The sequence below is a fragment of the Rutilus rutilus genome (genome assembly GCF_951802725.1).
Source record: "Rutilus rutilus genome assembly, chromosome: 18".
Taxonomy (NCBI): Eukaryota; Metazoa; Chordata; class Actinopteri; order Cypriniformes; family Leuciscidae; genus Rutilus; species Rutilus rutilus.
In genome coordinates, this window is record NC_140231.1 from 21,001,429 (window position 1) to 21,145,607 (window position 144,179).

The 144,179-nt window shown below is 38.4% G+C and overlaps 2 protein-coding genes across 2 annotated transcripts in view; one reads left to right on the plus strand and one right to left on the minus strand.

Moving 5' to 3' along the window:
* Nucleotides 1-506, plus strand: part of LOC311277429 (growth arrest and DNA damage-inducible protein GADD45 gamma) — a gene marked incomplete at its 5' end in the record, with an annotated part of 1,404 nt that extends 898 nt beyond the window's left edge. The window contains 1 exon segment of the mRNA XM_084387744.1: nt 1-506. This exon segment is cut by the window's left edge and continues 169 nt beyond it.
* A 38,590-nt stretch (nt 507-39,096) lies between these two features.
* On the minus strand, nt 39,097-86,825 carry efna5a (ephrin-A5a). Its single transcript, XM_084388248.1, has 5 exons — nt 86,030-86,825; nt 50,098-50,390; nt 42,248-42,313; nt 42,031-42,105; nt 39,097-41,919 (listed from the first exon to the last, which is right to left on the minus strand). The coding sequence occupies exons 1-5, from the start codon at nt 86,152-86,154 to the stop codon at nt 41,795-41,797; spliced, it is 684 nt and encodes a 227-aa protein (XP_084244374.1). The 5' UTR covers nt 86,155-86,825; the 3' UTR covers nt 39,097-41,794.
* Between the last annotated feature and the right edge of the window lie 57,354 nt (nt 86,826-144,179).

A 144,179-nucleotide genomic window follows, 5' to 3' on the forward strand; every position in this document is an offset into this window, starting at 1 on the left:
TCATCCTTTGAAGCAAGGATGATGATGTTTCCACATCCCTGGATGCTCCTGAGGAGGCTGAACCGTCCAGGCAGCGCGAGGCAGGCCCGAGTGGCCCTCGCGGTTACGTCGTTCCTCGTCCCGTCCATGCCAAGATGATCCTCATTCTTTATGTGAATGAGGTCAGGTATGCCACGAGAGCGACACAATGGCCCTCATTCTTTGTGCGGATGAGGTTTGGAGAGAAAGGAGAAGCGAGTTTTGCCTCTGTTGCACAGAGCAAATATCGCAAGCGTTGGACACGCAGGGGACGCGGCGGTGCGTCGAAGCAACGTTTTTAAAAATGGACTTTAACATCTCGGACGTTTTTAAAAATGAAATTGCTGCACAATATAACGTGCCTTATTGTCGGCAATGTGCTTTCCACTTTCCAGAATCGTCTTATTCTCTAAAGGTTTCACTTTAGAAATATTAATATGACATAAAAGAGAAACAAATTTTTTACTTAAAACATTTCTAAAGGTTTAACTTTAGAACCATTTGATTTAAAAAAAAAAGAAAAAAGAAAAATTTAAATATGCTGTTAATTTGTGTAGACAAAGGAAAATGAAACATTTTGTGAACATGATTAAATTTGCCTAAAGATTTCACTTTAGATATTTTGTATGAGACAAAAAAATGTATAAAAATAAAAGATAGTTTGAATTCATCTTGTTTGTGCAGAAGCTTATTTTTGTATGTATATTACTACTGACTTATCAACAGGAAACTGTCAATGACTTTTATCCCTCATTTTTACTTGAATTCCTGGGTAACCTGAATATTAGATTTCTGTCATATCAACACAAACATTAGATGCAGTAAACTGAATGCATTATGTGTATTCACTGTTCTCAATTTTTGTGAGATGAGTTCCATACTAAAACTTGACAGAGCCATCTTTCTACAAAAGCATGGCAAATTGTTACTTTCTATTCATATATTAGGCCCGTACATTTACCTCTAAATCAGACTGATTGGTATGCAAGTTCATGATGAGTGAATTGACATCTCCTATAAAATTATGATCTAAACCAATCACATTTAGATCTTAAAATTAAAGTTATTAGAAATTTGCTCAGCAGAAGCACTGGCCAAAATCATGAGGCTCAACCAATAGGGGACAAACCTTATCTCACCAATAAAGATGTAATTGTATAGTCCTAATTACATTATACATAATAACCTAATAACATTCAGATTATAGAATTATGAATGCATGCAATTAAGTAAAATTTAGCAGATTACTGGCCAATGTTGGACATGGGCCTATACCTATAACACTGCTAACCATGACTTAACTGAAAATGACCACTTCATCTCTCTCTCCCAGACTTCTTATGGATGGCCAAAACATGAGACATGCAAGTGTTTGTTAGTTCTATCTGTCGTTGAAAAAGACCTGTAGAGAAAAAGTTTAGTTTCTCAATTCAGTTTAGATTACTAAGTAAAAAGAACACAATTTAATGTAAATATGAGTTGGCTACTTGCAACTAGTCACTCATTGAAGACTGCATTTGATGAAAACTTTACAAGTGTCGAGAAAGGTTGTTACTTCATTGCTTTGAAGCTACACATGTTCTACTATTTTTTTTTTAACATTCAGTATGGGTCTATTTACAAGATTATTAAATATAATTGATTATACATAGGCTACAATTTTACACATTATTATAGTTTATTACACAATAGTCACATTGTGATACAGAAAATGTTTAAATTTCAACAGAAATGTAATCTTTTCCACAATTGCGATAGATCAATGTTTGGTGAAGATTAATGATTAACTACATCTAGACTATTTTTGTGACTAGCCTCTAATGAAATGGATCTGATTAATGACAAAAATACCATGACCTTAAATTAAATGTCAGCATCAGTTCAATAAAACCTCTAATACTGACTGAAGTTCTTCCTGCTTATATTTGTGAAGTGTGATTTCCTCTGCTTGGCTCCTAGATGACAGAACCTTCCTAACAACAGCATCTGATTGGTTTAGAAAGTGCCATCTGGTCACCCTCCCACACTTCCCCCATACAATCTCAAAGTTTTGATTATGTTTTGAAACAGAAGGAAACAATTCATTATTTCTTTTTAGTGTCCACAGACTTTATATATATATATATACACACTGCCATTCACAAGTTTGGGGTTGCTAAGATTTTTAATGTTTTTAAAAGAGTCTCTTCTGCTCACCAAAGCTGTGTTTATTTGATTAAAAATACAGTAAAAATTGTGAAATATTATTCCAGTGTAAATCAGCTGTTTTTTATGTGAATATATAGTAAAGTGTAATTTATTCCTGTGATCAAAGCTGAATTTTCAGTATCATTACTCCAGTCTTCAGTGTCACATGATCCTTCAGAAATCATTCTATTATGATGATTTGATGATCAAGAAACATTTATGATTATTATCAGTGTTGAAAACAGTTCAGATTTGCGTGGAAACCGTCATACATTTTATTTCTCAGGATTCTTTGATGAATAGAAAGTTCAAAAGAACAACATTTATTTGAAATAGAATCTTTTGTAACATTATAAATGTCTTTACTGTCACTTTTGATCAATTTAATGTGTCCTTGATGAATAAAAGTATTAATTTCTTTAACTTCTTTCCAAAAAAAATAAAAAATCTTACTGACCCCAAACTTGTGAACGGTAGTGTATATATATTAAAATATACAAGTAAATGAAAATATCCTATAACGTTGTTTTTTCCCATTCTTATAAATATTTTCCCATTTTTTCTTTTTACCTTTAAAATGGTCCTGCGTTGTGACAAATGTTTAAAAGTAAAAATAAATGATTCCACGAAGTATCTCAATTAACGTAAAGCAATAAAAGCTGCAGCATGTATAAAAATAATGTAAAATGTTAGCAAAATACTGTTTGAAATAGTTTTAAATGGAGCATAGCATGACTATTCAAAAGTATTTAAAGGCATCTGCTCTTATTCTACACATTAAAATACTGTGCATGATTGCAGAAGTTACATAAGATATAACAAAACTTACAAGCAACTCTTTCACTAAACTACTCATCTCATTCGTTTTTTATATTTTAAAAAGAACTTTGTTGCCATGTCCAGAAAAACGTTAGTGCAGCTGAACTTGCATTACCCCTGTGTCTCGCTCTTTGTTGTTTTAAACTACCAAAAGCATAAGCAATCAAATAATCCCCTGCAGAACAATACGTCAGCATGCAGGCGAGCTCCATTGTGCTCTTTCAGACAGCCTGCGCCTGCAGAATACAAATAAAGCCAAGCCCTAAAACCTAAAACCTACCCAGAGACTATAGGCCACTAAAACGGGCTCCATCTGCTCTTGTGCATAATGAGCTGGAGTGAAGGTGCCTAGCAGTGGGAGGAGAGGAAGCGGGACAGGGCCGCCCTGTGCCTGGCACAAGCCTGTCCCTATACAACCATTCCCCCCTGGGATATCTGCCACTCGGCCCCCACTACTGAGTGGCCCTCACAAAGACCCCCAACAGGGGCGTGTTCTACTGGTGGGCCACTTTCGAGGACTGAGGGAGGGCCTACACATGTCCAGCAGTTGAGGTCTGCTGTCACGTCCAGACACTGATTGATATAAGAGCATGCTGTCTGTGTGGACGAGTGGACTTTAACTGCCTTATTATAATATTACATTATCCCAGTGGTCCTATCACATGGCTTCGAGTAGCCTTTTCAGCCAGCCCTCACCCCCTCCTCCCAAAGTGGAGACACCCCAGGAACAGCAGCAGATGGTGGTGAAGGGTGAATTGGGAAGGGCTCTCCTGTTGCCGAGGATACCGCCATTGGTATTTCTGTTGTCCCAACAAACACCTTATCAAGAACCAGCCCTCGGGTGTTACAAAACGATGAGGGAACAAGCAACGAAGGAATGTTTGAATTGTGATGCCAACAAAACCATTTTTGTATGTTTGTAAACACTACAGTACACTAGAAACACTTTCACTTAGAATTTGCTAGTAAATTTCACAAATAAACCAAGTACTAAAATTGTGCTCCAATAATGTATCATGAGTATTATAAAATGAGATTTTTCTAAATTTAAGAAGTAGTAGAAGTAAATGTAGGTCAAATTCAACAGCAATATAGATGGTTTTCAGTTCATTCTGGCAAATTCATTCTGGTCGTGTGTTGTAAAGCAGGCCTGCAGATTATAGTGTGTGGTAAGAGAGGCTCCAGTCTGCAGTGTATGGTAATCACTCATTATGTGAGCCAGCTGTCTTTATGAACAGGGTCAGAGGGTCAGCCCTCCTGCCTAACGCTGACAGTCCTGCACGAGCGCCAGGGCCTCCACATCACCTGCTCAAACATTCAACATGGAGCTTTAGTCTCGATAAAGCTCATTTTGAATTAGCAGACAACTTAAAAGTCTTAGCTTGGCGAAAAAATGATGCAAATATCAAAGTTTAGTATTTGAAAACAAATTATGATGGCACCGAATGGCTATTTACACTAAAGGCGCTGACACATTAGTGAAAATCATTTATAGTGTAGAGATGAATGAAGCCCAGCTCACGCAGAACTTTCAAACTAAGCAGCTTTCTGTTGGTCAACATGGCAAATTTAAGTGACCAAATTAAACATAAGCGAAATCATATGGGGAAATTCGAAATTCTTGAAATGACAAGATTTCGCCCGTGAAAACAACAGTAAATGTGCCCAGACCTTAAGTGTAAAAGGGTAGATATTATTAGACTGAGTGTAAATAGTGTTTGCACCAAGTATAAATTGCAAATATTGCACTGCATCTTGTTGACATGAAGTTCAAGGAGTGATCGAGGCTGTTCATCAAAAGTGTAATTAGAAGTAATATGCTATTTGCAGAAAAGGTAAAGTATTTGCTTTTTTTTACTAAAATTGCCTTTTAAATGTTTAAAGCATCAACCTACATTGCTGCAGTTAAAGGTTTAGTTTACTCAAATGAAAAAAATGACAGTTCTGTGATCATTTATCCACATGTCGTTCCAAACCTGTATTACGTTCTTCTTTTTTTTCTGTGGAACATAAATTCAAATCAATAATTAGAAAAATTTTGGTTTTGTCCATACAATGAATGTCAATGCGGTTCAATGTGTTTTTTTAATTCCAATGACTTTCATTGTATAAGCAAACACAGCTAAAACTTTTTTTTTTTTTTGTATTCTGCATGAGAGAGTTTGTGAAACGTCATGAGGGTAATTAAATGATCACAGAATTTTCAATATTAGGTGACCTGTCCCTTTACCAGGTGTTGATCACCAATTGCAAATTGTGTACTTCTGTCTCCGTCTACACTTGCACTGCTAAGAAAGCATGCGTGTATGTGTACGCAATCTATTGTCTCATTACAGAAGTGTCAGCCTCATATCAGCACCAGATCAAGGGTATGCTGGCAACTGTTGACAAAATGCAGCTCTATCAGCCAGACATTGTTATGGCTCTTGAAGATTGCTGGAGGCTTACCACCCTTTGCAGTCTCTCTTAATGTTGCTGGACTAGGCCGGATCGGTTGTGGTCTTTTCGTGCATGCTAGGGGGTTTGTGTCAGGGAGTTTGTCTGTATTGGCCAGCTGTGCCGTGGCTCTGTTGTCGGGCTCAGCTTGGGCCCCGAGGGTTGCAGAGGACCCGTATCAGATGGTTGAAAGGAGTAGCTGCAGAGTGGCTCCCCCAGTCCATGAGCAGACAAAAGCTGCAGCCTCCTCTCCTGCTACTAAACTCAAAGACCCAAAGTGTATGGGGGGGGGGGGTCAGGGGTGGTGTTAAAACACAAAAGTGCACAGAGCCCCGTCAAAAGGAAAAAGGGGAGAAAACACTCCCCTCCCTTTGTTGAACTTCTGAAAGAATGGCGTGGTCGCGGTGGCAGCTGCTGCGCCTGCACAGGACATTTGAGATGCCCCCTTTTCATAAATACTAAGTCTGGAACCGGTGGGGGTATGTAGAGGACAAGGGGCATTGAGGATTTGTGTTCAGAACGAAAGGCACACTTTGGAGATACGACCATCTCGTGGCAGTAAAGGGAGGGGGGAAGGTGCGGTGGTCTGACCTGCTGAAAAAAAAACTTTTAAAGATGACAGCCTTTAACGTGAGTATATCCATCACTCCACAAAAGAGTCCCACAGGGCAGCCATATGGGCAGAGGATCCTCGTCTTTTGTCTGGAAATCACCGGTGCCTTTTATCACAGCTTAAACAACCTCTAAGTATTCAGCAAACAAGAGTCTTCATTTTTAGCTTTGGGGCATATATGAGTTTATTTCCCTTCAATGCAAGTCATGTGCAATATAAAAATGGGTGAAAATGTGAATACGTTTTGATGTTCTTAAGGGTGGAAGTTATTAAGCTTTAAAAGACTTCTTTATAACGTAAGCAGCATTTAAAATAAATTTCCTTTCAGGAAATGTCTGCAGTACATTTATTATGCATGCAGTTTGCTTTGTTTTGGAGAGTGCACGTGAGAAGCACCTAAATAAATAATAAATAAAAAGTTCCAAGAGGCCCCAAATAATTAATCTGCTTAATATTAAGCTTTTCTGAAGAAACACGTCAGATCTGGTGTGCTTAGAAATACAACTAATTAATGTATTACGGCGCCCTCTTGTGGTACTTTTGTAAAATACAGGTCTGTTAATACAGTATACATCAGCAACTGTCACACAAAGTTTCCTTCAAGGTTTTCTGTACTGCGTATATAAATACCAGATATAAAATGTATACATATGGGTCTTTTAATTCAGATTTGATTATTTAGTAGCCGAAATTTCAAGATTCATATTATAAAATCTATCTAAAGAACAATATTTGGATGCAATGTATCATGATTTTCCTTTGGACCCCTTTTATTAGAGTTTAATACAATAATAATAATAATAATGTATTTTTTATTTCTTGCTTTAGACGTTTTGATGTTGACAGTCTACAGCATGTGTTGATGTCTCCACCTAGTGGTTACTTAGGCCACGTACAGATGTAGTCAATGCAGTACCTCATGGTTATCTTATGGTCACAACAGGATGTGTGGTCGAGCTAGCCTGAATGATTGCATGGTAGTCAAACTTAACTACATGCTTTATTAAAGGCCAATATAAATATATATATTAAAAACACATTGCAGCTAACCACAGTTGCCTTGTTATATGACTGCCATATTAGAAACAACATGTGTGAATAGACATCATAGCGGTAGCCTACCCTGTTGTGTCTTTATTTTTTTATTAATAATTTGATATAAAATCTCTCATGCTAATGCCACCCAGTTCATTTGATCCCTAAAAAAAAAAGAAAATCTGCTTTTATTAAGTCGACATGACACGGAAGTTGCGATAGTGTGACATCCTAAATCGCCTCCTAGACCTTATTCAGAGCAGCGCCATGACGGATATGAAAGCGAGGATGTGAGGGATAGACTAGACATGTTTTCAATAGCACTCGCTGTAAAAAGCTCTTATAATTTTACACAGCTCATGTTGCCTGTAATTTCTGCAGTGCTTCGAACAATCCAACAGAATACAAAAACACATGAAATAACAGTAGGCTACAACTCACTGAAGAGATGGATGTATCCCTCACAGCCTTGCTTTCATTCCCGTTAAAAATTAAAGATGGTGCAGCTGTGAATAAGATCTACACCCACATTCACTATTCCCTACATTACTCCACTAATATATAATTCACTTGAAGGAATGAATGAAAACGATTGAGTGAATTCGGACACTGATTGTGCCGGAAGGGCTGCCGCTTTTAGTTTGTGCTTGCCATATAATAATCACTTGAAACTTTGCAAACTAGCAGCTCCAGTAGTAATGAAAAGATTATCTTAAACTCTGTCATGGAAACTAGCAAGAATAAACCGTAATAATCAATTAAAAAGGAATTTATACCTGTATGAAATTGCGCTGTACCCACATTGGACCAGCGGTTTGGAAAATGGATGGATGATTCTGCTCCAGGCACCATCTTCTAGTGAGATGCGGGAACTCATTCGGCACATTCACATGGGACGTTGGTGTTAATGCTTCTAATTTAGCCTACTTTGAATGGGTGACATCATGCGTCAGCAAACTAAATAGTGGCGCGTCATTGGCGTAGCTTGCGGCAAAAGTTGAAAAATGTCAAGCGCCAACGCAGGCGTCAGCCAATCAGATCGCCTTATGCAAATACCCTAGCACAGACACTGTGCTCATGTAATTTCAGAATGTAATGTGATTGGCTGTTGTCACTATGACAGACACGCCCTCCGTCATGCGTCGACGTCCTGTGTGAATGCACCGTTAGGCTATAGGCATTCTCTAGCCTTTGAGTGTATACATCAGCTGTACACTCCTTATTGCAATGCATTTTGGGATTGAATGAGTGCACTCGATAAAGTCCACTAAGGTTTTGGTCACCACTTTAGATGCCAGGGGTGATTTCAGACACAGCCCTAGTGAAACAGCATCTCGAACAAGAAAAAAAATGTAGGGCGGGACTTGATTTTGTCCTACAGGAATTGATTAAATCATTGTGGTTTGTTATTGCTGTCATCTCATGTTAGTGACAGGTTGTCCTGCCCTCGCACCAGCAAACACATCATCATGTCGTTGACGCATGAAATCATGACACAAAAAGATGTGCAACATCATTTAGCCTATAATAAATAATGCAATATTCCGCAAAAAAATAAGACCAGTCCATTTAGATTTCATGGTGATTTGAACAGTCTTGACAACAGCTATCAAAACTGAACGTTCAGTCTTTTGGAGAGCATACAGAAGATATAAACGAGACCTTAGCTCTTGCGATTAATCTCTTGCATCTGTGATTTGTGGTTTCAACAGTACAGTGGTGGAGGGAAAAAGTAGTAGATTTGCTAAGATTTTTGTTAACGACGGTTGCTTCTTTTTAACCAACTAACTCAAGAATCCTGTCAGGACTGGCCCCGATCCAACCCAAAATCCCTTACCAGCACAGACAGCCGTGATCAGACTCCCTCCGAGGAGCAGGAGATCAAATGAATTCTTGCGGCGTGCGGTATTGAAGTTCAGTGTGGGAGTACACATGGACCACAGCTATCGTACCACTGCAGCCTGGTGAAAATGATCATCTTTCATTTCTGGATGACGTAGTCTATATAAAAATCTAATTTAGCGGTAAAACTATGTTTGCAGGGCAGTGGATCAGAAGGAAACAATGATGCGTGTCCAGATTTGTGTGCCATCATAAATTAAGGTCTTGGTATTTCATGTATGTTGCATGAGTAAATATGCAGTTCTTGCACTGAATTGATTTTTGCTTTCATCTTAGCATGTTATTAAAAATACAGTTTCCCTCTGCATGTTGTCTTCTCTCATGACATTTACTTTTGAACAAAAGCTTAAGGCTGAAAGTACCACCTACATCAATGAGACATTGGGCCTCTGTTGCATCACTGAAGGTTATTTTTCTCAAATATAACAAAAGCAGTCTTAAATAAGTAAAGCCTTAAAGGAACATTCCAGCTTCAGTACTAGTTAAACTCGACAGCATTTGCGGCATAAAGTTGATTGCCACAATAAAAAATGTTTTCTATTTTCTAAAAGTCCCGTGCAGTGTAAGCGAATAGGGCCTATATTTGGAGGATTTAAAGCAGAAATGTGGAGCTTATAATTTTATATAAACAATTACATAACAGCTAAAATAATATACATGTTTTGTGGTCATGTGGCAATAAATTTGTAAAAATGGATTCACACTAAAATCTTGTCATGTTTAAACCAGTGAGTATTTCAAGATCGGTTTGGCTCCATTTACTTCAGTTGTGATTTGTAAGTGCCACACTGTTGCCCAGATTTCTTTCTTTTTTTTAAAGGAGGAACAAGTTGAAATGAATGTATGTGGTAATCAACGTTATGCCACAAGTCAATTGTAACTGTAACACAGAGTACTTGCCTTTAGCAAAGCATGTCATCACTTGCATCGCCATCTGTGACAAAACACCTGAGACTGCTGTTGTTTAAATGATACATTTGATCTGAAATCATAAAATCCTGTGATCTACTACATCCATACAAGTCCATGTTACACATAATCAAACAAATTAGCCCACGAGCAAACCTCTTTGAACGTCACAGCCATTGTTTCATGGCCAGAGAATGATTATGCACATAATGTGAGCTAATAATGTTACCAGCAAATTATGCAAAGAGAGGGCTGGGAAAGCATCCACTTCCTAAATGATGAAATGAATAAACCCCGATGAGTTCTTTCTGTCCTGAAGCGAGCGTCTGACATCACAGAGGTCAGGTTGTCTAATGAGGCAGCCAAAACGGCAGCGGTTAGAAGCTTGATTAGAGACATTTAAGAGTCAATGGTTCTGAACTGCAAGGAAAACTTTGATGAATGTTAATTTGATTTTCACAAGAGGGTTTTAGAAGAGACGTTTGAAGTGCAGAGAGAGAGAGAGAGAGAGAAACCGCTTTGACCTGTTGTACAATCTTCAAATATTTTATGTAGCTTTAAAATTCAGCATTGGAGGAAACTAATAGAGAGAAACTTGATAGCCTCATTTGTTTTTATGTGCTTGGTAAAATTATTCTCTATCAAACTTGCATATCAAACCGATTCTATTGCCAGCTGAATTGTAACAATTCTGTTTTATCATCTTGTTTCTCCTAATTCATCAGTGTGCACTCAACACTCAGTTTGCCTGAGGAGTCAAGCATTAAAAACGCATTGCCATTATTCCCTACATTTTTGCTTTGTTAATATATTCAAGAGCTGTGCCACAATTTGTCGTCGGTGATAAATGGAAACAAAACAAATGCAAACTTGTTGCATATTTCATATTCCGATAAATGACGTGCTGATGGTCCATTATTACCATGCTGAAATGGAGCCGTTCATTTACAGTGAGGAATGTTTTTAAACCCTGGCCATCATAAATTACACACGTTCACACGCACATGCGGGACGGCTGTAATAAAATCCCAAATAAGAGTTTTTAGTCTTAAATTACATCATAATTCTTTGGAGACCCTTTAGGCAATAAAGTTTGAGTGTGAAATTTATTACAGCTCAAATTAAGTACATGCGAACATCTGTAAAATAGAGAATGTGAAGCAATTAGATCTTTTTTTGACAGGCTAATGATACAAAAGGTGAAATTACATGGCAAAGCTGTACAGAGATACAATTATACATGACAGGGATAATGTATGATAATGTACAATGATAATGTAGGGATTTTTAAAAAGTCTTTAGTGAAGAGTTTTAAGTTTGTTCAAAAGTAGAAAAAGAAAATCGACACAAGACAGTGATACAAGACTGATACAAAGGAAAGAACAATAATCGCATGAAGCATTGCAAATGACAAGCAAATAAAAAACGTAATTGAGTATAAAGAAACATTGTATGATTATTGCAAAATATGCACACACACACACACACACACACACACACACACACACACACACACACACACACACACACACACACACACACACACACACACACACACACACACACACACACACACACACACACACACACACACACACACACACACACACACACACACACACACACACACACACATATCCTTAAGTTCTTCATAAGAAGTTCTTTACAATGATCTGCAAATACAAATGATGTTTCTTCCTGGTTTACATGTCGTAACTTGAGTTAAGAGATTTGAGAGTATACTGTAACTTTACACAGACTGCAGTTTTATCATATCAGTCTCATGTTAACACTATCCTAAATAAGTCCTTCATAAGAGTGGGCTTCTTTTGGTGCTATTTGCTTATTTCACTTTTCTGAATAGTGGAGATTTTTCTGCAGAATCATGGGTGTATATTTTTGGTTGCATGCAGTTACTATAGTATTAACTATTAATTGTGCATAATTACATGCAACTAACCCTAATCACAGCCTATAGTAAGTAAACTTTTACTCAGTATTTAAATGTAGCCTATAATTACACTGTAACACCTTAAAACAAAGTGTAACCTAGTTTTTTTTAAACCAGGAAATCTACTGTTATCATTCAAATTCAATTTCTCTATGGAAAAGAATGCATGGGATTTTTACTTCCAGAACCCAAGTGTTGCACTCTAGAAATTGTCTGATTGCTGAATACCGAATTAACCAACCAGAATCAAGTATTCCAGAGAGCCTTCTAATAAGTGACAATACGAATTGACGTAAGTGTACGCTGATTTGCTAATAGCATGTCATACGAAACACCGGCAACTGCCATTCTTTAAAAGCCACGGAAATGACGCCGCTGTCTGCCAGTCTACATCACTTCAGTTCTTTTGTTCTTGGGGAACAGGCTTGGTGGCTACTTCCTAACTGGAGTTCCTACCCGGTACAAAAGCCCCCATTACCGCAGTCAGGACATGTATGTCCATTTGGACAGAAGCATTTTGACTTAAAGGTCCCATATTGTCAAAAATGAAATTTCCTGGATTTTTTCATGATAGCAGAGGTCTAGGGGCTATGTAACTACCGTATAAGTTTCAAAACAGTCAGTCCACAGACAAATGCACACAGCCTGCATAAAGTAGCTGTGCCTTTTCACGAGCCGTTGTGACTTCCGTAAAAATGTGATGTCAGAACTACTCAGTCACCGCCTTCAGTCTCCACCCCGAGCACTGCCAGCCATCCCTCACTCCTTTTGCCCAACCCCAGACAACATCGCTGCTGATCGAGCAAGCGAGGAAACATGTCGAGAAAATGCTGTTCAATCGATGGATGTGGAGATGTGCTCTCGCCGAACCCAATGCAACAGAGTGCGACGCGGGACTAGATTTGATGGCCGAGTGCTGGGGAAAGGTACTCGTGTGTGTGTGTGCAGGTTGCGGGTTAAAAATAAAACATCTAAAAACAAATAAATTGTTATTCATATGTTGCACAAAAGCAAAAAGAATAACTAAAACTAAATACAAACGATTTACAGGCCAGAACGAGTTTCTAGTTTCTATTTAAGATAGAATCCACTCACCGCTCGAAACTGAGTTTTTGTTCAGTGCTGAATTCTGCATGCTGGCAAATCCTCAGATTATAACAAACGAAGTGTTGACATTTTGAAAGATTTATTGTGCAGTCAGCTTCATTGATAATAACGGAGCTTTGTGAGATCGCGATGACCTGAGATGTAAGCTTTTTAGGAATTATTAAGGGAGCGCACTTTGCGCTATTTCTGTCATGCCAAACCATGCACGTAGTAGCTGTGGTTGGCCTGGCCGTGCGTCACTCAGAAAACAACAGGCCAATCAGAAGAGATGCTCATGAATATTAAGTAGACAGGCCAAAACTGACCTGTTCTTGGCAGAGCTCCTGAGAAAGGAGCTGTAAAAATATATTGAGATGGTTTTTGGTACTTGCACCGCAAATATGTATTCTTAAGGACAACAAAACCTAAAATTAAACTTCAGAAAGGTGTACAGTATGGGACCTTTAAATGTTGAGGTCTGAACTCGTTCTTTACGTAAGCTACTTCCTTTTTCTTTTCCCTAAATTGGTAAGAAAAGCGAGCAATGAAAGAGCGATGCATTTACTGAAATAAAAACAATGTCAATCTCATCACTGCACATATGGCTTTTGCAAAGGCTGAAATAACAACACGGATTTGTGTACACTAATAGATGAGGTGAGGCAGGCTCTCCCTTCAGGCAGCTTTTATTGGTTTGGCCTCTTTTTTGGCCTCCCTTGGCTTTGTATGGCTCAGAACTGGAGGTGGAGAATTGATGGACTGAGTGAAATAATTTATGGAACGAGGAATGACATCTGAGAAACCTTCCACTATAAATAAAGTTGGAATTCTGGCGTGTGTGGGTGAGTGGGATAGTACAAGGTACATGCATTAAAAGACCTAATCCAGGAGAGACGTGGGGTGTTTAGCTAACTGACAGTGTTTGGCAGCTTCTAAAGCCGGCTAATCAGACGGCTTCACTCGTTACTACCTTACTACGGGAGAACCGCATTCCCTGCCAAGTGTACGAGCGCGAAAACGCAGAGTGCACATTCCACGGGTCAGCACTGAGAACCACATGCCTCGAATTGGGTTTAAACAGCAGGGCCACATGGTATGCGGCCAGGTCTAAAATCCATCTATGTGTTTGGATAGGGTCTGATTCTGTTACATGTCAGTCAGTTATGAGGGCAATAATACCTTCAGTCAAGCTCTGTCCAAAAACACTTCCAGAGCTCAAGCTGTACTGCTGTCTGGGGTTCGGTCAAATCTGTGATATTCTCTGCTGGGTTTATTTGATTCTTTCTGGATATTTTCTTATTAATCTATTTGGTCATTTTATTTAATGTGTACACACACTGAATATGTTGACTACCGTTATTTTATGCTGGTACAAAACAAAAGAAATGAGGGCTATGCCAGGGTAAGCACATAAGACTTAAAAAGGAGTATAGCTTACCTTGTTAAACAGACATTGTAGGTTGATTTTGTGCACACTGGACAAAATACCTATTATGGGAAAATACCTCATTGGAAAAACATTACTTTTTTGTTTAGCAAACCATGAAGTACATTATATTTCCAGGTAAAATGACTACTAGTGGCAATAAAAGCCTGGACAATGTTTACTTCTATTAACAAATCTATGTTGGGGTAACGCATTACAAGTAACTACAGTCAGGTGCGGATGAAGAGAGATGGCAGGGACTCGAACGCAGAGTGAAGCTCTGAAAAAAACAGAACATAAACCAACCTGTACGGGAAAAAACTCAGTCCAGTGCTGGCAAACAGAAAGGGATCACCCGGGCTGGAACCGGCAGAACCGACCGACAGGAACACACCTAAACTGGGTAAAAAAAACCAAAACCACCACAATGAACCAGGACAAAAAAAACAGGGGCTGTTTACACGACACCGTGTGAATGGGGATCGTTTTGACAATGGTTTCGTCTGTACATGGAAAACTCAAAGGAAAAAACGTATCCGTTTTAAGCATATCGTTGTCGTGTAAACGTACCCTAAATAAGGGAAGGAAAAAAGGCAGGTAACGAGGGGGGCGGGGGCAGGACAAAAGACTGACAGAAGAGGACATGGCACACAGAAACAAACTAAAAAATTTCATTTGCATTTTCAATTTGCATTTCCTTCAGCCTAGACTTATTAACTTCACTTTTGGTGGTAAAGGACCTCAACATTTGCCAAAAATAATGTCAAGATACATTCTACAAAAACAAGTCTTAATATCCAATTCAGTGTTGCTTGTCAAGTAAAAATTAGGACTTTTTGCGGGGTAGAGCATGATATGTTTGCAAAAAAACATATACATACTGTATATACTGTATGTTGTTGCAAGTTTGTGGCTCAAATGAATCAGAAAATGCTGTCATCTTTTATGAAGGTGAAATTGAAAATTATGTTTTAAAATGCAGGTATAGGTCAATGCATTTCTGTTGAAAATGAAAAAGTTTATTAGGAAGGAACATTAGGATTCTGGCCATCTGTACTGATGAAAATAATGTATCTTTATTGGTGAAACTCACTGGAAACTGGGCAACACAATGCTTAGCAAAAACGTATGCATGGCCACATTTTTCTCATGATCGGGTTAGCATCAAGCATGATCCTGCAGCTTGACCAGTGTTTAGAAGAGAGCTGATAGGATTTATGGGTAGGCTGATTTTGTTTTTATAAACTAACACTATTATATATAGCTGTGTCAAAACGAGTTGATTCAGACCTCTGATCTCCCGCACTAGTAGACATAACAGCAGATGTTAACGAAAGATGAGCTACATGGGCTAAATGTTATGGTTTCCAAAGAGATGGTGTTTATTTTTATATTACTATCATCTGCAGATCTTGTATTTTTGTCATAACATAAAAACAAAAGTACGAGGAAAAACCTAAGAGGCTTGCGAAAACAAAACAAGTTCATTCTCGCAAGAGCCTGAAACAATCCACAGTTTTTTTCCTAAAACAACAGGCAGCATTTTCGGTCCCTCGGTACAACAAAGACTATTACAGCATTAAAAGGAGACATTCCTCCATGATGCAGCTTTTGAACATTACTTGTTCAGGTCCGTATGAGGTCAGATATAAATATGAGTCCGAAATAAAAAGCAAAACTGAATCAAACACAAACTCAAAGCTTTTCTTTTCCCTTCACCCTCATTCATACCTTAACCCTTTAAACCTCACAGTAATACAGGATTCTAACAATGCATTCACTAATTAAATACCCAATGCTAAATATTTCAAAGAATGTGGTGCAATTAAATAGATAAAATCTCATGCTGAACAGTAACATGTCAAAGCAACTGAGCACAGCATTATGACTAAGGAATGGCATGTTAAAACTTCAGATAGATAAGATCCTGTCAAAGAACAACATCATGATGTGCCAAATGAACCGAAATGATTCATGTGCAAACAATGCATTATTGTTAACAGCACATCCTAACAGAAGACAAAGACACTATTCCCTTTGCTTCCACACCAACGCTGCTTTCTGTCCTTTCTTTGTACTCCTCTACTATGTTTAGACAAAGCTGGGCTTCATTAGTGTCTAAGTGGACATCATTTAGAGCCATTTGTGGATAGCATTTCTTTTTTTCTCTTTTTTTTTTTTACTGTGGAAAGGGTAGGCAGATCAAAGACAGAAGGGAAATATCCTGAACTCATACATACAGAAAGTCAGAGTGGGAAATGTTTATTTGCAGTAGTGCCATGCAAATCATTTTTTGTTAAGACAGAACACCAGAAACGGGATGTTACCTGTCATATTCATGGCACCAGTGTTAACCCCCCCCCTCAAAAACCAGTCACAGTTAAAGCACAAAAAGTAAGTGCAAGCAGTCGCTGAATGCTGAAAGTCACCTTTAAAAGCATCACCATAGTGGACTGTGAAACACAAACCTTTTCTGAATTCAGCTAATAACCACTAGAAGGCCAGTCCTCACTTAACTGCAATGTTTAAGGGCCACTCATAAACCCTCACGCTCCAGTGCTCAGGGGTCCAATTTAGATACATTCTCTGAGTAGCTCTCAACCAACTGTGAATGTACACAACCTTCAATTCACAGTGAAAATCTCCCATCAATGACTCCTATAACAGCCCTTAACTCTGCTCGGAGTTTCATTGTTCACAATATATGGTAAAAAGAAACTCGTTCTATCTGCATCTACATGTATCCTGAGGAGTCAGCACCCTAGAGTGTACCAGACGTTCACATATCACATTTCGTTCATTCTCCTCTTTAGCTTCTGCTGGGCTGTTTATAAGCACAATATAAGTCTCTAAATGGGTCTTTGAGGCAGCAGCTGTGTCGAACAAAGTGCATTTCAGACAGTATTATTATTCTATTTCACGCTTTTCCATTCTGTACCTGGAGTTTTTCAGATCGGCTGTGGCAAAAGGGAAGCGTTACTTGATCCATCTCCATACGGGCCATTATCTCTCTGGCCGAGAGTGAAATAGTGCCTTATTGAAATCCCACAGCCAGATCCGCTCGGTGCCATCACACAAAACATGTTTTAGCCTAATCCCCCCGCAGGAAGCCGGGTTACAGACCCCTGCGAGAGGGACATGATAAGGGCGGTGAAAGTATTTTGAAGGCCAGCTTTCTAAAAGGATTCTGTGCTCAGCTGAGAATAAATTATTCATATAAATACATTTCCAAACAAACAATGGTGGGAGAGAAACAATATTTCTATAACAAAAACAAGAAATATTGAGCTCATGGCAAGAAAAATAAATGGGCTTCCAGAAGTTTTGCCACATTAGACTTTTTTTTTTTATTGCTTTGGTAAACCAAAAAAGTCTAAATAATGAGATACAAAGCCATAATTATGAGATAAAAAATAATAATAGTAACAAAGTTGAATATATGAGACACTGAGTCATGATTATGAGATAAAAAGTTGATATGATGTAAAAATGTACTTTTAGCCACAGTTATGACTTTTTATCTCACAATTCATCTCATAAATATGAGTAAGCATGTTCTAAATATGATTTACCAAAGCATGATTTTTTTTTTCTAATGTGGCGGAAATGAGCTTCTATAGGGAACTGGTTGCATGTGAGAAAATGTAAGAAAAAATATTAACTACAGATAAATAATATGTAAGGGATAATCCATGGCTAGCTGTGCATTAAACGATTTTAACGCACGACGTGGAGGTAAAGAACCACCCGATGCAAAGCGGGGGTTAGCCGTGGATTATACCGCTTATACCATGGTCATTTGCCAGCATTGACAACTTAAAGCTGTTATTGATGTTTGCAATGCTAAATTTGACAAAGTGTTAAATTGGCGGTTATTTTTGTCAGCTACGACTCATTAGACTTTCTAAGATAAAGTAGTGTGTGTGAGCGATTAAATTGACTTGGAAATACCTGTGCATTAAACGGTTTTAACGCACACCTTCCAGCCAATCAGAATCAAGTATTCAGACAGACCGTGGTATAAAACCTAATGCACACAGATCATTTACGGATAGTAGGTCCTTAGGGCAAAATAAAGGTTGATAACGACAGCAATACGCGGACACAATAGATTTATATGAAATGAAATAATTTTATAATTTTACCTGTATATTATCTTAAAGCTTCAATGAAAAAAATAGTCCATTATTACTGAAATGCTCAGAGGTCATTTTCATTATCGATCACTGACGCAAGATGTGTATTAAACAAGCATTTGTACGAGAGACATTAAAGTAGCACAAGTTTCTTTAACCCAGGTGAACGGTCTGACAGCACTGCCATGGATGACAGCATATTATGAAATATCGAACTTCCGTGCAATCAGAATAGAGTATTTCAGTGAGCTGTGCAATAACAATATAAATGATAATATTAGACCGCTAGCAAAGCTGGGCCTACTCTCTGAATACAAGTTTATATTAGGGGCCAATGCAAAATCCATTTAAGAGTATTACACTCTCAGTGACCGCCAATGCTTCCAAAATAATAATCGAATGACGTTATGCTAAAATTAGACGTCTGGCATGAAATCTTGTACATCTATCAGAAGTATCCCATCCAACTATGAAATCTAGCGGGAAATGGGGCCTGAAATGACATCTTCAGAAATACTTGCTGAGCCTTATAGTCTGAATCTCTGGAGTTGTTCCTCTAGAGCACTGCTGTCATTCTGCTTAACATCTAAATCTTATCAAAACAAGCAGACGCATCGGGAATACTTGCAGCAATTTTTGTCAGTTTTTGTACATGCTTGAGGTCAATGGCAATGCTATAATCAAGCAACTGTGGCTCTATCTGGGACCACTGTATTGTGGTTGGCATGGGAAACTCAACTTCTCCAGACCTAAGATTAAATTTAGAGAACAGCACAGTGGCAGTGGAATGAAAAATGGACTGAGTGAAGAGTCATTTTATTGGTCTGGATATCACAGAAGGCAAGGCTAAAGCAGAGTCTATAATTACACTTGAGGGAAGATCAAAAACAAATCCTGCCGCAGAAAAAAAGGCAAAATAATGATTCCGATAGAGCAAGTGAGATGGAAACATGGATCTCACCACCCCCAGGTCCCCCTCCCTTCATCCCGCAGCATATGTCATTACAAAATGTACTCTTATTTAATAGCCTACTATTAAACAAGGAAAACCCTAATTATCTTTTATGAAAATCATTATTAGCTCATTACAATAACCTTATTACATAAACATGCACCATAAAACATAGCGATAGCACCATATGTTTAAAAGTGATAATAGCAAAAGCAAACTGTAGTTTATAGTCATTTTATGTATATGATAGGTTAGGCAGAAAAGCATTTGTGCTTAACCTTTTTTTGCAATCAAGCTCAACATCAAATCTCAGGCTCCGTTCATTGAAATAAACTCTAAGTGCTATTTAGTGGACAATTCCTATAGGCTTCCAAGCGAAAAAGGAGATAATGTCCAATTAATGTTCATTTATATACTCAGTGTGTAACATACTAAGCAATTCGTGTGGCAGAATATGAGCCACAAGTGTGTTGCTTCATTAGTAAACCAGCAGAGGGTGCAATAATCAATCGAGACGGGTTTATTTTCTTCTCCTTGCCATTTAGTGTATATATATATATATATATATATATATATATATATATATATATAGTAGTCAACATTTGAAATGGATTAAAAAAAAGATCATCAAAGTAGTCAAAGACAAGAACAAGTATTGTTCAAAATTCATGTATAACTTTATTCATTCATGTTAATAATAACATATTAGTAAATTTTGGCATGAAAAGTAAATTAAACCAGCACTAATATGGAAATATACATTCCGTTGAACACAAATCAATATAGCCTGTTAAATATATGTTGAGAAAAATGTATATGGTTTAGCTCAATTCCCTTTTTTCTCTGGCCAATATTTCAAGAGAAAGGTGAAAAATGTGAATGCAAATTCAAAGTTAATCAAATGAATTGAAATATAATGTGTTGGTTGCTAGCATTGTTAGCATGTACGATAGAATTATTCGGATGAAAAGCTTTGCCTGCAATTTCCCTACCAGAGTGAATTATTCCTAAAATGTTCCTTCATTGAGAAAGTATGTTTTTACATTCTAGAAACAAACCTTGAATTCACAGACAAAGTTCTCATAATACCTACAGTATTATACTCATAGCTTAGCACTCCCTGTTAGCAGCCGTTCTAAAAACGTGAGTCAGTAGCCCCTCCATCTTCTTGACAAACCCATAAAACTGGGAGGACAGTCCCATAAATCAGCAAATATGGCTAGTAATTTACAGCAGTCTTTGCCATTCTTGATCCATGATGCATTTTCTGTTTGTCTTCAATTTCGACTAACAATGGAATCCCAGCCCTGCACCCTTTAATCTGTTTCACCACAGACAAGATTAATACAAACAATATTCATTAAAAGCCATTAATGTGTGTCTTCGGTACTAATGGAAGCCAATAACCTGTGCTTTTTTCTCACCCCCTGCATGTGCCAGCAGATGAAGTATGTTTCAATATGCCTATTAAACCAATCAAAAAGCAATCAGGCCTATTTTCTTTGTAATTATGATCTGTTTGTGTGGCACGGTAGTTCTAGGGGGCGAGCGGGGATTTGGCCTTCACCGCTCTGGAGTAAATATGAAAATAAACCACCTCTCAGGAAGGACCTAATTAGTCTGTCGCTCTTGGTTTTCCATTCGTTTTGTGGCCCTGACAGTTGCGGTCATGAGTGTCAGATTTAATCTGGTGTTGGGGTCGCGTGAGCCCTGGAGCGCTGGCGCGAGATCCATCACTCTGAGGGGAAGCAGCACCCACATTCAATAACCATCTCTCTATTGCTTGCTCCTATCTGCGCTGAGAGATGTTTTTTATATTGCTCATTACAATGTCTTCATTGTTTATTGACATGCCCAAGTGACAAAAATATTTCTAATTTTATGTTTCACAAATGTCTGCATTTATTTGGCTGGAATGTGCTATTGCTGTCCCTGGGCCTGTCTTCAAATGATGTAGAAGTGCAATCACTGATGCTTTGTTTGAGATATGTGCGTATGCATTCATTCTGCATTATGATGGGGGGGCGAAATATGAGCATTCATATCACCTATGGCTTCATATGTGAACTCCACATGTGAAGTTCAGTGATGAGTAATGTCATGAAGATCATAGCGGAAATCAACAAAGAGTGAAATCAGAGAAGTATACCTTCAGATTAACCTTGACTTGGTGCTCACTGTCTTCATCATAAGATCTTCCTAGGGCATGTCTTGAACTTTTCATCTTTGTGATCTCAGCCATAATCTTGTCAGTGATAACATTGGCTAACATTCTGGCTATGTTTGGAATACCATTTCTGCAGTAAACTAAACAGTATGCATACTATGCACAAACAGTTTGAACCAAAAGCACACAAACATTCCTAAACCCTTAACTATCAATAATCCTGACCTGAAATGTCAAACCATAAAACAATTTCATGATTTTAAGAGCACTATGAAACATGCAAGGCTGCATTTATTTGCCCAGTGTTATTACAGTATAAAATAGCTATTTTCTATTTTAATATATTTTAAAATGCAATTTAGTTAGATTATTTGGATCATTTTGAACCGCTGTCAATAGAAAAAGATTCTTATGTGGTGTATCTACCAGCAGGGGCTAATGTGGCCAACCAGCTTAAACTTTGCCCCCTTGAATTAAAGTAAAGATAGCATGTGACGACACACTAAAATGTTTAGCATTGCATAATACATTTTTACACAGTGTTTTTTTTTTTTTTTTAAGTAGGCACGGTGCGCAGTGTGCTAGCCTTGCATTACAAACAGCCACTGTTATTTCATCTACAGATCTTAAGTGAACTGACCTGAGGGGGTGGCCCTGCTGAAAACTTCATTGGTCACGCAGCTGATGACCTCAGTGTGTGACCTTAGCGGTGACCTGCTTGATTGACACATTTTCAAATTACCTTTACCAGCATAAACATATTAAGCAGATGGATGGCAGACTCAGCTTTTGTCCACAATCTTTAAGTTAGTCTCTTCCATGTTTTTTGTTTCCACACACCTGCAACAAGCATTTTTGCTCATGTGTGCCAGCACCTGTACAGTCGCTGACTGCATTCTGAGCGAGCGGGTCTCCGCACTCATTAGGTTTCATTAGCGAGGTCTGTGAGAAATCCCTGAAAGATGCACACAGATGTCTTCAGAGGAAACACATGCTATAGTGCACCACTTACTAAGTTGTTGAGGAATTTTTTGCCATCATAAACAACAAACTAATTTATGTTTAATTGTCTTCTTGTAAACTGGAAAAGAGAGTGTAAATGAATGTATGTGAATTAGTATTGTGTTGACTTTAACCGCACGGCTGCCAGATACCATTACAACACTTTAAACTGCAAATGCATTTATTCCCTTTTGTTTTTACTGTGCCAAATCAACTCATAATGGAGTATATTTTACTCTGAGCAGGTGAACATAATTATTTACTGCATGCAGTGTTTATTATGAAATGTTGCCGTTTCCCTTGTATACTTTGGTTCAAACTGTTATATTGTATTCATTGTATTCTTTATAATGTGTGAGCGTGTAGAAACTTTTAACTTATGACAAGAAATCTGCTTCACACATCTAGCAAACAACATTTAGACAAACTTTTTTGTTATAGAATATTTACAGTATGCACGGAGCCCCTAAGGGAACATGGTGATGGAAATAAATATAAAATGGAGCAAAAATTATATTTCAAAACTTTTGATTTCTCTAAAAGATTTAATTCACTTGCAAAAGCATTGATATGGACCTTTTCACAGAATAGGTATCTCTATTCTGAATACCTTAATCAAGCACTCTGGATCTTTATCTCTTTTGGAAAGTCATATAACTGCTATTGTGGATTTTATCTTTTGCTATAAGATCAAATGGGAACATACTTTTTTGATTCAGCACTAGAGACATTAACCAAACTAAAAGATTACTTCTGCTTCCGAGAACGGAGCAAGACATGTAAAAAGGGTCCATACTGCTTCTGTCCCACCTCACATTTCCATCACAAAAGTTTTGCAAGTGAACGCAATGTCACTCGCGCATATTGAAATATAGGCTAATTTTTCCACATGTGCAGTTTAGCCGTGGTTTATCTGTAATTTATCACCACAACACTAAACGGCTCGGGGAAAATGGTGTAATTGTGTTTACATTTTTATGTTTTAAATTTGCGGTACATAAAATGATAAGTAGCAGAAAATGTGTGTAGATAAAATGTGTGATCAGAATTTCCAAATGCAACTGTCAGGATAAACTATACGCACTCAGTAATTCTGGACCTGTTTTTTGGCAAGTGGTCTTAGACCAGGCATATGCGAGTAGTTGCCTCCTTTATTGGGGTTCAAATGGGTCTTACTTGCCGCCCCAGAGTGACAGGAGGTTAAGCAGAGAGTGTGGGAGACTACCGCCTCTCTGCCCCCTCAGGGTGAATGTGTCAAACGGTGCCAAGACAGGTCTGCCCTGCTACCCCACAGGTCACTTCCAGGAGTCGCTATTGAAAAGCCAGTTACTCTCAACCAATAGGCAATAGTCTGTCAGCTTATTTCATCATCATAACCCCTAGGAATTCCTCAGCAGTTGGTTTTTTACACTTTCGTCTCTAATCAATTTACACACGCTGTGAGCACTTAAGCTATCTGAAGTTTCCTTTCTTTGCAGAGTGGTATTTAAAATGCTAAGTCTGCTTGCGGAATACATTCAGCTCGTATATCATTCCTAGGGGGGTCCGCAATTTTCTGGAATACTTTCGATTAATGAACCAGATGGTATTTTCACAACAACACCTGCGATGTTTTGGCACCTTATATCCCAAAATAAATTTGTACCTGGAAAAAATTCCTGGCAGTGACAGTTAAAATGATCTAGAAGCACCCTGCCCCTTGCTAACCTGTTAATATCTCTCTAACATCTCGACTGACTCTAATGGAGGTGATTTTTTATTTTACTTCTTATTTTTTCAGTGTAATCTTTCAAAGAGACACATCTGTCTGGGATAAGTTCCAAAGGAGCAGAGGGGCAGAAACTGTAAAAGCCAATTTCCATGTGTCGGGTACTTATAAGTTAATGTGCGGTGAGAGCTTTGCAAGGGGAAACCTGCCGTCAGTGTCTCGCTGTTTGGGGTAAATTTATTAGCTGGACAGATGCGACCACATGACATGCTGTGTTAGGAATGCTGGAAGTGTCCGAGTGAACGAGTGTACGCTTTCCCATTTATTTTCATTATTTTGTCTTCTGTAAAATTGCCAATTACTGTTAATTTGTCTCAATTTATTCACCCCCCACCAAGCACCGTTCAGAATAAACATATTCTGGTATATTACGGTACTGCGTACACATGTCAGGATATTTAAGCCACCTGGAAAGACATTGTACACTGAGAGAATATAAAAGTCCTAATGTATCCACTGTGTGTGCTGACTATATAAGCATACAAAATAAAAAAATATATATATAAAAAGCACAAATCCTTTTAATTCTGGCTAGTGGGTTACAACCTGTAAATAGACTACCATTTAAAAGTCGGGGTAGGTAAGACTTTTTTTTTTTTTTTATGTTTTTTTTAAAAAGGGCTGTTATGCTCACCAATTCTGCAATTATTTGCTAAAAAAAAATACAGTAAAAACTGTAAAATTGAGAAATATTATTATTTTTATTTTTTTTGCTATTTTAATATTTAATATTCCTGTGATGGCAAAGCTGAATTTTTAGCATCATTACTCCAGTATTCAGTGTCACATGATCCTTCAGAAATCATTTTAATAGTTGGTGCTCAAGAAAAAATTCTAATTATCAATGTTGAAAAATGTTGTGCTGCTTAATTTTACATTTTATACAATATTTTAATATTTCAAGATTCTTTGATAGAAAAGTTCAAAATAACAGCATTTATTTGAAACAGAATCCTTTTGTAACTTTACAAATCTTTACTGTCATTTTTTATCAATTTAATGCATCCTTGCTGAATAGAAAATATTTCATCCGTAATCCCCAGGCAGGTCAACACTAACTATGTTATGTTCACATACAATAAAAACATACATATACACACATACTATCAGGGCCACAAAATTAATAAATAATAATAATAAAAAAGATCAATAAATAAATCAATTAAACTGCAACAATCTCAATGTTTACAGAGTTGGCTCGATTTTAAAAAAGATTTTAACTTCAATTTAAAAATACCAAAAGCTTTACACCCTTTTACACCATTCCACTGATTAGTAGCTTTCACTGTGAAAGACGATAGGCCAAATGCAGAACGACGAAAGGGAACCAGACAATTACTCATGGATGATAATCTGGTAGACCTCACAGAGTTTTCAGAGTGAAAATGAACAGTCACATAATACAGAAGGAGCCAAGCCATTTAAGATTTTAAAAACCACACACAACCTTGAAAAAAGTCTAAAGAGTTCAAAAAACTTTGTTTCTCTATGATCCTACAATGATGAAAATGGTTTGGTTTTTTATCAAAAAAAAATTAATATCTGTTTTTATAGGGATTAATCACAGTTTCACCAGCTTGACCCCAACATGTCAGACAGTAAGACATGTGAGAAAGGATTGTAGTATGCATAAAAGTCTTAGCTACATCAACAGAGAGACATTGTTTAATTTGTCTAAAATTTGCCAAGTTATATTTAATATTTCGCACCATTTTCTTAACATGTTTTTTAAAACTGAAATTTGTGTCCAATAGTATGCCAAGATAATTGAACTCATTAACTATTTCTATCTTTTCACCATTTATAAACATATAAATATCAGGAGATTTAAATTCCTTTTGTTTTACTAATGTTCAAGCTAAGACATGATTGTTCCAGCCACTGTGTAATCCTTTCTGTAGCAGCGTTCAACTTCTCAGCTGCTAACTCTGCTGTTCTCGTATGTGTAAAAATAACAGTATCATCATCCTTGTACATCATACTTGTATCCCTTTACACTGTTGCGGGAGACCATTAATATACTGACTAAATAATAAGGGACCTAACACTGATCCTTGAGGTACACCCATTGTATAATGTAAATTGCAGGACTTAACCCCTTTAATTTTTACACGTTGTTCTCTATTTAATAAATATGAGGATACCCATGCTAAAGCTTCAGATGAAAACTGAAATGTAGACAGTTTAGAAAGGAAAACTGCATGATTAACTGTATCAAAGGCTTTACGTAAATCTAAAAAATAGCACCAACAAATCCTCCTTTGTCAACTTAAAATTTTATTTGCTCTAAAGTGGCTGTTTCAGTAGAATGATTTACTCTGAAACCAAACTGCATACAATGTAAGCCAGACTTAACGGTGATAAAATGTGATGTCAGTTCAACAATCTTCTCTGCAACCTTTGAGAATACTGGCAGTATGCTTATGGGTCTGCATTTTCTAGTTTCATAATGATCTCCAGATTTAAAAATAGGAGTATGGCTTGGAAAAAATGGCTTGTTTCCACGCAATAGGAAAAACACTACGTTCAAATGACAAGTTAATTAAATGCGTGATGACAGGGGTTAAAATATCTTTGTGAGTTTTAACAAACATATCCAATTGATGAGCATTTAGAATTTTTCAACGAGCTAATAACTTTGTTGACTTGCATTTCATTTGTCTTGGTTAGATTAAAACCTTTACCTACATCATCAATCGGACTAATATTTATTTCCCTTCTCGAAAATTCTCGAAAAAGAGTTAGTAGCTAAAAGTAGTAGCAATGGCACAATCTTCTTCAATTTGCTTTCCCTGAACTTTAAGCTTAGCATCTCCCATAAAATTTGTTTCCTTCCGTAAAAGAGTATTTATGTTTTTCCAAATTAGCTTACTATTGCCTTATTCATTAGATTAAGATAATAACTGGATTTGGCTACTCTCAGCTCTTGAATAACTTTGTTTCACAGACCTTTATAACAGAGCCTATCAGTGTCTCTTCCAGACTTAATAGCTTTCTTTAATGCTGAATTCCTCTTCTTCATCAGCTTCCATAAATTCTCATAGAACCACGGTAAATTATTTTTATGCTTAAATTTTTTCTGAACACTAACAGTCAATTTATCTCTTACAGAATTAATTATATTATAAAATGTATTCCAACCATAATCTATATCCTTGGAAGATAAGATACCATTCCATTTCCTCATCAAATGCTAATTTTCCTTTATGTATACAATGAAAAACATTGGTAGAAGTTACTATATTATTTTTAAATCTGTTTTTCGTTAATTTCCGTGCAACTAAAGTTAAATTATGATCAGATAACCCAGTGATCAAATCAAATACTTGGTCAGCATTGCTCTAGCAGTGCAGCCCATTTTCAGAAATCCTCCACCTTTCCCAGCTCCACCTGTATAAATCTTCTACGGGTAATTCATGTATGCTACATTGTGCAGCAGAAGCATGTCTTATTTGCTCACAGCAGCGTGTCTGCATGTATTGGCATCAGCAAGTCCCACACTTGCTTTGCAGCAGCAATAACCAACAACAGCGTATAGCAGATCTATTCCGCAAAGACCAAACATATCAACATTGTCATATCCATTGCCAAACACTCAGTGCAATACTTGCCAAACACTCAGTGCAATACTTGCCAAACACTCAGAGAGTTGTCAAGACAGAAATGTTTTTGTTTTTTTTTAAACCATACTGAGCCCCAAACTTTTGAAAGTATCTTTTAGAGAGAGAAAATGATGGGAAAATACAAATAATGTGTGACATTTCAACAGTACAAGCCACCTCAGATGCCTCAGGGGTCACAGCGATCTGACAATTAACTCAGCTGCCCTCTCGCACGGTGGCTTGGCTCAAGACAGGAGTGCTAGTCTGACATCAGGCTAAAGGGTAAAATGAGGAAGGAAGCACTATGACATGAGGAAATGCATTAAACGTTTTCAGTGTTTACACTAAATTAAAACTTTAAGTCTATTAAAAACAAGCAGGGTGCGAAGTACGAGACTAAATAGTTTGTTGTAGACAGATCTATTAAACAAGAATGTGTGAAAATGTTAAAAGAAATATGAAAATAAAAAGTGAGAATGTCTAAAATATTCTGTAAAAAGTAAGAACTGTAAAGTGAAAACAAGCTAATCAAATAATTATGTGGGCTTTAGTGATAAAGGCCACTGCAGCGCTCAGAGCAGTAATGTGCAGTATCTAGTGATTTAATTAGAGCATAATGGATTTGGCTAATCAGTGACACAATGTGTTGTTTTACGGTCCTCCGTTGAGAATACTGCTCATTTCAGAGCAGATAAAGAACAGGAGATTATATCGCTCCTCACTGACAAATTGCAACCCAATTCATTACTGGACCAGGATATGGCAGCGTAAAAGATCAAATAAATGATAAAAGATCAAATAAATGATCAATCCTATAATTCAAGGATTTTGCTTTACATAAAATGTCGGGTTTCCCTCCCTGAATCACCAGGATTGAGTATTGCATGAGTCACTCTCCTATACGACCACATGAGAGGCAGAACTGGCCTATTATGTCTCCGTCAGCCTTGAGCTTTCTCCAGAAATCATTACTGTATGCGGCCCGCTCATAAACCTTGACTTTCCTCGGTTAGACTGCCAGGACAGTGTTTTTAATCACGCAAACATCAACAGCCCTGTTTATCTAAGAGTCCAAATCATTTATCTTCAAGAAAATCACAAAAACACCTTTATGAACGGATGTTCTGAAAGCATATGTGGTATTTGCAAACATTAAGCATTTTGGTTTTTCTAAAATAGAAAAAGGCATTGACAGACTGTCCTTTTCTATCTGCCAATCTTTCCAAGTGTGCCAATATCCTGTCTGTGCTGGCACCATGTGGGGATTCACATGGGGCGCCTGAGGCATGGAGATGTGATTAATTTAACTGTGTCAAATAGTTTTACTACCAGGTTTCACTGTGTTTACTGGGAGGCAGAAAATGGTGCTTCTACAATTTTTATCCAGTGGAAAGTTCACCTTCTGTGACCGACACGGGTGTCTGTTTTATTTCCTGTTTTTCTGCAGTTAAACATAGGCTGCAGAAAAACCAAATCCTTTTCTAACATAGACCTTATTCTAGAATTTACACATTAAAACATAACTGATTTAATACACACTGTTCAACATCATAACTCTATTAATTACTAAATATATACATGTGCTTTTTTTTTTTTTACATTTAGAAATTTGGGTAACTCTTGGGTAAAAAGGTTTCAGTAGTTAACTAAATTAGTTAACATGAACTAACAATGAACAATACTTTTCATAAAAAGCATTTATTCATCTTAATGTTAATCTCAACATTTACTACTACATTTTTAGATTGAAAGATTCACAAACATGAATATCAACATGTTTATTAACTAACGTTAACAAAGGTTCACTGTTAGAAAAATCTGTAGAAATTACAGTATTACTGGCAGATTTAAATTGATGTTATTTACTGGCAACAATTTGTTCAAAATTAAATGAACATTAAACATTAACAAGTCTTTATCTTTACAGAATAAAACTAAAATAACAGCCTCATGCAAAGCATTCTGGGAACCAAAATCTGAAGGAAAAACAGAAAAAGGTTGAATATTTCTGGTTCCCAGAATGCTTTGCATTAGATTGTTATTTTATAGTTTTATTCTGTAAAGATAAAGACTTGTTAATGTTTAATGTTCATTTAACTTTGAACAAACTGTTGCCAGTAAATAGCATAAATTTAAATCTACAGTAAGTTACTGGCAAACAGCTGCATAACTACAGCAAATTTTTTACAGTGTTGATAAATGATTTAAAGCTAATGCATTAACTAATGTTAACAAATGAGACCTTATTGTAAAGTGTCACTGAAATTTGTCCTAAATGTCAGATCCTTATTACATTATGATGAATTATATTTCATATTGCTTATATAGAGGTTTATTAATAAAAATAAAAATAAAATAAAAACACTCAAGCAGTGTCAGTGAGTTAAGATTCAGACAGGTTTAGTGAAACGGACTACTGATTCATTCATAAATCACTACTTCTCTAATAAACACGAGAGCTAGAGCAGATTTTATTCAGAACTAAACAATCTTTCACACAAAGTTCTCATATACCTTTAGGTTGCTTTTGCATCCTTTTCTGAAGCAAAGCAACTTGATCCATCACTCATTGTAATCGCATGGAAAAGAGCGACCAACTCAGTCTTCAGAATTTGAGTACAGGTTAAGAATGACATGAGGATGAGTAAATGATGGCAGAACTTTCCCTTTAAAAAGAGTCTAGATTCAGACGGTCTGCTTAATTAGCAACATATGCAAAGTCTAAAGAAACTCCAGACATACACAGACTTCTTGGATCCGACTGTTAAATCAGATCCAGTTGGAGAGAGAAGCCTGATAAACAACTGAATTAATCTGACTTATACTGATGAATCTTAAACAGTCTTTTTTTTATTGGGTAACATCTGTATTCATTTCCTTCCATAATCATATTTCTGATGTTAGCTTTACTCTTTCGCTTTAAATGAAATTTACCGCTGTGCAGCGCAGAAATTTAATTTCACCTGATATATAGAAATGCATTGAATATGAATGAACTTTGCAGTAACACATGATTCATGTCTCTCTTATTTACAGTTATTCTCTTATTACATGTCCTCCCCAACAAGAAACATTACACTGAATATCAGTATAAAAACTGTTAATAGTTGCTTAGCAACATGTCATCATGACAGTGCGCCGTTTCATAGTTCGTAAGGCTATAATCTCAGCGGTGCTGCTGGACTTTTGTTCTTCCACCTCTCTGCAGACACATACAGTACTGTGTGTGTGTGTGTGTGTGTGTGTGTGTGTGTGTGTGTGTGTGTCTGTCTTTTTGGACATGCGGCCTAACAAAGCCTCATCGTGCAACACCGAACTACATTTCATAATATAAGCAGGGGGTGAAATGGAGAAATCTTTCATCGACCCCTTCACATGTCAACACGATAACAGTGGCCATGTGTCTTTCCAGTATATTGACCAGAAAAATCAAAACAGCACGCCTCATTTGCTGTGCAAGGGGATGGACTTTGAATTCATTTTTAGTTGAAGAAGCATCAAACTACTCTTGATTAAGCTACTAATGATGCGTCAGTGACAACAAGCTGCCTTGTGGCTCTAATTGATCTCCCAATATTCCTCTGTGGTGATCTCTCCTACCTGCAGCGTGGGACGGACTATTTTAAGAGATGATATATTATTCCTCTAAAAGTCAGTGGCTGAAATGGTGAAAAAGAGGGGTGAAATGACAGCTCCTCTTACAAGATGGCATAATGAGCCTCGCCTGCGACCGAGCCGTAAGATCCGCCCATTAAAACGAAACCCCATGTTTGCCATCGTTAAAAAAGCAGCTGCATTTTCGCAGGTCATGACTGATAGGCCGCTCTGAGCGCTCTGATACAGGCTAAGCTAATTGTTGAAATGCTCATTAAATCAGATAAAGTAGCACATAAATCAGACTGAAGGTTTGAACTAAGGTCAGCCTTTGCCGTTTGGCTGGAGTAAATCTCCCAGGGACATTTGTTCAGAGCCTTAGATCTCATTACATCTTTTTTTTGACACAGTTCCAGCACCTCTGATACTGTACAAAGCCCGGTCTTAAACACAGCTGGTTTCTGTGGGCCTCGGATGAAAGTCGAGCTTGACATAATGTTGCAAATCTGAGCATGAAATGAGAATTGTTTTATGTGTTGGATTTGGGTTTAACAGCCTTGTTGGTAAACCAGAGACACAAAAAAATGGTAACAAAACATTGTTATGGGCCATAAGTCTTTGCATAACGTGGCATAGACTCTATCGTAAATTTAACCGAACAAGCAATTAAACAATACTGACGTAATGCTGTACATAAATGGGAGAAAATCTCATAAATATTGATGGGCCGGATCGAATATTTGGTTCCGAGAGTCCTGACATGTACTAGGCGACCAGACATCGTAAATAAAGGTTAGCGATGATGAATGAAGCACATTGCGAGATATGAAGCATTGATTTTATTCACCCTTCTCTGATTCGTGACCCGTTGGCAGTCTGAAGGCAACACTCCATCAGATCCCACTGCTCTCTTGGAATAGCAGGGAAACGCATTTAAAGCCTCATTTGGAGCACATGTTTTGGGTGGGGGAAGCCAAATGTTGACATGCAACACAATTTCAGTATGCCTTGCTAAATCTGCTATGTGATTAATAACTCTCTGGCTTTTGCTAACCACATGCAAACGGATATGTCATCTCTCATTACCGTTTTATTATCGACTAATCGATATTTCACTGCTGTGATGCTTTTACCAGATGTCAACAAGCAAATTGAGATCCAGTGTTTCCTAGATTGAAAATAATCCAACAGGCTTTATTAGCACAAATACAGAGGCTGCAAAGCCTAGTCTTTTTGCCTACCAAATTGGCCTGAACCAGACTCAAGGTCGCAAAGCTGTTTTAAAAATATATCTAGATAAGAAATTTACAGGGGTTAAAAAAAAACTTTTTTCAGGCTACATCATATTCCTTTAACTGGCATTCAATAGCATTTTAAGGGTAGAAAACGTTTTAGAACAGCTTTTCTACTGGCAGTTTGCAGTCCAAAAGGCAATACATAAAAATACATCTTTGATGCAATATGAGCAGATCTAAATGTAATCTACACATTCATTTATTTTCACATTTCACTTTAGGGGGATTTTTTTGTTAATTTTGATGCCATTTTACCCCAAATCTGTCGTAGCGAATGATAACTTTAATTTAAGGAAGCTTGTTTCTGCCTCAGAGTACAAATTTCAAAAGAGAATTGTGAGATAAAGTTAAAAATAAGAAATAAAGTCACATTGTGAGATAAAGTCGCAACTGCGAGACATTAAGTCATATTGTGACATTTAAAGTCGCGATTGTGAGATATAAAAGTGACATAGACGCAAGTGTGAGATAATGGTCTGGTTTCACAGACAGGGCTTAGACTAAGCCAGGATTGTGCCTTAGTTTAATTAGGACATTTAAGTAGCTTTTATAAACGTGCCTTAGAAAAAAAACTTTACTGGTGTGCATCTTGAGACAAAACAATGGCACTGCCATATTTTAAGATATATCACTGCAAGTTGCTTTCAGTTGAAACAGCTCAAACATGCATTTTAGTCTGGATCTAGCTTAAAGGGATAGTTCACCCAGTAAATGATGACAATATTTTTCATATTTGGGTGAACTATCCCTTTAAGCCTTGCTGTGAAACCGGGTTATATAGTAGTCACATACAGTAGAAATAACGTTGCATTTGCGGGATATGAAGTCAAATAAAGTTGCAAATTCAAGATATTAAGTCACACTGTGAGATTTAAAGTCACAATTGCCAGGTATAATGTCACATTGTAAGATATAAAGTCAAAATTGTTAGAAATAAAGTTACATTGAGAGATTTAAAGTCGCAATTGCAATTGCACAATAAGATATACAAACTAAAGTTACAATTACAAGAAAAACATTTTCACCATCACCTTTTTATTATTTTTTCCTCAAAATTAGAAATAAACCACAGAAAAATACAAATACCAAGTTAAATTAAATTGTATAGGCTAGTCAATTCCCAGAGTCCTGCCATGTACCACCTGGGGCAATCGGCGTACCCCAGTTAGAGAAGCACTGCTCTAAATGAAAGACAGCAGGGTAACTCCCTCTTCTCACACCTCTCTCTCCTCTTGGCAGACAGAAGATTCCTGAGACAATGTACAACTTTGACACCGGTCGTTATTTTAGCGAACGCCTAATTTCATGCTGACAAGTACAGAGCCAAGAGAAATATTCATTTCAGCCGTCTCCAGGAGTTTAGATAATCTGGCACTCTGAGACGGCATATGGAAAAACTGAAGTCGAGGAACTGTGTGCGACCAGTGTGTATAAATCAAGACCTCTGAGGAGGGGATAAAATATCTCTCACGAAATGTTTACATTCACAGTATAGCTCAATCTGTTTTCTGTTCACTTTGTGCTAATAAGGTTTAAGTAAATTACATGGTTTTGAAATTATTTGTGCGAAGACCACTTTGTATTTCCAAGCAAACCAATCGCTCCCCATGCAGATACATAGATCTTTTAACACATTTGCACAAATGTGGAAGGCAAGAGGTTATTTAAGTTTGCACTTTCTGTATTTTGCTGTATATTTAAGATGTAGTACTTACCGAACTTATTCCTACGGGGCGTAATTGGTCTCGCAGCTCGCTACATCTGTACGAAGGAAAATTCAGATAGCTGTAAATCAGGATAGAAAAAGAAAAAACATCATACTCTTTCCCATAATGATATGAAGTTCATGTCTGAAAACCACATCCTTCACATTGCATCTGGCTGCTTGGTCAATGTTAAACCATAAACCACACCAGCGACTCAGCACTCATCGGTCCACCCATCTGCATAAAATTACACATACATGCAGTCTGGCAGAGAAAACTTGCTAACTACTTTAAATCATCCTCAAATTGGCAGCAGTTATATGCGCTAGGTTTGAGTAGATTCATGGTCAGGTCATTATATGTCAGGCTCAAAATACATGATCAGATTCCTTGCTGTCATCATGTCTTACTATTTGGCAGAGCAATTACAATATGCAGAGCTCTGACAGTGCTAGGCCTATTTTGTCAAAGGTCTCTTGTGCCAGTACGATCACCAAGGTAACGCTAATAAAGATTTAAGATGTTCATTATTTACAAGCTTGTACAGACAAAGTGAGCTCAGTTCAAAATGAAACATGTTTTTACTCTATAAAATGACAATTTAGCCTAAAGTGATTTGTCTCTTGCTCCATTTGTAATACTGAGCATGAGTACTTTTTAGTATTATTGTTGCTGTAATACCTGTGGTCAAATCGAAACTATATGCACAAACTAATGCAGTGCTAATGCAGCTCTTACGAAACAGTTATAAGCTTTAATACATAAACAGCTGACTGTGACATACAGTTTGCTATCCAGACAGGGAAGAGATTCAGTTGAGTCTCTCTTGGAAAAAGGAGAGGCCTGTTAGACCTAGTCTCTGTCTCAGATGGGAAGTCTACCGACAGCCACAATTTATTATGCATATTATACACAAAAATAAGTAACTTTTATTTATATAGTGCATATATAGCGATAAAAAGGAAACAGTGATAGAGTGGGCAAAAAAAACTTTGAAAACCTCTGCACTTCACAAGCAAATTGTATTTATAAAAGTGTATTATAAGTTGTCTGTGAAATTGTGATCACAAAGTCTACACATTTCTGCTTTTTATTTGGGGTCTAGTACCATTGCAAAATTATTTGAATAATATTTTGTACATTAATGTTGAATAATGGACCATATCGCAGCTTAAATGGGCCTAAATGAGAGCCGAGTCCACTTTCAATGTCAAGGACGATGTGAATTTTAAAAGAACTGTCATTTTTCACTAAGCTCACTTTTGAGTTCACTTAAGGGGTCTTTTGTGTGTGTAAATCACTAAAGAAATTTAGAAGCAGAGCTATTTACCACTTAAAAGTAACTTGATTACATCATATATACTGCAAAAGAAATGGCACACCTCTCAGCTCATGCAAAGCCAGTATAAAGGAGATGGTAAGCAGAACCTCAACAGACCACAATAGAGCGAAAAGAGCCTGTACCAGACAAGGATAATGTTCCTCTAACACACTTACCACAATTGACTTAATAACACTGCCCTTAGTGTTTGACGCTTTCTAGAGATCAGCATTGTTTAAAGACACTTCATTCAGTTTCAAGCTAACGCACAAGCATGCATCTGCTCACAGGACCTCCCATGGCAGCACTTACTGAGAGCAGTTTGACATCTCCCTTACCCCTGAACACACACACACACACAAACACGCTCAGACGCTCTCCTTCCTGTCCCGCATATGACACTGTCCTGTTTATCAGCTTTAATTTCACTCTGTTGTCTCTGCTTACTGCTGTAATTGAGCTGTCCTGTCGCTGAACCGGCCCAACGGGACCTGTATGTAATCAGCCAGGTGCTCCCACAGGCCTCTCACTGTCTGTGACAACTGTTACAGATCCCTGAGGCGCTCTCCTGCTCACCTGTTCCACGTGCAGCACTGTCCCACATCTGAAGCATTCATGCATTCACAGTTAACACAGTGTTTGTTTTAATTGTTAATTAGGACAGTTATTGTTTATTAGAACATGTTCCTCTGTAAGAAAGAATATTTAGCATGGTGGAATGAAAGAAAAACATTGAAGGCATATCACATGGATAAAAGCATTATGCTCATTAAATACATGCAAATAGCCTACTTTTTTTATGTAAATATCAGGTAAAAGGAAAAATTATGTTTCAAAGTGTCTGTGTCCATTCTGTCCAAATCTAACTTGCCTTGCTACCCTATGGACCGTTTTCAGACTGTGATGGCGCTTTCCCACAGTTATTAACATCTAGAGAAGTTATTCATATTTTACTTTACTTTTTATTAATATACATATATTACCCTAGCAGTAAATTACAAAAACTAAACACTGCTGTGATGGTGTTTAATACAACAGTGTGTGCTGTGTGCAGTGTATGTTGTAAAACAAAACTGCAAAGTATCTTCAAGTTAAATGTTTACCACAAGCGTTGTTTTACTCATACATTGAATACCCCATTTGTTTGGGCAAATGACGCCTTCCGCTTCTGAAAGCTTGGGAAAAGGGTCCATTTCATTCCCGGTCAGGTAATTACCAAACAGGCATCTTTTTGTGTGTGAAAATACCTACTGGTTTGTACTTGTATTTGTACTTGTAACCTTCGCCAGGTTTGTTTCGCGTGTTCGTGCGTCTAGTAATGTTTGCATCCGCAACTGAAGAGTCCACAAGTTTGACGCTTCAATCCCATTTCATTCGTAGGCTTGACGCTTTGATCTCATTGGCTGAATGTGAGGGAAGGGGCGGAGCTTTTCTGTATTTTTGAGGCAACACAAAAATACTACAAAAAGCACATTTGTTTCAACAGTCTATGGTTTCAACTCAGGAAACTGGTTTTAGAGTGTTTTTTTCTCATTTTAAATGAGATTTACAGATAACCAATAAAATATTTATTGACTTAAATTCTTAATTCTTTGTTGAAATGCAGTCAAGAGTTGCATAAAATAAAAAAAGGGCATTTAATAGGCTTAAATACATTTTCTACATTCAAGACACCATTTTATTCTACATCCAAAAACCAAACCATTGGATTCGGATATGCCTTTGCCTTCCTGTCTCCATGTGCAAGCTACAAATGTATCATTTTCCAGGTTTGCAGCCCTTCTGTTTTCCGTGCAGGTTCTTTGTCTGTTGGTGAAGGAGGCTTGACTTCACATTACACTTTGGAAGTATACAGTCACTCACAGTGCCTTATTTTCTGCGTGATCCCTGGCCTTGGAAATATCACATAGCCCCAGGCTTTCCCTGTATGAAAGGAGAAATGAATCCTCTCAGCTGTAGTGTGCAGTTATTTTTAGAATGCTGAATGGAGTTGCAGTTCCTTATAAAGCCAGATACTGTTTCATTTTAGAATTAAATAGGAAGTTGGCCACTAAAATATTTTGTTGCCGTAAATATCTTAATAGCTTAAGATTGCACCTTTTTTTTTTTTTTTTTTTTTTTACATGTTGATCTCTTTCCTCAGAGGATAATGCATCATATGAGTAAAAGAACATGGGTCAAGTGTGCAAATACATGTTTCAGGATCTTAACTAGCTTTAATACATTATCCAGCCTAATTTCTCTTAGAGAATTTCAGTTAGTTGAGCAGAGTTCAGAGGTACATATTTTTTTCTTTACAGTTCCTTAGCAACCAGAACTTATTTGCATATAATTGTAAAAGGATGAACAAACACTTTTATTTTTGTTTTTATAGCAATCGTTCACTTTAAAGGCCAATAAGGTCAAAGCGTTTTCAAAGCATTGCTTTATCACACAGTAACTATAGTTTCTTAACAAAACTTTGTGAATATAAATAATTACAATCAAAAAGCTTTAAATACATCTAATAATAATTCATTTATGTCTCAAGGTAAAAAGCTGCTGAAACTGCTGAAATGCATCATGTGACCGTATGGAATGAATTTCAGTTGTCCTTTTTAACCACATTCTGTCTGTTTTTTTTTAAAGGTCAGGGGGCAAAAATAGAACAAGGCAACAAGTATTTAGAGGCAAATCAGCAAGAACACTAGACAGGATTCAACACCATGAATTCCCCTGAAGCCTATTCTTGTTTAAACTGGCCGATGCCCAAGAGCGAGCACTCGCTCATTAATATTCATTGACACCTGAGTGTAATAATAATGATGGGCAAATGTTACCATTTCTATCCCTCACTCGTTGAACAATCAGTTATGAGAAATCCCTGTATGCCTTGGTATAATTCTGTGTTTAATAAGGATTTGAAAGAAAACTGCGGGTTTCTTAAGGCTCAGCTAAATCCGGAAACACTGGGATAAAATAAAGTGCTGGAATTTGCTGCCAAATAATGTTTTCACACTGTCAGTTCATTGGAAAGCTAGGAAATTATTATTTCAATATTATTTTAATTGTATCATCCCCTAAAACGGTAGAATACAGTAAATACAACCGGCTCCATTATACTAACCCATTGGATAATGGAAATGAATAACATCCTAAAATGGTAAATATAAAAATGAGAGAGAGGAAGATGATTCTTACAACAGTGACAAATTTATTTAATCATTTATTTGAGCTGCTCCAGCAAGTGTATTTACAAACAATGGCATTTAAAGATATAAAAACGTGTCATATCATAATGCAAGTCAGCACTGTACCGTCAAGAGACGTCACAGCAAATGTCTAATATTCAGGCAACACAGCCAAGAAGCTAAGGGAAATGGTGGTTTAGATATCATGGTCTTCACAGCTGTATGAAGAAGCAGGTGTGGAAACACCGAAGAAATAGTTTCTGGGATAAAAACGATGAGAGAATATAAGAACATGACTGCCTTGTGGTGAAAAATGCAAGAAGTTCAATGAGATGGTCGATACTCTTGACCTCAAACGGGACTTTTGCATATGGACAAAAACAGACGCTGCAGGTGTTATATGAAAAGAATGTTTCCTGAATTAAATCTACAAAAAATGTCCTTCTAGGTTTGTTCCCATGACAATAAATTGATGACAGCATATTTTTGTGGTGCAACATCAGAGCATTGCAGACCTAAGATGTTCCACAGGGGATTTTTAAACAAATGTAGATGGGTTTTGAAGCCTATGATTTAATTATAGTACAGTGGTGCTTTTGAGGATGGACCAGCACACATTCCTAGTTGTCTTCATGAATACTGAACCGTTTAACTGTTGCTCATAAAACACATTTTTAAATTAAATAGAAGTATTCTGATTGAAAATGTACTTAAAAAGTGTATTTGATATTATGCTTCTTTTTTACTGGAATATTCCTAAATGTTTCATTTCATTTATCACATCACTATATGATATGATGCTAGACAACGTACGGATACATAGCATCCATAGGACCCATGTGCTCCTGTATAACCAGTGTAAAAGAACCATAGAAGCTAGCCTACTCAAAAATAGCCGTACATCGTATTAAAAACATCGTATTATGTGGCTTACCCAGCTGTCGATACGTAGATGTGAATGAAAAACATGGAAACCATTCGAGCAAGGAGAACAGGGACTGGGGCAAATATTTACCCTGTTTTTGTGTCTGTAAAGGCCATTACTATTGATCCCAGCAGGAGATCTCATCTTTCTCCATCTCTGGCCAAGTTCACAAGAGTAACGCTAGCCCCGCGGCTAAACTGGACACCGCGCTCCTCCTGTGCTGCTGTCGATTTTTTAATTCCAGAAATAACCCACATGAGGCCTCGCAGTATGTGGTCTGCATGCCAGGCACTTTGGACAACATCAAAGAGCCTATTAAATCACGTTAGGGTGTCAGCTGCCACCGGGGTGGATGCGACGCACCGCTACTGTTTCAGTGGATCCCAGATGAGCTTTTAGAGCGCACAGCTCCGTATTGAAAAAGTAAATAAATACAAAACAGCATGGTTGAAATGCACTTTGATAAAAGAAAAGTCCATGTGAGGATTCGTTTTGAGGATATAAGAAAATAACGGAATTACTTTCACTTTATGCCTAGAAAAAAGAATCCTTGAAAATGTTTTTTACATAATTAGTTCAACTGGCAAAGGTATGAGCTCAAATTGTTGACTGAATTAAAATGTTAATGCGGTTCATTTTGGTTACTCTAGGGTAAAAAGAAAAAGCATTTACAAAACTAATGCAAGCCATTTCCCCCTCCCGCCCATCCATAACAATGGACCCCTTTAAGGAGTGACGTGACCCCTGACGGACATGATATGTAGAAGTACAACTGTTTTTTCCCCCTGATATCATTTCAAGAATTGACTCGCTAAGATACTAAACCATAATCAGAAGTTACTCTGCAATGCGGTTGTTATTCGTATAAACCAAGGTAAGTTGACTGAAGCTAGGCATTTTGTGTTCCTTTCTCCTGAATTCTGGCTGATGACTAGCACAACAAGTGTCAAGAGCACTAAGACTGAACAATAAATAAGAAAAGTATGATTCACCAAACAAATTAGTATATTCACTCAAATGATTGATCAGTGAGGCTCCGTACTCCTAACAAAACATCGATTTTGGCAGCTACACATGAGCATTTTACTTCAAGAACACCATATCTGCGTTTCAGTTCCATGTACACCTGTACACAATGTACAAAAAGAGTGCTTATCTTTTTCTTTTATCTACGAAAACTCTTCAAAAACGTCACCGTTCACCTGAGCACCTGAGTCAACGTGGACTACTCTGGTTTAGATATTAAAACGCTCCATGCTCTCCCTTTTATAAGGGATGCTATCAGGCAACAATTTGCCATGATATCTAGTAGAGTCAGCAGTTGAGTCCATAGTGACGACGTTTACCCACAATGCAAGTGGAGAGATCCCTCAGATAGTCCTCTTGATCTGTTATAAGACTTCTCTTTTCTGGACGGCAACACAGAAAGAGGTCTTTGTGAAAAAGTCATTTTCTTCCTCTGCCCCCAATTACAAGGCCCTCTCCAACGTTACATAAGGGCACTGAGAGGACACGGACCTATTTTTGTATACGTGTCATAGTTTAGTGGGTTTTATTTGTGTGTACAAGAGCGGGGTTTTTTTTCTTTTCATGGGATAGAGATTTTGTTCATTGAAACCCGTCCAGTTATATCGTCAAAAGATGAGAAGCACAAATCGTTGCGTCTTCCTGCGCGAGAAACTACTTTTCAGTTGAGAGAAAGATGTTCCTTAAAAGTGCTCGATCACGAGTCCTCCTGTATACTTCAGGTGTGTCACTGTGCACATATGGGATGCTATAAGGAGGACAGTGAAGCCAAAAGAACCAGCGCTGAGGCCAACAAGGGCCCTACAGTCTGAAAGCGTCCGGCACCGTTGACATCACTTCGGGATGGTTCGGCAGATTCATGACTCGTTCCATCTAAATGGAGAAAAGAAAGTAGTATTAAAGGAGGTTTATAATAGTGTGCAAAAACTTTTGACATTACTGATAGTTTTAAATATGGAAATGCCTTTGACATCCAATACGAACCATTATTATTTTCTATGGAGTTGATGCTTCCATCATTGATCTTGTCCACGCGGTCGTGACTTTTCTCACAGTTGTCTGAGGGAGAAACATAAAACAGGGTGTTGTCAGGGTCATGACATCATCTTTAACTATTCCAGCAGTGATAAACGATGCAATTGCAACCACGTTTTGTCAGAAGCCATGCCAGGATCTCTCCTGAGGGGCTTGTAAAACTTACTCGAAGGTCTGACGAAAACTTTCAGCCTCAAGCAGCTCCGCCTCCCATTTTCACTGACTGTAGATGCTGTGGAAACATTTTAGATAGTCAATATTAGGCTCAATCGATCCATGCTGCACACTGTTTAATACATCAAATAATTGTTTTAGCTTTAGATACATTACAGGGCACAACAATAAGGATTTTTTTCCTACTGGCCTGGTCAGATACGCAGATTACGCGCACTGCCAAACCTTTCATCAAGTCATTTAGCTAATGCTTTTTTCCAAAGCGACTTGCAAATGAGCTACAACAAGTCATATATCAGAAGAGACAATATTTACAGTGCACAATGCTTCACATGTGAGCAGCCGTTTATTTGACTGATTCCTCCAACAACAAAAGACAAAACCTCAAATTTAGCCAGTGGAAGTTAGAAAATGATTTCTTTTTTGACACGCTTTCCAAAAAGGTAAAAGCAAAACAGCTTCACACTAGAATCATTTGTTTCAGGTTTAGTCTATCAGTATATCTCTCAGATGTTACCTGTCTTAGCAGTTTGCGGCTATCTACATGCAAAGGCCTCATTTGAATGCTTCCACCGGCCTCAGAGGGATGTACAATCAGCATTCATTTTGGTTCTTACTGATAGACGCAGACGGTGCTACATTTGCTATGCTGTTACCCTTGTCATCTCAACCATGAGCCATGTTTCTCAATTTGTCCTCTCCATAAAGAAAAGCTTATTAGTGCTTTAAGAAGAACAGGTAGACAGCCTCTCTCTCCACTGTCCTCTCTTTGTGCAGTACATAATGCAATCTGGCATAGTCAGGGAGTGATGCAAATGAGGACCGGTGGGGTGCGGGGGAAAGAAGGCTTGGTATTTTTTCCAACAGATCACTCTGGATGTAAAGGTGACTAGGTAATGAGCAATGCAACAGACTTCAATAAATCCCCTTCAAAGCCTCAAAGTAATATGTGTGGACTGCACAAAATGCAATTTCCTTATAGCCAACACAATATGTTCTTGATAATTCAATTGGTGAGACTCGCTTTCACTGATGTGGACATGCGCTCCACTGTGATCTGAGTTTTTCATGATAAAAATAAATAAATAAACCTAGACGCAGATGTCTTGTTTTTCTGGTTGAATGCCTAAAATTTGGATTATTTGACAATTTGCATACGTCAGCATAAATAAGATAAGACTAATGATCACAGCACATACGGTCCATTAGTGGCAGGGTGATGAATTAGTCTTTCTTTCCCTTTAAATTTGTTTACTGGCAGCAACTATTGAACACCCTCATCTTAAACACAGACATCCCTAACAACAGGTTATACTGTATATATATCATTTTTTTAACTGGACAGAAAATTTGTGCTACTTCTTTCCGAGCTCTTTCCCTAACCTCTGCTGGTTGTGACCTTTCCACAAGCCTCTTAGATGTTGATTGGTCACTACATACATCAACACCTACTACTTAAAGCTGTACTGGCAGCTAGTAACATCAACAGCTGCAAATGACAGATCACAGGCCGAAAGAAACACCTGCCACTAAAAGCTCTGTAATCAGCTGTGATGATACAAATGACTTCTGTTCAGTCCATAGACCATATCGCCAGTGACTCTGAACTGCTGAACCTTACATCATCTCCTCCAGTCATACTTCATGAATCCACATTACTGGTTCATTGAGGAAATGTATAGGTCATTGAGTATATAAGAGTGTCTATGATAAGTGGAGAGTGGAAAAATGTAGTTTAAAATGCATGTGCTGAGTTCTCAGCAAGTAAAGGTGCGATAGGTGATCTGGGAAATGCTAACTTTAGCCTGCTAGCATTGAAAGCATACGACCCCAGCCACCCTGCAAACTGCCGTTCAAAGCCCCGCCTCCTCCAAAACACATGAACACGCACAGACCGCAAGCGAGGCGACCAGAAACAACATTATGGATTGCATCATGTGTCATTCACCAGTGAGAAAACTTTATAGTAGTGAGGGGAGAAACAGAAGCACTTGCTTACATACATAAGTATGTGATTGTGAAATGAGTCAGAAGTTGAGTTGTTGACATAAAGGAAAGAATGCACTCTATTTCAGCTTAATTCATTTGCGATTTCAGGACATAGAGGCAACACAGTCAAATCTCAATGAATTATCTGCATAGGGCAGTCATTCGGACCGAATGAAAGGATTGATGATGTATATTTATAAAAATACATTTAGACCGGTTAATATAGTGATTGCTATCAGGATATCAGGGTATATATATATATAGCAAAGTAAAATTAGTCAAATATATAATTTGAATTGTAATTTTGATTATCAAAATATATTATATATTGAAGTTATTATATATATATATATTGCTTTTTTTGAGAAATATATAAAAAATGTAAAGTATTAATTAAGGTGTTTACACTCGCATACATTTAAGGATTTAAGGTGTAATGAAATGTGTAATTACTTTTTCCTTTTGACTTACTTAGTCACTAAACTGAAAATGTTACAGAAAATTACATAAAAGTTAAAAAATGTATTAATAAGAGACATTTGACCTTGACAGTCACTCAAGTAATTGAATAAGTGACCTGTCTTTTTTTATTTTTATTTTTAAAATAAATTAATAGATTTTAAAAAACTGCTTGCCACTGAACCATATATCTGTTTAACACTTTAAACCACCATGAAAGTGCCAAGATGAAGCTATAACAGGATCTGTTGCCTGTAGAGGGAAGAAAAAGAAACAAGAGAAAGACATGTTGGAAGAAAAGAATTATAACTCTTTTCCCCATTAGCTGACTGGGTCATCTTTGAGCTTGCAGACATTCCCATAATGCACCATGGCTCTTCTAGCCTTGACCCCCATGATTCCCTGCTGTGTGGGGTCTCCAGCTGCACTTAATCTGCTGTCTCTCTTCTCATCCCCACACCCTCATGACTGCGGGGAGAGGTTGGGTTAAATCAATGTGCTTATATGCTGTCTACACTGACATACTGGGGCTTATAAACCCTTAATCATGTCCACACAAGCATATTTCCTTTGATATGGCTGAAATTGCTTTTGTCTCATTCCTCAAGTCTAGTCTAGTTTGGAGCAGGATACCAGTGTTGATTGGAAACACCACTTTACACACACACTGTACATCACAACCTTATGTGGGCTACTACCATAATAAATAACATCGGAGTGTGAGTGTGCAAATGGAGTATTGCATAATGTAGTGTTAGTATTGCCACAGAGTCCAGAATTAACTTTTTGCCCACGTTACTAGGATGCCATCCCGGGGTGGGCATTTGGATATGTGAGGTGGGAGATTGCGGACGAAAGATGTACAGGAGTGAACACTGCTGTCTATACAGGGATTCATGACTGATGACAAGGAGTGCGAAATCGCAGAAAAACATTAAAATATATATATTTTAGCGGCAACATCACACACTAAAGAAATCTGTATTTGTTAAAGCCTTGACTATTTCTCCCCTTTTTTTAAACAAAGAAAGAATTTTATGCGGATAAAATGGCTAATCTCAAATATATATTCTAACTAAGGGCTGTTTCACACAGAGATGAAGGTCAGAAGAATAAAAAAATAAAGCGCAAGGTCTAGAATTTTTTTTTGAAAGTTTAATTTATTTTAATTTGAGCACCGTGTTTTTAGAATGCTGTGTCATGTCATGTGATGTGTGAGATCCTGCAAAAGATGCGAGCGCAATGGTTGAAGACCATTCAGATTACACCGATTAAAGGCAGGGTAGGTAGGATTTTTCAAAAAAAAAAAAAAAACATTCCAAATTTTTGGATTTTGGTCTTTATATACCAATACATAATTAAAATGTAAGTACTCTGAAAAAGAGAGTATAAAAATCGAGTGTCTGTAGACCTCTCACGGCTGTTGTAAACACAGCTAATTATTTCCATTCACTCCACCCCCTCCCTTCTGAGCTCCTTCCAAAGCCACGCCCCCAAAACACATGAATACCTAACTTTATCACTATGAATATAAACAAATAAGATGGCTTTTAGTACTCACTATCAAGCTAGCATATCGATACTGGTAAAGTTTAAAATATATTTTGTTTGATTCGGTAACGAGCTATATTTATAGGTAACGAGCTATATTTATAAGGCAAAGCTAAAAACAGGTTGCATTGATACACGGTTTTCCATTACCATCAGTTACACTGTGATGAAGGTGAATTTCGTGTAAGATTCATAACATATACGGTGTTTTGCATGTAAGAGTTTCTATGATGAAAACATTGTTGACTCTGATGAGGACTACACTCCGGAGACAAGTACCGCATCGTCGGTTCGAGGACAGGTCCGGGGTCGAGGGCGAAGCAGAGGAGTGCGCGCATATGGGCAGATCTTGTAGCAACAGGGATGGTAGCCATGGTTGCAAGAGAGAGTGACAGTCGCCCAAACCAATCAATTGTTTCGTCCCGGATGGAAATAATGAGCTGTGTTTATTGCAGATTAAAAGGTCTACAGTCACTCGATTTTTATACTCTCTTTTTCAGAGCACTTACATTTTAATTATGTATTGGTATATAAAGACAGTTTAAACTAATTTGAAAAAAAGTTTTTTTAGAAAAATCCTACCTACCCTACCTTTAACAGAACACAGGTGATACAACTGAACAGATAATGACAGTAACCATGGAAACGAAGAAGTGGCGGGAAAAGAACAAAGGAAAACAGGAACAAGTCCAAACATACACTGACACATGACAGCGGCATCATACGCGAGGTTAAACAGTTATACAAATGTGAAGACCACCTATCTATTCTTGACATTAAAGTAAGAAATATTTAATGTGTGTCGCCACATGAGGTTGTGTAAAAAAAAGCTTTAGACATCCTAGATAAACTTCTGATGATCGACTGCGCAAGTTAAAACTTGTTTAAAGTCATAACAAATGCTTTCTTTGGTAAACGGTTTGTCCACAGTCAGACTGTTAATCTTACAGATTGATTCAACAAAATATTAAGTTTTAGTTCTTTATGAAGTTATCAGTTACTGGCAAGTCACTGACTATTTACTCATCAAAGCAAATTTTTACTTGCAAATTGCACTTGACAAGTATTCATTTTGGAGTACTGTATATGTCTGCATGAATGCTCAATGCCAACAAGAAAACAATTCTCTGATTTCAAGGCTCTCACTTAAAATTCTTTTAACATAAACTGTGGCAATACTCAACAGTCTTGGCCGTATTAGGAGGATTTCATGGGTGGCTTATATGACAAACTCTCATTTTGGTAGTCATCAGAATTCCCTCGCTGTCAGCATGCGGTGTGAAACTAACCTCTCATTGACAGACATTAAGACTAGACAACTACACCAACTCTGCTTATTCAAAGACACACTACACTGTCGTGGCCCGAGCTGCTCATCCACGTCTCCTTTCCCACACGGCCGACACCAGATCCCTGTGTAGTTATCCACCCGAGCTGCAGACGACCCGGGGCAATAAACCTCCCAGACACCACTATTCCAGCTATGGGTTGAGAGATCAGATGTGATGTAACTGAGAAGTCTGATAAATGAGGGAAAGATGGATGGATGCTTCGTCTTTGAGATAAGACACACACCTATCTCTTTTCTTGTGCATTCTTGAGTGCTTAGAGAGCACTTTGTAATACAGGGAATAATTTTGGCTCAGGTAGCGACTACACCACTTATAAGTAAACCGCAAAGTACAGAATTCTTATCAAAGCTACAAATCAGATCTTCCTTTAAGCACAAAGTGGGAATGTTTCTGGGTTACCTTACCCTACATTATGAAGATGGAGGGACTAGACTACAAATAGCAGTCGTGGTCTTTTGAAGCGGGCTCATATCAGACAGCCTGCACTGCCGTTGGCCCCGCTCATGCAGGAGGGAGAGGCCAACTAAAAACCTTTCCTTGAAATTGGATTTCTATCCTCTGAGATTAAGATCAGACTTCCACATCGGCCATATTGGAAAAACATGCTGCCTTGAGCCGTTCAGGATTGTGAGTTCAACTGCAGTCATCAGAGCATGTTCACATTTGACCTGCAGGGCCGGGCCCTCTGATCCCCCGCGATCGCTTCCTGAGCGGGCCGGGCACGCTGACTGACAGCACAGAGACCGCGCTTGTCACCCTCTGCTCTCCTGGAGCGACCCCCTCACTCAGAATGATTAGCCACCACACCAGCTAACAAAGACATTCTGTCTAACGAAATCATGACAGGCAGACATCAAACTAATGAAGGGAATGATTTAAGAAAACTGAATGTTTTTTTGCCTCTTGCTATAATCTGTAGTTTAAAAAAGAATAATTTTATATACAGTATGTATCAAATAGTAAAAACTGCAAAAATAATACTATATATATATACACAGGTATAAATACAAATATATATAAACATTTTTATTTTAATATTTTTTATATATAATGTATATGCAATATAATGCAGTTTTTATAGCAACATAGACTTAAATTTTATTTATGTTTTTTTACAGTATATCAAATTTAATTGTAAATAATGTAAAAAATATAACAGTAAACAATATAAAATTATTTTATATTATAATTATAATCTTTAAAAAATAGAAATTATACACACAAATATACAATATATATATGTGCGTGTGTGTATATGTATATATATATATATTTTTTTTTTAAATAGATACATTTATAATTTTTTTTTTTTTTATTAGCCAACCACTCAAATAGCTTTTTTATAGAACAGCTTAGTTAAAAAAAATACTTAAATATTTTCTGTTATTTTTTGTTTATACTTTAAAACTGTTTCTGACATAATTAAGATTAAGGAAAGCCACTGTCTACTTGAGATTACATTGAGAAACTTCCTCTTCTCCTGAGAGAGCCAGTAACAGTTAAATCATGACACTGAGTCACACAGTGCGCTATGAATTCTTGTTTTCCAAGTCGAATTAACAGTAAAATCCCTCATAGTACCTGACAGCTCCATCACTTCCGTTGAGATGTTTCCCATCCTATTATTCTTATTCACAGGCCTTCAGGGAAAAAAGTCCATTTTACCATGTTGCAATGTCTCAGATAGACACCCACATTCATGCAAAACATCCATATCTCCTGCTGGGATCTAACCCCTGAATGCTATGTACTGTGCATTCCTATCTGTCTTTTTTCGCAGTCTCCATGTACTTATCTCCTGCTTCTACCACTTCCCCCTCCTCATTCTCCTTCTCCTTCACATCTCATAAAAACATGTCCATCATTTTATGCGCCCATGAGATCTGTCAGATCATCAGGTCGGATTCCGCCAAATCAAACGCTCCACATCTCCTGCGTGCGCCTGCATAAATGAACCCATTGCGGCCCTGAGCAGTCCAAGCAGTCGGACCACTCCTGTGCCTTATTTTGTCTTCCCACTCCCGCCCTGTAGGGATCTGACTCCAGTTGTAAAAACATGGGTTTAGATGCTTGTTTTTAAGAGCCCTCTCACGAGCAAACGAAAGCTGAGACTAGGAGTTTGTAACAAAGACCCTTTAGTGGTAGACCAAGATGTTTTTCCCTGAGGTTCATGTTTTCCTTGTAGTCTGTTTGCCAAGACTCCTGAAAAACAAAGTCATACTTGGCAATGACTTCCTTTTCTTAATGCTCGTAATCAGATATGCGTCTTAAAAGTATACTATGAAATGTAAGACTTGTGTTGCGTTATCCTCCGTGAAGACGCTAATACAACATCCTTCTCAAAGCAATGCAACATTTTTTCCACTGAAAACCAACCTTACAAATCTATTTAACATGCAAAGTGTTGGGTTTTGGATACAAAGACTATAAAACATCATTGGGATACAAATCACTGCTGCTGCTGCTGCTGCTGCAAAAAAATGATACTCACAGATATAGTAATATTCTCTGCCTGGACGAAATTCGAAACCCAATGAGAATGGTGTGAAGAGCTGAAACTTCTCGGAGAACTTCAGGGGCCCGTTGGGCGAGAGAGGCCGGTTGCACTCCCAGCGCTTGAAACCTTTCGCCGTGAAGTCGCAAGAACTGTAGCCGTCGTAGTTGACCATATAGAGGACGTAGCGCTCCGTCCTCTCCTCAGGGATCACGTCCATGTAGTGGGGACAGTATACGTCCAAATAATCATTAATGCATACGTCGATGTGGTAGTCTCCTCGGATGAACCTGTGAAAAGGAGAGAGGCCTCAGTGAGTATATATTATATGAAATATTAGCGATGCAGTTATTCTCATTCGTATGTTTTACTAGCCATCGAGCCCCTACTTCACAGAAAGGCCACTTCTGGAGGAAGCCACTTATTTCAGGGCAATTACCGCAAATGTGAAAGCACGTAAATCATCCAATCTGAGTCCGCTAGGGCTCACTGAGGATCACGAGGAAAATTCATAATCCTGTCGTTGACGTGGATGTTTTAAATACTCCTGAAAGAATGAGTTTTCCATGGGCGAGAGATGACAGCTTGAAATATGGCACTCTGAGGAATGTTTTGGAAGAAAAAATGTGCATCTCTCGTGCCAAAACAGCCAACTATTCCAGATTTACATCTTGTTTATTATAAATCGAGATGACCTCGAGAGGATCTAACCAAATATGAATGTCAACAGAATGTGCACAAATTCATTTTGACAAGGAAGCAATTTAAAAACATTGATTCCCATAGGCTGCATATAAGAGTTTAACGGAGATGGATACGCTCTGGTCAGATTCATTTAGAGTCACTGCAAAAAATATTGTTTTTCCACCAAGACTGAGTAAGGTGACGCAAGCGAACGTGACCGTGGTCCAGTGACTCGGCTTAAACATGAAGGATGCTCAGGATTTGGTGGGAATTTTCGGTGTACACCCAGCAGAAACCCTGGGGAAAGCCAGATGAGCTTCCAGGCTAATGTGAGTATAGTGTTGCTATCCTGATGTGGACAGAAGCACAGCTGTGCACGCTGACACAAAGATTTCCACTCATTACGGACAATAAAAGACTATTGAGAGCAGATGGAGCTCGAAACCTATCAGATTATCATTATGTGGATTTCAAACTCACTGCTGGAATACTGAGTTTCCCTGTAGGTTTGGTCGGCTTGGCGGTGGTTTGTGTGCGTGAATGCATGTTTGGCAGTGTGTGGGGCTGTGTATCGATGCTGCTTGAAGTCTGCAAGCGCTTTAGGGCTATTTTGAACAACTATTGTTTACTACTTTTGGGAGCTACATCATTTGGGAAAGCAAAGTTTCAGCTGTGAAAAACATACTTTCTGAGTGATCACGCAGTCCAATGTTTCCAGCTCAAAATCTGGAATTTGAAAGTGTTAAACATGTTTGTTTTTTTCATCATTGGGCTCTGGCAAAAACAAAGCTATTTCCTGATTAAATTTATTGGCTTCTTGTGTTTCCTGTCATCTTATAAAGTGGAATGATTCAGTGTATCAAAATCAGCGTAAGCCTACAGATTTCCAAAACTGGTGTCCAGAACATAGGATCATGGAATACAAAACAAGGAACACACTTTTCAAAAAAGTAACATTAGTTAAAGCATTAGTTATCATGATAACTAATTATTAATTAACTAACTATTAGTTATCATGATAAATCTTGGTTCATATTAAATTTATTATATATGTTTTTCACAGAAATCTTCAATGCTTGCCAAGGCTGCATTTATCTGATAATAAATCAGGAATATTGTGAAATTAATATTATTACAATTTAAAATAACTCTTTTCACTTTAATATATTTTAAAGTGTAATTTATTCCTGTGATTGCAAAGATGAATTCTTCAGAAATCACTCTAATATGAGGAATACAAAGTTCAAAAGATCAGAATTTATTTGAATATAACAGAAATCCTTTTCTTTTTTTTACATCAATTTAATGCATACAATTTAATGCATACATTAAAAGTATTAATTTCTTAAAAAAAAAAACTTAAAAAATGTAATGACCCAAAACGTTTGAACAGCTGTGTCATTTTACATTTAAGTATTATGAATAAACATGAATTGACAATAAACAATATTATATTTATAAATTAACATTAACATTACATGCTGTAACAGGGTTTGTTTATTGTAAAGTTACTTGCTTATTGCTTGCTTATTTTATTTTTTTCATTCAATGTCTCAAACTAAGCTTTAAATTAGTGCAAAAACAGTAGAGGCATGGCCCTAACAACACAAAGATCATTTTCCAGGGTATGCATGAACTGATATAAAAAGTACATCTTCAATGCACTGTAAGTCACTTTGGATAAAAGCATCTGCCAAATACATAAATATACTGTGAAATGTAGTTCTAGTCAAAGCGAATGACGTTTCACCTGTCACATGGGGAATATCTTTGCTAGAGGATACTAAAAGATCATTTTCCCTGGGTCAAAAAGTCTGAAGACCAGACAACAATATATTAGCTCTCTGGACAACAACACCTAAAGGCAACAGAGTGCTTTTCTATGTCCTGTGTTAGAAAAATCAATGAGTGAGAGGATTGAGCCACATTGTGTCACTTTATAATATTCTTATGCGGACTCTAAATCAAATGCCACCTCAGCAATTCATTTTCAATGTGTATCAGATGAGCTCCAGCGAGTTATAAAGAGATTTGACCCTATTAAACCCAATAACAGACAAACAGCTCATCAATGTTGGGATTTCTTTCATGCGTTTGAAGAGCGATGGGCCAGCTGGTCGATAAACCACACAATGCTGTGCCAATTCATCATTAGGATTAAAAAAGAAGCTCATTAGCTTTATCTATTAGGGCCACTAACACAAACATGGCACATCGCTGCATCAGAACAAGTCTTACAACAAAAACCTCCCATAATGATAATCCCCCTATTCAGTCGATTCTCTCCATCGCTCTTTCTCTGCGTGTTCAAACAGAGGGTGATGGGTGATGACCGGGGCAGACCCGAGTCTAAAGAAAGGCAGGGCACCGGGAGGCAGTGGGTTCCAGGAGTTCATGATTAAAATTGGTTCATCCCAAGGTCAGACTCCTCAGACTTAACAATGGAATGAAAAATGAAGCAAGCTCTTCATTTAAGAATTTCCAACGGAAGCCAAATGACATAAAAAGAATTCTGAGAGGTTGCCATTGATTTTCCAATGAAGGGAAGAAACTGGCAAAAATATCAAGCTAAGACAAAGACAAGCCTCAGGACAAAACAGCATTATTTATTTTGATGGGAAATCTTAGAGTATTTAGGGGTTCACCAAAATGACTATTCAAATGTTCTGACATTCCAAACCTGTATGGCTTCCTTTCTCTCTTTCTTTTGAAACACAAAAGAAGATATTTTGAAATCTTACAATGAAAGTCACTGGGGTCCGATGTTATGTAGGACCCCATTGACTTTCACTGTATGGACAAAAACAAAATAACTTGAAAAAATATTTTGCTTTTGTGTTCTACAGAAGAAAGAGAGGAACAACATGAGGGGTGAGTCATTTTTTGGGTGAACTATATTACACCTTCCTGTAGAAGGCGCTCTCGAGGCAATGACTGACGTGACTCCCAGGGGTGTCGGTCAGCTAAGCCTCGAGCCCTCCAGGCCTTTCACAATGGCACAGATGGAGGATCTCCTCCTCAGGTTACAGCTCTCGGGCCAGCCGTGGAGCAGTTGTCCCATCATTCAGTGGGGAGGCAACCGTACATCTCCCAACGCCTCAGATATCACTCATTCACCCCTTCCAAAAGAATGTCTGCCCAGAAGCATTAACATCACAGACAAACAATGGCCTGCCAGGACTTCAAGCTGTGCTGGCTTGGCAAACGCCTCAAAAGACGGATGAAGGTGAAGGAGGGGAGAAAAAGGCATATAAAAGCCGTCTCTCTGTGAGTTTCCCATGGAAAACACTCTGTGTGAGATTTTCTTGAAGAGACAAGATATATGGCTCGCTACATTAAAAACATATTGGTGTTTGTGGGAGGCATGTCTATATTTCAGAAACATTGGCAAAGGACATATAGCAGTGGATTAGAGAAAAAAGGCTTTGGTTAAGGTAGATATTTGAGGACGGATGTGTGGATAGAAGAAAGCAAGCAAACATGAGTGAGTGAGAACGGGACTATCGGTCTTGGGTGCGATTGTTGCTTGTCTAACATGTATGATATGTGGAAAATATTCACAGTGCTACAGGTTAATCTTCCTGCTCTCGTGTCGTCGTGATTAGTGGAGTGCAATATGGTATATGTCACTCATCAAGTAACAGGACTATCCTGTGGTTAACCCTATGGGCTGATAGGGTTGAAGACACAAACACAAACGGCTGACCTTTATATCTTATATTCACAAGCTCTTGATTCAATTTGATTCTGATTCTGATTGATTTTGATTCATTTAGATCTCAGTATATTTCATAAATTATGGTCATGACCATATGGTCATAAATGTATTTCAGTATTTCAGACTGATTTAAACAGGAAACTTATCTTTTTAAACTACTCAATAAAATAATCGGCTCATACGAATCATTTGTTTTGGGAATCAGGCTACACTGGTTGAAAAAAGTAAATGTAATTGTTCACCCAAAAAATTACATGTTGTTCCAAACCTAGTATGACTTTTTTCTTTTGTGGAACAGAAAAGAACATTTTTGTGAAGAACGTCTGAACTGTTTGTCCATATAATGAAAGTCAATGGGGTCCAAGACAACACTGAACCACACTGACATTTTTTTGTATGGATAAAAAACATGTAGATGTTCTTAAAACAGTTTTTTTCTGTTCTGCAAAAGTAAAAGGGCATACAGATTTGGAATGACATGAGGGTGAGTAAATGTTCACATAATGATCCAATCATTCCATGTTTGGGTGAATTACCTCTTTATGAATCAGTATCTCAATCGAGAAAAATCTGTATTTTTACCCACCCTAGAATAGTCTGCATTAGGTTTAGCAAAAGGTCGCAAATGGGCCACCCTGTGGCCTCGTGAACTTCACGGACAAGCGCAAGTAAACATGCTTCTTATAAATAACATACTTGTTTAGATTGAAAACCTCATTATCTTGAGTGGATCCTCTTTACTGCTGCAACTGAATATTGAGTAGATGCTTTACAGATCTCAAATAACTAGATTGACATGAGTGCTTGGCACCAAATATACTCTAGTGGCCCTAATGCAACATTGAGACCACATGAGGTCAGAATTAGGATCAGAGGTCATGGTTCGGCCATTATTAATGAAGGCCTCCGTATTCAAGAGACCGAATATAATGACAGCGCTGACCCTGGGGTCATTCATCTAGTGGGTGTGTATAACATCAAATTTAAGCAAACAGACAAATGTTAAGAAGAACAAATTATTTGTTAAGAAAAACAAACAAGCAACAGCTCAGCAGCACAAGCGAGAAAGAAAAAAGGGTAAGAGTCAGACTACGGACATCTAAGCAAACATGAACCTGCCTCCCAGAGCAGGCTGGAGATCTGACCTCTCCCAGAGGGGCCATTGCACGCCTCAAACTGCCCGGGTCGTTTTACAGTGCCTTGGGCAAAGCCGCTCTGCACCCAATCAAGACAACGTTGAATCAATTAAAAGTAGAGGAGCAGCAGTTAGCAAGCCACGAAGTCTGGCTTCAATCAGCAACCCATGCTAATTGTCCACAATGCTCTCCCACTGATTTACGGGTGACTTAAAATAGTCTAGGGCACAACACGTTTTGTTTATGTCCTATTAAAGTCCTGTGTGGGAGTATTACCATGGTGTTTTTCGAGCAAGTTACACTTTAATGTATCATCAGGGTGGCACAGCGCTGTGAGAAAATAAGGCATGAAAGAAAAGAGTGGGCGAGGAAGGTATTGTGACTGTCTGGCCTAAAAAGACAACTAATTGCTCGTAAAGAAGCCCTGTATAATAAGGCTAAATTGTGTAGACCAAGATTTTGTAACATATATATCTTTTCTCTCATGTCTTATGGTCTCACAGCGCTGTGCCACCCTGATACAGTATATAAAATATATTCTCATTTAAAATAATTTTAGAGAAAATATCGTAATATTATATTTTACAATATAATTCATTTTTCAAACTTTTAAAGCAGGTTAACCAAGAAAGCTATGCAAGCAGCCTGGTGAAGAAAGAAGCACATCAACATCCTATGTGGGGACCACCAGCATCTAAAACACAACATACACTGACCAACTATGCTGTTTTAATATTAGGATTGGAGTGAGAGAGAGAGAGAGTGAGGGTGGCCTAGAGGTTGGCATCGAAGCGTTTTTACCTTCAACAAACGCATCAGCGCCAGAAAAAACAGCACATGTAACGTAATGTAACATCTAAACATAGAGTCCCTTCAGAGTGCCAGGCATGCCGTGCTCAGGCCCCCCACACCTGGTGCTCTCAATCTCCCCCATCCAGCCCAGTTCATCAGAACCCTCAGCGGCCCTGTCAGAGCCTCGTCCATCAGCCAGCCAGCCAACACACCCTGCAGGGCTCAGAGCCAACAAACAGCTACACACACATACACTGAAAACTGTTAGTTTAGCTGGAAAGCATGCAGCTATAATTTAGGAGAATGTTTTAAAAACCTTACACGACTTCAATAGAGAATGTAAATTAGAAATCCACCTAAAATCTATTTAAAGTAGCATTTACTGCTTTTAAAGTCTATTTGTATAGTCCAGGTAATCTCTAATGAAAAAGTACCATGGTATTACTATCTGATATCATCACTGTGTCATAATGCTGCCACAGAAATGGAAGCCTGCAATAATAATAAAAAAAGTTAGCTGAATATATTCCCTGGGGGGAGAAAAAAACGATATGCCTGTACCGTATGTCGCACCAATGGTATTGACTAGATATGGTCTCATAGCTTTGGACGAGAAACACCTCCAGACCTCATTTGAATTCGCCTCATACTGGTCTGGAAGGATTAGCTCACTGATGCACCACATATTGTGTTGTACGGACAGCATAGCCAAATAGCATTCTGGGAAGGAACCCTTCTGGAAAGTTCATTTTCCCTCTACTGAGGCAGTCTGGGTATGGGCAGCCCCAGCCCATATAATCACCAGGATTTATAATCGCCATTTGATGACAGGTGATTAAAGTAGACTAGAACACCTCTCCGTAAATCAGATCGGGGTATTCCTGCCTCAGTTGAAGGGACCAAAGATGAAGGGACAGAACCATGATACAGATGTTTCTTATCTCCATGAACAAGCTAATAAATAGTGAGTTCAGTATAACGCTCTGCGGCAAGACGTTCTGTGTATGACTGAAGTATGTTTTTAGTGGAGGGAGAGCTTTCCTCTCATTCCGGGTGCTTCCTCTGCTATCTGCATTCAAGAGCTGAGGGCTCCAAGTTCAACAAGCCCTTGTGAGGAAAATATTTATTATGGGCTGTGGTTGTGTGATTGACATCATAACATAACATCCTGGATTATGAAGTGGAATATGATGGAATACGGAATGTTGCGGTACTCTTTGAAGTTATGAATTAGAGGCTGCCATGCAACTGTAACCGATCCATGGCAGAGATATTTTTGTTGAACGAGGACAAGTGATTTGGCGAAGGTGATATTGTCATGCTGAATTCACTGAATGTCTCTAGATTTTGATTGGCCTTCTGAATTTTGGAGTCAAGTTAAACCAAAGTCAGGGTAGATGCCAGCCGTGTGTTATGTGTTAATATAATATAAGTAATACATTTTATATAAAAAAAATTTAATGAAAAAACAAATAAAAAAATTGAAATAGAAAAAAATAAACAATACAATAATGTCTAATGTTTTACATAATGTCTCTTTATATTCTAGGTCATTTGGAATAGGATGATCATTAATGGTTCCTTGGCTTTAAAAAGTTAGAAAACCTTTTTGTGGTAAAAAGAATTTGATGTAAATTAAGACAACTGACTATAGCTCACAGCCTCGTTTGCATCCCTGTCAAATGACATATGTCGTCAATCCTGCCTAACGTCCTCTGTCAATATCATAATCCATATTTGTTTCCTCAGTGGCCTGTCTGGGCCTGCTAAAGTAATTAGCATCCCAGAAAACTGCCAGATTTAATCTGTGGTCTCGTGTATGAGTTCATGGTATGTGGTAGTTACCTTGCTATTGTTAGACAGCTAAGACCTCCACTGTTGTCGCTTTAACAGATTGATAGAGCAGCCTTGGCCCTCAGACCACATAAGAGCACAGCAGAAGGGGGCCGGGAAGGCAGGTGGCAAGGCTAACACTTAGTGCAGTGTATTAATACACAACCTCTGTGAATGACAGGCATGTTCATCCCCACATTGAAAAGGACAGATGACTATTATGGCTCTTTCCTGTAAGCAAGGCCCCCTTAACCCGCTTTAATAAAGACATATTCTGCTACAATGAATAAAACATGTTTCGTAATCGCTCTATTATTAACAATAGATGATTTTCAGCAAGCACGATCATATGCGGTGGGGGAGCTGTTTATAATGTGTTTCTCAGAAAAGCACGGGCATCACCTTTTGTGTTGGTTCAATGCCAGCATGAGCTATTTAGTGATGTATGAAGAGATAGCAGCTTGGACTCGCTCTGCAAACCGCAGCATCCAGAGCACTGTTGGGAGCATGAAAACGGTGCGAACAGGCATCAGTCAACAGACATTACTGAGTTTTTTTAGTGCGCACTTAACACGCATACAGCGGTTCTCAACAGGCTGGTCGCCAAGCGTCTATCAACACAGGAACTCAACACACAGATCCTTGTTTAGTTGTAGAAAGACTTGGAGAGTAATTTCACTGGTGTGATATGTTGGCTTTTAGGTTTTAAGCTAGCGCACTAAGGCCTTTTGAGCAACATTTGCTGAATACGCATGGCCCTCAAGGTGTTCTAATGGAAACATCCCTGTTTGTTCCGCAAGCTTCAGGTTTCTACTAAATCAAGGGTGAATTTTTCTTTCAACAGGTATAGAAAGCAGTCTGTTGGGCTATTTCTGCAGACCTTGAGTTAACTAGACAAAGGCTCTCCCCCAGTTTATTTACCCTTCATACGAATTACTTTCAGCCCCAGAAGGAGAAGCGATCACTCAAAGTCAGCATTTTGAAGGGAGGGTGAAGTTTACAGATGGGTGGTAAGTGGGATTTACCTCTGTATGTGTGTGTGTGTGTGTGTGTGTGTGTGTGTGTGTGTGTGTTTGACTTGGAGCATGGTACACACAAAAGCAAGTATGGGTTGCATTCTGAGTGAGTGTGAATAGGTACAGGGGCTTATTTGAGAAACAGGTCTTGGCAAGCCGCCCTGTGCAGTATTGATGGACTCAGTGAAAGATCTTAAGAAGTGCTGTCACTGGCAGACCAATGATGTGGCTTTTTTTCCTGCAGCAGGTAAAACAGAGCTAATCCTCTTTTCACTCCTAACTAATTGAAAGCAGGCCACCATTAACAAGAGATTTGACACTATACTACACCTCCAGATGGAGGACAGACATTAGGATTAATAAAAGAAAAAAGAAAGGTCAAAGACATGAAGCATGGGAAAATGAGGGGGATTCTACAGAACGGCAGGCATTTGTGTCCTTCATCTATATGTAACACTTTAACAATGAATTGTTGATGCAAGCCTTTTGCAATATGTTAATATAGATGACTTATCTATCTATCTATATATCCTAAGATTTAGCAAGTGAAGAGCGATATTCAAACATTCATCGAGCTTACACACCCACATGGAGGAAAGCTCACAAAGACAAACGTATTCGCACACTCGTGAAGTTTCTCCTGCATTGAGCGCAAACTATCAGCATTCCTCTGTGCCTGCTGGCTCTTGTCCCTCTACACTTGTCACACTGAAATTCACCCGCTCGAATGTTTTAAAGTCTTCTGAAGAGTCTCTTGCAGGCCTGTTAGCACGGGGGAAGTGTCAGGTGACAAAGCCAGGCTTAAGGACTCACTGGGGGCCTCCTGGCCCTCTCCACTTCACTCTGTCGTCCACACAATGGCTAATTGGAGAGATCTACAGGGTTCAAAGATCCAGGGTTTAATCAGTATTTAGCACCATCTGGCTGCACAAACTCCTCCTCCTCCACATCCCTGAATTTAAGACTTCCTGCTCAGGTTTTGGACCTTCAGGCCTTTCAAAATAAAGCTTGGCAACAAGACGAAGATACAGTTGTTAAACCTGAATGTTTTATTTATTCCTGAAGTGCATTTGGGGGGAAACTTAATCTTAAGTATCAAGTTTTAAATGTCAAACAGATGTAAGGCACATTAAGGGACACGGAAATTTCTACTCTTATTTTTATTTTCAAGCTACAGTAAATTCTCATGCTGAAGGATCCAGTTACCTATGCCAATGACCAGATTCCAGTCTATACTGTAAGTCTCTCCCTCGCTTTCCTTTCATGTCTTTCTGAAGATGCTGTTGCTTTAGAAGCGGGCAGCAGTGCCTAATGAGCATCAGTGTGCATATGTGGCATATATGTGGGTTGCCAGGTCTTTCTTCTGTCAGTCACTCCTGCTGAGCCATTTAACACCATTTTGACCAAACATGTCAAACGGGAGACAAACGCACCTCTTACTGAGGACAATTGCTGCATGTTTAGCCATTTTCCTCAACAAATCCAAATGTAAACAGATGGAATGAAAAGAGATTAAGTGAATTCCAGTTCTGTGAAGGGTTTGAAAATGTCAACATATGTTCAAAATGACAGCAGCCTAAAAGAAACACCCTGGCATGCATAGAAAGTGCTTATACTCTTTTTTTAGTACACTCTTTCTTCCGAGTCTATACTTGTCACTCAACAGGTACAGATAAATGGCTCTTTTTCTATGGAGATTTAAAGGCTTAAAGGATTGTTTACACTGTAAAGTCAACCAAAAAACAACATACCACTGGTAAAATGGGCGAGATCAGCACATGTGACGCTGAGAATGGCATAGACTCCTATCTTTAAAGGAAATCCCTGTGCATGTTGTTAGGCATTGTTTAGAGTAAACATAATCATCTCCATTTCACAGCACTATCATCTTCCTCATCTAAGAGGACTTGAAATACGAGACCGGGAAGTCTGCTCAGGCACCTCTAGACAGCCTCACAAATGAGTGTCAGGCAACTTTCCAAACAAAAACACATTCCCCAGCACATCCCTGCCTTCATTCACGCCTAATAAGCCGTGCTCCACACATACGCTCGTAAGTTAACAGGAATCGATGCCATTAAAAAGTCTTAACCGAGCCTGAGATGTCAGACCAGGCCAGAGGGATGAGCTCAACTAGTGTGAGCCAAGAGTTTATAGAGATAAAAAGCAGGCGTTTTATCAATGGCCTACTCTGCGGCCTCGTGGGACCAGACTCCAGACGGAGAGGAGGAAGCCTCTTTTTGCTTGCGGGTGTGGCAGAACAATACAGCACTGTTCCAGGTGTGAATGTTTCCTAAACCAACAGATCTGATGCCACATTGCTGCAGGCAAAAAAACTGAAAACAAGGAAGCAAAGTGTGCCATAGATGCTGGGGCTGAAAGTTTGAGGGTGATACGTCAGTGTGATTCAGTGTTCACGCTTGCGACATGTACGTCTCATAATTTCCCGTAATTTCAACTCTAGGAGGGACCTCGAACAAATGATTGAAGATGAATGCAGGTATGTGAGGGTGCGAGAGGTCAAAAGAATGAATAAGCACAATAGCATTCATTTATCTGCATGAATCATGCACAGGCAGTTTCGCTGTGGCACACTGTGAAAATCAAATGCTGCAGAGGCCTGAAAGCTTTAGGAACAGTAAAAAAAAAAATACAAATCACTTACTCAACCTCATGTAGCTCTAAACCTCTAAGTTTTTACCACAGGAGACATTTACTATAATGCCCTATGGGTGATTGTGATTTAACATGTTTAATTGTTTGAACCAAGCACAAACACAAATGAGTTTTAAAAGCTATGGCGGAGGGGAAGATTTTTTGTGAATAGTGACATAAAGTTGGCATGAAATGGAAATTCACCCTGTCTATTTGCTAAATGCATGTTATTAATCTTTGATCGTTGTAATTTTTAATCAAAATGTCATAACTCAATCTTCTGATGAAATGACATACTCTCTGTTAACGTTTGCTAGACTCCTCCGATCACTGAGTTAGCCTTAACCCCACAATGTTGTAACCTGTACAAAAGCGTATAAAAGGGGTGTGTAACGACATTTTACACACTGGCAAGTTTTTGGTTTTGGGTAAAGCTTCTATTAGTAGTAGTAGCTACACACTGCATCGTCATTTTCTTTTTTCCATTAGATGACAGGTGGCAACCAGCATTAAGGTGTAACAGTAATACCGCCATCTACTGTGTTGGAGTATCAACCAGATAGTTACTGGAGCTGGATTATTAACAATATTAGTATAGTATGTAGAATGAATATGATATCAATAGTTGATATCTCAGTTATCATCAATACCGATATACTGCGACACCCCAGTGTAAGTTCAAAACACTTGGAATAAGTCATATGGATCACTGTTTTTTTGGACCACAGCTCCATTCAGTTTCATTACATGGAAAAGAACACCTTGGATGTTTTGAATAAAATCTCCTCTTGTATTCCATGGAAGAAAAAAAAAAACATTTAGAACAACCATAATTATTATTTTTTTGAGTGAACTATTACTTTCGATATAAACTGTTTAATTTTGGAAACTGCAAAAATTGCAGCTAGGGCCCCAAACACCCACTCCTTCATGAGAGGACTTCAAGTTGTCCAAGACAGGTAGACACAAACAGATATTGTCAATGACACATGAAAAGAAGATACGCTTATCTGCGCTTTAGCTAGGCTTTAACTAGCACGGCCTCGTTAACAGACCTGCAAATGAGCTGGAGCCACCGCAACGCTGAGGACTGACCGCCACGTTTATCTTTGGAATGTGGGAATTTAATCTGCGGCCCAGGAGAGGACCCTCCGCGTTGACAGTTTGTCTCTTCAGATGGACACCTCGGGCTGGTGGGAATGCAGGAGGCACCGATGAGCCCTGGTTATGGTTCGGCTCAAAGTCTTGTCTCTCCACACCTCCTACCCTGACCTAAGCAGAGAAGAACTCCTCATGGCCTCTCCATGGGCCCAAGGGAGGGCAGCTGGCCCAACAGTTGCTCTAATGCTGGTCCTTAGAGATCTATCTTGAATTCAGCATTTTAATTTAAGTAAAAGTTACATGATAATTAAAAAAAATATGAAAAACCGGAGAAAAAAAGATCTATAAAAGTGCACAGAGGGTAAAATAGCAGAGCAGATGAATCCGCAAGCCGCAAAATAGCAAATAAACTCCAATTTCAATAAGACACAAACCCAAATAAAACAACGATGTGCTTTCAAAGGGAGAGGACTGAATTTTTATAAGGAATTCCACAGAGCTATAAAAATGTACTGAATGAATCAATTCTGCGTGAAACAAACAAGCACAAACAGAAAAAAACTTCAGAGAGCAGCGCTGAAACGAGCACCTTTAATAAAGCCACGCCAGACCTTTGGTTTCTTACAGATGGAGCATCAATCATGAAGGATGGTACAAACCCAACTCCTGGAACAAAACCATTGACTATTGACATAAGGCACAGGAATATCTGTTTGGGACTTATCCCTTGAGAGGTGAGGACTGATAGACAGAGACTGTATGTCATGTACCCATGATTTTTATTCACACTCCCTCTCTCAGTCTGTCTAAAAATCATGTCCAGAGGGGAGTTCAGTCTATCTATTTGATGAATGGTCCTGAAAGACTTGTTTTTTTCTCCCACACACTCCCACATTTAACCTCCCACTGTTTCTCTCTCTCTGCCTCTCTCACCATACCTCGCTAATGACCACACCGCTTGCCGGCGCACGGTGGCTACCCATCAATAACTCCCACATCACGCAGGTTCAGAGAGGGGAGCCAGATGAGCCTCCGGCAGGCGCACATCTGCTTCCCGCTTTTCTGTGGCCTGTTGGTGTCCCGATGCACGGCATTCTTTCAGAGAGAGCGTGGCATAGCTAATGCATGTTGTTGGGCTTGTTAGCGTGCGGCCATGGGCTGCTTATTTATTACAGGGCTTCCACATGTTTTACTGAACGGAGCTAACATGGCACAGATGTTGTGTAAAGGCAAACATGTTTTAGTGCTGCTTTGCTAAACAGGGGAAACTTTAACCTGTGAGGGATAAAATGGGCTAATACATTATGAGTGACAGAGAGTAAATGGTGGCGCACAAATTTTTTTTATTCTTAAAGGTGAACTAAGTAACTTTTTTATCTTAACCGAACAGCTTCGGAGTCATTGGAATGGTTATATGACTGTTTTCGGGTTGAATGGTGGTCTTCTCGCACCCCTCGAGCGCCTGTGAGACGAAAAACCACCCTTGCAACTTTGGGCCGGCGGCAAAGAAGAAGTCGGCAAAGCTGCATAATGCAGCTTTAATCCAAATATTTTTGTCGTTGTCCAGTAAAAATGTCTAAACATTCTTCAAATAAGACAAACGTACTTCAGCATAGTTGTTTGAGGTATTATTTAAAATAATATATAAGTCTAACCCAATTGGTAAATTGTTGTTTCTTGTTTTAACAATAAACCTCACAAAATTGTGTTACATTTATACTTAAAACAAGAAAAAAATATATATTTAGCATCAACCTATGTTAACATACTGTATATTTATGTACATTTATCCTTGTGCTTCTAGGGTGAAAATTATTTACAAGCAATTATATAACAACAGAGTACATTAGGCATGAAGGAATGTGTTTTCTCTTACCTGAGCAGGAAATTCCACAAGTCACCCGAAACGAGGAAACATAGAGAGACAAAGAGAGAGAAAACAAATCATTAGTTTATCAGGTTATGCTTTTGCATTATATATCCATTGTAATGTCTAGCACAGGGAATTGCAGCAGTTAAATAGCTCTGTTGTTTCACCGAAATAATACAGCAAGCTTGTGTATGAATTCTTTCTATTGATAGAAAAATGTGGATGTTTCTATATCAGTCAGTTGCTTAAAAAAAAAGGACAACACTAAAAATACCTAATATAACACTGACCCACTTATTAACAACACTCATGTACACCCTCGTTACTTCAATGGCCCATTACAGTCAGAGCACCATTGAGAATGGCGTTAAATTGTAGGGAGCCGGGAATTCACGCAGGAACCAACTTCTCGCTCTACCTCAATGCGTGGGTGAAAATCCCTTTCCTGTCTTGCACAAAGGATCACTCTGTGACCCCATGGCACTTCATCCAGAGTGGATAGTTATGACTCTGTGTCCATTATCTAAATGGAGAGCACTTGAGCAGTATTGATCAGGGCCTCTTTAAACTCATCACACTGTCCTGACATTGTATCCAGGCATCCGCCAGGTCAAAGGCTAATAAATCTGAATCATAAATGAGCCAGTCCGCAGACAATGGATGATGAACTTTTAGAGCCTCCCCTGAAATGTCTCTGGACACTTGATGATTAAATGTTAGCATGATGTCACAGCTGAGGGATGACCGGAGTAACGGAGTGGAGAGCTCAAAAGCATTCTGAAATCATTTTGCTCCAACTCGATTCCACTCTGGGTTTTCCATTTCAAGACAAAAACACCCCTTTTTAACTAATAAAATGTTACAATGGTAATAATTATTAATACTTAATTTAATTACAAATATTATAATTATAATTTGTATATAATATTAATTTTATAGTTTTAAATACAGTATATATACGCAAATATGTTGTTTATAATATATTATTATAATATTGGAATCTTTTGAGAATTTAATATTAATATTGAATATAATACATTATATTTGCCAATTACATACAGTATACTATGTTATTATAACAAATATTTTTATGTACAATTACTTTAAATATTATAAACATTAAATTCTATAAATTGTCTATATTATAAAATTACATATCTGTCATATGTAATATATATATATGTAATTATAATACTGGAACTTTGAGAATGTTATATTTATAATATTTAATATAATTATTATTACTATTATTATAATCACATTTTGCAGGCAAAAATATTCATCCCCTATTTCCTTTCCACTCTTTATCACTTACATATTCTGCTAATGACTAAATAGGTTGTTTTCAGTGATTCATATAGTCCCAGTGCAGTTTTCCATGATGAACCCTTCAAATATGCAGACTAAGGTGGTGGAGGAGAGAATAACATGGTCATGTGTGTATGGTTGGTGAGGAGGTGTTATAAGTTATAGTGCTGTTGGACAAGTAGCGCAAGGGCAATTTTCCCATTGTAAGAGAGATCTACAGCGCTAACAAATCACACACTGCCGAATCTGCACCCAGACTGACGTGCCTGAACAAGGAAATCAAAACTTTTGTAAAAGACCAGTGGTCCTCTTCTTTTTTCTCCTCATTGTGTAGAACATCCTCTGTCCTTATTTGCTCTCATTCTGCCCGGATTTCTAAATGAAAAGTCTCACAGTCTAAATTCTCTGGCAATGTTCAAGGTTTTTAAAGCAAATCTCTGTGATATACGACTTTATTTGTGAGTATTGCACAGATCTAAGATAACAAGGAGGTATCTGATCCAGATGCTTTGCAGTAAGGGGGGGGGTATAAGAAAGGGGTTGTATTCTCCACCGTTATGAGCAGATAACCGTACACACAATGCTTTCATCAAAAACATATGGGGCATCACAGAGGATATGGGGCTTTTTCTCATCCAGACAACAATAGTTAAGCTACACAATGCATTTAAATCGTCTTTATGGGATTATTATGGATGTCTGAGTTGCAAAATGAGTGTGGGAGTACAGACACGCTCTCCGGCGCAAACAAGACACAAAGCCACAGTGCTGATCCTATCGAGGCACGGCTCCCGCAGGCCTTTGCTGGAACTTAAATGACATCACATGACTCAAGAGAGCCAGCGAGCATCCTGGTTCATCCAGTTTCTGTGCATCAGCCTGAAGAGGTAATGCAAACAGCGCTAGGTTCCGCCCCTCACCTAAGGCAATGCTGGCAAAGGCCTCAGCCATCAAGCTATAAATTAGAATTTTCAGAAGCAGACACATCATGCAAATAAGAAAGAGAGACAAAAAAGGACAGGAATGTTGATAATGCTGATAACCCAAAGTTCTCACACTGCGGACAATAGCGCAAAAATAAAACTAAAAAGAGTCCTGGAATTTCTTGAAGAAACAGGCGATGTGGTGTACATACTAATTATCTACCCACAAGGCTGGAATAAGAACAACTGTCTGTTCAAAAGGATCAAGGGAAGAATAAGTAGTCTGAACCACAACCATGTACCTGATCCTTTCCTTTTTTTGATGAAGAGCAAAGGCTTAGTCTTTCTTCCCTCGACAGAATCGCGAGTGGTAAGACGGTGTGTCTGACATTCACACCGTGAGCGCTGGAGGACTGTACTCTCAATTGTCATGTTATGATTAGTGACATTTGAGACCTGGTAGATTTCAATAGGAAAGGTCAAAGTGTCAGACAGTCCAGTTTCCTGTGACATCACCTCTCAAGTGACAATGAGAGCCGGAGAGTTCGGTATGACACTGCATCATGTTCAATTCGAAACTACTGAACTACTGATCCATATGAGATCCCTCTGATGCATAAAAACAGCGCCTGCTTTGCCAGCAGGGCACATGATTGTGATAACCCACATGTTTTACTTAAACAAAAACCCATCCAGGTGTTTTGGATTATATAGTATGGCTGTCATACTTAGGGTTTCAGGACCCACAGGTGTGCAAGACAGTTTAAAAACAGCTGAATGCACTTTTGGAGGGTTGGACGCAGACGCAGCTGATGCAAGGCGACAACACAGTCGGCTTTCATCATTGCTAGTCCTTTGACGTGGGCTTGGTGTGTCACAGCCTTAACACCCATTGAACCTTTCAATTGCACAAAATGTTCTTTGGATTATTAAAATGTTCTTCACACTAAAATAAAAAAATGTTTAAGAACTGGTCACTGGAAAATGTTCTTTGGATTATTAAAATGTTCTTCACACTAAAATAAAAAAATGTTTAAGAACTGGTCACTGACAAATGTTCTTTGGGGAATCCAAAAGGTTTCTACTTTGGCAACGCTGCAAAACCCCCTTTCTGGAAACTTTCTTTTTAAGATTGTATATGGACAAAAACACTAACAGAAAAATTCTTCAAAAGAGTGTTCCACAGAAGAGAGTCAGTCATGCAGGTTTAGAACTACATGAGGGTGAGTAAATGACAGATTTATGACATACTTTTTGGATGAACTATCCCTTTAATTCTTTAAATATCAAGAAAACACATTACCGTGACATCACTCAGTAAGCCACAAGCCATTTCATTGGCCCTAAAGGAGAGATAGATGACCCTTATTTCGGTGTGGGAGTGAGATGGGGGTTTGATAGGGCTGAGGTTTGCACCGAACTCCACCTGCGCTGATGATGAGGTGAGGGTTGAGTTACAATGACCAGCTTATGCAGACTTCCTCTAAACGCTTTCAGATCTGACAGATTTAAAGCTGAGGACGGACACACCTCATTCATCCGACCATTCACGCACACGGACACGCCATATCTTTACATATAGAAGAGAAAGAAATGTTTATTTTATTTACAGCTTGTGGAAAAATAGGAACGTCTGAGTGCGAGGCGCAGGAGGTTATCTTCAGGCCAGCGTTAAGGGAAAGCACATGTTTGGCCTCACTTTAGAGGCTAATGTCAGTTGGATTGAATGGCTGGGAAAAATCCAGGCTGATTCCAGCACCATCCAGCCAATGGCAGAGCATTAATAACCTGCCATGCAATACTTTTAATGCCCCATCAAATTTTATTAAGCACAGTAGCCATCAAACGCAAAATAGATGCTTTTTTCAGGGAGTTACATGCTGTATAAAATATTATAAAATGTTTTTAAGTCTATTTTTTCTGGTGGAGCCCCAATCCTAAGGTCATTCCGGAGCTTTATTTCCAGAAACAGCCAGGAGAGCACATCACCACGGAGACGTCTGCCCTGATGATCCTCACAGCTTCAAAGAGCTCAGTCCCACACATACAAAACCACAGAGGCGCAGACATATGAAAGGCGTCTGTGTGGATGTGTGCGCGTCTGCTTAGGTCAGTATTGCCGCGTTTCTGTGTGTGTGAAATCCTATCAATGTCACAAAGGTCACGCTCGCTCAAGATAACCCGGGGAGATTGGTGTGAGGTGCCAGGGTTTTTTCTTCTCTTTATTTTGTGATTAGGTGTCACAAGGATTTCTTTGGTGTCACAATGAGGCCTTTCATGTCGTGGGCACCTCAAGGTTTAATAGGCGATTCACTACATTCAGCATGAAATGTAAAGAAAGAAACCGGTCGGCTCACAATACTCACCAAGACCACAATGGCATGCACACCAACTCATTTTTTAAAGCGAGAGGAATTCTATCCTTTTTGTTGTAAAATGTTTGTGTAATTCCCACAGGAAATCTGGGATCGAATGGCCGCGCACAATGAACACAGAGGCGTCCATTTAGCGTGTCACTCAGCTTGTGGTAAAGCTTATTCGGGTGAGTTATGTTTAAGGGGAACTTTTAAAGGTTAAAGTCAGCGGCCAGGATCAGTAAAACGAATGGAACGGCCTAACGAAAAAGAGTCTGTCAAAACAGTGCCTCGCCACAGTTCAACAAATATGTTACCATGTTTACAGTGACCATGACAACAGATTCTGCGAATAGACGTGTTCGGTGATCATGCTTATTTTGTGATTCACGCTTGCCCTGAAGTCCCTTTTTCCACTGTGGGTCTATGAATATTCCCTGTGCGTTTGAAAAAAACTGCATTTAAGAGGATCCACGGGCTGACTGACAGCATTTCTATATATGCGGTCATGCACTACTCATTCAACACTCCCTGATTTAAGCACAACTCAAAATGTTTCATTATAATATCATTTTAAGGCCTGGAGTGAGGAGGAATCTGATTGGCTGTTGACCCAGGTGTAGCCTAAACTTTAATAAATAACAACTAGGGCTGTCAATCAATTTAAATAAATTATTTATTTTTATGCATGTAACTTTTACTTATGTATGTAGCCCTTACTTAGTTAAATCAGCATATTTGCAACATTTAAAACTCAATGCAAATCTGCAATAATGCTAAAACATTCACCATATAAAGAAAGCAAATGACTTTACCTTTGTTAAATGTTTTAACTATAAATAATTATAAATTAATTAAACAAAAACAAATGTATTTCATCATCATATAATGATAAATGGTCTATTGGTACTGTGTGTATCATGTATATGTGAGGTGCAGCTCCAGTCCATCCAAATCAGATCTGAAGGTTTCGATCGATTTTAAAAAACAAAAAAACAAATAAATCACATGAAACAAAATGAATAACTGCATTAACAACATTTTAAAAATGACATTGTTAAACCTAACTACTTTGACAGCCCTGATAATTATAAATATTTCCTTGTGAATGGTTGCCCTCTACATCCGTCCTTCAATCATGCTCTTTTCAGTGGCAGAGCGTTAGTCTTCAGTAAAATAGACAACATTTAAACGTATGCGGCCAAGAGGGCAACATACATAAAAGAGAGTCTGCAAAGAGATCTGAGAGAAGGGCTCTTTAGCAGAGACAGTTTTATAACCTGATTCACTCAGCAAAATACAGCGCCATAAAAGAAGCTCTCTGTCCATGCAACGTCATGGCACCATGACAGGCCGTGTTAATCACTGCCGTTATATGCACATCCAGCAGACAATCTGCAGCCACAACTGAAGCCTGCGCTGCATAGCTCAATCAGCCCGAGCCCAGCAGACCAGAGCCTGGAAACCGCTCTCATTCCCAGAAAAATCTGCTGAGGGAAGGGGGTAATATCTTCTCTCGTCATAGCTGCAATAGTCTAGGTCTGGTTCTGATCAGAGATAAATGTCTTGTGAGTGGACTGTGCTGTGCTAGACCGGTCTTAGGGCCCGTCTGGGGTCAGTATGGATCATTTTGTTAATAGAGACCTGATGTTGGTATATTACAGTGTCAAAAGTATAACTCTAAATGGTCACACTGGGTACACTCTAAGTACTTGCATGCTGCCCAGTGTTTTTCTGTACAGGCCATCACCAAACATCACCAATGGTCTTTCTAGGTACATACAGTTGCATACATATAACAATTTTATAACAAAGAAACAGATTGAATGGAACGGCCTGGCTTGTTTGAAAGTTTTGAAGACGGACAGACAGACAGACAGATGGATAGGTAGATAGATAGATACATAGATAGAACTTTCTGTGGAATGTGGTTATTTCAATTCAAATTCACACTCATAAATTGAAGAGGGCCATTTCTTCAATTCTGAATCTTGCCCAAACTTGCCATGTAATACATAGATTGAAACTTTTAAAGCCCAAAGTACTCTTTGGCCATCCGTGTCCATGACAGTCTGTGCACTGTCCGTGTGATGTAATTTCCACACACACTGTCAAGTAAAGCACAATTTTTGTGTCCGCGTGTACAACAGCGCATGTGCGAGTGACTTGAGCGCTTGAAAACAAAGTCCACTAGACAGTGCGCACACGCCGAACGCGTCTTTCCACGCTCCAAAGGAGTATATTTTGAAAGGCTTGCACGCTCAAGTGTGAGCGAGATGGACCGGAACGCTGAAAATGTTGTATACCCCGGCCTTAAGTCTTTTGCCTTGTTAGTCAAAACTGTAGATCAGTAGATAAGCTGAACAAATAGATAGGACAGAATGATTAATGCTGACTGTGAATTTCAAAGAGTCAGCTTTAAAAGACAGGCTGCCAAACTATCATGTGTCTACACCACCAGATAACCTTCGACTCAGCTTTCATGGGGCGTTTGATTCGCTGTGGCCCCCTCAGTGGCTAGGGTGAGAAGGAGCACAACATGAAGAGAGGAAAAGTCCCTGTGATGGTGCTGATAGTCACACTCTCGGTGTGTAGTTTCCTCCATCTGTGAGAAACAGCCTGCGCTGCTTGCTCAGCGGGAAAAGACACACACACAAACAAACACACACTAGGCGGAGCCGCCATTCTGGCCTGAGATTCCAATGACTTTGACTCACATTTGCGTTTATTTGTCCACATCAGACAATGCAAACAGTGCACTGCATATTTACACTATTAATGGAAGAAAAGTCCTAAATTACCAGGTGCTGACATCAATCCAAAAACCGAGTATGTATAGTATAACATCATCGAGAATATAAAACAATAAGCTTCTCCAAGTCATGTGAGAGTTCGGCTCCTGCTAAGATCCTGCTGATGTGCTGAAACCTCCTACTTGTGCCAATGAGAGAGGTGTCAGACACAATTAGACACCTTGCTCCGCACACCGCGTGGACCAACGCGCTACTTGTCTCTTCTCATTTACAAAGATTTTGTTCAACAGTTCTTTCATCTGCTTCTACAGACCATCTATTTCAATTGGAAACGAACGCACTCAGACATAACCAAACAGAATTTAGTAAAAAATAGTCTTCAGTTAAGAGCTAAACAAGGCAGGCACGTTTATGGTCTCAGTCACTGAACCAAAACTCTCTAGAGAGATTGCAACTTTCGGGATAGCTACAAAATGTTGGTGTGTTAAACAGCCAGTATGTGGTATTTTATAACTATGCAAACTAATCCAAATTGTCAGGTAAACTGATTCACTTGGCCTGTCAACTTACAGCAGTTTTTTTCTGTGAATTATTATTATTATTAAAATTTGACACCATGTTGGCACTTATGCCTGTCATGATTATTGATTAATCATATGATCATGTTTATTTAATCTAATCACACTAATTTGAGATAACCGCAATAATTGTGCAGTTTAAATTTCATTTACATATTGCCATTCAAATAATGGAGATTTAAGCACTTAAAAAAATGCCATCAACTATGGTAGGGAGAATATAATCTGGCAGGGAGTGAAGAATGAAGAGTTTAAAAAATACTGTTAGAAAGTACACAAAGATCGTCGAAGGTTTGTATACGAAATGAAGGCTTGTGTTTCATCATACATTTACATATATCACTACATTTTAATATATTATACAAAATTCATGACTGTAATAGGCCTAGTCAGCACCAAAATAAAATCTTCATGGCAAGCAAAACAGCTAAAAAGTACAATAAACAAGCTCTTCCAGCATTTTCAACTTAATATTTCAAACTAATATTTGAGAGAAATTCTAAAACTTTTCCTGTGAGACTTTTTAAAAACTTTCTCAATAATCCCTTTCATTTTGTAATCATTATAAAAAAGAATAAAAAAGTTAATTAATTAATTATGACCCCTGACTCTTACTCTTTTTTTTTCAACCATCTAAGCAATTCAAACTTTAAGTACCACCTTTATGAGTGATTTTGCCTATTCAAGCCTTTCATCTAATGGCTTTGAATTATCTTTTTTAAATTTTATATTACAGATATTTATATATGTAATTATGTATATGATTATATATACATGTATAATATATATATACATATATATATATATATATATATATATATATACACATATATATATATATACATATATATATACATATACATACATACATAACATACACATATATATATATATATATATATATATAACATAATACATATTCATGTCAAACCATTCACAACTATTTACTGATGTATCCTTTCTCATTTAAGTGCACAGTTAGCTGAGAAAATCAATAGCTCAAGACCACACGCCCTTTAATCAAATCTGGTTTTCTTAAGTGCTATTTATACCTAATGTTTGCGGCAGGCCACAGGTTGCTCATCAGACGGGCCCTGGGAGAACACAACATATGATTCAAATACCAGCACAGATACTAGCGCTTTCACATATCTTCTCTGAAAACACCATCCTCACGCCCTGTAAAAAACGCCCCTGGGCTTAACGAAAGAATGTGCCCAAGCAGTTTCTCTCTCTCTCCGCTAGAATGGGAGTATTTTTTTGGCAAACACACCAATTCAATTAGCACCTGAAAGAAAGTGGGCTCCTCAGTGTAATTATATCATCGGTCTAATTGGAGAATTCTGGGAAGCCTTTCTTTTGAATGTCGCTTTCTTCAACTCCGGCCTGCTCTCCGTGCTGCAGTTCATTTCCACTGGTTTGTTTGGAACACAGAAAACCACAGAGGTTTTTGCTGTGATTACACATTTGATTTGGAATTAAAATGACTCAGGGTGTGTTGGCTTGAACTTGATGTGCCACAGGCCCATCAATCTTGGTGTGGACAACATTTCCAGGTACTTTTCAGTTGGTTTTCCCCACCCTGACGGGCATTCTTTTCATTAAAAGCCACCATTTTATACATTCATTTGATATATTATATTCAAATTTGATTTTCTTCTAAAAGAATAGAAATGTCATTTTAACTGATTCCTATTGTTTTTTTCCAACAGTAATTTCAACTACATTCAAACTGTGGTACCTCAGTCTCAGCCACCAATGGCATTAAGATAAGAAATAAAAAATACACTGTAAAAAAATATATATTTTAAATAAAAGATTATTGGAGTATGTTTTACAAGAAAATACTATTTCAGTTTTTACTGTGAATTGTCACATTTAATTTAATGTCTTTAGCCCTATTCGCATGGGATAAGTATTATCTAAGTAATATCTGGCGACCTCTAGTCATTTGTAATAATTGCGGAGGTTGTCTTTGATCCTAATCCCGTGCGAATCGGCCATGTCTGTAATTTGTAAAGTAAAAATTCCCCCGCAAATGACCTACCATATTTACTTTCTGATTCTTTGTAATTGTTTGTGAAATTGACTAGCAATTTCTGGGTGAAATATTTTTCTGCACCAGAATCTATTCAGTCTGCATGATATAAAATATATAAATATAGATAAATGGATACATAGATATATTTATTTTATGTTAGTAAATCTGTTACTTGGTCTGAAAGGTGATATTGTCTTGAGGTATATATATACATATTTGTTTTGCCCTTAGTGAGTCCTGAACAGTAAACGTATTTATCCTTGACACAGCAAATATCTCTGCCATCAAGGGTTATTTGAGTGCAGCCGCAACCCAACAGAGCTGAATAATGACCTAAATGACTGAACACAAACACACTCGGAATAAAACGAACAAAAACACTATTTAACAATCTGACCAAATGTGCAACTGCAAGATTTGGAGAGAACATTCAGAGGAGCAAATCTGAGCAAATCCAATTTTTTTTTTCTTCTGTGAATCATAATTTAACAGATGTTTAAGAACGAAAAAACTTTTAGGTGACTTTGATCTTTGCAGCAGGACTTATTTCTGAAGCGTGAGAGTCTGTGAAATGGCCTGAGTGATTACCCTTGGTTGTCTTTTTAAACACTTATCAAACACTTTTATTCGAGAGATAAAACATCCTAAATGCATCATAAACATCTCAGAGTGGTGATTAGCTCAGCCTGGAACCCAATTGGCTGGAGATGCTAATGGACTGAAGTCAAGAGAGCGTTGGAAGCCGCAGCCATGTGGTTTCGACCTTTCTGGCTTTGACATCAAACTGTGTGCCATGAGGTCAGTATAAACCTTTTTATTTGGCCTCACAATCGCAATTTTCTTTGTCTCAGTGAGAAAACCAGAAACAATTAAACCCACTGAACTCCCACACCGGCTTCAACAATTCTGCCTTAATTGAACGTAATTCTGCACCACAACAAAAGGGCTGTGAAAAATGAGACGACGAATGTAACATTCTCATTTTGCCTTTCAATGTGACGCGATAACATTATGAACTGCCATTTTGTACAAATTATCACATTTCAGCATCATTAAATAATGTTCACACCCCGAGTACAAAACCCAGCGTCCAGGATGTCAGATTAAAAGGGTGCAAATGTGGCAGGACGTGCTGTTCCAGATAAGCACGACCGCATTGGGGTCTGTCTTCAAAAGCACGTCTTCATCCTGCGCGCACCAAATGAAATTAGTGTTTCTGTCTGGGCGAGAGCGGAGTTTCACAATAAAATCGCACGGTGCAACACAATCATCTGAAAAGCATCTGGACTGAGATAGGCTCTGCCGTACCGACTCCATATGGCGAATTCAATGGCCACCACGAGATATCGCACCCGGGCAGGGAGTGGGGAGATAGGCAAAATAATCAAACGCAGAAAAGAGAAAACACAAAGTCATTATAAGACATAAGGGATGAGACAGAGGCAAACAGAGATTCATTCCCCCAGTGGGAAAGCTAAAAGTGTCTGCGTGCTCGTATCCTAACACCCATATAACACATATTCCTTGCTTTCAAAGGCTGGTATGCATATTGGGATTATTCCTACAAGGGACTTGCCGACAAAAGATATTATCAGTTCGACAGGGTCGCCAGAGGGGATGGAAATGACATCAGAGTTAAGGCGGACAATAAAAAGGGGTGAGAACTCGGTTGAGCCCAGGCTACAGCCCAGCGTAAGCCATTTCATCCCCACCGTATCTGATATCAGCCCTTAAGACAGAGTCTATGGACGTGGCAGACAACTGGCGACGGAGGAAGAGAAGGGAGAGGGGAGCAGCTAAGGGGGCCCATGCATCCCGTAACCTTCTCACTTTCACACCGGATCTCTCCTAGCAAACTTCAGGTGTCCCGTAGAGCATCTGAATTATACAAACGCTAATATGAGAACATAACTTATGATTCACTCTCTGCTCTCTGCTGGCAGGGGCCAGTGCCGGGCCAACAATTAAATGTTGTAAATTTGACGGTAGTGGCTGTTCTCCCCACTTATGAAATGTTGTGACATGCTTTTAAGGGTGATTGATCGTTAAGTGAGCTTGCCATGCAAATCGCCAGAACCAAAAGTGAACTTGAGAGAATGAACATGTTCTGCATTCATTCAGGCCACCCCAAGTTACTCTTCTACACTAATCTGCCCGAGATACTCAACCCAACAAAACCTTATTGGTTTCCCCAGATCTGCAGAGCCCGTACTGATGTTTCAATTGGTGGGTTCTAGAAACCACTCCCCTCGATTGCTTTGCTCCGTGCCCCAGTTTTTTCGATAGTAAACAGGGACACTATAACATGTAAAAGCTTGCTGTAAATTATGGTTGCAAATTGACAAAAATAAAACTAATTATTAAAAATGATAGTTAAAAGACAAATTAGTGTGTATTTTATGATATAATAGAATGCATGTACAATAACTCAATTATATTTATGTGAATTTGAAGGGTAAAAAAAGTGAATTTTAAACAAGTGAATAAAAAAGCCTTACTTTCTGACACAAGCTATATGGAAAATCTTTGACTGGCAATAGCACTTGAACATCCCATGTGCATTGCGTGTCTGGACCTGACCAGCTGAACTCCCACATCCATCCACATCATATCCACAACAATAGTCACAAGATACCGAGACTTTCTTTTTAAACCAAATTCTCATCTGGTCAACAAAACACAAAACAACTAAATCTATCTGACTTCAATGTTAATATTTTACGTAAAAAAAAACTGTTTCCAAAAAGAAAGAAAAAAAAAATCATCATACAATATGAATCTGTTCATGAAAGGCTGGGTTGACGGTATCATAAATTTGATCACACTTGTATTACATTTTAAAATCTATAAACAATACTTGACACATAAAAACCCTAATCACAAACCTAATAAAATCTACAATGTAAAATCTTGTTTCTTTGTAAATTCTATGTAAAAAAATAAATAAAAATACATTAACCATGAGTAATTATCCTGTAATAAAATAGCAAATTGCTGCAAATTACTGCGTGCAGTTTTGAGAATATTAGAGGGTGATGATTTGAAGGATTGTCTTTGTGTCTTTTCACGGGAGCAGAAATGCCCAGAGGGCCATAGGTACAGCCATAAAAATGGTTTATTTGTTTCCTGAGCACATTTAGTGCTTATGTTTCCATCGGAAGCCTTTATGGCATCGCAATAATATTTATGTCGAAGACAGATGGTTTCCTTTGAGTTACAATGGGATCGTATTTCATATGCCTAGTGGTTGTACAAAATTCCTCCTGAAAAATGTATCGGGTTTTTTTTTGGATATTATTTTCTAATGAAGCATGTGAATCAAGAGTTATTAATTTAATGGATAAATGACTTTGGAACATACATTTTTTAGTTCATTGTATTCCGGAAAAATTGATTTTAAAGAATTGCTTTTAGAAAACATATAGATAGAAAATGTAGATTTATTAGAAATTATATGCATCTTTCAAAGCAAAAATTAATGCTAGACAAATTTTACAGAAACACAGAAAAACAATGTGCTTTTAAACGCTGAAAAAATAAAAATGTTCATAAATATGCCTCATGTAATCATTGTATGTATCATTATTAAAAGTTTTATTTTTACTTATGTAGCCATAAAAACAGCCATTCAAATTTTATTAAATAGCACAACAGCTCTAAACCCAACAAAAGCTCCCATCCTAATCCTAAAAAGAAAAGATTTATCTGTGCATTTACTCATGTTTTAATCACATTTAGGATTATTCTCCCTGCTTCATGCTTCAAAATGTTGGCAAACCAAAAAAAGCAGCAAAGCTGACAGAGACGAAAGAACTCTGATTCTTTTTTTTTGATCGCTGACCACATCCTTATTCCTGGTATATATTCCAGTACATATTGAAACAGTAATGTAATGTTACTTATTCAGCCTATTAAAATGTGACACTTCCAGTTTTCACCTGTCTGAGTTTCAGTGTTTTGCTTCACGTCAGTTCTTATTAGTGATCATAGAGTGATCAAATTGGGAGGACCAATAATGATTAGTTTCAGTAACTAGTGCTTCACAGTGATTCAAAGAGAGCCTGAGGGGAAGATACCTTCATTTCCTGCAGACTCCCTGCCCCTGAATGGTTGCACGGCTGCTTTGAAACAGGATGATACTGGTTAGTGGCTCATTGTCTATTAGACAAAGTAGGGCTGTTCACCCATTAGCACCTCTTTGTAGTGACTGCTCAAGGTGTGACACACAACTTGTCACTGGAGCAGCGTGAGCATGCCTGCAGTTTCACTGAATCACATGGGAGTTCAAAGGATTCAAAACAATGGCGTACGCCCATATGCATATTCAAAATGGCATTTCATTACAAATCAAACGACAAGCAGTGCATCAAGTATAATAAAAAAGTCACACGTTTGGTCAACTGGGCAAACGGCTCCCAGTTTGACCAGCATATAACTTGCGTGTGTTTGCTAGCCAGAAGGTCACTCTTGGGATAGGAAGTGCTTGATTGACTAGCGGCTGACACTTTGTCCTGCTTCTTTGTGATGACCTGTTACTCCAGCTGCCCTCTCATCCCCTGCAATGTTTGCTGCCCCACGCACGCGATCCCACTCCCGGCTGCCAGCAGTTTGCTTGTCCGCCTTGCCGCTTCGCTGCACCCTCTCATCGCATTACTTCTGCTATTCTAACTTTTCCATCAATTATGCACAAGAATAACTGAGGCCTGGCCGCAGCAGATACATAAAAGAGGAGTGGATGCCTCTATGACTCCACCGTCTGCCAGCATGTTCCCCCTACCAGTGATACTAGTGCCACTGTGCCAGAGCACCAGCGTACAGAGGACACGGTTGTGCTGCCGTCGCATGAGTCTGGTTTATTATGTCTGTGCTTCTGTGGAGTAAATCAAATGTGTACATTTAAGGTTGTGTTGTGTAACTCGAATGTTTTAGGAATACTTTACTAGTTTGGAATGGGATCGACACACTGAAACTGCTAGAAATCAATAAACAGTTCATTCTTTTGCATCGACTGACTGCAAGATATAAATTAAACAGAGTTTGGAAGGAAATCAGTTGCAACATATAAAAAAAAAAGTGAAAGTGAAGAAGAAAAAAAGGCAGCCAAAAATGGGAACCTATACACCCAAATCTGCAGCTGTCCCGTTCAAAACACAAAATGGAAGCAAGTTTGAAAATGGCCGCGTATACACTCCTAAGTCTGCAAGACAAATACTAGACTACTCATATGGACAAAAAATAAAGGGCAACTAACTAACGACAAACGTGACAAAAGTGTAATTTAATGATTAAAACAGACAGAAAATTATATTTAATGGCATCTAACAATCTGTGGCAAAGTGAAAAGAAGATATTAATTTGCATAGTCATCCACACTGATATAGCAAAATGACCTTAAGATTCCAATGATGGTCACATTGACCTCATTTTCTCAACATTGCGTGTGAAGGTTTGTTGGCCAGACTTGACTCTGAGATCGCAAACAGCGTTTAATGTTTTATGGGTCCCAATGCTCGGAGAGTACTCAAATTTGTGACATGGAAATGCTTTACCACTTACCACATACTGATAATCTACTATAAACGGTTCCGCAATCTCAAACCAAGAATGTGACTGGAACATTCAGATCCCCCCCCAAAAATTTTTTTCCGTTTTGTTTTATTTTTCATTAAAAGAGGGGTCTACACATTTCTAAATATGAACCAATGAATGTGCAACATACACAAACATCAGCCAAAAGATATCTGTAAACAATTAACAGCCTGATTAAAGCATCTCCTGCGTAATTTATTATTGGGTTTATCCAGAAATAAACTATTTAAAAAAAGAAAGAAAATCAATTGCTGCATTATCCTTAGAGATTTTCCTTCATCATTTATTTTCGTTCAGAAAAAGTTTGGTAAATTGAAAACGTCACATTGTATTTCTTTTTCTCTACAATATTTAATTAACAATCTGATGATTTTGTTGGAGCACTACCATAGCTATGATTGCAATATGTTCACAATAATGTAGCCAAAGCAGCTTAATGTCAAACAGTGAATTTGAAAAGATTTATGTCCTTCACCACAGTACAAAAATATTCATCATTCAATTTTTCCATGCTTTGAAAGGGTGAAATATTTTATAGAAGGCAGCTTCAAATAATCCTTGTACTGTAGGTTCCTTCTGGATGAGAAAGAAAGATTAAGGTATTCTTCATCCAAAAGTCCCTCATTTGTGCAGGTGAAAGCAGTTTTAAGGTTACAGACCAAGTTCAAATCTGCGAGACACGTTTTTCAAGCTAGGAAGCGTTCTCTCTCATCCTATCTCTCTGTTTCTTGTTCTTTCTTGTTTTCCTTTCATGCTAACTCCTGCCAAGTCAGTCCATTTTTATTAGCTTAGCCTGTCGAACAAATGCTTCCTTCATTATTTCTCATTGCGATTAAATGTGCCGTAATGAAGGGCACAAAGAGCAAACCGCTCTGCGCTTTCGCTGCGAAAGAATGCGCAAAGTAGTCATTACCGCATGCTACATTTTCCTCCAATTCTTATCAAGGGGGCTTAGTAAACTTTAGGATCCTTTCAGGAGCTTTATCAGGTCATTAAGGTCTGAAGCTGATTAATATGAATGGTTGTTGAGGTCGTGGCTCTCCGAGGGAGACATAGAAGGGTGAAGGGGTTCAGAGGAAGTGTTTTGTATCTTTACACAATGGGCCGATGACCTCCTAAGCCCTTTAGTGCCTCTCTGTTAATACCTTCAGCCAGGCCTTCAAAGACCCCAGCAAAGACATTTCACCACTCACAGTTTAAAAGCTCACAGAGTATGAGGAGCTTACCTCAAGCAAACAGAGAGACCCGAAATGCATCAGTTATCATCAAAAAGTTCAGAGAGGATGAGCGATCGCTGTGATGACTCAAGCGTGAATTTGTAAAAAAAAAGAAAGAACGGTTAACTTTAATTTAAAAAGAGACACTCCCTGAATTCTCTCAGAGACGCAATCATGACAGTTTATTAGCGGAACGCAAGAGCTGAGCGAAGAAAGAAGGGGGTCAGGCGCCTCTCGGTGTGTTAGGGGTCATCAAACAGCAGGATGTTCTAGTTACCCTGCAGGAGAACTTTCTCTCTGCTGGAGTGAGTCTTCTGATAGCCCAAATCTTTTGAGAGCACCAGCACACTGCCACACAGCCCTGGAGGGTTAATCAGGATGGGGCGCGATTGTGGGACTCAAACCAAGAGGCCTGCGGTTCCCATCTGTAACTCTTTCCATTCTTTAGTCGCTCTATATTTCCTTCTACAAGCCCTGCTGTATGCACTTCCTGCATGTAAGAGCCTAAATACTTGAAACTCTGGAAAAGATCCACTAAGACAGGAACAATGGCACCCTTTCACGTGAGCTGAGAGAAGACCGAGGTCTTCAGACCAGTCAATATTTGGACATGATTTTTTCACCCCCCATTTGAAATCCAAGCGGAACCAAGCAGCAGGAGGCTAGATGTGCCAGCATGGGAAAAGGAGGGTAAACACACAGAACAATACAAACTGAACCCCACACAATACCACCGAACAGCTATCACAATATCAACTGGCCACAAACCACAAACCATGGGCTTTGTTTTTAAAGTGGGGATTAAAACTGAGCCGGCACAAAAAGGAAACCATTTGAGGTCATATTGCACAAGCTAGAGTTAAGAGGTGAAAAAGAGAGGGCTTTACAGGAGATCCATGACATTTCCCATTTCTGTAGTGAAGAAATTAGCAGAGAAAGACAACCTAGAAAGTGTTTAAGTGTGAAATGTTACAAAAAACCCAAGTCTAAAGAGGCAGAGCATACTACTCACTTACACCACCTGACTGAGTAGGCTTCAAAAACTGTAGGAAATGTGCCACATCTGTTATTGAGAGATTTGAGAGGCATTATCAGTGATTAAAACGGGACTCCGTCAGAATGCTGAAATCCCTCTCCCCAGCTGTTAGGTCCATTCGACAGACCTCTTTGATGGACAGCGGTATCGGCTTCCATGGCACCACATACACAAACAGCCAGAAGATTAAGGTAGGAATTCAATACTGATTCCTGACTGATCCTGACTATCAACAACAAATAAACAGGTTTCGTTTTCAACACAAGATCTATTTTAGTTTAAAATTCCAGGAACTAGCACAAATTGGACCACAAAACCAGTCACATGGGTCAATATTTTGAAATTGAGATTTACATAATCTGAAAGTTGAATAAATAAGCTTTCCATTGATGTATTGTTTGTTAGGATAGGACAATGTTTGGCTGAGATACAACTGAAATCTGAGGGTGCAAAAAAATTTAAACATTGAGAAAATCGCCTTTAAAGTTGTCCATTTATGTTCGCGACTGTGCTGCATTCACTCACAAAAATAAACGTTTTATATATTTACGGTAGGAATTTTACTAAATATCTTCATGGAACACGATCTGTACTTCATATCCTAATGATTTTTGGCATAAAAGAAAAATCGATCATTTTGACCCATACAATGTATTGTTGGCTATTGCCGCAAATATACCCGTGCGACTTGTGACTGGTTTTGTGATCCAGGGTCACAAATGAATATATTTGTAATGTAGATTGCTTATCTGGATTACAAGAACACTACTTTCTCAGACACGCAGGATAGGGAAGGAAACAATAAGCTCTCTATCTCAAGCCAATCCAGTAATGCCTGCGAACGAACACGTCTCGAGAAATGACTAATCTGAGAACGAGCTGGGAAACTTCAGAGGAAATCTGCCAACTTGAATTGAATTTGTAATTGCAAACGGCGTGGACCGCATTGGAGGGGAAAAAAGAGCCCCCGAAACCCAGTGAAGCTTGTAAGACCACCATATGTAGAGCAAGACAGAGGCTTACATATGAATGGGTGCACTGCAAATCTCAGGCCAAAAACTAAAGGAGCCATTCCCCCCTAAATCCTCTAAAGAATCTCTATAGACTCCGCCGTACTCACTCGTGTGAAAATACTAGCAATCACTCAGTATGTTCGCCGCTGCTTTAAAGTGCAACTCCTACGCTTGCAAAATAACGAGAGATAAGCCTTAAGAGATAAGCCTCCCTGCACACTTTCAGGGAAAAAAAAATTATAAACAGTTGTGTTTCTTATTATTATAGAATGCCATTAAGCTACTAAGAACTTCAATTAAAGCTGTAATGTAGGCAATCTATAAATGAATTAATATTTCATGGCATGGCTATCTAAGTCTTTGAGTTGGACTCTTGTACAGCTGTCTCTAATGTTCGTAATTTAGGCATGTTAATGAGTGACATTAAGAGAGGATATTTAAAACAACACAATGAAATGATCAAGCATCTTAAAACCTGCTTAAGAATTGGTCTTTCGAGGGTCCGAAAGATTAAATCAATGTTTAAATGAAGAAGTCCAACATCAGGCCGATGTGCAGACACATTCTGATCAGGAGGTAACTTGTTTTTGGGTTATGAGTGACATTTAAGGCCCCGAGGTCTTGCCAGAGAGTGCTGCTACATTATACAGCCCAGCCAGATTTGAATTAGGCCATTGGGTGAGTACATGAATGTGAATGAGAGATACTCATTTGAACTAACTCATTTATTTGCTAGAGGGGCCTCATTTTGCCCGGACAAAACATAGGCAGGGAGCCTCCAACACACACACACACACACACACAGATATTCACAATCACACACTGCTGCCAGGCTATAGAAACAAGGCTCGCCCTCAAATTCACCCTGACCAGAGCTCAATACTGTCCGATGATGGTTAACCGCAGCCTTGTGCTGTTATCACTGAACGTGTGACCCCTGCATGCGCTTCTCTCTCATGAGCATGCACCCAACTGGGCATCAACCACTCCTGAAATGCCTCTCAGGGTTTGACCCATTGTGTAAAGCCAGCATGGGGCTGGGGTGCAGGGCAGAGAGAAAGCCCCATGGCAACTGAAGAGAGACAACCGAGAATGGGGATGAGCTGGAATCACTGCACTTTCAGGCAACTCTAGACTTGCGGCATAGAGAAGGGCACAGCGAACCTGATGTAATTTCAATATAAATATATTTATTATATGTTAATCTGTTAAGCAAATTCCTCACATGAATAATAATATATTAAGAGATGAATTATTCAAATTAAACTACCCAGACTATTAACAGTCATCAAACCAACTTATTCAATCTCACATTCAGTCAGAATAGTACTCCTGATGCTATTTTTCATTAACACCCTTCAATGCACATGAAGGTTATATTACCTTATTAGAAAACCTTTGTTGAAAACCATTACTAGCTCATTTTCAGCCACACATTTTATAAATGCCTCAAAAGAAATAGGAATTGATAGAATTGTGCCCTTTTAGAATTATGATAACAAGCAAAATCACATTTCAAAGAGGTAAATTGGATTTTAAAGAACAACTGACCAATGAGGCATGATATTTATTTCTAATGATGTTTCTAGAGGGCAATGTCTAGGACAAGCTAGTGGTACGGCATAACTTTTTCCTTTGAAAGAGCTTGCCTGTCAATCTCTCAAAAGCAGAAAGAAACCCCTCTCATATAAATCCTGTCCAAAGTTATCGCAGAATGAGGTAAAATTTCACTCAAAAAATAGGATTTATATATATATATATAGCCTATATATATATATATATATATATATATATATACATATATATATGTGTGTGTGTGTGTGTGTATGTGTGTACATATATATATGCCTACACACACACACTCACACACCATTTACACTAGTTATTATACTAGAGAACACTTTTGATAACTAGCTTGCTAAACTAACTAAAAAGCACTTAAATCGGACAACGTAAATAATTTCATAACTATTCGCGTCTCGATTATTTTGGCAATTCCTAGCGCCGTTTTTTTGCCGCGCTTGTAACTTCATATCATTTTTCCAAATTACTGTAAAATAACGCTGTCAGTGCCTATCGCGCGCGAGATGTGCACGCGTGTATTTTTAAAGAACTTTGCGCTAACAATATGTGTTTTTTTGTGACTGCTGTATCATTCATGAAACTTATTCAAGCGTTCCTGGCGGGTTGACGAGCCTGTTCAGTTCGCAGCCGCAGTAGGCTATACTTCGCTCGGTATTGCGGACTATGGCGCTTCTAATGACAAGTGAAGCTGCGTTTTATTATATTTACTGTACAATTAACTAACTCACCTTGGGTTTGTTCGGTTCCAGTAGACTGCGAAGCGATCCGCCACAATCTTAGACGCCGGATCCAGGCCCAACACAGACATAAACAAGCTGATAAACGCTAAATAAAACATCTCCACTTGCGGCATTTCTGAAAGTTTCAATCGCAGCCTCCTTCGATTCAGCGTGACGAACTGCGCGACCCGTCAGTTTTCCTTGAATATCCCACACGCGGAATGTGTTCTTTTTAAATTATGTTTCTTTAATTGTAATGACAGATCTATACGACCGCAGTGCAAGGAATGTCAGAGCCTTCAAAGAGTCACAGTTACATGTACATTTTTAGAAGAAACACTAAGAAGCCGGTTAATTCGCTCGCTGTCTGTCAATAGTCCAGTCTGATAATGCGTTCATCTCAAGCACATCCTTTCTTGCGATTTATCGAGTTAGTTTTCCACGAGGAAAGAAAGCAATTAGACAAATTTCAGGTCCTTTGAGTGTTCACTTCCCATCCCAAAGTGCGGTTTGTCACTGTAGTTAGTTGGAGTGAATGAAAACAACAGCGTATGTCCACTGGCACCTCATCGTCCAACATGTGAATGAAGACCCGAGCTCTGTTTGTAAACCTTGACGTTTACCAACTGAATTTGTATAGATGCTGTCCTGACGCGCTGTCTTCAGTTTAGGAAACCAAACTACCTTCCTGGACGAAATGCACAAAGGTTTTAGCGCATTCAAGATTCAGTGGTAGGATATAGTCCACAACAGTAATCTTCCAGGCAGCTAAGTTGGTCAGGGTGCATGAGCCATGCTGTCACCGAAAGAGAGAAAGAGAGAGACGGTACAGTTCCAGCGCTCTCTCCCTCTTTCTCATTGGTTTGCATTTTGAATGATGGGCGTCTCGGTTACAAAAACGACATCCCGCCTCCAAAGGTGGTATGCTGCTTTTTTTACGGCGATGTAATTCGCAAGGATATATTCACAGGGTAATATCACTTGAAAGAGTTTCCTTTTTTTCTTTTCCCTTTTTTTTTTGGCAGATGGTAGCCTCCTCTGACAATAATATTGTGAAAAATATATATAAAAAAATTTTGTAAAAAAAAAAAAAAAACTATTACTACGTTGTTAGGCTACGAACAACCAGTTTGCAAGTTTCTTCCAAAACCAATAACCAATGAAACATTCACGATAATATATCAAAATATTTAGGCTATGCCTACTTCAGTTAGAATACTTTGAACAGCCTTTATAGAGTGTCCCACAGTCCCAACTATGAAACTGACGGAAAATATTGTTTTGCTGTTCTGGTCATTCGTTAATTCAGTACTGGATTTGACAGATTCACTGAAGTAATTTCGGTAATTCCTTGTAGGATTTGAGCGATTCATTACACGAATCGGACAACACCATATAGGCCTACGGTTGTTTTTTAATTGAATCAGCAAGACGAGTATTAGGCTATAGCTACACGTTCATTTTTAACTTCATCCTGTTAAACAAGAACACCATGCACGGGTAAATAGCCAACCTTTCTCTAAATTTTCTTTTGTCGTGGGGCTGTAGGCCTATAGGATAAGCTTTGGAGGAAATGTTGCCTAAAAATACTACTGAGTAAATAAATGTATCCTATCTCGTGACATTTCTAGATAATTCCACGAATCCTACTTTTTACAGTTAGGCCTTTAAAATTAATAGGCATAATGAAACTTTGAAACATTTTTGTTTTTGTTTGTTATTTTCGGTTTCACATGTAAGCTAATTTATAAAAAAAAAAAAAAATATATATATAGGCTACTATTTATGGCTAAATTGGCCTAGGTAGCCTATACCTCGCGAGAAATGTTCAAATGAACGCACGCATCTGATCATAAATACGACGCAATGTAGGCCTAATGTTCAAAAAGTGTGTTTGTTTATGTGGGTGGTTCGTGTGTTTTGCTTTTTGATATATTCAGGCACATTTTCTCAAAACCACAACAGTTCCCACTCGCTCTCATCTCAAGTAAATACATGGTTCAGTTGAACAGTTGACATTGCCCGCTCCCTCAGTAGACCTTAAAGCCCTAATACGCCCCACAGTGGAGCGACTGAAAACCGCCCAAGAGAACACGTGGGCATGCGTTCACCATGTCAAGGCTGCAGGATGGTCTATTGTGTTACTTCACACCAGCCCCCAGCTTTCTTTCTCCATTTCATGTCTGCAGATAGGCTACCTAGAATAAACTGCAGTGATGTAAAGAATAGCCTACCACCGCATTATCATTTAAAATGTTTTATTTTTAGGCCATTTCTCATGTAAGAGATCTCAGTGTTTTGGGACTTCACCGACTCAGGCGTTATGCCTACTATTAAAAGAGAGCATCAACATTCAGCTACAATCTCATCAATGCATTGTCCAGCTCACTTTCCTTTTTTTACATCTGCCAAAAGCATTGTTACTGATTTTGAACGATTGCAATAGTAGGCTATATTACATGGTTGTTTGGTTTTATTCTTTGTGCAATAAAAGATGTTTTCATCAAACTGAAAATGTTTACCCTCTTCCCCAAAGCCTCATTCCAAAAGTGTGGAATAAACCAAAACTACATTAGCCTATATAATATTGTAAAGTCCAAAGTCCCTTACTAGATTTCATAAACACTGATCCTCTTATTTGAGGTGATTTATGATCATCAAAGCAATTTTCTGATCAGTTTTACTCTTTTACAACATGATGGATGAGCACAATAACATTTTACACCCATGTTTACTTTTTTACGTTTCTTTAATGGAGTGTATGTAAAACTCTTGAACAAAGCGATGAAATCTATCATAATGAATGACAATTTCCCTATAAAAAATGCTGGGTTGTTTCAACCCATGATTGGGCCAAATATAGACAAACTTTACATTTTTTTATTAAATAATAATAATAAAAATTAAACCCAACGTGTGGGTTTGTCCATATTTGACTCAAACATGGGTTGAAACAACCCAGCATTTTTTAGAGTGCAGTTTTTTCTTTGCTAAAAGAATCCTTTCCCCCTTCCCATATTCCCATCATATGCTCCCATTTCTCTCTCCTCATCCTACAATCTGCTGAACAAAATCCTGGAAGAATAAATGTTTATATCTTCTACAGTCACGCTGTTTATTTCTCTATTTTTAAGAGCCTGGTCTTGAGCAGTTGAAACTGTAACTGACTCCAGCTGGACTGTCTAATCAATAGTCGTTCATACAGAACAGCAACATATAGCCTATACAGCAGGCCCAAAAAGTTTCTGAGCACTTAGCCTAAGTCCTAATTAAAACCGTATCAATTTCATTGCATTAAATAATAATAAATGAAAAAAATGATATCCAGGTAGCATAAGCAAACAAATGAACCAACTACTACCAACTACTTACTTAGTCTGTATATGTTGTTTTAAAATGACTTTTAACCAGCTGATCCCAAAGTGCATGAATGTATGAACTATAGACATTCTCCTAAGAAAGTCACCAAATAGAGTACTTTTTTAAAATTATTTTTGAGAAATATATCTATTGTTTTATCATTAGATAGACTTACTGTTTTATAAACGTGAAACCTAACAAACTTTTTTGTAAAATCTTGTAAAGCATGAAATTAAAGTCATAATTAAAATAAATGACTTTTTGATATTTGACATAGATTATAGATTTATTATACTGTCGTTCTCAAAAATGTACATACACCTTGCAAAATGTTTAATTATTTTAACAAAATAAGAGGGATCATACAAAATGCATGTTATTTTTTATTTAGTACTGTCCTGAATAAGATCATTTACATAAAATATGTTTACATATAGTCCACAAGACAAAAAAAAATATAGCTGAATTTATAAAAATGACCCCCTTCAAATGTTTACATACCCTTGAATCTTAATACTGTGTGTCGTTACCTGGATTATCCACGACTGTTGTATTGTTTTGTGATGTTTGTTCTTGAGTCCCTTGTTTGTCCTAAGCAGTTAAACTGCCCAATGTACTTCAGAAAAATCCTTCAGATCCTGCAAATTCGTCAGTTTTCCAGCATCTTTTGCATATTTGAACTCTTTCCAGCAGAGACTGTATTATTTCGAGATCCATCTTTTCCCATTGAGGACAATTGAGGGACTCAAACACAACTATAAAAAAAAAAGTAAATCACTGATGCTCCAAACGGAAACACAATGCATTAAGAGTGGGGGGTGAAAACTTTTTGAATTTGAAGATCAAGGTAAATTTTACTTAGTTTGACTTCAAGGGAAAAATTTAAGTATCTACTGTTGCATCTGAAGGACAGTATGAAATTTGTTTTAAACAAAATATTTGGACATCTTCATCCTGTTCAAAAGTTTTCACCAGAATACGTAACGACACACAGTATTAAGAACCAAGGGTATGCAAACTTTTGAACAGGGTCATTTATATTAAAATGGTCTTTCTAATTCAATAGAGTTAAAGTACAAATATCGATTAGTAATTTAGTAGCTCTTGTGTGGCATATTGTAAATGGTCACCTAAAATAAAAGATGAACTGTATCATCCAATTATTCCAAAAAAAAAAAAGAGAAAAAAAAGATTTTTATCTGCACACTCAGTATATAATGAGATGATTAAGACTAATAACGAGAGGTTATTTTCAGATTCATGGAAATAATTCCGCAATGTCTGGGGTGAGACGATGTCTCGAGGGACGTCTGGATGTTGAGCTTGTTTAAAGTCACGATTTATTTGAATAACGTGCAAATGTGGTGAACCATCTGACCTCTCTTATCTCTACATGACCTGCGGTTCACAAACATCACGCTTCTAATGCCCTCCAACAGGACGGACGGCGCTCAACACATGTTTCCCACTGACAGGCATGTCCTTGCTCCAAGGTACCAAATCCTAGTGACCTACAGAACCTTCCCTGTTCAGGCTCAACGTATGAAATGAGCGCTACTGACATCGGAATGCCAAGTATTCCAAAAAGGGGAAGTTCTCTCCGTAGTTTTACATTACCGTGGAGACTGACCGCATGTCTCTGATCACAGGCGTGACAGACATAGGAGGAGAAGAGGAAGCTCTCGCTGCTGTGGGCCACTCACCGGATAGAGCCGGATCAGAACAAGACCCGGATTCATTCACTCAGCTGCAATCAGCTCACTTATCAGTTTCAGCTGACTACGTTCGTGTAATCTTTTTCCCCGAACAAATTTTCAGATGACAGTCTAACAGATAAAGAAGTGCATGTCAGGAGGTATTATAGGAATTTCTTTCAGCATATACTACATAAGTCCTCAGGGATTTTCTGATGTAGAGTAGAGTAGACCAGGCAGAAAAAATTAAATAAAAATTGATGTAACTCTGGGCAACTCTATAAACCCAACAAAGTGAGGAAAAATAAAAACTGAAGCAAGACCTAAAATGAAATGCAAGCATTATTATGCAATGCAAGCAAAAATACATGTAAAAATAAACACTAAAACTATATTCTACAAGTGAATTTAGACATCACAACATTCATGAAATGGACACACACAGGAATGCACACCGTCATTTTGCCAAGTAAGACTTGTTCCTGGATCTGAAACTTTTTTGTCTGAAAATTTTGTCCTAACCCTATCCCCTTACACCTAACCCTACCCATAACTTATCCCTAAAATCAGAGGTAAATGATAGGTAAATAACACGGATGTAGAAGCACTTAACCCTGGTTGTAAACCTAAATTTGACATAAACTGTAAACTTGTCCCTCAAATCTGATTGGTTGATTGGAATGTTGTTCCAGGATACATAAAGATATTTATCCAGGAACGTGTTGTCCTTGGTGAAATCACATGTCTACAATGCCTACAACAATGTCTATAGTCTTTCATCAGACCTTTGAGATTGAGGTTTAAATTGTCTATTCCCATTAAAACCCTACCCCATGAAAAAGCACTTGACACACTCATTCTGCACTCTTTGATGGGAACGTGTTTCTGCTGAAAAAAGCTACTTGTTGAGGACAGGTCTTCAGGGACAAAGGAAGTCCAATCTGAGGACACGTGGAAGCATCAGCAGATGTAGCGCCGATCTAAGACCTTGTGTTTGTAGGGGGAAAAAGAGAGACAACAAGCTCCTTATCAAATCAAACCAGCTGGGATTTCTTTAACGCAGACAGAGATCTGCACATTACGGTGTCTGTGCTTGAAAAAGTGGGAATACACAGAAAAAAAGGAATGTCTGGCATCATTTCCGAGGGATACCTGACCCTCCGGTGGGATCCGCAGAGCGTGAATGAAACAGATGTATTTCAATAAAGTCAGAGAGCCAAAGGTGGCCTTTTACTCAGACTGAAAAAGGCATAGCCTGCTTAAGTCATTCTTCGCATGTCCCGCTGATGATGACTGACACATCGAAAGGGAAAGGGTCACTTCTGAGAGGAATTTTGAAAAGATAAAAGGTAATAGCAGTCGAGTCCTGCTTGCATTGTTTAGTGAATAGAAGGCATAGGTGAAACTAAATTGTGAGAAAATGTCACTCAAGTCATAATAACTTGGCTGGAAAAATGAAGGAGATTCAGTGAGATATTAACCCATATTCTGAATGAGGATATTGTATTCATTTTTTTTTTTTTTTAAGAAAGAAAAAAATATTTTCACAACCTGGCAAGCTTCAGAAATGTTGCCTTTCCGTCCTATTAAAGAACTGTTCACCCAAAAATTGAAGTCATCATTTACTCGCCCATATGTTGTTCCAAACCTGTATGACGGACTTTCTTCCTTGTCTGTACTGAATCATTCTGACCGGTTTTGTGAACAGGATCACCTGGATAATTAAGTCAACAGAATGATTCATTGACACGTCAGAAAATCCTACCTCTCAGAGTTATTTTAGTATTTCGTTGGCATTTATTAATATTTTGAATTGGCTTTTATTTTTTATGGTATGTTTTTGGTAAGTAAAAAGAAAAAAGAAAGAAATTCTATTGAGCTTTAATTAGTTTTCAATTCAGTTTTAGTTGTTGTAACTTAATTCAGTTAGTTACCAAGGCAACATTTCTTCTTCCATCTAATATATTATTCTTATTACCGAAAAATGACTTCTGCTTCTCTCATGAATGTGCCACGGACAGGTAGGGCAGATATTAGTAAATTTTCAATGAAAAACTACTTAATTTTCAATCAGTTCCTCAAACAAAACTATTGTATGGCATCCGAAACCTTGGAACATGAGTCATATGAACCGTTTGTAGTATCATTTTAGAGATTTACAGCCCCAGTCCTCATTAACTTTATTTAATAGATTGCATATTTCTCAAAATATTTGAGTTTCATTGTGGGTTTGGAATGAAACAAGAGTAGAACTATTCCTCTAACCCACATACTGAATGAGGAAACTGTATCAGACTCCTTATTTTCCCTCCAGACAAGATTCAGAATCAAACTGCGCCTTTCTAGCCTTTTTTTGCGTATTAAAATAACTCACCATCCCTATGTGCACTCTGCACCAAGGCACCCCATAACATTTGAGCGACGATATTACGGCGTGCAGAACAGTAAGCAGCTGGTGTCTCTGTGTAGTAATGTCACGGGTGAACGCCTGTGACCTTTATATCCAATGCGGTAGAAAAGCACCACAAGGTGACCACTGCTCGTCCAGCGAGCATCAAACACGACAGAGCTGAAAATTACCAGTGGCAGAGAACCAGACCCTGTCATGCCATGAAAGCTGCTGTCATTTCTTTCTGACTTCTCTCATCTCATTACTAATCTACGAGCTAAACACTGCTGACACGAAGAAATGATTTATTGGTTGCTTGATGCGTTTAATAGCTTCCTTATTAAGATTTACGACATCTGTCAGGCCTATGATTCATTAGTTTGAACTGCTCTTCTAAGCACAACTTGGACTAACTCACAGATCTCAGACTTTTTTTGTTTGTCCAAATTTCACATTTATGTTCCACGCTCTGATATCACAGGGTACATTTCTCTCTCTTTGTTCCAGTGCAGTTTTGGCCATATTGCTGGAAGTGAGCGAGTGAACGGTGAGGCTCATGTTCCGGAGGGTCTTTATGGAGTCAGGGGTCAGTGCCAGACTCCTGATGCGTGGCATAATAATGAGCTGCCTCTTCACTCACCCTGTCAGGATGCATTAGCGCTGGAACGCCTCACACTCTTTACTGCACTCTCAGCCTCACTCTCTCTGTTCGGTTAACTCCGTTCGTTTGGCACCTACAGGGTCCCATTCTATCCAGCCAAAGCCAGTCAGCTGGCTTGGTCCCATATTGGTTGGTATCAAAGATTAATTGGCTGTTAAATCTGTGAATTATGACTAATCCCTGCTATATGATCTATGGGGCATTTTCCCCTAATCCCAGAAATGCACCAGTAATCCACAGTGCAGTAAACATGGGGAGGTGGATTAATCGTCCAGGCCTGTACTTGAGGGTGGCCTGGAGAGCCTGGACATTGTCAGGTCGCTACCATTCCGTGCAAGAGTCGTTTTACAGAGTTTCACTCTCTCACGATAAGTACAGAGCAGGGTTATTGTCGTAAACTAAAACAAAAAAAAAGTAAGGGTAAAGTAAAAAGTAAAAGAAACAAAGCAACGGTGATTTAAAAACCAAAAACTTAAAATAACCAAATAGTTCAATCACATAACAAAATCATGAAGTCTAATAGAATTATTATTATTGTTTTTAAATAATATATAATTAATAATACAATAAAATCTACAAAAATACAAATATCTAAAAAGTAAACAAAAAATCTAAATAAATTATTTTAAAAGTAGCCTAAATTTTAAAATAACATTAAGATACAAATATCTTAATGAGATCTCCTATTCCAATGTGTTTTTTTTTAAATGACTACTTTTGTTCAGCAAAGATGCAGTAAATTTATCAATTTTAAGCGTAAAGACATCATTTATAAGATTTATGATGCTGATCTTATTAACTTTATATTCATCAAAGAATTCAGAAAAAAAAAATCATCATCACAGTCTCCACAAAAATATTAAGCATTGAATATACAGTTTTCAAAATTTATAATAAGAAATGTTTCTTGAGCACTAAATCAACATATTAGAATGATTTCTGAAGGATCATGTGTCACTAAAGACTGGAGTAATGGATGCCAAAAAAAAAAAAAAATCAGGAATAAATCATAGAAATAAAGTACATTTTAACATATATTAAAATAGAAAACCGTTATTTAAAATTTTAATAATATTTGACAATATTACTGATTTTACTGTATTTTTAATCAAATAAACGCAGCTTAGTAATGGACTTCTTTCAAAAACATAAAAAAAAACGTACAGACGGTAGCATATGTAGTATATATATATAAATGCATTAGTCAAAGGTAGAAAAAACTGTGTTTACAGGCAGGAAGGCGATGTTAAGTGAATGCTGACCTAATGCATCAAACACGCTCAGCACAGCAGGGAAAAAAATCACCTTAGGTTGCACAGGTGACAGTTTAACTCACCCAAACCAAACAAAGCCTCCCCACTTCCATTCCATGTGTGCACCAAATAGTCTCACTTCTATACATATTGCACATATGATCTAAAGCAAACACACATATACTTCCACAAACACACCTTGAGCTCGCTTTCATACTGTAAACCAGTTTACGAGCACCGGCCATGCAGCAGTGCAGTTTTAGCGGTGAAATGGTCATTCTCCATCTGTGCTCCCAGAGGACCTCCCCACAGAGCTGGAAAGAAGGTGTTTTTTTAAGTGCAGTGCTTTTCTTCAAGCGGTAACTGCAGAAATGTGCTCTGTGGGATTATAGATCCATTCTAATGAGACCATGGGGCCGACACTGGATCACATCAAGGGCCCCTCTCACTTCACTATGTGATTCTTTTGTGGGAGCAACGGCGGTCGGGAAAAATGACTCTGATATGGAAGCTAGGCATGTTGAAAGTGGTGACTGAAAGGTAGAGGAAGAGAAAGGGTTACTGTGATTAGTGCAGGAGATGAGATTTATGGTCTCCAGAGACCTGTCTGTAATGATATGTGAGAGGAAGAGCGCCTCATTACAATGCTGCACACCGCCAGCCTGGTCATGGGCCACCATCTTTCACAAATCCAATAACAGCCCAGAAGTGAAGGCAACACGTTTTACAGGCTTCATGCGAACATGAGTGGAGGAATAAAAAATGTGAATTGCATTGCAAAAAAAAAAACAAAAAAAGATTACAGGAGCTGAATTCAAAGAAATCTCTGGCAAATGAAAGCTGGGTACGATTAAAGAAAATAAGCGTGTATTAAAAAAACAGATGTTATCAGAAATGCAGAAGCGGTTCTTTGAATAGCTTGTGTTTCTTAGCCAAATGCAACAATCAACTCTGATATTAGACCTAAAAAGTGAGTGAGAAGGTAATCTAGATCTAATCAGGTCTCTAAAACAAAGTGTGCTTCTGTTTTTCTGAAGGACTGTAAATTAAATAATTAAATCAATAAATAATTATGCCAATAATTTCACGTACCAATGTAACAAAAGAAACCACGAAAACAACATTTATTGTTTAAAACATTCCATAATATAAAATCTTACAAAAGTACAATTGGTTAAGTTTAAACACTTTTCTTTTCCACAATGTAAAAATATTATTTCCCAAAAAATCACATATTTCTAAAATCTGATACTTATTTTTTCATAATAATGGCAGAGTTTTCATAAATGTCAATCAACAGACAGTAGGCAGAACTTGGAGTTAATTGGCTAATCCTAAAGCAAAAGTATGTTGTGTATATAAAAACAAAAATTGTGATTCATTCATTAGGTGTCATTTGGGAAATTATTTTGTAAAAAACATTTAAACATGAAAAATGCATAATTTAAGCAGATTGCAAAATACTTTAGGTGAATTCAATTGTTGGTTCATTTAAATATTAGTATTTTGATTTACCATTTGGAATATCGGTGTGCAAGTAGTGAGTGGGATAAGGGCAAATATATAGGGTCAGCAGCTCTGATGAAATAGTCACATTGTGTGAACAAGAATCACATTCAATGGCGATGCACAATTTATGATTGTACTCAATCTACCCCATTTACTCTTTATGAATATGCTTTTCCCCATTGCAAATTTGGTCCAATGAATAAATTATAGCAAATTATGTAGATTGTTTGGCCCACCAAGCTGACAAAAGGCTTACAGTTCCAACTGGCTATTGTATAAATTTGCCACATATTAACAAAGCAATTACAAATGTGTTTGGAATGGTTCTCTCTTCCCAAAAAATGCCAGGAAAGGGTGAAGGGAGGTCATGGCGTAGTCAATTATGTTTATTGTGTTAGAGTTATTATTAACAGCAAAGGTTATCTCTTCTCTGTTATCGTTGTTTTGTTAATAGCCCCAATTGCAAGCGGTGCAGACAGCAAACATGCAAAGACAAATATCCATCATCCTGAATAACAATGAACGACAGAGTCTCACGTGGACGACCAAGGCAGGAAACAGTGTCTGAAGACCCCTGATAATTGATTGTAAAAGACAAGCAACCAGTCAGATAACTAAAAGCATGCATTTCTGTGCTTCATAAAGACTGAGCCATCTTACGAAGCGATTTCACAGTTCAGATGTCTCACTGCCAGTCAGTATAAAAGGAACCCCTTGCCCTTTACCATGTGGCTGATCATTCAGAAATGACCCAGTACTATTTGCCCGCTTGGCACAGTGATGACCCCGGTGGCATTTACCCCCATCCCAGGGAGAGCAGCGGCTGCCATTTAGCACCACCATAATGACCGTGGTATTTACCCAGGGTTGTAGGATTTTATAATGGCTGCAAGCTGTTTATTGGGCAAGACGGATAAGAGACTGGCTGCAGCCCACCGTGATGTCATGGCCTCCCCCAAGAGGAGAGACAATTATTTGTTAAGGGGACGTTGGCGTTGATCTAAGCGTGTCAAGCCGGAAAAAAATGCTCCGCGGCACCCTGGCTTTGAGTGATGGACAGTTTCCCCTGCCTCCCTGGAGGTCCCTGATGGATGTGAATTGGTTTAATGAGCCTTTACAGACGAATCCGATTCATGGGCACATATTTTATTCACATATCCGGCGCTTTCGCTGATTCATTCGTCACAATCCACAGCGCACCTTGGCGTGCACGCATGTGCTTTAACAGGGGGGAGGGGGCAGAAAAAAGGAATAATGCACCAAATAATGCATGCAAAATACATTTGAGTTCACAGAATTTTCTCATCTTCTTTTTGAGCGTCAGTGTGAGGGACACTCTCCATTCAGCTGCACTCCTCTGAACTATTTCTGAACCAGACTAGCAGATGAAACATCTCAATGATTACAATAATACGCGTCTTAGTCTGCAACAATGAGATTGGGCCTTGAGTAAAGACACTCTCCGTGATCAATATCGCCCCTCTGTTAAAAATGATGGTATTGATCTCAGCCAGCTCAAGCTGTTTTACACATTGAGCCTGAACAAATCTTCAAGTTGCAAGTATTGAAGACCCAGTCTGAATACTAAAAACTTTTTGCACTTATTGCAGCACGCAACAGGGGCTCCAGTTGTTTTTGTCCCTGTAAAAAAGTAGAATTTATTTGACATTTATTTGAAGTGTGGCGCATAGCCAAGCTGGTGGATATAACTGTTATATCACAAGCAGACAGGGGTTATAAAGCCATCCGTTGAGTGACATGCTTGTTAAACGTCCATTACTCATCTACTCAGGAGAATAACATTTAATTTACCTACAGCTCGGTGGAGATGCGGCGATGGAAATTGAGTCTTAAAGACTTCAACACAGCAATTCAGACATTTGTTAGATAAAAAAGTGTTTTTCTGACAGCCGAACCATTACGAACATTTGTAAAATGACTTTAAGGAGACTGGAAGCACACATTTAGCAAGCTAAAGGATAATACGTAGAAGTTCATTTGGTTAATTGGATAGTAATAGGGCCTTTAACACGTTTTTAGGATCTTTGAGTCGATACGCGTGTCTGGGTTTAAATCTGTGAGCGCTCGTTACTGTGACAGCCGGCCATTCTCCAGAATGACACTTGAAACAAGGTGCAAAAACAAAGAGCCGGCTCTCTCTTTCTCCCGTAATTAGAGTGTGAGAGAGCAGTGAGCAGAAACAACATGTCACAGGTATGCTTCATTTAGCAGGCTGTCCTCTAATTAACAGGCCATTGCAGCACTTCAGATAGATCTGACCACAAGGCAATTAAACATTCCGTCTGATATTCTCCAGAGTTTAATCCCGAGATCTGCTTGTTGCTTGTTGATTTCACACAGTGACCCAATTAGTTCAGGTATATATGTATATGACAGCAATACACCACCAATAGCTTCTCTGTTTGCCTCATTTTAAAAAGGTTTTGATAAATAAAAACTTACTAGTGTATGCAAATACTATGCAATATATTCCAAGATGGAAATCATATTAGTTCATTTTAGCACAATTAATTGGAAATAGAGGCAAATGTTTGCTTCTAACATGAAGAACTGGCAATTTATATAAGAAATATTCCAGGAATATTTTCTTGGGAAGAAATGTAAAGAAATGTTAAGAAATCAGTCTCATAATATAAGAAATTCATCAACGCTGATAAGCTTATAATTATTTTATAAGTTATGGTTGATATATGGTAAAAATAGGTTGATATTAATATTCTAAACTAATTGCCTCCTCAATAAATTTTAAACTAAATACTTAAAACCAAAATCAATTAATTTAAATGCGTAATAAGTGAATTCAACATAAATATTTAATTTAAGATTTGCTAAAGATTACAATGAACCATGTTATTAAATATATTAGATATTGAATATATTATATAATTGTTTTTGTTTTTTTAAGATTAACATAAGATTAATCTAAATACAAAGGAGAATTAAGTGTGCACAATTAAATATTCAATATCAACCGATATAAACAAAAAATATATGATATGTATAGATAGTTAGAATTATTACATTTTCGATTAGTTTGAGTTAGGGCATATTTCTGATAAGTCTATTTAAACAATTATAATAATTATAAATTATAATAAATAATAATTATTATTTAATTAGTTTCCATGGACAAAATGATCTGAAAGTCCCACTGACCATATGTGTGAGTGCATGACTAAGCAGTGGCATTAGCTCACATCTGACCCGAATCTCATGTTCTGGATGTGACAGCAGGAGCCGGGCTGTTATTTCATAATCTCTGTGTGAAGCAAGTACAGATCTCTCAAAAGGAAAAGGGGCTTCTTCTCCTTAATGTCCTCTTTCTCTCCAGTCATATGCTTCTGGAACTTCCAGACTGTACAAATAGCACAATGATTAGATTTGCATGATCTTTAATTTAATGATAAGGTCTGATGACCTGCATCGCTATTACCAGACGTCATTTGAAATTGAAGTATGCCAGTCAATGACTACATCTGCCCCGGTCACTCTGTTCAGTCAAATGAAACTCATTCCCAAGAGACATTTCATCTTGCACAGAAGCGGCGATATAAATAAAGCTGTCATGTTGGAGAGAAATATAGGAGAATATTCTTGGTGATAAAACATGCAGATCCCTAATCTGTGAATGGTCCGAGTTCATTCGTCTGAGCCGCCTGCTCTTTGCCCTGCTGTCTGGCCTGTGTAGATGCTCTGACTGATAACATTCACACTGAGGAGGGTCGGATTAAACAAACCCACCTCATTCGCTCACCAACCTGAGTTGTGAAGGTACAAGGGTCACAGCTGAATCCACAGATTAGTTCACTGCTCTCCGTTAGGCAAATCTGATCATTCTTAACCCCCGAAAAGGGAGGCAATTCATCATAGGTGCCTATAAATCACACAAGCTTGACCCACTGAACACATTCCACAGCCTCAGGTCCCTAAACCTGTTTATCTTACAACTTAAACAATCCATAATACTCCAGGAGGGCAAATTCAAGGCAGCAGGCTGGGCAGGGAGTCATTTTGTGTGTAGTAAAACAATTATTGTGGCGCAAATTGCAGGAACAAAAAAGGAAGAGATCCATAAATGGGGGCTATAAATGAGTAAGAATGTCCACCCCCTTCCCCCATCGAAGGGCAATAGAGGTGAGCGGTCACTGTGGGTTTTCTCAAAGTGTGGCCAATTTAGATAAGCTAAGCTAACATACTTGAGGCAGTGGTGCTTTACTGCCTCAGACAGTGGAAAATGTAAACAAAGAGCTCAAACTGAGGCCTCTGTTCAAAGCGGAGACCCGCCGACTCTGAGCACCTGCGTGACTGCAGGAGACGCTCTGTTCATGCTAAGCATTTAATGACTGACTTTAATTGGACTATCCATACTGACCACAGAAGGGCTGACAGATAGCAGAGTTACTATACATGATCTTATTTCATTAGTTGGCTTCTCAATGACATACAACTTCCTGTAGTGTAGAAAAAAAGAAGGGTGAGTAAAAGAGGAGGGAGAGAAAATGACAGTGCTAGGTTCAGATTCACGATTTAAAAAAGGATAAATAAGGGTAAGTTCTTAGGATGAACTAAAACAAATTTGTATGAAGTGTAATTCTTGAAAAATCATCTTTAAAAAAAAAAAGAAAGAAAAAAAGTCATCAGTTATTCAAACATCATTGGTTTTTGCTGAAGCTCAAACGTGCTGCAGAATTTGTTCTCGCACATCAAGGGAACATGCTTGAGCTTCTATCTACCATACTATATCTGATGTGTGTGTGGATGAATGTTTATGCGAATAAAAGCCTAAATTCAATCTGTTTATCATATAAAGCAATCGAGTCTCTTCAGAAAATTTGGACTAAAACACTTAAACACAGAAATCTCTCGTATTATATTCAATTATCTTCATTTGTGTTTTGGCTTTGGAACGACATAAGGGTGAGTAACTGATGAAAGTATTTTCATTTTTGGGTGAACTAACCCTTTAAGAATGTTATGTAAATCCAGGCCTTTGAGAAAAAAGGTCCAGTCCCTCTTCTCCTTGTCATCCTAATTTACGTTTATGGACTGCTGTATGTGTTTACAAGTGAGTCTGTTCTCGCAGCATTTAAGTTGTAGTTGAGTCACAGGTTCAGATGAATGTTTCCAGCATTTCCTGCTCTGATTTTGAGAGGAATGAATCTGAAACAGATTCCATGTGAGCCTGGTTAGTGGTAGAGTTATAGGTGGGGCAGGGAAGGAAAAGCAGGATCCAGGGATTTTGAAAGAATCCTGCTTCGTTTCAGCCTGTCCTGTTTGTATACAGCTCTGTCCAGGATGTCCTGTGTCACTGTGTACTGAGTTAATGCTAATGTGCCTGCAATGCATGGGAAAAGGTTACAGACTCCAGACACATGACATTATACATACCATGCTGTTTTGACAACAGCTAATACAGAACAGAGCGTCCCCTTGTGGAGAACAGAGACTGTGTAGGTCAAGAATTTCGGAGTCTAAATGTAAACTGTTGAGTAAAACTATGATCAAGGAATGAAAAACATATGTGCAACCACCATAAACACTTCATATTTTATATTATATTTGAATTATATGTATAACATTATATCCACTAATATTTGGATTATTGGTAAACCGATATGTGTTGATTCTCAAAGTTGGCATGAAATAAAAGTTGCGATAGTTTTTTCCTCCCTATTATTTATAATAAATGCTACAATATTTGGTGTTACTATGGAAGCCCATTTCCGCCTCAGAGCAAAAAATAAAATAAAACAGAAAATTGTGAGATATGAAGTCACAATTACAAGAATTAAAGTTGTGATTATGAGATTGTAATGTGTTAGATACGCACAAACAAAGATGAATCAAAAATACTTATTTATTAAACAAAGAGAAAACACTAGGAGATAGATATAGCAATAACACGTTCACATTAACAATCCTAAACCTGAAACAGACCTAAATAAAGGCTTAATACACAAGGGAGAATTTACATGGGAGTAACTAACCCTCTGAAGGCACCTCGCGCCGTAAATGAGCAGACGAAAGTCCAACTGAGGAGGGAGGGTGCATGGGAGATCTGGAGGAGGACGAGAGACTGGTGAAGGACAGGGAAGCGGAAATGGCAGCAGGAGAAACCAGTGCGGAGAAGATGGAAGGAGGAGCCAGGGAGGAGGGGCGAGCAGGAGGACCCAGGCGGGGGCCCAGACCACAGCTAAGGAGGGAGATGCCATGGTGGCAACTTGGCCAGCGGACCCAGGGGGACGACAGATGGGGACAAAGCTGATGGAGGTGGAGGCCCAGGCGGAGCCAGGGTGCCAGAGGACTGAGCCGGAGAGAAGGAAGAGCCCGACTAGGCCGAAGGGGAAGGGGTGGAGGAATGAAGCACAGTTGAAGGCCCGGAGGGATAAGGGAGCCCGGTGGAGCCGTAAGGGCAATGGTCCCAGGTGGAGCCAAGGCAGGGAAGAGCCAAGGTGGAGCCAAGGCAGGGAGGAGCCAAGGTAAAGCAGACAGGTAGACGAGCCGAGGTGGAGTGACGGGCTCGGCGGCTGGAGGCAAAGCTAGGGGATCTTCTTGACAAGGCGGCGTTGGAAACCGGAAGACCCGAGGCAAATCAACACAGTGGAGTCAGAGGAGGAGCTGAGGGACTGAAGGAAACTAAGAGAGATGGGGCAGAGGAGGTGGGAGAGGGAGGCAAGATCCTTGGAGACTTGGAGCTGGACAGGTCTAGCGGAGACACAGGAGACTTGGAGCTAGGTGGGACAAGCGGGGACGGGAGGCACAGGGAAATATCCTCTTCCATTTCCTCATAATAGTTAACAGAGGCCAGCTGTAGCTCACATTCAGCGACGGGAGTGTGGGTGTGGTTCCACTCCATGCCCTTGAACTCTTAAAGTGACGGATGGTGTATACGGCTCGTGCACCTGGTCAGACAATCCGTTGGTTTGCACCCTTAGAGGTGCATTCTTTATGAAATTCTGACTCGGCTCATTCAACTCTAATTCAGGTATCTTAATTTGGTCATGCAGTGCATGTACAGTAGACCTTGTCAATGTAAGTAAAATAAATATAATATCTACATACGTATATAGGTCCATAGATTCCAATATCATTTTTTTAATACAGGGGCGAGACAATTTCCATTGTGTCGTGACTTGATTCCATTGTATTGCAGCTTGTTTCCATTATGTTTTGGCCTTGAATATGTTGGGTTGGATCTCTATGGAGGGACAGAAAGCTCTCGGATTTCACAAAAAATATCTTAATTTGTGTTCAGAAGGTCTTACGGATGTGGAACAACACAAGGGTGAGTAATTAATGACAGATTTACAGCAACCATTGGTCTTACAGTTTTTTTTAACACTTTCTATTTTTATTTGTAGTTTAAATCGAATCTTTGTCCAGCGTGCAATGGGTTGTGGGCAATATTAGCTGTTAGAGTGTGCATGCATCTGCACTTCAAATTCTAACAGGAAATAGTAGACCATCTGGGTATCTCTGGGATACTCATTTCAACTTACTACGATTTGGGACACACTAATTCTAATTTTGAATAGGACAGATAGTATGCGAATTGGGACAGCAATAGAGTTGAAATTACAATAAATATAGCTACATTTATATTAAGTCTTGTTTTCAGATTTTTTATATATACTTTTTTCAGAAAACAAGACATTTTCTTCTCAAGTAAATGTATCTTGGTTTGAGAATGTTTAGATATTTTTATTGGAAAAAGTAAATTTGCAAAACATGTGCACTGAAGTGATAAAGGCAGGCATAATTATCCTCTCTGAACAAAGCGACAATAAAACCGCACATTCCTCATTGTAGGAGCCCTATGGCAAAACCAAATGGGGGTCTTATTAGCAGGAACCCTCTTACTAACAGCTCTTAATTCTCAAAGAGACAGCATGGCCCCTTGAATCACAGGGCCAAAGGTCTGAACCTCCATCTTTTTAGCAATGTGTAGAGACACTGTCTCTCTATGAGCTTCCAGTGATTTAGCCCCTGCCAAGATTTCCTCCCTCAAAAGACTTCTTTTAATCCTCTGCTCTAGTTCAGTTTATCCAACCCTGACACCCCACTCCTCTCACCCTGACAGGGAATGACGTTGCCGTCTACATCCGCCGTCCAGGGTTCAGACCACCACTTGCTGTTTCAGCTTGAGTGATCACCATTAAACTCATTTCAGAGTAGACAGCAGATGTGCAGGTGGAGCCGTGCACAGGAGGACTTTGTGTTACGAGATGGAAGATGTGGAAGGGAGGTGCCAACAAGAACAGAGGCAAAGCCAAAAAACATCTGTAAGCATATGCTAAAATGGTGACGATTACGGGGTGTATTAGTCATTTTAAGCTAATATACATATATTAAAAAGTTCCCTGTAGTTAGAATAATAAAAAGGTTACAGAGGGGGAGCAGATGAAAAAGAGAGAGAGAGAGACTATTCAGCAAATAATAAATGCATGATTTTATATAATTGATGTCAATATTCTTCGAGCATTTTGTTTTTGTCTCCACATGCTTGAGAGTAATGCACTAATGTTGTTTAAAATGCAGAGTGCTGAAGTTATTAAATATGGGCAAATACAGAATGCTTATGGTCATTCAGATAGGCAAATGCAATTAAAATATTTAGGTGGAAAACATAACACACGCAAGTGGTTTAAAGCCAAAATTCCTTTCTTTCATTTCATAACATAATCACAGTTATTCCTTGTCATATATGCTTCTATTTTCTAAATTTGATTTACAAGTGCACAATTTTGCTTTGGCAGATCTCTGACCCTAAGCGGGATTCATTCATGCCAATGTGAGCCAGTTATATTTAGTTTTTTATATTTACCTATTTAGAGTAAAAATTACACTTAGTAGAATCTGTATCAAATTAAAACAGGAATCACCATCACTAAAAACAATGTATTGTGTTCAATTTTTTCAATATCATCTGTATTTAAAAAAATACAAAAAATTCAAAGCAAAAATTTTAAGACAAAAATAACAATTCTGTCATCAGTTACTCACCCTCATGTTGTTCCAAACCCGTAACACTTTTGTTCAACTTCGGAACATAAATGAAGATCTTTTTGATAAAACCGGAAAGCTTTCCGTACTCTGCTTTGACAGCTAAGCGAGAACAAACCTCATTGGTTCTCGCACATCAAGCGAACATGAATGAATGTTTGATGAATGATGAATGTTTATATGTCAATAAAAGCCTAAATTCAATCTGTTCATCGTATAAAACGATTGTGTCTCTTCAGAAAATTTGGACTAAACCACTCAATTCATATGGATTAGTTTTACGATCTCTTTATGAACTTTTTGAAGCATCAAAGTAGTAGTTGCTAGCTGTCAATGGAGGGACAGAAAGCTCTCTGATTTTATCAAAAAGATTTTCGTTTGTGTTCCGAACATGAGCGAAAGTCTTACAGGTTTGGAAAGACATGAGGGTAAGTAATTAATGACATAATTTTCAGTTTTGGGTGAACTAACCCTTTAACTATTTTAATTGTGAAAAGCCCTCATGTGGGTTGTCATGGATGGATGGATGGATGGATGGATGGATGGATGGATGGATGGATGGATGGATGGATGGATGGGTGGATGGGTGGATGGATGGATAGGTGGACCAAAATTCACAGTACGCCACTGAATTTTCCATAAATAGCCTATAACCCGAAAATGTACAACACATTACTAGAGGTTACCAAGCATTTGCCTCATCAAAGTCTACTTTAAAGCTTGTCGTAAATTTTCTGCCAAGTCGTTTAATGCTGTAAAAGCACCTGTGAGATGCAGCTGTGTAAGCTGAAGCTCGGTGGAGTGGTGACAGAAAAAAAGAATCATTCTGTCAGCCTTTAAAGCAGAGCTTACCATTAAAGATCACCAGCAGTGGATCAAAGCATGGGTCAGAGCCTCTGAAACCAGCCCAAGCTCCACAGAATCTACAGCGGCCCACTTAGGTCTGCCAAGCCTCAGTGTGCAATAGCATGATAAAAGAGCACACTGGAACAGTTTGGTGACGAGTACACTCACACTGAATTTACACAGAAATAAGAGGTATGAAAGATTAAAAGGAAATATCCAGATCTGAAGAATATTGCCATTCAGAGGCATTAAAAGTTCATGAATAGAGAGCATATGTGGTAAAGCCCTAAACTAACATCTCTGAATATGAGACAGAAGGGTATTAGTTGACATGCATCTACTTTTTTGAGGGGGCACCAGTGGCAGTAGATCACTTAGTAGTTTATTGCATATGGCATGCAAGGGTTTATAATCTTGAACTAAACTATCTATTTGTTTTTTAACAAACACCTCAGAGTAAAAATAAATAAATAAAAACATTGATTTTATTTTGTATTTTGTTTAATTCTGACTATAAATCCAGTGATAACCATGCATTTATGATACATAGGCAAAAGCAGAGTGCAATATACAATATAAAAAGAAATATGTTTTTCCATGAATGAATGAATGTATGAATTAATTAATTAATTTGTACACAATTTATTATTAGTGACTTTAAAAAAAAATTGTGACTATAAAGTCAGTGATAACAATTTATGATACTTGGACAAAAGCAAGATTGTGCAAGAGTGCACGATACAAACAAACAAACAAACAATAAATTAATAGATCAAAATCTGAGGAGGCATTTGAACGTTTGAATGGGAATGATTCATTGGTAGATATTATTGATGTTAACCAGACAGACATGGCCCATGAGGGCATTTTTTCTCAGGGGCAGGAAACAAAGCTAAATATTCACATGATGTAAATGTCAGGGCGAGTCCAGAGGTTAAAGGTCAGCATGGTCCAATGACTGCAGAACCGGTCAGTGGGTTAACATGTCAGCAGCTTCACAGGGGTTGTACATCATCTCAAAACTAGCCCTCATTAGCGTCAAGGGAACTATAAATTCAACACAATCCATTGTCCTACTGAAGGAAAGAATAACGGATTGAACCACACTGGAAAGAGCCCTTTTAAAACTGAGACAGGGTGCTACTAGGTCTGTTGATGGAAAAAAACATACATGCCAAAGACACACCAAAAGTGCAAAAACAAAAGAGGAAGCCCTTAAAAGGGCTCCCCTAATGCACCCAGCACATTAACTACTAGTTGATCCACCATGAAATCGCAGCAGTCCGTCATTTTTCTACAAGAGCAGGACTTCAGCAGAGCTTCCAAACACTTAAGTCCTCCCCCTCATCATTCACTCTTCACTCTGCTCTTTCTCTATCACTCCCAGTATAATCCAAACATCTCCCCAATGCCTGGCGGCCAAGAGTCTGAGGAAAGTCATTTTTTTCCCTTGCGCTCCTCTTTTGAGATGCTCTTAAAGGCTCATGCACTGCTCTTTGTACTGCTGACTGAGTATCGCCAATGTACTCCTTCCCAAGTTTCCCTCACTCCTACATCCCAGGCTCCAGTCACAGCTTCTGGGACATTCACATAAGCAGGCCATGTAATTCTCGATTTGCTAGAAGGAAATTCCACCATAATCAATTCAGAGGGTTGAAGCTGAAGGACACTGTACACCCACTCCTGGAGTTAAGTGTACCAGAGAATGATTTCAGAAGAGCTGTGGTTGGATCTTTTGCTCTTTCTTGAGTATCTCAATTGCTGATGGGCACAGAAACTGTCAGGTGCTCAGTGGGCTCATTTGAATGGGCATGATTTGGAAAGGCACACACCTCTCAATAAAAGGTCTAACATCTGAAAATGTATATAAGGGCAAAAACCAAGCCACGAGGTCAAAAGAACTGCCAGTAAGCTCAGAGACTGGATTGTGTCAAGACAGAACTGGGGAAGATTGAAGATCTTCTCAGTTCTCGCGCATGCGTCGTGGCGCTCTCGTGAACTCACATCAGAGGCCCACACGAAAGAAAATGAATAGTTGAATAAAGTTGTTATTTTTGCGCACAAAAAGTATTCTTGTTGCTTGGTAAACTTAAGGTTGAGCCACTGTAGTCACTTGGACTATTTTAACGATGTCTTTACTAACTTTTCTGGGGCCTGCACAGATGGCCTATGCAAGTCGGCTTACGCCAAAAGAGTTACCCTTGAACTTGACACACAACGTAATGACGAACGCAGTTGCCCAGTCCTGTTTGTTTGAACCGCGAGAGGCGTCAAACCTTACACTACTCCTACATCCTATGTCATACATCGTCAAGTGTTACTCTTTTGGCGTAAGTCGACTTGCGTACGGCCGTCTGCCAGAAGCTAGTTATTTTAGTCGATAAAGTTTTAAATGTGGACATTTTTCTTACAAGAACGCATCGCTTCGCTTCAGAAGGCCTTTATTAACCCATCGGAGCCGTTTGGGACACTTTTATGATGGATGGATGCACTTGAATGGAAAAATGGTGCCCATTCACTCCCATTATAAAGCTTGGAAGAGCCAGGGCATTTTTTAATATAACTCCGATTGTATTCGTCTGAAAGAAGAATGTCATATACACCTAGGATGGCTTCAGGTTGAGTAAATCATGGGCTAATTTTCTTTTTTGGGTGAACTATCCCTTTAATTGAGAACCTCTGTTCAGTGGCAGGTTTTAGTGTTTCAATGGTATTTCAGTGCTGCGTGACAGATTATATGTCTGCTTTCTGCTTTTCAGCATCTCTCTCTCTTTCTCACTCCTTCTCGCTCTCAGGTGCTGTATGATGAAGAGTCCTCTGGTTGAGTGTTTACTCTCATTTGAAACACTAACAGGGAATGAATGTGTCCCATTTGCACAGTGTCAGGACTGATGCGGTCATGGCGCCTGCACCCACGACACATGATAGAGCACCTGCCGTCCGTATCTATCATGCACGCACAGCGCATGCACTCCCTCAGTGTCACTTAGTTAATGAATATGAGCCATAACTGCAAAAACACCCTCTCAACCAAGCGCTAGTGTGTGGGTTTCTTTGCCCGTGACCTCACACTAACAGGCAGGCCACATAACACATCGAGCAAATAATAAAACCAGGGCCTCACTTGCTGCATATGTGATTCAATTATAAACAAATATACAGAATGCCGCATCACCAAATGATCATTATGAATTCCGATGACCCCATCTACGCCGGTGCACAGACTTGATAATGTGTTTACCTCGGTTATAACGAATGAGAGTTCACCTCGTCCGTCATCCCAGGAGGATCATGGGAAGAGTGATGTTTGTGTGCTGGGGAGCAGCAGGGGTGTGCATTTTCCTGCGCAATGGGTCACATTTAGAGTTAGTACACCCAGAAATTACAATGGTCATTATTTACACACCTTTGTGTCATGATACACCACATTTCATAGGGAGCAAAGCTCCAAAATTGACAAAAACAGCATTATAACAAAATAATAAAAGGAGTACATAAGACTCGTGCAGTTGTGCGGCAAAGCCATGCGATAGCTACGATAGAGAGAAGCAAACCACCTTTATCTGAGCACAAAGCACCTTTTTTCAATTGTGAATGAGAATGATTTAAAAAAAATGAATGAATACTTTTATTCAGCAAAGATGCATTAAATTGATCAAAAGTGCCAGAAAAGACATTTATAATTATAAAAAAGTCTATTTCAAATAAATGCTGTTCTTTTGAACGTTCTATCCATCAAAGAACCCTGAAAAAAATATGTAATGATTTCCACAACAGTATTAAGCAGCACAACTTTTGAACATTTATGATAATAACAAATGTTTCATGAGCATCAATTCAGCATATTAGATTGATTTTTGAAGGATCATCAGTGAAACTAAAGACTGGCTTAATGATGCTGAAAATTCAGTTTTGCCTTCACAGGAATAAACTACATCTTAAAATATATTAAAATAGTAAATTTTTTCACAATATTGTTGTTTTTACTATTTTTGATTAAATAAATGCAGCCTTAATGAGCATAAGATACTTTTCAAAACTATTTTAAAAATCGTACTAAACGATCTAACTTTTGAACAGTAGTGTAAATTAAGTTTGTCAAAAAGCTATCATATGGCTTCCAAAGACTTGAAATATAGTGTACAAGTCATGCGAACAATTTTGAATTATACTTACAGTGCTTTCATGATGTTTTTCCCCTTTTATTTGTCACTATGAAATATAGTTGTATGGCAAGGCTCTGTAACACAAAAAAACACTATATGGTTTGAAGCGGCATGAGAGGGAGTAAACAACATTTATTTTTGGGGTGAACTATTCCTTTAAGGTTTAGTTTTATAGTATAAATGATATCATGTATAAATGATTAATAATAATAATTCACCACAATGAAGAGCTCAAAATGACTGTGGTTTTAAAAAAGATCTGAAGGTCGCCCTATATTTAGACCAGATGGTTTAAGGTGAACGTAATGAGAGGGTTCGGTCAGCTTCATATTCTCACATATAAAAGCTTCTCCTTTTCGCTCTCTCTCCCTCTTCCTCTCTCATTCGGTCTGCTTTGTCTCATTTCTCCGGCTCTCTCTGCTCTGTTAATCACTGTGAGCAGGAGACAATCAAACACAGCCCAGGAAACCAGGCAGCCTGTTATTACTGGCAGCTAATGCAACACCAGTGTTTTAATATTTATGCACTAAGCCCCTCGTAGCACATAAATCATAAACTGAGGTGCAGTACCAACTTTTATTCTCCATTTCGTGGCCTTTGACTGTTTCAAGAGGTAAATACTTTAAACGGAGCTGTAGGGTTGATGCCATCTGCGCTGCCAGGAAATTCTGGTCAGCAAATCAGCGGTAAGTGAAGAAATGAGCAGCCTCTGACGAAAGGAAAAATGTTTTGGCTTACTTACAACATTTCAAAATTACACAAAATAGAGAGCTGACAGTCTGAACATTTTACATTTACATTTATGCATTTGATTTGGCAGACGCTTTTATCCAAAGCGACTTACATTGCATTTCAAGGTACACATTTTAAATTCTTATCAATTCTTGCTTTCCCTGGGAATCGAACCCATGACCTTAGCGTTGAAAACTGTAACATCTTATTTCAAATGCCTGCCCACTTGCACACAAGCTGTAATAGATTTTTATCTGGATTCACGAAACGGAATATTCTCTCAAAACCTTTCTAAGCACAGAATAAATGGCTGGGTATTATTTGTAATACTAATATAAGGTCAGCATACATTACTGCAAGTATTGCATGTTCTTGAGAGCCATTTTAAATGTAAGATATTTCAGAGGAATGAGGTGTGGTGAGAGGGTGAAATTTAGCCCGCTGTGTGAGAACTAACAGCTCACATCTCTCTCCCCATCTCCCAAAAATGCAGGTGCTGTAAGATCATGCCTAAATGTATAATTCACTTCATTCTTCAGTGGAATTCTTCGGTTATGTTCTGTATTTAAAGTCTTCTGAAGCAATACGGTAGATCTGTGTTAGTTAAAGACTGAAATTATCCACCAATTATCCATATAGCGGCTGGAAATCGTAAACATTGAGTCAGTGAGTTAAACTTGATAACTGAATCAGTCTAATTTGTGAAAGAATCATTCACACCGTTATGAGAACAAATAAAACATTTACTCAAAAATGATTTAAATAATATAAGACTTTTCGCACACTCAAAAAAAACCTTGGAGAAGACTTGGAATTGTAGTATTTCCTAACAGAATTGATCATTTTTGCTACTTTTAGGATGTTTAATTCACATTAGATTACTATTTAGAGTAAGTTTTGGTTCACCAATGTTTCAAAAAATCAACTACTTTTTGAATAGTAGTAGTTTGGTTTATATTGAATATCCAGCAGGTAACTTTTGAGGTGTAACAACAACAACAACAACACATCTGAAATTGGACTGTTTCTGGCTTCAAATTCTGTACTGCAAATAAGAGATGCTATCAATCAAGACTCTGGTATGTATTACTGGTTGGTTCGTTGCAACATTAACACACGTGTAAATAATGAATGATGTTTTGCATTGCCCTGTGCAACATCCCCAGTGTTGATAAGTGTTAACAGAGGCCATATGTGTGGCAGATTGGAACTGTAAATCATTTATATCCTGTAATGTTTGGTTTTGTTACATCAGCTTGAGCCTCCTTTATCAAAGCGCCGGGCATAACCTCAGCGTATGCGGATCAATGCTTCAACGGCGTGTGAACATATTTGATGTAGTGAAAGAGGACAGCCTACAGAGATGTATTACCTTAAATTTCAGGCCACACTATTTTACCCCCGTTATTCAGCTAGAGAAATGGACACATACGCAGAATTCACCAAAAACCCATCTGGAGCAGATGGAGTGTCATGAGAAGCGAAGCAAGAAAATTAGACGTCTCTATTATATGATGGCAAGATGTAATCCTCTTAAAACTGGGAATAACAGCTACAGAGAAATGAGGAAAACACTTAGCTTCTGTTCAGTACCTGCACATAAAATGAGGACAATACAGCCATAGAGGGTTGTCCTTTCACACACAATCAAACCCATTACATGGGCTTTTGTGTGGAAGAAACTGACATGTTGCGTTATTGTGCTCAGCATATTCTACACGTTCAGTTTGGCTATTTAATAGTGTAAACAATATACTTAAAGGGTAACTCTCGCCTAAATGCAACCTAGGGTCTTTTTGTTAATCTACCCGAGGCAAACTTTCGTTTAAAAGCATAATTAGAATGGAAACTCCACTTTTAAGTTTGACCGTATTTTCGTTTTCGGTCAAATTGCCTTTTGAATGGGAGTGCTTGGGGCACTTTTATGATAGCATCAAAAATGGCTATTTTTAAAACACTAAGGTGGCTCGACACAACATGAAACTTTGCACCAGGGGCTCTACACATGAACTCAAGCATTGAGAACATTGTTTGTGTATACAGAGTTTACTAAAAATAAAAGATTTTGAACAACTCACTGTAGCTGTGTCCACCGGCATTTTGTCAGTCAAAAATAGTCGATCTCCGAATGTGAATGAATTGACTCTGAATTTTTGTATTGGTCTTATATGATGATCCTTTTTCAAATACAAGGTCAGTATTGATTTTCACTAAAGACAAAACAACAAATTTTCCGTGAAGATTTAGGAGCTTTCCATCTTTACTCTCCTCCCTGTTACGTTGCATTCGGAGATCGACTATTTTTGACTGTCAAAATGCCGGCGGACAAAGCTACAGTGAGTTGTTCAAAATCTTTCTTTTTAGGAAACTCTGTGTACTCAAACAATGTTCTCAATGCTCGAGTTCATGTGTAGAGCCCCTGGTGATACTTCGAGCAAAGTTTCATGTTGTGTCGAGCCTTCTTAGTGTTTTAAAAATAGCGATTTTTGATGCTATCATAGAAGTGACCCAAGCACTCCCATTCAAAAGGCAATTTGACCGAAAAAGAAAATACGGTCAAACTTAAAAGAGGCGTTTCCATTCTAATTATGCTTTTAAATGAAAGTTTGCCTCGGGTAGATTAACAAAAAGACCCTAGATTGGATTTTGGCGAGAGTTACCCTTTAACATTTAACATTTAACATTTGCCCCGACCAAAAAATATTACATTACTTCAGTTTATGGTCTCAGAGACCCCAGATATAAAACATAAATAAATGCAATACATTTTCACAGTGTGTGCAATGAATAGATACTCCTGACAGCTGTTTATTCTAAATTTCTTTTTTTGAATTATTTAAAACTGTGTTTTTACTGGGGGTAATGCATGTCTACTTTGTGGTAAAATAGAAGGTTAAAGAATCAATAATATTTTCCTGCTGGTTTTGATTATGTCAGATTAACTTATTAAACAAATCTGAAGGTAAAGTAGCTTGTTTAATATTATACTCAGCTTATTCAACAAAATTTTGCTAGTTGTTTGGTTGATTATAGATTGTAATTTGAACCTAAATAAAATGTTCTTCAAAACCACAAACAGTATGCTTTGAATCAACCTGTAGCCAAGGGAGTTATGGGCAATTCTTCTGTATAAATGCATTTTAGAGTCTGTAAAAGACCAGATGTGCGTCATAGATCTCATATGAACTCACACATCCTGCTACACATGGGCACACATGTACAAGGACGAATGCTCTGACAAGCAGCCAAAGTTTTGGTGGGATGAGTAAAGGACAGTAGAGGGGGAGGAGAAGACAGCAGAGAGGAGAGAAACACCTGAGAAAGCCTGTCAGTAAAAAGACCAGAAAACGGATCACTCATGGGTGGTCAAGGCAGACACATACAAGTCACAGGCACCATGATGGAAGAATACACACCATTCAGATTCACTGACAGCGCAACTCCAATCCAAATACCATGAAGATGACGGATATGTGGTTCAATGACAAGAGAGACCAGCATAAAGAAAAGGCAAAAAATGTAGCCAAATTCTTAGAAATGTAATCTTTATGTAACGGTCACCAGCTGGAGTGCCCTTGAGAGCCACCAGAGGGCACTCCACAACAGACTATTGTCATTCCCTCACAAACTACATCTCCCATAATTCTCTGCCTGGACTCATTAGCACTCATTGTTTCACCTGTGTCTCATCTTCTTGTTTGCTCACCCTTTATGCCTGGTTCTTTCTGTCATTCCCTGTGAAGTCTTGTTTAGTGTTGCACTGCAATTCCAAGCATTCTCCTGGTTTTTAGTGATGGGAAGTTCGGATCATTTTACTGACTCTCTTGTTTGATCTCGTTCATCAAAATGAACGAATCTTTTTTCGAGTCATTTCGTTCATTTAAGGGGCTTTAAATGTTATACTTTTAACAGGCAAATTCCCCGAACACATCCACCTACGCAATCTTGATCATATTCTGAATTAAGAAATCATTATAATGCAGTCAAAAATAATTTACAGGGAACATAAATAATTACTTTACCTTCCGAGTCTTTCGTTCATTTGTCACGTGACAGACGCAATGAACAGATCGTTCATGAACGACTCATCACTACTGGTTTTCGATCTTCTGTCTGGTTTTCTTGGTTTCCTCTGTTTTTGCCTGTGCCCCTTTTACCCTGTTATTGTTTGGACTGATTACCCGGTGTTTATGACCTTTGCCTGTTTTCGACTACAATTGTGGATTACCCTTTCAATAAAACTGCATTTGGATCCTCAACCTTCGTGTCTCGGAGCAGTTCGTGACAGAAGACTTCGCCTACAGTTTATGGATCCAGCAGTTGAGTTAGTCCGCATGCGCCAAGGTAACCGCACCCTCGAAGAGCACATTCATATTTTCCTGGACATTGCAAATGTTTCTGAACTGCCAGATTGTACTCTCATCGACTTTTTCTGTCACAGGCTTAACCGTCCGCTCAAGGATAAACTAATACAAGATACACCTCGAGGGTCGTTCAGTGACTTTTTGGATTATGCCCTGCTTTTGTGTGGTTCCTCCTTCACTGTTGGGGAGGTTGAGGAGGACATGTCCCCTAAACGTTTTTTTGAAGAGGGGCATCACACTCCAAAATCCAGTGGCCACGGAGCTTGGCCTATCACAGTCACCAGCATGCCCAGGTCTGATGATCAATATCATCTAGTCCTGTGTTTTATATACCTCCCTGTCCTCTGGTTCCCACACCAGAGCCTGAGCTTCTTCACGTCATGCCTGCCGAGCCTGAGCTTTTTCTGGTCAAGGTCACCCTTCCAGAGTCCTCCAACAAGATGGCCGCCATGCCTGAGTCAGCTCTGGATGATACAGCGCTGATCATCATGGTCACGGCTATTTTTTGTGTGTGGGCAGCACACACATCAGCTCCATACTGCTGACCCCTTAGCCAAGATGGCCGCCGACGTTCCAGAGCCCTCAGACAAGGCGGTCGCTGCCGTTCCAGAGCCCTCAGACAAGATGGCTGCCGCCGTTCCAGAGCCTTCGGACAAAATGGCTGCCGCCGTTCCAGAGCCCTCAGACAAGATGGCTGCCGCCGTTCCAGAGCCCTTGGACAAGATGGCCGCCGCCACGCCTGTGTCTTCGGACAAGATGCTAGTTCTTCAAATACAGCTTTTCAAAAGCCGCTTTCCGACCAAGTAGTTACAGGAACTTAGTTCTAGGAACTGTCCACTTCTAAACAGTTCTAAGAACTACTCTCCCCCAAACTCAGTTTTGCTGTGTTCACTTGCTGCGTTCGCACTGGCCAAGTGGCCATAGGAATTGGTAGGAGGGGTAAGGGAGTGACGCAAGCACGGTGACTTTTATTTTGACGGCACGACGGACCTTTATTTTGGCGGCGCTGAGAACGCCAGAGCAACGCTCGCATTCTCTGTGTTTATTAGTTAGCGATCTGTCTAACAGTACTGTTTAATATGTTATTAGATAGAACTGTTATAGAAAGTAGACAGTATATTAAAAAAAGGTTATTAGCCTATGCCGTGTGGTTGATGTCCAGTGTTGCTAGCTGGGCAGATAAACATAATCATGTTTGGCTTGGTCCCCTTAAAGTTGCGTTGGATTTTCTCTTCAGCATAAAGGTTTAGAGGCCCATCTATCACTGTTTTCCATGTTTGTATAGTTAGTTTCTGGAGTAAATATATAGGCTATAATCTGTGTGTTTACATTCTAGATGTTTTAAAAATGGCGGGTGCTGGTGCTCCGCGTGCGTTCGGTCAATCAGCGTACACTAACGTCACGGGTAGTTCCTATAGTGCTGGTTTAGACCCTACTCTGAAGTAGGACCTAAATTAGTTCCTCCAAATGGAGTTCCTAGAACTAAAATCGTTCCTAGTTCCTGCGGTGCGAACACGCCGACATCCGGGTACTTTAGCCAATAGTTCTAGGAACTGTGAAAAGGTTCCTCCGGTCGGAAAGCGGCTAAAGTCGAGAGCAGGAACTCCATTTTTTTTCTATGAGCTTGTCAGGGGAACAAATATAATCCAAAGTGAAATCATTAAAACACACTGAGCCTAGTCAATTTTGTGTCTAAAGAATCTCCTAGCTACAAACCTTCCATTTACAGAGTACATTGACACAATACGCTGTATTGATCTGGTCTCTCTTCGCTCCTGTCCACAGGAAACTCCAATGAAATAATGTGCTGGGAAGGGTTGAAGGACAGCCAAGATCTAACTGTGACAATGTTTCTGTAATATGTGCCATAGAGAGAAAAATCAGTTAAAAGAGAGGGGGGAAATAATGGAAGAGAGAAGGAGAGTGCATTATTGCGGGCAGCCCAACATAATTCATAAAATTTGCTTGATAGTTTGCTGTCGGAAGATTGAAGACAATGCATTAGAGAAGTCACACTAGGTATATCAGCGCTCAATCTTATTGCAGTAAGAGTCACCATCACACTCTGTGTGATCTTCCCTCCATTATGACACTGGCAGAGATGACAAACATTATGAAGACAATGGCTAGCAATCTGAACTATTGTGCTCATCCTTTCTCTGTGAATGGTGCTGTCACTATCCTTCATGAAACCAAAACTGAGTGGTTGGGCTTCAGGCAATCTGCCTCCATCTTTTTGTGCCCTATAATGGGACTCTGAATTGGTTCCCATGCCAACAAAAATACTCTAAAAGCTACTGTGGGGATTGAGTGGCATTGCAGAGAAATGTTAGGCTCTCAATGTTAGGGAAACTATCAACCAATATGGACTCATGTGGAGGTATAAAAATAAAAAAGCATGCTAAAAACAGTAAAATATTGAGCTGGGATTTATTTTTATTTTTTTTTGCACCGTTTTACTGTGATTTCTCTGCACAATATCCCCATGCTTATTCTCATCAGTGCTCGCAGTAATAAACCCTTAAGTCACATTTCTGTTTTGTTCATGACAATGCAATGATTTTCAATTAGTGTCTGAAAAGACTCACAATGAAGGAAGACGAGACATTGCTAGAACACAAAATGATAAAAAGAAAATTGAGACAGTATGCTGCCTTTAATAACATCGCGTCTGATCCACAACCAAGGGCAAGGGCAGCCTTTTCTATGTCTTGTATAGGGTATTAAAAGAGAAAACTTTGAAGTCTGAAGGGCAACAATTCATAAAGACTCAAAGTAAGACTTAATGTGGAGATACAGTCAAAGACTGAGCACCACAAAGAGATCTGGAATCCATTCTAAGAGCTGTACATGTAAACTACGAACTGAAGACAGGTGAATATGTTTGTGTATAAACAGCAATTAAAGAGATGGTTCACAGAACATTTTAAAATGTCATCTAATGTATAGAGGACTGACACTGACAGTACTGACAAAATTACAATTAAAAAAGCACAGTTTAAATGGACACATTAAATAACATTTAAAACTTTTTATAATAAAAAAATATTGGAAAAAAATCTATAAAACTATAGGTGATATTCCTTATGCGTTCCGTGTTGGAAGAAAAATGCATGCCTAAAAAGCCTACATAAAATCATGAATAAAAAATAACATTCTTTCATTTTATGCATGAACTGTGCCTTTAATAAAGGACCATTTCATTTTAAAATTGGGGCAGTTCACCCAAAAATAAATATACTGTCATCATTGAATCACCGTCAATTTATTTCAAACCTGCATACATTTCTTCTGCTGAACACAAAAGAGGATATAAAAAAAATATAAAAAAAAATATATGTAACCATTGACTTCCATAGTACAGAAAAAAAATTCTATGGAAGTCAATGGGGGCCATCAACTGTTTGGTTAAATTTTTTTGTGTTCAGCAGAAGAAATAAATTCATACAGGTTTAGAACAACTTGAGGGTGAGTAAATGATGACAGAATTTTAATTTTGGGGTGAACTATTCCTTCATAATCTATTCAAACACATTGGACGTTCTTTAAGCAATGTATAAACAAATGAAAAAAATCACATTTACCGAAGGCACTTGTAATGTGGGACCTGGCAATAAGCAGTAAAATACTCGCTTCTTATAGTCACTACCATAGTATAGACTTTTTTGCTATTTACCTTAAAAGGTGCACGACAACACTACAGTGCAACACCCACTGATTTTACATTGGTGACGAATTACTACATTTTATATATATATATTTTTCGTATTTTTTTAAACTGAGCGACAAGTTGAAGATAGCCCATGACTCATGAGTTCCAATTAATTACAACTAAAACTTTCTTTTTGTAATTTTACAAAACCATCATTATTTAATTTGGCTACTTTTTAAATGACTTTTAGGCTACAAATGAAGTTTATTATTTTAGCCTTTTCCCAGATCAAATCAATCTTAAATGAATATGAAATATGAAAACTGAAGTCCTTATTTAATGAAAACATTAAAACCATGTTGATCTAAACAACGAGTGTATTAATCATAAACCACAAGTTTATTTAAAAAATAAATAAATAAATACAAGGAGAAAACAGTGTCAGTGAAGAGCACGCTTGAGTTGACATGCTTGAGGAGACACATGATGGGTGAAGAAAACCAAAATAAAGGTAAATAATTAATAAACCATTTTTTAAAAATCTTTCCAATTAAGCTGTAATTTTGTGAAAATATACAAAGACATTTTTTTTTGCAAAAAGGATTCATAACATGCTATGCTATGACAAAAAAAATTTATTTTCCAACACAGACTGCTATTAAACACAATACATTGTTTGAGATGTAGTGTAAAATGTTCCTGTCTTTTCTTTCTTTCTTTCTTTATGACAACAATGGCAGTATTGTCCTGTAACACATGTATGATTTCCATTAGATATTGTTCATGGACAGATTAAATAAATATTTAATTGTGAAGCACTAAATTCCGAGCAGCTCAACCTGTAAAACTGACAGCTATTAGTTTCACATTTCAAATAAAAGAATGAGTCTTTTGTTTGCAGGTGAGACCTGGGCTGTGATGAGAATTATGAAGAATCTCTTCTGCCTCCAGATTTGGTGGTGCTGTTTGGCAGTTGAAGAAATGAACTACCAGAGCGACAGCATCAATAAACCGGCAGGTAAGACAAGCACAGGAGAATAGAGAGAGTGTAGTCTTTGACTAGTACGGTCCCACAAGGCCCAGCTTCATGACATGTCTATAATATCTTTTACATGAGACGGTGTGGCTGCACTACTCCTGCGAGCAATTAATTGTTGAATATTTCCTTTTTGGATGCTGTGTTTTTCTCCAGCAATTCACAGCCCATGCAGGGCTCTTAATGGAGTCTGCTATTTACTATCATTGTGTTTCTCTCTGCAGTCGAGCGATCATTTGCTCACTCGTACCCCCCAAGGCCTCGTATGGAGCTAATCCAATCTCCTCCACCACAGCTGTGAGAGGGAGTGGACCAGCAGATGATGGCGAAGCCACTGAGCATCCACCAGACTAACACCTGCGCTCACCATGCCACAGCGCACACCGGATCCCCGTACAATCACAGCGGAGAGCCGCTCCAGCGACAGAACCTCGGCACATCACTGGTGACATAAAGATAATTACAAAAGGAGTGATTCATGGAACGGAGTGACTCTTGTGCAACCCAAGAAACGGGTTAAGCCATTATGGGAGGAACAGAAGATTGTAGGACTGAGAATCAGGTAGTGTGAGATATTGATATCTCTGGCTACTCTTGAGAGTTTCCTCAATGAGCCTGCAGCAGCAACCAATTGCACAAACATGAAAATTCTTGAAAAATGAGTGCTGCTGGTGAACAGATGCAGGCAATAAAACCGTGTCGTAAGACTCCTGTGGCCCTCTTTAGACTTGATATGTTGACCGTCTGCAGTTTCTGGAAGAGCTCATACTATAAGTTGTTGCTGACTCTTTGACTCAGCTCCATTGAGACTTAAATAGAGAAGTTGGGATCACATTATTTGTCTGTTTACCTCCGAATTTGTCAGCTTGTTAGGAAGACAGATGACCCATTAAGGGCACATGCTCAAATGAGTTATATAGCACTATTTTAAAAAGAAAATAAACTTAAGAGATATGTGTTCTAGACACATGGTCCTCATTTTGGTTTCAGGGTAGATTTTGAACCACTTTGCCTTCAGGACAGCATAGAGCTTCCTCAGGGTAGACACTAGGGAAATTGTAACTTCAACTTTTTGTTATGTTTTATTTTTATCTTACTTTGGAATTTTGTTATAGTTATTGGGCCCTATTTTAACGATCTGAAACGCAAGTATAAAACGCAAAACGCAAGTAACTTTGTGGGCGGATCTCGGGCGCTGTTGCTATTATACCGGCGGGATAAATTACTCTTGCGCCCGACGCAAATCTAAAATGGGTTGGTCTGAAGTAGCTACATTACTCATAGGTGTGGTTTGGGCGTAACGTGAAATAAACCAATCAGAGCGTCATCTCGCATTCCCTTTAAAAGCAGGCGCGCTTGTTCCTTGGCGGATTGCTATTATAAGTTACATTGGGGATGGGAGAAACCCACCCAAATAAGCTTCGGTTAAACAGGCGTATAATAATTTGGATAAATGTGTAAGCTAGATTTATGCCTATTTTTTCACATCTTCATGGACACCACAATGATTTCCCTCGTGTGGAATATTTTTCCTTGTAATTATGTACGGTTTGCAAAAATTGGAACAGCTGCATCTGTGTAGATGAGAGAAGCAAAGTGTATGCGCGTTGTGCACACGCTACATTATGGCCAAGCATGTGCCCTTAAAATAGCATCTGAATAACGCCTAACGTTATAATGACTTTAGACTAGGATTTTCCTGGTCTGTGGCGGAATTGTTTTCTGGAACTGCAAAATAGCACCAGGGAACGTTTGCACCAGAACACGCCTCATCTTTTCGCTGAACCGCCCCCGGGAGCGCAAGTTCATTCCCTAATTTACCAACGTGCATCTGTGGAGGGAAAAGTCCGCTGTGCGTCGGGTGCAAAATAGGAATGATACATGCGTCGGTGTACAAAGTCAATTGCGCTGGGTGCAAGATAGGGCCCATAGTGGTTTAGCAGTATTTTATATGTTTTGACAAACATACATATACTGTATATAACTTATATTTAATACTGTTCCATGGTGTTTAATTGTTGCTGTGTCATCGATTTCAGATTTAAACACTTCAAAAATGCTAAAAATAGACTTGACCTCAGTAAAGGGATAGTTCACCCGAAAAACTCGCCCTCATGTTATTCCAAACCTGTATGACTTTAGCCCCTTTCACACAGAGATTCCGGAAAATACACGGATAATGTGTCCTGGGATTTGTCCCAGGATCGTTTGATTTTGGTTCATTCACACTGACAGTGACAGTGCGTTCACACACATCCCGTAAAGATCCCGTAAAGACACGTGACGTCAGGATGTGTTGTAGAAAGTCCAGTCTAATCTTCCGCTACCGCTCTTTCCATTGTAGTCCCGCACTTGGTGGATTTTTTTACTAATGATCAGCGCTTTCGATTATGTTTGCAATGTTACTAGGTCCCCATCCCGGCATCAATCCCAGCATCAATCCCAGGACGTGTTTGCGTTCACACAGAAGGCACTCTAGCAATTTTACAGCAATTTACCGGGATCAACGCGCTGTGTGAAAGGGGCTTTTCATTCTTCTGTGAAACGTAAAAGAACGTTGGGCCACATTGACCCCCAACATTCATCAAAATATATTCTTTTGAGTTTTACAGAAGACAGACAGTTTTGTAATGAAACATTTGACAGACTATATATTTGTCCAACAAAGTCTCATTTCATTGTAATAATGTACAGTTACTAATTTTGAATCCACATTCTACATCAAGCATCTCAGCTGTTTGAAATAATCTCAGTACTGACCTTCTCACTGATATTTCTTCCTGACAGTTATTTTTTCTCTTGGCACATTGTTTTTATGTGCTGCCAGGGTACCCAGGTGTGCAGTCTGAAGAGCCCAGCTGTGAGTGCTCAAGCTTCAGTGTTTTTAATCAGAGAAAAACCTCCCACTGTCACAGTCTGTCACAGCCCACAGGAACTTCAGCAAGGCGTGCAAGAGAAGAGCTCTCCTTGGCATGCACCGCTGCTGCAGACTGGGATATGAATGCTGAGCCTCTCACCGAAAAGTTTCTAGGCTCCTCCGGCCCACTTCAGTCTTCGTGACATTCTGTATAAACCGTTGTGGATAGAATTGCATGTTAGGTCTGTACCATTAGAATTTATTTTCAGCAGAAGGATGTAAACGATGAGGGTCGATCCTGCCGTACATTTCATAGGCCGTGTGCCACAGAGGCCCCCTACATTTGTACCATAGCTCTTAATAATGAAGCCAGTGACCAGAACAATGACGGTGCTGTGTGGTCTCCCACTCAGCCTTTTAAACTCATATGCCCCTACAGTATATATCTCCTCTTTCCCATTCTCTCTCGCTCTATCTCTCCCCTGCCCTCATCCTCCGTGTGCTCAGCATTCATAGAGCTCAGTGGTGCGAAAACTGGAAATCCATTTGAAATTCAGCCTCCGCACTCCATGTTGTGTTGGAATGACCCATTATTTCACACTAGGGCAAACTGTGCGAATTCATAAATATAAATAAGCAGCTTCACACCCCTGCCTCTCAAAGCAGCACGCTGCACACAAAGCAGGCCTGATGAATTCAATCACGGAGAGAAAAATACTAGGGCAATTATACGGAGAGGGCGGGTGATGGGCTCGGGGCGACTGTAACTCACTTCACCCGCCAGACCTGTGGGGTGAAAGTTAGAACCGGATATTTTATTCAAATGTATGCATCGTAAAATCGCATCAGGTGTGGGTTTCTTCTTATCAGTCAATTAGGTGGCAGAGGTATAATGTCTCCTAGTGTTAAGCTTTATTGTTGTTACGGAGTGGAAGAATACAATCAGAAAAAGGATGAAATGTCAAATTAAGTGTGGTTTAAATGTATGTAATTTTGTATTTTACTTTTGAATTTCATTTTATCATTTATGTATATTTTGAAACTGATTTAGTGTCAGTAGAGTTCTAATTTTATGTTTTACTACATATGATTATACACTTTATCAGAAACTGCACCATACAAAAATTAACACCACCAAGTAAAAGTTTTATCAAATTCGGACAGAATACTGCAGTGCTTTTAGGGGTATATCTAATAATGTGGAGTTTACAATGTGCAATTGTGAGAAAGAAGTCAGAATTGCGCCAAAAAAGCTAAAAAGTAAACAGTTAGAATTATGAGATAAAAACTTGTAATTACCTTTTCTAATTGTGAGTTTATATCTCACAATTTTGAGGGAAAAAAACTCAGAATTGTGACTTATAAATCATAATTGTGAGAAACAAGGAAAAAAGTCTAAAGTCTCTCTAAAAAGTTTATCTCACAATTCTGAGACAATTTCTCGCAATTGCAAGTTTATATCTCACAATTCTGAGACAATTTCTTGCAATTGCAAGTTTATTTCACAATTCTGAGACAATTTCTCCCATTAGTGAGATATTAACTCAGAGTTGTGAGTTATAAAGTTTGAATTGTGAAATACAAACTCAAAATTGTGGGAAACTAGTTAGAATTATGAGACAAAAAGTCCATGGTAGAAACAAGCTTCCATAATGATATTTCCTAGTGTTTAGCTTTATATTTGTAATGTTGTGGAAGAATACACTCAGAAAAAGAATGAAATGTCAAATAACTCATTGTGGTTTAAAAATAGCTGGGGGTTTTTTTTGTGCTCTACAAGCTGTTTAATGTCATACCTTGTAACTGATGGTGTGGAGACAATTAGTCAGAGTAATTTCAGAAGTGATTGAAACATAAAATTTTTCATTCGATCATGCATTATGACAACATCAGAATTTTAAAATAGACGCATACGTCTGAGTTTGAACGAGCCCAAAATTCATCACTCCCCCTGATGGAAACAGTATGGTCATTTGATTTGTCACTAAGGCCATTTGAATAAACTACAATCAGTAATTATGGAGGGGAAAATCCATTAGTGAAATATGCCAATCTAATTATGTGCAGGGATGGCGAATTAGCGGGTTGTCCTGGAAGCAGATTGCTGCTTGTGGAGACGCAGCTTGACTCATCATATTGCACATTAAATCTGAAGTGATGTAACTTACAAAGGTCAAACTGTTTTGCCTGATAACACTCATATTCTGCACATCAATTATGGTACTCAGTGGCCAAAACAATTATGTGTCTTTTTCTTTCAGCCCTTCTGTAGTTAATGTGTGTGTGGGTGTGTATTCACAGTGGCCGAGCACAGATCACACAATGTGTTAAAACAGTGTGAAGCACCAACACTGTTAAGTACTGTTTAGTTCAGAGTTAAACACACCCACAGTTGAATGCTGTGCCGATTCAGCACTTCACAATGACATTTGCATATTGTTACTAAAGTGCTAATGCAATATTTACCAACTTTTCTGACAAATGTATTCCCAATGCACGACATCCTCAAATAGGCTGAAGTGTCCCTTTGTTGACAGCAAATAAGAAACATGTCAACAATCTGTGTCTGTGCTCATGAAAAAGAGATGCATTATTTTTTTCTGTTATGCTTTCTTGTGTACAAGCAAAACAAATTTTAACTCTCAATCTTTTGCTATGGAGAGATTGTGAAAAAAAATGATGGTGGAAAAAAGTTAAACAAGTCAGAAAAAATAGGGCTTCCAAATATCTTATATGTTATATTCAATGGTATTTGTTTACAGCAGATTTTAAATTGGCCTTTGTTTGCATAATGATAATTCAGCAGCAACAAGGTGAAAAATGCAACAAAATCAGTAAAACATGAAGATAGGTGTAATTTGAGTATGTGTGCCTCAACTGATTGAGGAAACAAAACAAGACAGAAATGTCTGCATCTTTACTTCAGCAGAGAGGCCAAGTAAATGCCTCAGACCTCTTCCTGAACCAATCGGCACAGCCGTCCAGCAAGACCAAAGCATGCGTTTCGGCAGAGCAGCGTGGAAGAGGGCTGGGTCAATGGGAAATTGATTTTCTGTGCTGTATCTACAGAAATGCCAACTCTCTTCAAAGAGTCACTCTGTGGAGGAATGGGTTTGCATTGTCTGTTCATCACAGAAAGCCTCAGGAGAAGCCAGAGGTGATAGATGGCAGAACAGAAAGGAAAGAAAACCATGCACTAGAGCCACATATAAAAGATTAAAAACCCACCATCCTGGGCTCTCACCTTTTTTTTATTTATTATTGAGCCTTGTATTTACATTCGTCTATGTTGCTGAATTCTCTGTGCTGACTTCCACTGACTGTAACTTCCAGTGTAAGGGAATAACTGACTAAACTTAAAGGTATTTATAGGCAATTTTTTCTATAAACGCTTTTTGTTTGTTCACACTTTGTGAACTCTTTTCACATCCTGATAGCAATCATTAATAGAAGTAGTCTAAATATTCAAACATGTACATATCTTCTGTGGAAGTCTCAGGACCACACATTTTTTTACCAAATGCAATGATACGATGTCCTACCTGCCAGTCAACCTATGTATTTCCATACCTCCACACACCCTCGCACGTTATCACGCGTCATCAGCGTAAGGCTATGCAGAGTTGAAAGCTGTGTGAGGCTGCATCCTTCGATGGATACAGACTTCAAAGACCATACCTAGGACGGTCGGAACGAGCGTTGATAAATGGGACGGTCTAGCCTAAAGAGGACTGTTCTTGTCGCCTAGCAAATAAGACAGCTGCCGTTAATGAGTGGCTGTAACATTTGTACTGGACTGAAGACAGTTTGTATTGAAAGTTATATAACTGTCTGAAAACAAAACAGGGTTCACAAACTGTCTAAATATGTTCACCACAGTCAATTTCTGTATTTAATAGAGTATAAACTATATATAATCGGATCTTAGTAAGATATGTTAACATTTGAACCGCTTTAAAGTTAATTTTTTTTACATTTGTATCATTAGATATTTGAGTAAGTTGAAACCCAATACTTACGTTTAAAGTGTAATTCGGCAATTTCTCTCAAAAAAATCCTGTCGTCACTGGCGCGCAATAAATTCTGTGATAGGCAAGTCCGCAAAAGGATCCATCTGTTGTATCCTTCATTGCACGGGAAACCAAGGACGCATTTGAAGGAGCCTTCGAATTGGGACAGCCTTTGTCACGCTGCTGTGACGCAATTGGCCTTTGAATCCGGCCTTCAAAGGATGCAGCCTCTGAATTGGGATGCACCCATAGGCGTCGATTTCGGGGGGGACACGTACCCACCAGATTTCGTCATGAGTCATTTTGTACCCACCACTTTTAACTTCCGTCCATATTAATTTGACTTTTGGTTCGATTTTTTTACCGTTTTCAGTGGTTGTGAGGAGCAATATGAGAGAGAAATTTGGTAATCATTGTCTGACCCAACAAAAAAACATTATAATATTCATTTTATTTTATTTTCCGTGTTCGCATTTATGAGGGAAAAAACAACGTGCCAGTTCTCGGTTACGGACGTGAGCGCTCTGAAAGCGGCACTAAAAGACTGCTTTAAAACTTTCACAGAGACCTCAAACAGAACAGCTGCCTTTCTTTAAAGTGAATTTCGTTTTGTATTAATTATATCTTAATTTTAATCAATGTTTCATGAACTAATGGATTTAATAAATAAGAAGTAGGCTAAATATAGCAGATAATCACGACATTGGAGGCGCCGGCGAGTGAACTGGAGTTCGTCTCATAAATGAACCGAAACTCAGCGTATAATGCACATTCACATTCACAGCGTATTTAGACACATTTAGACGCAGTCATAATCATTACTTTTACCGGTTCTTTGTGGCAAGCTTTATGCGTGCGGTCGTGCGCTTGAGTGCGGCTATATTACGTAAACGCTCATTATCCTGTAGGCTATATAAGTAATTAAATTAATATAAAGGGGCGATTTGTCCACGAATGACTTAAATGAACAACTAGCCTACTAGTCGACTAGGAAAAAAAACTTTTAGTCGGAAGCAGCCCTTATTCCACATATTTTCGAACCAGGCAACAGGACATCTGTGTTGAGCGAGCGAGCGGAGCGGAATATTCAGAAATGCGCTCTCCACTCACGAGCTCTGATCGGAACAAACCCGAACCTCACTGTCTGCTGAACTTGCGCAGAAACATCAAAATATAACCAGCTTTTTAAAATGGTTTTTAAAACTAAACACTATTTTAGCACAAATTATGAGCTTATTGGCGATTTTTTTAATAATTATTGACAAAATTAGAATATAGTAAAAGTTTTTTTTTTTGGGGGGGTGGGCCTGTTGAAAAGTGGGGCCGTGCCTGAGCTACAGGACATCGTCTTTCAAAACATAACCTGCGCGAAAGAGAGAAAAAAAATGAATGTGTCATTGTACCCAGCACTTCTGAAAATGCACTTCCGAATGCGTCTGTCCCCAGCACATTTCAAACCAAACTGACGCCCATGGATGCACCTATAGACAGACAGTCACCGTGTGTCGTAAACAAACAGCAGCCACCTTTTACAGTTTCTCCTGAACCAAAACAATGAGCTTATGCTGCGGTCATCCCATGTCGTAAGAGTAATTACAAGATGGCAACCTGTGACATTCTTGTCATGTGTTTTGAAGGAGGCATGGCTTTGGAGATGCTCTGAAGGGAGGGATCTCATGCTTTCAAAGCTATCTTGCTATTGCTAGCCTTTCTAAAATTACCTACCATACCTTTAACTACATTTCTCAGTAAAGTGACAGCAGTTCTGCTATTTTCATAATAGTGTAGCTTTTCCACTAACAATCTTTATCCAACGAGCAGCGATGCAGCACTACCAAACACGACACAATCACCGTTTTTCACAATCCACAGTCCTCTCTCTCATATGTAGCACTGGAAAGTCTGAATAGTGAATACATTTGTTTAGACGATTCATTTAAATTAACAGATGCACAAAAATAATTCACCAATTCTAATCCATGTTTGTACCAAGTTTTTGACTCGGTTATGTAAATTAGGGTGTTTTATTGTACTTTGTATAAATTTATCTGCTTAAGTTTGATACTGTCATCCTAATTGTGATTGTATATTCATTGTAGTTTAACTGTCTCTATCTCACTGTCTCCATGAAATCAAAATGGACTATTCTTATTTTTATGGAATAGTGCAGTATTTATTATAATGATAAACTGATGACGTGGTTTTTTGGCGCGAGGGCGGGACAACCTGTCACTCACATGAGATCACAGCAACAGCAAACCACAACGATCTAATCCCACCCTACTTTTTTTTAACAGCAAACCACAACGATCGAGACCCACCCTACTTTTACATTACAATAGGGAAGAAAAGACTATCAACTTCCGCTTTATGCTGACATATACTTAACTACACTGGTATAGTATAGTTTATCTAAACTCAACTCTTGGACATCACAGACAGGACGTTGAACGAGTCTGCTCTCTAAATAAAGCTTTGTCAGGACCGCCTGTGGCTCTTCATCGATTTATCAGTAAGCTGTATGAAAGCACACAGCACTCTCGAAGGAGCAAGACAGATCAGAAATTACTTGAAAAGAGTTTAAAGGATGTAGAGAAATGTTTCTGAGTCTGAATACCAATTCCCATAATCAAGAGCTGTCTTTTCTTTGTTTTATAATGAGCATTGATTGAATGTGGCGGGGAAAAAAGGAAGGGTAAAAAAAAGAGAAGAAAAATCATTTTTCAATTTTCTCTGTGTGACGGAATGTAATTAGACTGTGTGTAAGAAAGACAATACTATAATATTCATCAGGAATGATTAATTTGAAATATAAAGCATGATTCATTTGAAGTCGTTCCCGATTAACGGTCCCTCCATGGATGGGATTTATATACAGATTTGTGCTGTTCTGACAGACAAATAGATGTAGAAAGTAAACATATGCTGGATTTGTTATTGTAATTACATATAAAAGATGCAACAGACATTTGTAGATGCCTCAAAATGCCTCAAGCACACCACACAAAACCACAACCAGCCAGTTAAAGCATGCTGTTGTTGTTGAAAACATGAGCTACACAGACTCAATGTTTCGCGACATATATCTGCATTCTCCTGTCCACCCGCTGAATTGTGATGGTCTTTGAATCAAGAGCTCCGAGCCAAATTCAAAGTGTGGGCACCTTTCATCCCGGGGGCATCCGCTGTGGGTGATATCCTGTGAAGAAATGTTTCCAGCTGCTCATGAATTCATTATGCATTATACACCTCCTCCAGGTGCTGCAAAGATACCGGCACTCGTTGACATTCTGAAGCCGGTGTGCGCCATCTATCCAGTAGACCTTCCAGCAGCTTGCCAAGGGACTTCATCTAATACTGAAGATGGGCAAGAAGCACTCACTATGGTTCACTCACCTTGTTATAACCTGACCAGAGGCCATGGGTTCCTCCTGGGAACAGTTGTGAGCCCTTGTCACATGCACTATGAAAACTATAAATGCAGAAGGCCGGATTTGTTGGTGAGAGAGGGTTTGTTTTCAGAACTGTACAGGGATTATTAGAGAGCACAGTCAGGGTCACACAGCAGACATGTTCAGTAAGAATGAGACATGGGGTCTATGGAGGACTGTACATGGAGGATTTGTGTTGATATTGTACAGGGATGAGATGTTGACATGTTGCAGGCATGTCAAGAAGGAAAATATTTCATAGCATAAAGAATGACAATGTGCGCACACGCGCGCACACACACACACACACACACACACACACACACAATAAAGGGTGTATAAACCTTATAAAGGGGTCATGAACTGCATTAAAAAAAATAAGCTTTGCATATTAAAATAATAATTTCCAACATCCCTGCCATTACATGTGTGAAATTGTTTTGAAAAATTCCGATGTTAAAAAATGGCAACTGGTGAAATTCAGCCATACATAAAATATACTGGGAGTTACCAGTTATAGTTGACAAAGGATAACTTTAGGGTGTTTTGCGTAAACAAATTATTAATGAACGTACCATAGTTTGTCACACTGTCATTCTTATATTCATTGTTCATCTTTTTCAGGAAAGTGAGTACATATCAAACGATCTGTAACAAACAAAGCAATAGTGACACATTGTACAAAAAACATTGTTTTATATCATCTCATAATTTGTCAGCTGGTATATTAGGCTCCTGTCACTTTAAGACCTGAAGCACAGACCCATTATACTGTTAAACAAGCGTTTTCTATCTTTACATTCACTTAAAACATAACTGACTGTGTTTACGTCGCATCCAATAGTCGGCACTGCATCATCTTTTATTTTCAGTCTCTCTGAAAAGCCTGCGTCGGACTGTGTCATGTTTAAAAACAAATTCACAGAAATATGAAGCAAACAAATGTCTTATTGATGCAATCTTGAACTTAATAAAGTTCATCCGCTTTCTTAATGTTAGGATCACAAGGAAGGCAATGCAAAACGTCCTTGAGGCATATCTATCGTTTTGTTGCTCCAGTAATCTGTGTTTGCTTCTCTCTCCTATTTACTAGTATGACATGCGCGAATCGTTGGGCGGGACTAAAGAGGCAATGATGTAGAAGTAGGCGTAGATTTTCTTCTGCTGAGGTAGTCTTTCATCACACTAAATGACGCACACAAAATCAGAAAAGAGTCGTTTGGGCAGCTTGGATTAAACGTACAGTATGGAATTTTTCGCCGCTAGGGGTCGCTAACCTCTTACAATAACAAAGGCGTAGTTTGATGACGCAACATTTGCTAAGAATTATGGATCTTGTCGTCAATGTCAAGCCGACCGATCTAATAATGTTTATGGATGAGTGAATACATCGATGTTTTTATCATGACTGTGATATGAAGCAGTTCGGGATTGCTAAGAGACAGCTATCAGCTCCACACGCGACGCGAGTCCCGCGGATATAAAAGGAATAAGGACATTTCATTCTACCGAACTACACGCAAGTGCAGAATTACAACTCACAGGTCAGTTTATTAGACAAATTAAACTTGTGAGGTAACGCAGCGCTGTTTCACTTGGTCTAACATTACACTATCACACTAAACTGCATTTGAATGTGTTGAAATGTATGTGTTAGTTTGTCTGTATGAGACTAGCAGTAAGCTAGATCAACATTAGAATAACATACAGATCATATTCTAACATTTTATCATTGTTGAACTATATAACATTGATTAGTTTTATGTAAATGTACTCACCTGTTTAATAAAGTACATGTAGGAGCGGTCGAAGTCTCGGACGTGGAGCTCTCGTTTATATACTGTCAATGGGAGCTCTAGGCATCTCGAAAACACCGCGCTGATATTGATTCTCGTTTTAGTTCTCCTTTTTTATCCAAAGTCTGCTTGCCATGGTCCATAATGTTTGAACGAAACAACAACAGCGTGCAAATAGACATTGCGAACTACACAGTTGTCCACGTCAGTCGCCTTGGTTACTATCAGAGGGTTCTGGTTGCTATGGCAGTACGAGCGGAAACCAGGGACAACGCGGATATGACGCCATTGATGGCGACAAAACGGAAATAAAGAATTAAATCTTCGAATTAAATTACAAATTTCTCCTGGTTTGAAAGTTGTTGGAAACAGTCGGGATAATGTAAGTACACAACTAAAAATATATAACATAGACATGATTTTTGCTATTTTTAAAGCAAAAAAGTTACATATTGTGCCTTTAAATAAAAGCCGTTTTCTTTAATAATCAAAAAAAATGTATTGGTAAAATAAATAAATAAATAAATATATATATTTATATAAGCCTTATACCCACTTAAAGAACTACAAAATGTTCCCCTTGGTCATGTCTTATCTCACCTAGAGCATTAAGTAAGCCAGGACCAGCACTGGTGCATGATGGCCCCAAACTCTGCCTCACACCTACGTCAACCACCCTCAACCCCAGACGCACTCATTCCTTTTTTATCAGTGGATTATATGGACATATTGCTCCATTATATGATACAATTTCAATCCTTCTAATACATATGAATTTTTCATTTACCTGTGATTTATGAGTACTCTGCACTGAAAAAATATTAGAGCATTTTGACTGGCACCGACATTTTGTTTTTATTACACTGTCAAAATGTCTGATGACTCAAATCTCTGATGAGGTTACTATCTGCAGGGTATGTATTCATATAACAGATCATTTCCTTCGAACATTTAACGTCCATTATTTGTATTTCTTTCAGGCAGAACATTAATTCCACCTTTCAGCTCACAAAGACTCATTGGTCAACATTATGACAACCGCATGGTTAACTGTCAGCTGTAGGATATAATCATGTATCATGGAAATCTCGGAATAAAGGTAATTTTTATGTCCCAGGGGTTGTTTTTTATTAAAATGAACAGATTTTAACTTTCTATCTTTTGGTTATATGAAAATCACATTATTTGAAAGTCTTGTGAACTTTTGACCATGCACTCATTTATTATTGCTAATTTTCAAATGCCTAGATTTTCAAATGCACAGATTTTATTGCTTTACCCTTGTCCTAGACCCAGACTTTAAATCTGAAGATATGAAAGTCATAAAATCAAGATGAAATATGAGATTGTATGATGAAACAAAGGAAAAATGGTATTACTGCGCATCATTTCCAAATAAGTTGTAATTGTCAAATTATGCAAAAATTATTCAACTCCACAATACCTTAAGAAGACTGGTTTATACTTGCCGCTTCTGCACAAGCGCAAAGGTGCATGCGACATCACGGTGTGGCTGGTAGTGCGCGCTGAGTGTGTGGCAATATGCACAGAATTTTTTTGTAACTTTTGCGCGCAGCTCCGCTTTCGCAGAGCCGAGCAGGTACGTCTGTACTGGCATCCAGTTTGCACTTGTCTAAATGAATTGCTTAAATTTAAAGCATACAATAGCCGAATTAAGCCTTTTTTTATTCAAATAAAAGGTCTCTGTTTAATAAAAATTATTAAATAATAATGTTTAATGAAATTAGAAAATATTTAAGAGACCGCTGCTTCCTGATGGTTTAGAGGACAATTACTCAGAGTCGCCTCCTGTCATTTCAAAGAATAGTACAAAGGTGAGCGGGTCAAGTATAAACTCCTTGTCCGTTTGGGGAGGCCACACAGTCAGCGGAGGCTCGCGGTGCGGAGCCAGTCGAAAGTATAAACAAGGCTTTTTCAAAAAATCAGACATCTTATTCCAGAAATATTTTAAATGTTATTTCCACCACTGCCATGCTATTAAAAATTTGAGATGTGGTAAAAAAAAAAAAAAAAAAAAAAAAACATGGACATTGAGTTGGAAAATGTTTATAAGGGCCAAAAGTTGAAGCAACACCCTCACATTATACAGGTACACTGTCATCAGTCACTGTGTTGATTGATAGCCCAGTTTTGCTGCTCTCCTCAATCCAAAATACATCCAGCTTTTACTATGTCACTTCCTCTGGCTATTTGCCTCTAGACTCTCAGCAACAAACAGAAGAAATGGGTATGAATGAGCTCAGTGTCTCTGTGGGTGCCGGCAGAAGGAAGCAGCACAGACAAGGTGGACAGCCAACAGCAGGGTGGAGCTGCTTTAGAGCCCCTCTAGACTCTGCGCTCTCGAGTGCGGTGCTGCACTCATGAGGTGTTTATGGACAGTGACAACAGTCTGGAGCTCATGCAGGAACATATCCATAAGCAATCATTTATATGAAGCCAGTTGCCAGGCTGCAATGTCATCTCAGGGCAGACAGTGCCAGTGGTAGGTTATGGTTTTTAGCAGCTGTGCCTCGGCTCCCAGAGTTAAATAACCCCTTCTGGATATTAACAATTCCTTTCTTCCTACCTATTAAAGGGGTTATGTTCTCAGGTTTCCTGAGCTTTAATAAATAGCTTTCTCCAGTTTAGTACATTTTGCATTTTATTCATGCTGCTCCAACCTATGACCTCTGTATTCAATGTATCTCAAAGGACCAATGAAAAACTGATAGATGTAAAACAAATAGATTTAAAGAAGAAAACCATTAAAGAAAGTTATATTCCTAAAAGATTTAGAAACTTAAGTAAATCCTAGGAAGTTCATTTCAAGTCCATTATTAGCACTTTAGTTCAGTACTCTGAGTGAAAAGTCATTTGTTTAACTTATGAATAGGGAGCGTTGTGTGAAGTTCCCGTGGAGAACATATCTCTCCGTGACAATGAGAAAAAAGTTTTGAATCAGTGCTATGAGCAACCCCAGGTCTTAGGATCGACAGCTCCCTCTGAATTAAGCCCATTTTTCATCAGAGAGTGGAGCTTTCGACATTAAATCGATTCCCAATTGACACAGCAAGGTACAATGCAAGGCACAAGGCAGAATATTATATATTAAATATACTCAGTTAAGTTCAGTCTGAGAGTGAAAAACGAAAGAAAAATGAAAATTGAAAATATAAAAAATTTAAATATTATTTAAAGCTGCAGTCCGCAGTTTTTCCTCTTTGGTGATCTCTGTTCAAAATCTGCAATTGCAGTTATTCGCGGAATTATCAACTTATCAATTATCAACTACGTGCATTGTGCCTCGGCATGGCACAGCGCGGATGAATCCAATGTTTTGAGGAGAATGTGCGGCTGTCAATCACCGCGCTGGTGGCGTGGATACTGTCATTCACAATCACAGATTCTACTTTTTGGAAGTATGACCAACATAAGAATTTTTACTGGAAAATGTCATCTGAACAAGTTTCTGACCAACTAAGGGGAAAAGAAGCATTGCAGTAAATTACTAAATTATTATTAAACAATTATTAAATTACATTGCGCCGATTTAATCTAACGATCGCTTATCATATCACGTCAAACCGTGCAAATTATACTTCGTTCTCAAATTGTTAATGTTAAAGGAGCCGTATGTAAGATTGTGGCCAAAACTGGTACTGCAATCACTTTCAAATTACTGTAGAGCGGTGTATCCCCTCCCCCTGCCCCCTGACTCGAGGTTGCCAGATAGGCTGCAGGAACGTAGGCTGCTACGTAGCTGTGGTAACTAGAGCAGAGCTGGCAACCCCGATGCCGAAACACTACTGACTTCGTGATTGGTAGATAGGTGGAGGGTGGCGCTTCAGGCCAAAACACAAGATGACAACATCTACATCAGTTGAGGGCTGCAACTTCACTTTTTAAATGACAATATCCTGGCCGGACTACTGTTGTCAGTGATATAAGTATTTGAAATGAACATGATTTCTTCATGTCTAGTGACATATCAGGGCCATTTTATGTTTAATTGAAATACATTTCTTACATACAGCTCCTTTAACAACATCAGCATTGCGTGACTACATTTAATGTCCTTGTTTTCGCATGGGCCCGGTTGCGGTCTCTTTTTTTCTCCGAAGTCCGAAGTCTTTCGCGTTTTACAACGGGTGAATCTCCAGTTGTCACTGGTGATTGTCATTTGAACCTTCTGGATCTGCCATCAAATTGATACGTTTAATTAGATCAAGTGCTGTGAGAAAAGGCTATAAATCTCTACTAAAAGCCTACTAGCCGAGACACCTTCTTTATGTGTACAGATGTGACGTAATGACGCAAAGACACGCAAAGACATGCTCGAATTTCCCGCGGAAATCCACCAGTACCACTGGAATTAAAAACATTATTACACGCTTACCGTTTTGAATCGAGCTACGGCAAGCAGATCGTTTTGAACACTGGCTGGTTATGTACTTGCTCAAAAAATTATTTTGGATAATTTTTAACCCAAAAAAGCTACGGACTGCAGCTTTAATATTCCATTTCATTTTTAAATGAAAATATTTTTGATGACTAAAAATAGATGACATTTTAGTCAAAGTAAAATAGACTAATATTAAGGAAGGTGACAAAATATTGGATATTTCATGTGTCAAAATGAACACTTAATCAGAAGTCTCTGAATAGCGCTCAAGTCATATGGACTTCCTTTTAATATCCTTTTATGGTGCTTTTTGTTATTTTGAAGTTTGGTAGCCAAAGTTCTGTTTACTTTAATTATATGGGGAAAAAAGTGTCCAGTACATACAGGGCTGTGGCTGTATGATGTTGAGAAAATAATTACAGAATTTTCATTTTTTGGTGAACTATTCCTGACCAAGCTTGAAACTCAAGCCACCTTCTTCCTTCCATAAGGTTTGTCATACTGGCCAACTGTCTTCATGTCACAAAACCATTCACCAAGCGACTAGACTGAGATACACATTCTTTACCAAACTGACAGGACAAGATGGAACTCAGCTCCAAAAGTTTGGCACAGGGGGAAGCACACAATCCAGGAACCTTCAGACTGATATACAGACCTTATTTCCAGTTTCTGCACTCCCATCACAAGCATCTGATTACTTCCACTCTCAATGAGGTCACAGAAATCCTCTTTCTCCTTGAGGAGAGCAGGAGATTGTAAGTCCTCATTATCTTCTCTGTTTCTTCTTAAAACTCTCCACATGTGGTCTAATCGTATTACCCAGCTCCTTATTACCAATGGTATTAGACAGAACATCAGTTCTGATGTAGGGCTTAGCTCTGTTTCTCAGCATTAGTGCTGAATAACAGGGGGTCTCCTCCTCTACACATTATGGTTTATATGCCTGTCAGTTATTTCATGTGAAGCAGTAGGGCTTCAGTCCTTAAGCCACAGTTGTTTTTCTGTGTCTTACACCACCCGTGCTGTTCTAACACACCTCTTACTTTAGAGCAGTAAACAGGTGCTGTGAGACATAAAAAAACAACTGCAAGAGACATGTTACACGTAAAAAGTGCAAGACTGACATCTTTAGTGGGGGTCCACCTATTATTCTTTCATCTCCAATTGAATTTTTTTTAACTATTATAGTATTATATTGCAATATTAAGTTCACTTCAATACTTAAGCTAAATGTTTCATTGCCTCTCCCGCAAAAATGTTTTAGGTAAAAACCAAAATGTACAAATACTGTATATGTGCACATCAGTAATAATTATTATAATGCGATGTAACAAGGTAAAACACACTATGATAACATGAATTTCTTTCTGTCACCATGTAAAACAAAAAGAACCAACTCTAACACACAGTCACTCAGAAATAAATCTCATTAGAAATTATCTACCCTTAAGTAAAATAATTTCCAGTTATATGCAGAAGAAAGCAACAGGGCTAAATAGACGAGAGAAAGAAAAAAAAGCCAGCTACGGGGAACCTGACAGAGAGCTGACAGCAGCAAGCCAAGAGACTAGATGCTTCAGCACAAATCCAAAGGCACAATGGACTGGCAATTTAATGAAATAATGAAAAATTAATAGAAGTCGCTTCAGGTTATCATGCCTGAGCTCTAGCGGCTGTACGATGAGGTGAGTTTCCACAACGGCTGATGGAGTCTGTACCTGACTACAGGGGGAAAAGCGAGACGATAAGCAAAATTAAACTAATAGAGCTGCTCTGCTGTGAGCAGAAACTGCTGCTGTTTTCTTACCGTTGCATTAATTAATCTGACCTTCTACTCATTACTGCCAGTGTTACAGCCAAACCAGAATTAAAGAGCCCCACAGCAAGTATGCATAATATAATTTGCCACCTACTTGCAAACGGGGGAAGGGCATTTCAATAAGTTATGGCACATTAAACATTGCCGAAATAAGAGACTAAAACATACATTGGGATATTTCCATCGGCGTAAAGGTTTTAACAAATGATAAAGCTATAAGACCCAAAAGACCAGCATCACGCAAAGTTTAGCTGTACAATCTTATATTTATTGGGAGTCGGTCCTGATAATTGCTCATCAGATATTAACAGAGCAGATCACATAGGACAAAAGACCATCAGTGTGTGCAGACAGCTTATCAATAAGTTGACCAATGAACCTATAATTTGAGCCTACATACAGTAAGCTTCTCAGTGAAATCATTGGTGATTTAAAAATTATGTCAAACATTACATTATTACTAATTAATGCTAGACAAGAGGGATCAGCTCAGTCATAAGAGAAGTGTATTTCTTGCTGAACTGAAGCCAAAGGGCTTCTTGCCAACTTGATCGCATTAGTAATGGTTCTACACATACATTTTCAGGAACTGAAACATACTGACAGCATCTGAAATTTAGCAGTATATACTGTATATAGTTTGGGGTTAGTGAATTTTTTTAATGTTTCTTAAAATAAATCTATTATGTTTACCAAAAATAAAAAATAAAAATTTTGTGATAACAGTGCTATTTTTTTCAGGATACTTTGATGAATATAAAGGTCAAAAGAACAGCATTTATTTGAAATAGAATGTTTGGTCACAATTTAGTTTAGGTTTCAATTCTCACTATTAACTAACTATTAACTATGACTTTTGCCTCAATAAACTCCTAATTACTGCTTGTTAGTTAGTAAGGTAGTTGTTAAGTTTAGTTATTGGGTAGGATTAAGGGATGTAGAATATGGTCAATATGGTTATATATATATGGTTTTTGATCAAAAAAAAAAAAATCACTTTTTGTCACGTTTTTACCTTTTTAAAGTTAAAATGCATATACCAGTACTTTCATGTTTTAGATGCTGTCAATACCTCAATATTGTATATTTCAAAGTATATGAAAATATATGTGTAAGTTTTACATATGATACCAATAAATATTAATGAGATCAGGCTGTTTTTTGTCACTTTTATTAACAGTGGAAAGATAGCCGAACGATAGAGCGAGGGATTCAGGAAATGACACAACACACACGTGCACACGCCACCCACCCAGCCACATCTCCAACATTATTTTCAAAGATTGCTATTGATTATTGCAGGGTGAAACCACCCGTTTATCAGGCTGATTTAATAAAGGCTTGAACGTTCGCCGCTCTCTAAACACTCTTCAAGTGTGAAATATTATGTTTGAGTTCAATCAGATTTTTATCAATCAAAAACTACAGAAGGATTGGCGCATTTCCTGTTTATATTGAAAACCACAAATTAGCAGACAGAAGAGCAGTACTCTGACAGCATAAAAAAACAGCACAAAAGATCTGTCGAAACATATTATAACTTCAGAGCATGCATGCTTTATGATGTGTTTTCATATCACACAAACCTGGTGAGACAGGATGTCTCTGCACTCAAAGTATCAGAGCCCAAGTTCACTAATGTCAACAAACCTCGACCGACAACACAGCGGGGATGCAGGAGTCAGCCAGCGAACAGGCCAAACATCATATTACCATACCATAAAGATTAGCCAGAAAGCAGACGGATGTGTTTTCTGTATCCCAGCCTCTGTCATAACAGCGCCCACATGGAGAGATTCAATCACGTCTCATTCAGTTAATGTGAAAGCAGCCAAAGCTGGGCCTGATTACCTCTCCAAACAAATCACCTGAGCTTCGCAACCACGACGGCTGACTTGTGCATGAATTCACTTACATACTACACCTCGTAAACCTTTCATAGTATATTAGGAGGTAGTCATAACTGTGGCAATCATCCCTCCAGAGGATGTTAACCGCTCCAACTGGAACGAAATGCCTAACAGTTCTGATAACACAAAATAATTTGAGTGGCATTTCAGAGGGTGTCCATATAGCTGTTCATTACACAGCAGGCAAATTACTTCTAATACACGTAATCTTTATGTTCTCTATAATAAAATTTTAATCCGAGTGATACACACTCAGTGCACCTTTCAAACGGGATTAGTTTTCTACATAATGTTTGAGTTATAACTATTAACAGGATGTCTGTGATTTCATGATTCTAACAGAATTGGGATCTCTATGGATCATGCGCTCTGGATGCATCATGAAACCCTTTAAAATAAACAAAACAAGAATTATGACATTATTAACATAATTAAATAAAGTAAGGATCATACCCGACGTGATCAGACTTTGTTAATTTAATTTTCCATTTTAATAGAAGGGGATGCCAACAGTATTTGATACTACCAACATATTCAGAAAGTTAACAAAAAGGTCTAAATCCATAATGCAAGTGCACTAGGTAGGAAGCACAACAAGAAAAAAAACTTTATGGTATTCAGTGAAGGTCAAAATGAGACATCATTTGATAAAAAAATGGTATGTCTTCGAATTTTATATATATATATGAACGTATCAAGCAGACATAACATAATGTGCTCACTACATGTGCATTGTGAAGATATAAAGATGCACAGCAGGAAGAATATAATGGATATGCCTTAAAGATTATTTATTCATGCCTAATTCTAATGAAATATTGCCTATCCGTGTGGGAAATGTATAGACAAGTGATTAAGATATAAATCTGTTGAACATGGACATTTTAAATGCCACTGCATAATAAGACAAGGACTTGACACAACCAGCCTGAGAAATGAGCCTCCTCATTAGCAAAATAAGAGAGCTGACATGATGAAGTGTTATATTAAAATAATGGTTTTATTGTTCCATTTTTACAACTGGACTGGCATTTATCAAAAGGTCACAGACAAAAGTGAAATACTGAGATGTTCAAGGACAGTCAGAGGACGAGGAGAATTCAATAATTGGGCATTAAATGCTTGAAATGTTTAAGTCTCGCCAACAAACCGCAAATGGATAACCACAATAAATGTCACAAAGTCTCCTTATTTTCTCTCTCCGAAGGCCTCTCCATCGCTCACACGCCAATGCTGGATATGGCAATGGGCTAGCTGGCACGAAAATCCGTAATGACCAGAGACAGTCAACAGCACTTACAGACCCACAGGCATAACTAACAAGTCTGTGTATTGTTATCATATGTTTGCCGAACTGACCCAAAGTGTGGCTCTGTCAAAAGATAAACCCTAATTACTTTGGCTATCAGTCTTCTTCTGTTTGTCCACATTCTCCTGGGCTTTTCTATTCAATCTAATTGAACAAAAGTACCACATGTAAAGGCCATAAACATGTCCTCTGAGAACATGCTCAGGCCTAATGGTGAGCTAAACGGCTCCCTTGTAGCTCATTAAGTGCTTAACAGCCAAAACCAGAATATAATGAGAATAAAAGATGCCTTCCATCTAAATCGAGGGAGCTTTTAATGTGGAGATGCAACTCCGCTGTAACTCACGGTCGAGTTCAGCTGTATGACCAAACAATTGCGGTTATGTGAGATCTAATGGTCCATCCAGAGAAAGTACTGTGTAATTCTTGTTACAAAATGAGGCCAGGCAGATAAAGATGATTGTATGTGTTAATTATCAAATTAATATTTCTATTTGCTATTCAGACTGGGAAACCAGCTAGCTTACCAGCTGAAATATAGGCTGCTGTCCTATATTTTTTTTCCCAGCAAGAACAAAATGTCAGACTCAGTAAGAAAGGACTGTTCGCAAACTGGTTCTAAAATTTAATACTTTATTATCAATTTATTTTTTATTAAAACTAAACAGGTAAATAAAAAAATAACTGGAAAAATTAAATGAAATTGGTATTTAAAATGTTTCCATTTTATGTCAAATTTTTTATTTATATACTATTTTCTCACCATTATATTTTTAAATATTACAGTAGAAATATATTTGTTAAATATAATTAAATTAAGCATCTATATACTCTCGTGTATTAAAATAGCATTATCTGATTTACCTAAACTGCAGGAATACTGTATAAATCAAATCAAAATGCGACATTATGACACTCCACAGTTCCACAGAATGCGTTTTTCAATTCCAATACGCTATACTTTTCCATTGTTTTTCTATGTAAACCCGCAGACGGACGTGTATGACCAATGCACTCGCGTCTTTTTCGGCATCTCGCACATGACACGGCATTCTAAAAACGCGTCTCTAGTTTTTCGTTTCACTGACCTGCGTTTTTTAACAGCAAAAATGTGTTCTGTGTGACCCAGCCCTTTTCAATCCTTGCAGTCAAATAGATAAATGCTCAATTCTGAATAAATTACACTGTTTGGACACTGTTGAAGTTTTTTGATTTGATCAAATGTGGTACTTGCCCTGAAACGTTTAAAAAGATGAGAAATGCTATATATGATGATGATATCAGAGCTAATGGTTTTTACACACTCTTCAGAATTCACAGAATCATCCAATCACACTATACAGCACATGGTGCCACTGGTGTTTCCTTCCGGAGAGAGAAAGAGTGACCATACTGGGGCGAGCCAGTTGGTGATAAGCTTTCATTAATGCTGAGCAGTTCAGCAGGGTTTGTCAAGCAGGGGATAAAAAGCGATCAGATGCAATTAAGCATCAGGAGAGCTCCGGTAATTGTATAATTTTTATCGTCAGCATGCTTTATTGCCCCACGTCTCTGAAAAGCAAGAGTCTGCAAATTACTGCATTAGAGCCGGTACTCATCTCATGGCCTGCACACTGCTTGCTTATTAAAGTACCGTCAGTACAGCCACTCAACAGGCAGAGTTGATGAATCACCAGCTAATCACCTCCCTTTACCCTGCTCCTTCATCTCCATACAGACTCCATCTCCTTCCCTAAGCAATCCAGCTGTTTCTGTCTTTTACCCTTTAGCGTCCTGTTCTCCACATGACACGAGCAGCATCAGCTAGCAAACAGCTCTACAACATGCGATAAACTGCTGTTTCTCCACAGTGACAGTCAAAGAGTTCAAGAAAGCGACCCATTAGTATTCGCATTCATCTCAGTGGCAGTTGCTTTGCAAATTTAAATCTATTCAC

Bases quoted from the DNA above. Each gene is read 5' to 3' on its own strand.
- efna5a (XM_084388248.1), bottom strand. From the start codon at position 86,154: ATGCCGCAAGTGGAGATGTTTTATTTAGCGTTTATCAGCTTGTTTATG. The intron at 42,314-50,097 runs GTGAGTATCATT...ATGTTTCCACAG, and splicing joins CAGAGAATATTACTATATCT to CATCTACAGTCAGTGAAAAT. The intron at 41,920-42,030 runs GTTCGTATTGGA...TTCTCCATTTAG, and splicing joins CTCCATAGAAAATAATAATG to ATGGAACGAGTCATGAATCT.